The sequence below is a fragment of the Rhineura floridana genome, chromosome 3 (genome assembly GCF_030035675.1).
Source record: "Rhineura floridana isolate rRhiFlo1 chromosome 3, rRhiFlo1.hap2, whole genome shotgun sequence".
NCBI lineage: Eukaryota > Metazoa > Chordata > Lepidosauria > Squamata > Rhineuridae > Rhineura > Rhineura floridana.
The window spans coordinates 65595109-65739287 of NC_084482.1; the positions used below are offsets into that span (position 1 = coordinate 65595109).

The window sequence follows — 144179 nt, forward strand, 5'->3', positions numbered from 1 at the left end:
CGTATTGCATTTTGGATACTCTGTTCATAGGGTTTTCGTGGTAAGAGGTATTCAGAGGTGGTTTACCATTGCCTTCCTCTGAGTTTTTCTAGTGTGTGTGTGTGTTTATGGAATCTTTCCAACATCCCTGTGAGATAGGGCTGCTGATTGGAAACCAAGGCAGCTCACAAGAAGGAATAAATCGCTTTAAAATCCAATAACCATGAAAACAAGTATAAAACAGTTGCAAAATAGCTTAAAGTGGCATGATTCTGAATTTTGGGTTCAATTTTTAGTGAAGTTTCCTATCACTTGAGGTTGCAGTTCTGTGCACACTTCCCTGTTTGAGTAAGGCCCATTGAATACACTGGGACTTGTTTCTGAGTAAACATGCCTAGGATTGCACTATAAATATCTTTACAGGTTGTATAAATAATTGACATTCATGGTTATATAATTTTTTCTTTATGCTATGTCTCAATAAGTATCTGATTTCACACTATTGTAAATTATTATTTCCTCTACATTTTCAGTATGCCCTTCTTTCTTGGGGTGGTCATGGTTCCCCTCTGTTGTTTTCAGCCTGAGGGGCAGATTAGGCTAAGAGATGGTGCATAGCCCATGGTCAGCCAGTAAACGTTGTAGCTTATTTCCATTTTAAAATTTAATTAAAATGATTTATATCCAGACAAAGTTTATGAAGTAACATTTAAACCATATCCAACTCAAATTTAAAGTCCATGACTTCCCCCAAAGAATCCTGGGAAGTGTAGTTTCCCCCTCTCAGTTATAGTTCCCACCACCCTTAACAAACTACAGTTCCCATGATTATGTGGTGGGATTCATGTGCTTCAAATGTGTGTTGAATGTGCTTTAAATGAATGGGGTGGATCTGCCCTAGGCATGATGTGCATTCATTAGAGAATTGAGAAGAACAATTTTAAAATATACTTTTTTAAACGGGAAGGGCTGTAGCTCAGTGGTTTACACACAAAGGTCCAAAATCCAGTCTCTGGAAAAGGCTATTGCCTGGAATCCTGGAGAGCTAATGCTAGTCCACATCATCAGTACTCAGCTGGATGATACCAACTGGCCTAAGTGGCTATAAGGTAGAATCCTTTGTTCCTAAAAGTGGAATGAGACCCAAGGGCCACAGTGACTCCAAAATTAATTTATGTATTTTATTTAGATCTATATACCACTTTATTTTAAAAAAACCTCAAAGCAGTTTACAGAAGGAATTAAAACAATAAAATTATTGGCAAAAACAGTCAGCTATTTAAAACACTCAAAATAATAAAACCAACAATGAGTTAAAAACAGATTAAAAATCTAATAGCTTCCACATGCCTGGGTAGGTTTGCCTAACCAAAAGGTTTTTAGCAGGTGCCAAAATGAATACAATGAAGGTGTCTGTCTAATGTCAATAGGCAGGGAGTTCCAAAACATAGGTGCTGCCACACTAATGGATTGATTTCTTACAAAACAACTACTATGTAGCACCCATAACATGGAAAGCGCACCTTGATGTTGGTCTGGTAGCAAATCAGAAACCAGTACAGATTTCAGAGCAGAAGTATTATGTGCTGATAGGGTCTCACTCATGTCAGCAATCATTCCCCACAGCATTCTGCAATAACCGCAGACTTCAGGTCAGGTTGTGCTGCTTGGGGATTTCTGTGACCTTGGATGGCTGCCTGCCAGGATTTTTTTAGTTTTGGTTAAGAAAACTGACTGGTTGTGGGCTGGTGAGTTTTCTGCCTTACTCGTAGGAATCTTCTTGTGGTTGGTATGGTATTGCATTTAGGAAATAATCACTGTTGTTGTTGTTGTTGTTGTTGTTATTTATTATATTTATATACCCCCCATAAACAAAGCTCTCTGGGTGCTTTACAAAAATTAAAAACATTGAACATTAAAAACAAATATACAATTTTAAAAACCATACAAACTTTAAAACCTTGAAGCACAGATAAACCAGGTAAAAGACCTGGGGTCAGAGCTCAGCACATGCTGTTAGAATGCCTGGGAGAAAAGGAAAGTCTTGATCTGGCGCTGAAAAGATAACAATGTTGGCGCCAGGTGAACATCGGGGAGATCATTCCATAATTTGGGGGCCACCACTGAGAAAGCCCTTTCCCTTGTTGCCATCCTCCGAGCTTCCCTCAGAGTAGGCACCAGGAGGAGGGCCTTTGATGTTGAGTGTAATGTATGGGTGGGTTCATGTTGGGAGAGGCGTTTCATCAGGTATTGTGGTCCCAAGCTGTGTAAGGCTTTATAGGTTAAAACCACCAGCTAGAATTGGGCTCAGAAACATATAGACAGCCAATGCAAGTGGGCCAGAATCGGTTTTATATGCGCGAACCATCTGGTCCCTGTTAACAATCTGGCTGCCACATTTTGCACAAGCTGCAGTTTCCGAACAGTCTTCAAAGGCAGCCCCACGTAGAGCACATTGCAGTAATCTAACTTGGAGGTTACCAGAGCATGGACAACTGAAGACAGGTTATCCTGTCCAGATAGGGGCGCAGCTGGGCCACCAACAGAAGTTGGTAGAAGGCACTCCATGCCACCAAGGCTACCTGAGCCTCAAGTGACAGAGATGGTTCTTGGAGAACCCCCAAGCTGAGAAGTCCTGCTAGGGTCACTTTTTTATTTGAACTCAAATATGAGATATAAAAAGCCGAGAAATTATGTTACAGGAAATGAAAAATCACAAAGCCAAAAAAAAAATGCAAAATTCTAAAAATATAAACCTATTCCTGGTAAGTTTTGTTTAAAAGTATTGCATGTCCCTAACGCCTATTCCGACAGGGTGACTCACACCTCCTTCATCGCACCTTCTACCAAAGTGGTTGTGGAATTGATTAGGAAAAATGCTACAACTTAAAATGGCAAAAAGCCTTTTACTCATTTTCTTGTCCCTGTTAAATTTGGATTGCAGGCTGAAATCTTAGTACATGCTTACCTGGAATTAAGACTTATTGAACTCAGTGGAACTTACTTCTGAACAGACATGCATTGGATTGCTTTGGTGACAAAACACTGAACAGGCTTTACAAAGTTGACCACAGCTGATGGGCAGGATATTGTGGGTGGAGGTGGTCTTCAAATATCCTGGTTTGAAGCCATTTGAGCTTAAAACCATCTTGGTGCTAAGATTAAATTTGAAGCAAAAAAGCCTGATATGAATGTCCACATTTTAATTCAGTGCTCACGTTTTGAACAGCATGGTTTGAGTTCCAAACCTTTGCCACTCAACACATGCTAAATTGCAAACTGCTCTTCAAAATTTCAGTGTTCTGGTAATTTTTGAAAATGAATTGTAAATATTACAGCAATTATGAAATTGAATTTGAATTTTAGCAGATTTCCTCTCTGTTATTCATTATGTACAGAAAACATTGCAGCAGTGAAATTCCTGTGTGCAAGATTGATGGGACAGGCTCTGTTAAAATCTACAGTGAATTTCAGCTGGCGAGAGATCACTTCTATCCCTGACCCTCATACAGATTATTCACAGTGTTGCGCCTCAGGCTGTAAGACATGTCTTCATAGACCATATGATGTGCTTCCTTTCCCTGTCCTTTCTTGCAGTATTTCTTGACCTGTTAAAGGGGGAGAAAACAGACAGTAGTTAAGATGCCAATATCATGATGCTGTTATACAAATCTATGGTGTGGCTGGATTTGGAATACTGTCTACATTCTCCTCACCCAAAAAGGATATTGTAGTTGGTTCAGAAAAGGGCAACCAAGATGATCAAGGGCATGGAGTTACTCCCTTATGAGGAAAGGTTACAGCATTGGGGGCTATTTAGGTTAGAGAAATGGCAAGTAAAAAGTGACATGATAGAAGTGTATAGAATTATGCATGGCATGGAGAAAGCAGATAGAAAAAAGTTTTTTTCCCTCTCCCATAACATTAGAACTCGTGGACATCCATCCAATGAAGCTGAATGTTGGAATATTCAGGACAAACAAAAGAAAATACTTTTTCACACCATGCACAGTTAAACTATGGAATTCGCTCCCACAAGAAGCAGCGATGGCCACCAACTTGGATGGCTTTAAAAGAGGATTGGACAAATTCATGAAGAATAAGGGTGTCAATGGCTACTGGCCATGATGGCAATGCTCTGACTGCATAGTTCCCACCTCTGACTTGATGGTGGTATGCTTCCGAATACCAGTTGCTGGAAACCACAAGAGGGGAGAATGCTTTTGCACTCAGGTCCACCTTGCAGGCATCTGGTTGACCACTGTGAGAACAGGATGCTGGGCTAGATGGGTGACTACCCTGATCCATCAATCTCTTATGTTCTTATGCATTGCTCAGAAGGATCCTTCCTGAAGTACTACTGATTTTATTCTTGCTGAACAGGAAGGGATCATCAACATGTTTCCTCTTGAATGGAACCAATTACTGATAAGGGAAGAATGGGTGGGCATGTGTGGATCTGATGCATGGAATGTTGAAAGAACAGGGTATGGAAAAGAGAGGGCTGGCCTCTTCTATAAACCCAAGCAGTGAGATATACCACTACTACAGCACTTTGGAGAGGCAACCCCCACATCTGTATCCTTCAGGAGAAGCGCTATGAAACTGACAGTTCCAGTTCACCAGGCTTCTCTGGATTCCATGCTGAGGAACAGAGGGAGCAGAGGAGCAGAGGGAGAAGTGTCCTGTTTCATTGCTGGTGGCAGCAGGAGACAAACATGTGCCATTGAGGCTGAATAGGTGGAATTGCACACAGATACTACCATCACTCAGCATTCCCCCGTCCCAGCCAGGTGAAACAATAGCACTAGGCAACTCTCCCTTGAAACTTTTGTGCTGCAATTGCAATGGAAGGTTCAAAAAATAGGACTGCGATAAATCAGCACTCAGGAAAAAGCAAAAGCAAGTAACGGTCTATAGTTCAATGGCAGAACGTCTACTTGACATGTAGGAGGTCCCTGGTTCAGTCCAAAGCATCTCCAGGAAGGACCACTGCCTGATACCCCAGAGAGCTACTGCCAGTCAGTGTAGACAGTATTGAGCTAGATGGACCAGTGGTCTGATTCAATATAAAGCAGCTTCCTATGTAATAAATAACTTTGATAAAAACACAGGAATGCAACAGAATGCAACCTGTATACTCAGGGATACATTGGTGAGTGAATGGTGTCAATACTGGAAGCAACAGCTGTTAATATGGGAGCACTCCTTTTTTAGATAAAACCATCAGCAGTATTATTCAGCTTTAATTATTACAAAGGAAAAGCCATTAGGGTGCTTGCCTATTCTGTTAAATTGGAATAATTCTGGATGCTCAATCTTCAGCATGCTTTGATGTAGCTTTTGACTTTGAATTTTAACTCCAGCATTGAAGTCCTATGAGCCCATTCAGTCCTGAAATTGGTATGGAAAAACTATGATACTGAGATTGGGGGCAGGAGGGGGGAGAGAGAGATTGGGATATTATGTACTTGGGAATATTCCTGAATGAGGTGCAAGCAATTTTTTTTCCAGCAAGGAAACAGATCTGGAAGATTGCAAGACTGGTGGAACTCACCTAACATGAACAAAGGTATGTTAGTCATACTCACATCTATACGAGATAAGATAAGATATCCCAGTCCAGAAGCCAAGAGCAGAGACATGAAGACAATGGCATACAGCATCAAGAGACACGAGGAACTCTTGGTTGGCTTCATATCTGAGGCTGCTTTAGAGATAGAGAGATGCATGTTTTATGTTACTTTACATGCTCGCCTATAGTGGAAGAAGAGCAAATAAGGAACCCGATTGCTATGCTGAGGTGATGAATTTAACTCTTGTCATTTTTAATTCCCCCCCCCAACATGCCCCAGTAAACTACCTGTAAAGTCTAGGATATAAACGTTTAATTGAAGACGCTGAACAATGACCATAGCAACACTGTCTCCCCTTAAGCATGTAACTGCCTAAAGTCAGCTAAAAAGTCATAGCTGGTATGGAATGTCCCAAAATTATATGGTGGAAAGGTCTGGCAGGCACGTTCCCTCCACCCCCATCATGCAACTCCTCATGTCACCCCTGCGAGGTATTTAGATATTTAGGAGGTATTTAGGAGCAGAAAGCCAAGGAAAAAAGTGGAGATGGCTGGACATCTATAGTTGTACATTGAGGGCAGCTGTATCATCATACCCAATTTCTCTGTGTTGCTCATCTACTGAAGGAATGGGGAGACCCTCTTGAAGAGGAATTGCCAAGTTTGCATTCACTTGCTGTCTTGCCATTCCATTTAAGTTTTATGAACATAGGAAGTTGCCATATACTGAATCAGACCGTTGGCCCATCTAGCTCAATGTTGTCGACACTCCAGGGTCTCAGACAGGAGTTTTCACCAGCCGTACTTGTAGAGACCATGGATTGAACCTGGGCCCTTTTGCACATAAGGTATGTCCTCTGTTGCTGAGGTTTGATCCTTTCCTATTTATTCATTATTTATTTATTAAAATGATATCCTGCCCTTCCTCCAAAAAGGAGCCTAAGGTGGCAAAAGGTCACAACAGGTTTTCAAAAGCAATCGGTTACAATCTTCCTCTACTGTGACCTATGTGTTTTCTGAGGTGTTTTTTTTTAAAATGTTAAATAAATCATTTATGTGAACAATTCTGAATTGGCTGGTAAGATGCCTACAATGGTCAAAACATTCACATACTGGATATCAGCATCAATACCGGTTCTGAAGGACTGCTTGAGGGAAATATGGAATGGGATGTATATTAACAAATTATCACATTATTACTCATTTTCTTGAGACACTGATGCTTGCATATTTCTATAAAAAACAGTTGGGAACCTTCTCTTGGGCTGTAAATGCTACTGTAAATGCTTCTGCAAATGCTGGTAAGTAGCATTAAGCAGAGTGGGACTTACTACTACATAAACATGTATAGGATTGCACTGTTAAATAATGCAACTGTATGGCCCTGATTCAGCTATCCACATTCAGAGCTGAGGCTGGGGGACATGCAAAGTCCCAGGCACATCATCATTGAAAACACTCATCAATTTTTCAGAGGAGGAAAGCAGCTCCTGAACAGCTGACTGGTGTGATGTCGATCAGATCAGAGTGACATATGTGTAGACTAGTAGCCCACTGAACTATGTTTAAAAACCATGTAGCTTTACAAGATCACCTCTCCTTGCATTAGGACTTTGTATTTTCAGCAAAGTATCTTCTACGTTACACCTATAATGTGATAAGATATAGATACAGCTATAGGTGGAATATGGGGTGTCTTCAGGCCGCAAGACTGACTTGTATCTATATCTATAGCTTGGGAAAGCAGCCCAATCTATTTCTGTGTCTTTTCAATTCAACTCATTTTCCAGGACCAAATTAGATATGTAAAAAATGAAACTCTGCTCCCCACCCACCCATTCACCCAGCCACTTTTCCTCTTTTTCTCCTTTTCTTTTTCTTTTCACAGAAGTGGATGAAAGTTTCAAGCAAAGAAGCCCCTTTAGAGTGGATTAAGCCTGCCAAATTGTTGGCAAATAAACCCAGGTTTTTTTTGTGCAGGATACTTCTAAATTTTGATTTTTTAAAAAAGTCTCTTTAATTTTCTTCTTCTTCTTTAATTGGGTGCAGTTTGCAGGCATGCTTACTCCTTCTGAGGAGACAATGTCTACCAAATTTCAGAATTATTGTTGCAGTGGTTCTCTGCACATGCAGACGTGTTTTGGGGTATATCCAATAGGAATAATAGGGGGTCAGCATGGTGGTGATGGGAAAAAATAGAATGGACAGACTGAGGTGGAGAAAATGTCACCTCCCAGCAAGAACCCTGTTATCCCAAGGGCCATTGCTGGGGGGCAGGCTTCTATCCCACACCAGGGATTTTAGGGAATGCAGCCTCTTCTCCCTGGGAGACAGAGATCTCTCCACTGACTTGCTTTGGGGAAGGGCCTGTGGTGGAAAAAACAGCACAGAGCCTTGTGAAAAGCAAACACTTTTCGTTTAATGCCCCTCCTCCCATTCACTGTGATTGGAGCACCTTGGGAAAATATTTCACTGTGATTAAAACCTAGAACTGTCATTCAATACAAAATGGAAATGGACTGCCTTCAAGTCAATTCCGACTTATAGCAACCCTATGAATAGGATTTTCATGGTAAGCGGTATTCAGAGGTGGTTTACCATTGCCTTCCTCTGAGGCTGAGAGGCAGTGACTGGCCCAAGGTCACCCAGTGAGCTTCATGGCTGTTTCACTCAAATCCCTGTTTACCTCATAATTTGGGAGGTACACAGACTGAGCTGATGCACACTCCATATAGAAGAGGTGGTATCCAAGTAACTCTTCCATTAGTGCAAAGATTTCTGCTTGTGCCAAGGAACTTCTCCCCCCTCTCCTCCCACCATCCACCCTTAATCTGTTCTGGGGGTTTCCCCAGCCCTCTGGAGCAGATTTGGAGAGGGCACAGGGCATGCACAGGGAAAGGAGAGGGGGAAGTTCCATTGTGCAAGCAAAACATCTTTGCACTGATGGAATGAGTTAGTTGGATATTGCCATACCTACACACACACACACTTTGCTAGATATTTGTTTTCATATTTGTAACCAAAACTATAATAACGGGTAGCTCAGCCATTCCCTTTATCTAGTAATAATGGAAATATTTATTGGTGCCATGCCATTTCCCTTCCCTTTATATTAGAGAGAGAGAGAGAGAGAAAGAGAGAGAGAGAGAGAGAGAGACCTGACCCACCTTTCACTGCCAAGATGATACTGTTGAAATTCATTCTTTTGGGCTCCATGTTTATTTTCACGGTGCCCCCACACACATACACATCACTGTCATTTTTCTTCACCTCTTTCAGCATTATTGTTGCTGTGTTCTTCAGCTCAAAGTACTCCATGCGATTTTCATATTCAGGAGCTATGGTCTTGCTTTTACCATGTTCTACCGCGTATAGCACATTCATGACTTTTGCAAGGGACCGTTTCAAACTCAGCCCCAGAATCTCCGGATGGTTAAACTTGCAGGTAATATTGACAGACTCCCCTTCCTCAGCAGTGATAACTATTAGTTTGTTTTCTGAATGAAAAGAAAGAATTGAAAGATTACATGACAGGCAAAGTGAAGAGACAAAAGCATACTGAAGTGAAATAATGGGACTTATCTATGTGCTTGCCCTGTTGATTTCAACAGGTCTTAAAAGGATGGATTGCATCAAGTTTCAAACACTGAAACCAAGTAGGATCTGAGAGCTCATACAATAATTTCTACTTCTGAGAAATGATGGAAGACTTTTCACTCATGAGTAGAGATGGACGAATCTGTTAGTTTCAGTTTCTCGGCTTTCCATTCTTAAGTTCAATTTGCCACATTTCTACATCATTTGCAATTTTAAAAAGCAAAGTCCTCATCAAAATACATCAAGATTTTAGTGTGCATTTCTCCTAATATACACATTTTTGAATGCTTCTTTCCCTAATATGCATTTTTGTATGTTATGTTCACTAATACATGCATTTTAATACACATTCTCTAATACAGGAGTTTTTGAACACACATTTTGGTTAGAGAACTGCGCAGCACAATTTGGAAGTGGGAATGTCAAAGAATAACTGTGTTTCAGTTCATGCACCATATTGGGAAGTGAAAATTAATACAAATTATATTCATTTGTATTAATTGCGTTCTAATACAAATGCAAACTGAATCAAATTTCTCCCTATCCCCACTCTTGAGATAAAAGGGATACAGATTCCCACACACTGTGCTTCAGCTGCTGAGAATTCAGGACTCACACTGCAGTGAGTTACCGGTCGTGAAAGTGGATTCTTTTCCTTGCTAGGATCAGCATGCTATTGAGTTTTAGGTATAAATGTGGTTGTGTGGCTGTCATGGGCACCTACAGTCACTGCAAGACACGGATACAACAGAGATGTTTAATTTTTGTTCTTTTAAAAATTGCTTGTGATTAAAAAATTATTTTTACAGTATTAATTTTCAAAATAAATATAACCAACAAAATAACATAAAGTAATACACTATGTAGATCATAATCATATTGCTTATAAAGATTACATTTTGATTATCCATAGTAAATTCTTAACACGATTTTCATTCATACATTAATACTGTCCACTTTCTTTTTGTTGAATATCATTCCTATCATTTCATTTGTATGACCATTTAATAATAATACCATATCAACATGTATTGGGAGGGGGATCCTTGTATCTTGTAAATTTATGTAATTAATAAAATCATACCATACTGAAAGGAAATTAGCCCCTTTACTTTGTATTCATCCTCGTTTTAAATTATCCATTAGTTTTTCCAGTACAGTTTTATACCAAGAATCTATATTTGCTCCTTTAAGGTCTTTCCAAAATTGTGCAATAGTAATCCTTGCTGTTACTAACAAAAAACTTTCCAACTTCTTATTTTTAATATGAAGATCTTAATTCAGAAATAAATTCAATATTGCTAATTGTGGTGTCAATGCGATTTTTGTTGTGTTATCTGTTCAATCTCTTTGATCACAGATGCCCAAAATTTGCATTTTTTTATACTCTCACCACATGTGTATATATTCACAAATAGGCAAAACAAACCTTGCAGTTTTAGAACACACCTATAGCCGACAGATATTTCTATCAAACTTAAAATAGCAGGGAAATTGGGCACCTATAGTGAATGCACCAGGGGAGCAGGAGACCTGACCTCCTCTCTGAGATATTGCACTGCCCTACACATTTGTAAAAATGCAAACACAATTTGGGTTGGTCTTTCACAGTCCAACCCACTTCCTGTGTAGCTTGGAAGAATTTGGTAACATGTGCAAAGGAAAAGCACCTTTCCTTTCCAAAAGGAAAACATTGTGAACAGTATCATTGTTTTTCATGGTTTCCCCCACCTTTTTATTCTACAACAGGCAGATGTAGTCTCCCACCCAAATTTAAACTAGAGCTGTCCCTGGCCACATCCACACCAGATCTTTATTTCACTTTAGACAGTCATGGCTTCCCCCAAAGAATCCTGAGAAGTGTAGTTTGTGGTGCTGAGAGCTGCTAGGAGAGGTCCTATTCCCCTCACAGAGGTACAATCCCCAGAAGAGGGGCTGACTGTTAAACCACTCTGGCCACTGGAGCTCTGTCACGGGAAGTCTGCTAACAACTCTCAGCACCCTTCACAAACTACACTTCCCAGGATTCTCTGGGGGAAGCCATGACTGTCTAAAGTGACATAAATGTCCGGCATGAGTGCGGCCACCAATCCAAACAGCTGTGAGTCTGACTTTTAGAACACTGACGGTTCTTACTGAGCATGCCCAACACTATAATAGAGTTCAATATTAAATTTCTTAAATTAATTAAAGATCAGCCATGCATTTTTTTTTAACTTTTAAACTGCAGAATATGAAAGTGAGAGTATGGGGCAAGGTCATTAATAAGATTACAGGTACTCTGTCAACATGGCTGATTTGTTATTGATTTCAACAAATTGTGAGATCATTGACAGAAAAAGGGTTCTGGATTTTTTTCTCTTGTTTTACAATTTGAACTCTAGATTCTCTCTGAGTGTTTTGTGTATTGCCATGAAAACTGAGAGGGTTGTTAAGCAAGTGTTTCTGAGTTCAGGACTATAAATTTTGTAAGGTCTTGTTTTGAAATGAGCTTATGGGAAGCAGCAGAATGGCACGGGGGTATTTTCAATTTAACATTGTGAAATGCGAAAAATTCATGCTGGCTATAGTATATAGCCATTCTTGTGGCTGTATACTCTGCCAGTTCTTTGACACCCCCTCCAGCACATTGAAGATGTTCCTGGATTTGTCAACATTATTTTTCTGGGTGTCAGATACCACTGATATATGATTTTCAGAGACAATTCTCTGTGTTTAGCTACTATTGTTTGGTATGGTGGCTTATTCCATTGTGTAATAATAACAAAAACAATAATAATTTAATTGATTGATTGACTGATTGACTAATGAATTAATTAAATTTATATTCCGCCCTTCCTCCCAGTAGGAGCCCAGGGCAGCAAACAAAAACACTAAAACACTCTAAAACATCATAAAAACAGACATTAAAATATATTAAAACATCTTTAAAAACATATTTTTTAAAAAGCTTTAAAAACATCTTAAAAAGCAATTCCAACACAGACGGAGACTGGAATAAGGTCTCTACTTAAAAGGCTTGTTGAAAGAGGAAGATCTTCAGTAGGCGCTGAAAAGATAACAGAGATGGCACCTGTCCAATATTTAAGTGGAGGGAATTCCAAAGGGTAGGTGCCACTACACTAAAGGTCCGCTTCCTATGTTGTGTGGAATGGACCTCCTGATAAAATGGTATCTGCAGGAGGTCCTCACCTGCAGAGCATCATGATCGACTGGGTACTCAAGGGGTTGGTCGATCTTTCAGGTATCCTTGTCCCAAGTTATATAGGGCTTTGTACACCAAAACCAGAATCTTGAACTTACCCAGTTGCTAATGGGTAGCCAGTGCAATTCTTTCAGCAGCAGGGTGACTTTTTGGCAATACCCTGCCCCAGTGAGCAGTCGCGCTGCTGCAGCTTTCAGACCAAGCTCAACGGCAGCCCCACATAGAGTGCATTACAGTAATCCAACCTGGAGTTTACCAGTGCATGGACAACAGTGGGCAAGCTATTCCAGTCCAGAAACGGCCGCAGCTGTCTCACCAGCCAAACCTGGTAAAAGGCACTCCTAGTCAGTGAGGTCACCTGGGCCTCTAGCAACAAAGATGGATCTATGAGCACCCCCAGACTATAAACCTGTTCTTTCAGAGTGAGTACAACCCCACTCAAAGCAGGCAACTAACCAATTACCTGAACTCTGGAACCACCAACCCATAGCGTCTTCATCTTGCTAGGATTCAGACTCAGTTTATTGGCTCTCATCCAGCCCACCACCGAGTCCAGGTACCGGTTCAAGGTTTGCATGGCCTCTCCCAATTGTTACAGAGAATATAGCTGGGTATCATCAGCATACTGCTGACATCTCTCCCCAAATCTGATGACCATTTCCAAGGGCTTCATATAGATGTTAAACAGCATCAGGGACAAGATGGTACCCTGCTGCACCCCAGAACACAACTGCCAGGGGGGCAAAAGGCAATCACCCAATGCTATTCTCTGAACACCGCCCTAGAGGTAGGATCAGAACCACTGTGAAACAGTGCCTCTGATACCCATCTCACCAAGTTGGCCCAGAAGGATACCATGGTCAATGGTATCAAAAGCCACTGAGAGATCAAGTAAGAATAATAGGGTTGCACTCCCCCTGTCCTTCTCTCAATAAAGGTCATCCATCAGGGCAACCAAGGCCGATTCAGTCCCATAACCAGGCCTGAACCCAGACTGGGATGGGTCAAGATAATCTGTTTCATCCAAGAGTACTACTTGCAGTTGCTGCACCACAACCCTCTCAATCTCCTTCCCTAAAAAGGGGGTATTTGCAACCGGTCGGTAGTTGTCATAAACCAATGGGTCCAGGGTGCGCTTTTTCAGGAGGAGTCAAATCACCACCTCTTTCAGCATGGCTGGAACCATGCCCTCCTGCAACAATGTATTGACCACACCATGGATCCACTTGGTCAAACTCCCTTGGCAAGCTTTAATAAGCCAAGAATTTAGTAAACCATGGTTAAGTGTTATGTGCGAACCAGACCACTATTGCTGCAGTGTTTCCTAAAGGTACTCCACATTTGTTGCAGAAAAACCAAATTTCCCAGCATCTAAACCATAACATCATATTTATAGGAACACAGAAGAGTCCTGAAAACTGTCATCCATTCCTTTGTAGCCTTGAGGTCTGACTGTAGTGTGCTGTACTTGGGTCTGCCTTTGAAGTAACTTCAACTTGTTCAGTAACTTCAACCTGTGCAAAGTTCTGTATCAGTCTTCACCAACCTGGTGCCCACCAGATGTTTTGGGCAGCAATTCCCATCAGGTCCAACCAGTGTGTCCAATGGTCAGAGCTGTTCAGGGTAATGGGAATTGTTGTCCAAATTATCTGGGGAGCACCAGATTGGGCAAGGCTGCTCCAAACAATCTGGGCCCAGTGCACTTCTTCCTTAAAGCATAAGTGCTCATGTAGACTTTGAAGGAATGAATAAAAAACATATGAACCCTACTCCTTCACCCATTAAAGTCTTGGAACAAGATCCTATTCCCGCACTGAGGAACTGCAACATCAGCGTTATTTAGAAACAATCTAAAGAGTTAGTTTAGGGTCTAGACATGTTTTTCTACAGGAGCAAGGTCTGAGCGAGTTATATCAATGAGATTCAATGGGAAACCTATTAACATAATCATCATCCAGTCTCTGCTCCAACTGCAAACACAGAAGAAGAGGACTTGGAGAGATTTTACGCAGAAGTACAGGAAGAAATTGATCACGCACCAAAACAAGATATGATGATAATCATGGGGGACTGGAATGCAAAGGTAGGGAACAGAGAACTAGGAATTGTGGGGAAATGGGGCTTAGGTGACAGAAATGAAGCAGGAGAAAGACTTATTGAATTTTGTGAAGCCAATAATTTGTTTCTTGCTAACACACTTTTTGAGCAACCGAAAAGATGATTGTACATGTGGACATCACCAGATGGTCAATATAGGAATCAAATTGATTATATAATTGGTAGCAGAAGATGGAGAAGTTCCATACTTTCTGCAAAAACAGGAGCAGACTGCAGTACAGATCATGGACTTGTCGTATTGAAAATCAGAGTAAGGCTAAAGATGAAGAACAAAGCAATCATAATGCCAAAATACAAATTAAATAATATCCCAGAAGAATATAAAGATCAAACAAGGAACAGATTTGAGGCTTTAAACTTACTTGACAGAGAACCAGAAGAACTATGGAGTGAAGTCAGAGACATTATCAGGGAAGAATGCAAAAAGACAATACCTCTACTTAAAAAGAGAGAAAGACCTCAATGGATGACTGAAGAAACTCTTAAAATGGTTAAAGAGAGAAGGAAAGCAAAAGCAAAAGGAGATAGAAACACGGTCAGAACCCTAAATGCAACAATACATCGGGTAGGGACAAAGAGAACTATTACAATAGTTATTGTCTAGAAATAGAAGAGGACAACAAAAAGGGAAGAACAAGAGCCCTATTCCAAAAGATTAGAGAAATGAAAGGGAAAGTAGGGATGTTGAATAATCAACAGGAGAACACACTGACTGACAGAGATGAAATAAAAGGAAGATGGAAGCAATGCACTGAAGAACTCTATGAAAGAGATGCCAGGATCACAGATTCATTCATGGAGGAACCGTATGATGAAGAACCAGAAATTTTAGAAAGTGAGGTGAAAGCTACTCTTAAAATACTTGGAAGAAACAAATCACCAGGAACAGAGGGCATACCAATAGAGTTGCTACAAGCTACTGAGACTGAATCTGTCCAAATTTTGACAAAAAATTGTCAACAAATATGGAAAACTAAACAATGGCCCACAGACTGGAAGCATTCAATATATATCCCAATTCCAAAGAAAGGGGATCCCAGGGAATGCAGTAATGATCAAACTATTGCCTTAATATCCCATGCAAGTAAAGTAGTGCTCAAGATTCTACAACAAAGGCTCTTACCATATATGGAGCGGGAAATGCCAGACATCCAACCTGGATTCAGAAAGAGAAGAGGTAGCAGAGATCATATTGCAAACATACGTTGGATAATGGAACGGACCAAGGAATTTCAGAAGAAAATCACCCTGTGCTTTATAGATTACAGCAAAGCCTTTGACTGTGTAGATCATGAAAAACTATGGAATGCTTTAAAAGAAATGGGGGTGCCACAGCATCTGATTGTCCTGATGGGCAACCTATACTCTGCACAAGAGGCTACTGTATGGAGAAACTGATTGATTCCACATTGGAAAGGATGTGAGACAGGGGTGTATTTTATCACCCTATTTATTTAATCTATATGCAGAACACATCATACGGAAAGCAGGATTGGACCAAGATGGAGGTGTGAAAATTGGAAGGAGAAATATCAATAATTTAAGATATGCAGATGATACCATACTTTTAGCAGAAACCAGTCATGATTTGAAATGAATGCTGATGAAAGTTAAAGAGGAAAGCACAAAAGCAGGACTACAGCTGAATGTCAAAAAGATGAAAGCAATGACAACAGAAAATTTATATAACTTTAAAGCTGATAATGAGGACATTGAACTTGTCAACGATTATCAATACCTTGACACAGTCATTAACCAAAATGGAGACAATAGTCAAGAAATCAGAAGAAGGCTAGGACTGGGGAGGGCAGCTATGAGAGAAGTAGAAAAGGTCCTCAAATGCAAAGATGTATCACTGAACACTAAAGATCATTCAGACCATGGTATTTCTGATCTCTATGTATGGATGTGAAAGTTGGACAGTGAAAAATGCGGATAGGAGAAAAACCAATTCATTTCAAATGTGGTGTTGGAGAGCTTTGCGAAAAAGACCAATAATTGGGTGTTAGAACAAATTAAACCAGAACTATTAGAAGCTAAAATGTAGTAGTAGAAACTTTATTGTATATAGCCAAAGGCCTTAACAGTGTATACAAAGTATTGGTTAAAAGGCCCTTCTTGCTCAAAACTCTCATTAAAATAAAACATTCATTAAAAGACTGAACACTCGGTCCTTAGAGTAGGATTTTATAATACCGCAAAATTCTTGATATGGTGGGCCCTCAACTTCTTGGCTGCCAATGCAAACTAGGCTACAGAGTATGTGATAAATAAATATTTATCAGCTAAAAGTTCCACTACCACTTCTTGGGGCGTTCAATCAGAAAACATCCAAATGATATATGTAAAAGAAAAGGTGTCCCCGCACTTTATAGTGCGAGTCATTTCCGACTCTTAGGGTGATGTCTTGCGACATTTACAAGGCAGACCATATATATGGGGTGGGATTGCCAGTTCCATCCCCAGCCTTTCTTTACCCCCCAGCATATGCCGGTTACTCATTTTACCTACCACGGATGGATGGAAGGCTGAGTGGACCTCGACCCCTTTTACCGGAGATTCGACTTCCTCCTTCCTTTGGATTCGAACTCCGGCCGTGAGCAGAGCTTCGACTGCGTTACCGCTGCTTACCACTCTGCGCCACGGAGGATCTAATGATATATGACAGAAGCTAAAATAATGAAATTGAGGTTATCATACTTTCAACACATAATGAGAAGACATGATTCACTAGAAAATAATGCTGGGAAAAACAGAAGGGAGTAGAAAAAGAGGAAAACCAAGTAAGAGATGGATTGATTCCATAAAGGAAGCCACAGACCTGAACTTACAAGATCTGAACAGGGTGGTTCACGACAGATGCTGTTGGAGGTTGCTGATTCATAGGGTTGCCATAAATTGTAGTTGACTTGAAGGCACATAACAACAAGAACATGTTTTTCTAAGATTTTTTGTTTAGACATGTGGATCTGCCTCATGGCATTTTAATTTGACTGTGATATCCTTTACTATACATTTTCATTGGGTAGCCTTTAAGCATATTCTATTAAATTGATTTTATTCATTTATATTATTGCAAGCAGCATTTGACTTCCATACATTTTAGGAATAAATAAAAGATATATTTGAGAACTGTTTCTTAATAACCACGGTGAGATTCCTTTAACTGTATAGTTGAGAAGTTTCAAAGGATTCACCATTTCTGCAGGGAAAATTTAGACACGTTAATCCACGGCACTAAGAGGAGAAACTCTCTAGGTAGATTTATCTTTTGTTTATCAGTCTAGCTTAAATCATCATGCAGACCTACATTCATAGACGCAGGTTTCAAAATGAATAATAAGACTATTATTAACGTTGCCTGTACCACATTTTTCTCCCCTGCAGACAGCAGACAGAGTTTTGGTGACTGCAGTAAACTAAAAATCCCTGTCAAATATCATGTGAATTGGCCCTAGCTCAATGATTTGATCTCAAAAGAGGGCCAAACTGCATGTTGTGATCAACACACTTTTTAAAAGCATCTGTAAATGGGCTACTTTTATTTTGAGAAAAAGCAGCCAGGTGATCCTGATCTGAGATGTGCTCATGATCCAGATCAAGCCCTGGGATTATTTACAGCAAGCACCACCTCTGAGGGCAAATACCAGCTGGAAGAGGCAATTTTTAGCAGGAAACTGTTGAATTAACATGTAATTTCCCTTCAGTGGCATAATATATGCATTGAAATTATTTAAGCCAAAACATACATGTAGATTCTGAATTTGCAGATCCAAGATTCCCAAAAAATTAAATATCTTTAAAATGGGAATTTCAGATTTGATATACATTCTGGGATTTGTGGAACTTGTGAGTTTGGGTGGGGACTGTTATTTTTCAGGAGTTCAAATGTTCAGGAGACTTGTACTTCAGCCTCAAAACGTAGTGCAGCTAATACTGAACAAACACCCTATTTATCTGCTTTTAAAGATTTACAAGAAATGCAGCTTTTGAGATCTTCCTTTTGAGGAATGAATTCCAAAGTTGTTTAAAAGTACCATTGTAGTATCTTAAAGACCATTAGATGAGTAAGCTCCAATCCTATATATACTTACTTAATCACTATTGAATAGAGTGGGACTTCTGGGTAAACATGCAAAGGATTGTGCAGTTACTGAAAAATAAGCTGCTACTATTCCTAAAAAGAAAATAATTTTGGGAAGGCAAATTCTCAGAGTTTGAATCTGCAACTTTATTCAGAGTTTTATGATGAAATGTGACATTACCTTTAGGAATACTCCAGGCTACCTCTCTCAACCAGTCTAGTACATCCCTACAGCGTTGTATCTACTTTTGCTTTTCCAGCCAGCTTCTGCCATTCTCATGCTAAATGTTTCCATTTTACACTCCTTGCAGTTCCCACATGTATGAATTTAGGAGATGATTTATGATAGCTATGCAGCCAAAACAGGTTCCTCTGAAGTGACTTCCACACAAGCTGTTTATTGAGCATTCATCCTTATTTGTTTGCACAAAGTTTGCAAGAAAGTTGTATATACTGAGCATCCATTCCAATTTGTTTGCGGGGAGGTCAGACAACATTATGTCAAGCAAATGTTGTCTCACATGTTCCAGTGCATTTCCCCATCACCAGAGCTTGGAAAAGTTACTTTTTTGAACTACAACTCCCATCAGCCCCAGCCATCATGGCCACTGGATTGGGCTGATGGGAGTTGTAGTTCAAAAAAAGTAACTTTTCCAAGCTCTGCCCATCACATTGCTTAGCATAAAAAGTCTGTTTTTTGGAGGCGGGGGCGGAGAAGTGGGTTTGTTGTGCAAGAGCTCCAAATAAACTTTAATTGCACAACCTGAATTTACTAGTATATAGTTGCATCCCACCCCAAAACAGCAACAGTTTAGAAGCGTCCTGAGAAACAAGAGGGTGGAATCAGTGGAGAACGCCAGTTGCAGAAAATACTAAGGAGGCAAAAAAAAAAAAGCAGCCCCCAAACAGCTCAATGAGTACTGAGCAAACTTAGTGGCCATGGAATGCTAAGTATCTGTTGCATTGGGGGTAGGGTGGAATATTGGAGTGGAGGAAATGGAAGACATAGTCAGCTGGGACACTGAACAAGAGCATACCACCTTGCCCCATTTTGCTTCAAGTCCCACTTGTCTAGATCTGTTGCTAGGTTTGGGTCCTTCACTTTTCACTCCTTGGAGGATTGGACCTATTTCTACAAACCTCATCTTGTAGGAGCTGCACAAAAGAGACATTTAGAAAGAACTGGATGCAGAAGGATCAAAAACTTTTAGTCAAAAAGCACACAAACTATTCTGAACATTCACAACACCCAGCAAATCTTGGCTTGTGTGAGTGTGCTAAACATGTGTCTAAAGGGTCTACAACAAAGTTTATTCCTGCCCAAGAAAGATACCCAGAATGGGCTAGATCTCCTCAGATTACAAATAAGATCAACTTCTACACAAACAGAACGGTGCTCATTGGGAGATTCAGCCACTGAAATGTTAAGTGCATGAATAAATGGACATGTTTGAATCAAAGCACTATGGCAAAGCCATAGATCATTTTCTTACGCTTACCTTCTGAGGTTGGGGTTTCAGGGAAAAGCAGGAAAAGAAGATACATCCAGGTGGGCATTTTGCAGAACCTTCTTTCTCAAACTCTGCAGCAGAACTGGCTCATCACTGCTGTGACAGAAGTGATTCCGAACTCAACAGCAGCTCCGCTGACTGATGTTAACCACATCACAGATCGCATGGGGTAAGTTGGGCTATAAAACACAGTGGTTTCTGACAAGTGTGATGGCTGTGTATTTTTTTTTAAATGGTAACTGAACATTCATAAGGCTCAGAGTTGTATGTGCTTTGTGTGCCTGAGGAGCTGCCAAGTCTCATATATTTCTGAAGGCAAAACAAGGTCAAGGACCATTTGTACCCAACTGTTTAAGTAGCAATGGGTTGCATAAGAGGTCTAGAAGGACAGCTGCAATTTCTGACATTTGTAGAGTGGACGAAGCAGAAGGGTACCCAGCCATACTAGTGTATATATTCAGGTGCTGTAGGACTTAGGATGGCCAGATGCAAAAGAGGACAGGTTTCAGGCATCTTCAATTCTTGTGTAGAAAAGGGAATTTCAGCAGGTATAACTGTCATGAGAAGCTGCATCTGCTGGAATTCCCTCTTCTGTACAACAATTCAAAGTGCATGAGCACTGTCCTCTTTTGCTTCTGCCTGTCCTAATTTGCCGGTGGGAAAGGGAGGCAATGAGTCACAAGTAAAAACCAATTGTTGGGCACATTAAAAAAAAAACACCTAACCTGACACAAATATTTTTGCTTGAAAAACACGTACAGTCCCCTAAAATAGACCAACCCACCTTTTATTGATTTCAGACAGCCTTCCCCAACACGGTGCCCTCCAAATGTTTTGGACTATAGCTCCCATCAGCAGTAGCCAGTACAGGTGTGCCCACTGGGGCTGGAGGGCACCAGGTTGGGGAAGCCTGATTTAGGGAAACCTTTATCAGGCTAATTGACTTATGGTACATCAGAGGTGCAAGCTATCAGTCTGATACAAATGGAATAGTGAAGGAATTGTCATGAACAAGAATAGTGTAAAACACAATTATATTTGGGAAGCACACGTCTGTTCCCTGACCTCAACTAAACCACAGTCTCCAACCCATTGATGTAATAAACCTTAAACAAAACTATGCAGGTAAGAAGCCAGCAGGCGTGTGGGGGCTTTCCAGTGTTTTGCACCGCCTACAGCATGTACGACTATCTGCCTGTTGGACAGAAGTCGTGGGTGTGCTCTCGGTGCAATGAGCTCCTGGCTCTCCGGGAACGAATTCATTTCCTTGAGGCCAAGGTGGCGGACCTGGAAAAGCTGAGAGAAGCAGAGAGGTGTGTGGAGGAGGCCTTCAGGGACGTTATAGCTGTGTCCCACTCCAACGATGATAGCTCTCCTGCTATCATGGAGAACGATCGTCTCGGGGAAGGAGATCATCCAGCTGAGGAAGAGGGAAATGATCCCTTAGAAGGGACCCATTCCTTGGGGGATGAGCAGCTATCCTCTCGTGCCGATGATATATCTCCAGGGGGTGGAGGGATCCTTGTAGTGGGTGATTCGATCATTAGGAACATAGACAGTGGGGTGTGTGATGGGCGTGTAGACCGCAAGGTGTTTTGCCTGCCTGGTGCGAAGGTTGCGGATATCGCCCGTCGTTTAGTTTGGTAGACAGTGCTGGGAAGGAGTCAGTGGTCGTGGTGCACGTTGGCACCAACGACATGGGGAAATGCAGCCGTGAGGTCCTGGAAGCAAAATTTAGGTTGCTAGGTAGGATGCTGAAAGCCAGGACCTCCAAGGTGGCTTTCTCTGAAATGCTACCGGTTCCACGCGCAGCACCAGCCAGACAGGCCCAGCTTCGCAGTCTCAATGCGTGGATGAGACGATGGTGTCGGGTGGAAGGGTTCGGATTTGTTAGGCACTGGGGAACATTTTGGGACAAGCCGGGCCTGTACAAAAGGGACGGGCTCCACTTGAACCAGAATGGAACCAGACTGCTGGCACTTAAAATTAAAAAGGTAGCAGAGCAGCTTTTAAACTGACTGAGGGGGGAAACCCAACAGGAGCTGAGAAAGGTCCGGTTCAGAATAAACCTCCCCCCTGGGATAAAAACCAAAGAAATGATGAAATTTTAAAAGGGGTAGGCCTAGAAGTAGGCATTGTGAGAGCAGGGGCACAGGATATAAATTCAGAAGAGCAAAATTACCACAGGCCTAACCACAAGTGCCAAAGACACTTGAAGAGAGACACTGCTTACAAGTGCCTGTACGCTAATGCTAGGAGCCTCCGAACCAAGATGGGAGAACTGGAGTGCTTGGTCTTAGATAAGAGCATTGATATAGTGAGCATAACCGAGACCTGGTGGAATGGAGAAAACCAGTGGGATACGGTTATCCCTGGATATAAACTATATTGGAAGGACAGGGAAGGACGTATTGGTGGCGGAGTCGCTCTATACGTGAAAGAAGGCATTGAATCCAGCAAGCTTGAAACCCCAAAAGAGGCAGACTCCTCCACAGAATCATTGTGGGTGGTGATACCATGCCTCAGGAGGGACTTAATACTGGGAACGATCTATCACCCCCCTGATCAAAATGCTCAGGGAGACCTTGAGATGAGATATGAAATTGAGGAAGCATCCAAACTAGGAAATGTGGTAGTAATGGGTGACTTCAACTACCCGGACATAGACTGGCCGCATATGTGTTCCAGTCATGACAAAGAAGCAAAGTTTCTAGATATTCTAAATGACTATTCCCTAGACCAGTTGGTCATGGAACCGACCAGAGGGACGGCAAACCTGGACTTAATCCTCAGTGGGGACCGGGACCTGGTGCGAGATGTAAGTGTTGTTGAACCAATTGGGAGCAGTGACCACAGTGCTATTAAATTAAACATACATGTAACTGGCCAATTGCCAAGAAAATCCAACACGGTCACATTTGACTTCAAAAGAGGAAACTTCACAAAAATGAGGGGATTGGTAAAAAGAAAGCTGAAAAACAAAGTCCAGAGGGTCACATCACTTGAAAATGCTTGGAAGTTGTTTAAAAACACTATATTACAAGCTCAACTGGAGTGCATACCGCAGATCAGAAAAGGTACCGCCAGGGCCAAGAAGATGCCAGCATGATTAACGAGCAAAGTCAAGGAAGCTCTTAGAGGCAAAAAGTCTTCCTTCAGAAAATGGAAGTCTTGTCCGAATGAAGCAAAATTAAAAAGAACACAAACTCTGGCAAAAGAAATGCAAGAAGACAATAAAGGATGCTAAAAAAGAATTTGAGGAGCACATTGCTAAGAACATAAAAACCAACAACAAAAAATTCTATAAATACATTCAAAGCAGGAGACCATCTAGGGAGGCGATTGGACCATTGGATGATAAGGGAGTCAAAGGTGTACTAAAGAACGATAAGGAGATTGCAGAGAAGCTAAATGAATTCTTTGCATCTGTCTTCACAGTAGAAGATATAGGGCAGATCCCTGAACCTGAACTAACATTTGCAGGAAGGGATTCTGAGGAACTGAGACAAATAGTGGTAACGAGAGAGGAAGTTCTAAGCTTAATGGACAATATAAAAACTGACAAATCACCAGGCCCAGATGGCATCCACCCGAGAGTTCTCAAAGAACTCAAATGTGAAATTGCTGATCTGCTAACTAAAATATGTAACTTGTCCCTCGGGTCCTCCTCCGTGCCAGAGGACTGGAAAATGGCAAATGTAACGCCAATCTTCAAAAAGGGATCCAGAGGGGATCCCGGAAATTACAGGCCAGTTAGCTTAACTTCTGTCCCTGGAAAACTGGTAGAAAGTATGATTAAAGCTAGATTAACTAAGCACATAGAAGAACAAGCCTTGCTGAAGCAGAGCCAGCATGGCTTCTGCAAGGGAAAGTCCTGTCTCAGTAACCTATTAGAATTCTTTGAGAGTGTCAACAAGCATATAGATAGAGGTGATCCAGTGGACATAGTGTACTTAGACTTTCAAAAAGCGTTTGACAAGGTACCTCACCAAAGACTTCTGAGGAAGCTTAGCAGTCATGGAATAAGAGGAGAGGTCCTCTTGTGGATAAGGGATTGGTTAAGAAGCAGAAAGCAGAGAGTAGGAATAAACGGACAGTTCTCCCAATGGAGGGCTGTAGAAAGTGGAGTCCTTCAAGGATCGGTATTGGGACCTGTACTTTTCAACTTGTTCATTAATGACCTAGAATTAGGAGTGAGCAGTGAAGTGGCCAAGTTTGCTGATGACACTAAATTGTTCAGGGTTGTTAAAACAAAAAGGGATTGTGAAGAGCTCCAAAAAGACCTCTCCAAACTGAGTGAATGGGCGGAAAAATGGCAAATGCAATTCAATATAAACAAGTGTAAAATTATGCATATTGGAGCAAAAAATCTGAATTTCACATATACGCTCATGGGGTCTGAACTGGCGGTGACCGACCAGGAGAGAGACCTCGGGGTTGTAGTGGACAGCACGATTAAAATGTCGACCCAGTGTGCGGCAGCTGTGAAAAAGGGAAATTCCATGCTAGCGATAATTAGGAAAGGTATTGAAAATAAAACAGCCCATATCATAATGCCGTTGTACAAATCTATGGTGCAGCCGCATTTGGAATACTGCGTACAGTTGTGGTCGCCTCATCTCAAAAAGGATATTATAGAGTTGGAAAAGGTTCAGAAGAGGGCAACCAGAATGATCAAGGGGATGGAGCGACTCCCTTACGAGGAAAGGTTGCAGCATTTGGGGCTTTTTAGTTTAGAGAAAAGGCGGGTCAGAAGAGACATGATAGAAGTGTATAAAATTATGCATGGCATTGAGAAAGTGGATAGAGAAAAGTTCTTCTCCCTCTCTCATAATACAAGAAGTCATGGACATTCAAAGAAGCTGAATGTTGGAAGATTCAGGACAGACAAAAGGAAGTACTTCTTTACTCAGCGCATAGTTAAACTATGGAATTTGCTCCCACAAGATGCAGTAATGGCCACCAGCTTGGACGGCTTTAAAAGAAGATTAGACAAATTCATGGAGGACAGGGCTATCAATGGCTACTAGCCGTGATGGCTGTGCTCTGCCACCCTAGTCAGAGGCAGCATGCTTCTGAAAACCAGTTGCCGGAAGCCTCAGGAGGGGAGAGTGTTCTTGCACTCGGGTCCTGCTTGCGGGCTTCCCCCAGGCACCTGGTAGGCCACTGTGAGAACAGGATGCTGGACTAGATGGGCCACTGGCCTGATCCAGCAGGCTCTTCTTATGTTCTTATGCAGCTTTCAGAAGCCCAAACCAATCTGAATCCTGGGTTCAGCTCCACCATCTTCCCCAGTTTCCTGTCTGAGACATTACAAATGCATATTAATTCTTACCTGAAATGCAACAGTTCTCAAGCCTCCTTCAGTTGTAACAGTGTGAGCCAGCATAGCAAAGTTGTGCATGGTTAGATCCTTGTTGCCTGTACAGGTGTTGTTATTTTAAATGACAGGCAAGATATGGGGGATATTTCAGAGAAGAGACTGTTGATGCTTTCTATAATGCAACTGTACATTCTAATCTAGACCAATGTCAAGTCACGTTCTTTACTGCAGGGGTTCCCAAATGGTGGTTTGGCAGCCATCAGTGGTCCACAAGCTTCATTCAGGAGGTCTGCGGATTTGTGGTTGAAGAGAGGAGATGACACATCCATCATATTCATGTTGATTTTTAACTGCTTCTTTTATTTCTTATATTGTATTTTATTGTATTACAATTTAAATTCTATGGAATGTAATGTATGCAAAATAAATGAAGCAACTAAAACCATCCAGCATAGCGCATGACCATTGCTACGACAGGCAGAAAAAATCATAAAGTGGTATGTCAAGACCCTCAGCAATTTTCAAATGGCCTGTGGGGAGAAAAGTTTGGAAATGACTGTATTATTGTTTGCTTTCTCTCTTGCACTTTAAAATATCATTTAAAGGGCCAGACTACATTACTGGTAGTCCAATGACTGGAACAGGGAATGAAAGAGATAAAAGTCACTTTGGCAGGGGCCATTTGGGACTTTCCCCCTATGTTCCCCCCCTCCCCCAGCTATATAGTTTGGCCCTTTAAAATACCTGAGCCTCCCTTATGGGATTTATAAGTGTAAGAGAAAAGGCAGTGGGGGCTGCTCCCCTGGGCAAAAGGGGCACTGCCCCACCAATCTCACTCTGCAGCCAGCCAGCCAGCTCTCCCATCCATCTGCCTTCTTACATGCAACCAGCCCAGGAGGTAGCACTTCCTGTCAGCTTCTTCCTTCTTAGTCTCAGTATTGCCATTGTAGAACTCAGCAAAGAAGAGGATGGGGAAAAACTATAATTACTTGGCTCTGCTTGTCATTGACTCTAGCTCCACCTACTGTTGGCCTCCCAGCCTTCTGCTCCAGCACGCCCACCAGGCACCAGCTACCACTGACTGAAGGCAGGTGGTAATGAACTGGAGACGGTAAGTATGGGAGAAATACCACACTTGGGACTGGAGAAGTGGCAAAGGTTGCTGAATGCCTGGCCCACAATTCATTCTGCTACAAACTACACTTGGAACCTGCTTAGGGAAAAACCACTTTTCTAAACCTATCCCTTTGAATGATGTGTTCAGCTATGAAAATAAAGAACAAGGAGGCATAGGCACTAATTTACACATATAATATGTCCAGGTTCTTTTATATGGTTTGGGTGAATAAGGAGATTTTATTAACGTTGTTCAAAACACAAAGAAACAAGAGAGAGCAAAGAGTGATCCTTACTGGAATGGGCAATACTGGCACAGAAGTACATCTGCTAGTACAGAGGATGTAACACAGACCAACCAAAAGTCAACCCTTATAAGTTATATGTGATAAAAAGGTAAAGGTGTCCCCACACTTGTAGTGCGAGTCGTTTCTGACTCTTAGGGTGACGTCTTGTGATGTTTACTAGGCAGACTGTATATATGGGGTGGGATTGCCAGTTCCTTCTCCGGCCTTTCTTTACCTCCCAGTGTATGCCGGGTACTCATTTTACCGACCACGGATGGATGGAAGGCTGAGTGGACCTCGACCCCTTTTACCGGAGATTTGACTTCCTCCTTCCGTTGGAATCGAACTCCAGCCGTGAGCAGAGCTTTCGGCTGCGTTACTGCCGCTTACCACTCTGCGCCACGGAGGATCTTTATATGTGATAAACTGACTTTAAAAACTACATACAATAAAAAGATGACACTCTGCATGCAAACATTAATAGGTAATCAAAATGGCAAGATTATAGAAACAGTCCATGCATCACTTTGGGATAATAGTTTATTAACAGTATTGACAACATGCTTTTGAAGGCAACAAAAACACTTCAAGAACTGCTACAAGAAAGAAAGCTTAGAAAGTGACCACAATCAATACAAAGCATTTACTTCACCTAATAAAATTAATGTATCTTCATATAAACAGTATAATCACCATCAATATAAAGAACTTCACTGACATTATAAAAATCACATATTACAGAATAAACAATGTGTCATTAAAAATCCTATAGATAAACTGCACATGAAATGGTGCTACAGAAATGGTTCTGGTGGTAACACACACACCCTTGTGCCAGGCAGAGGAGAGTTGGATTAAGCAGATATCCCCCCACCCAACTGTCCCAGCTAAGGTGGTCTCCCGCCAGCCATCGCCAACATGTCACTCCATTGGTGTGACATTCCTTCTTCTGCCCACCAAATCGGTAGGCAGGAGTTCTGTCAGTAGCCAGCAAAAGACCACTGGATCCCAAGCCAGTCTCACTGCCGTTACTCAACAGCATTGGCCCCAATTGCTGTTCCAGCTCCAGGCTGGTGCAGTAATCTTACTCTCTCACCCACCCCCGCATCTTCTGCCATGCACAGCAGGGTTGTGGATGTGCCAGTGGCCCCACTAGTTTGTAAAGCCCCATTGATGGGATGGGGGAAGGTTTGGATTGCAGCCTTGGTCAGGAAAATATGAACAAGGGGCTTCTGTCTGAAACCTTTTTTTATGTAGCATTCATTCACAGATTTATTTCCAAGATCCCAGAGGATGTTGACCCCAATGAGGCACAGCCACATGACTAGCTTCCTAACAGTAGCATTGCTGCCACTTACTGGGAGAAGTGAGGTAGCATTGAAATTGGGGTTGTGTGGGTGAGCTGGTGGAAGTACCAGTATACCCAATACAATCCAGAAGCTTACCTCCACTGCCTCACCCTCTTTCTCCCAGGAACTGGCAGCAGTGCTGCTGCTAGGAGGCTATTGTTGCAGCTCCACCTCACCAAGTGAGCAAATCCTGCTAGCACCAATATTTTTTTTTAAAAAAGCAACAACACTAAAGTATTAATTGCACTCACCAGCATTGGTGCTCTTAAAAAAATTCCTCAGACCAGAAGTACTTAATTCCAAAACGTAGAGAGAGAGCATGAGTTCCTACAAAGCCCAAATAGGGAAAATAAATGAGGCAGGGGAACAACCGCTAACAGGCAACAAATAAGGCAGTCCAGTCTCTGCCATGGTTCTGCAAAGAGTGAACTAGTGGACCATGTGAGCTCCCCCTAGAAACCACCTCAGAGCAGGCAACATGGGCAGTGCCTATTTTGCTCTTGCCACCATAGGGTTCCATCTGTCGCTGAAGCCGTTGCCCTTTTGAACTGTTAATGAGAAGGAGGAGTCAACACCAATTATAATTAATCGAGTGTGGGATGGAGTCTGTGCTTCCCGTGTAATCAGGCTGGTCTTTCAGCGGTGGTCTCCTTGCAGTCTCCCCAAGCAGCACAAAGTGACCCCTTTGTCTATCCCAGCAGATCTGTTTCCTGGGCACCATGCTGCCAACTAGCAATGGAACAACCCCTTTTTTGATAATTTGTGGGGATTAGATCATGTTCAATTGCCACAGAATAGAACTAACATAAGAACATATTTATTATATATTGTATATAGCCAAAGGCCATAACAATTTAATACAAATTCCAAACAAATACAATAAAACAGTAAAAACAATAAGCGGCATCTTAAATATGCTATAAAACCAGATAAAACTTTGCGTCTAAGTCGGCATCGGATTATATTCGATCTATATTACTCTTAGGCGGAGGGTCCGGACTCTTTACTGCTCATAACTGCTAAACATCCTACTCTAATTTTTGCTGCTGCGACGGTGAATTTCGCCACTTGGAGGGTAAGAAACGGATTCACTCCTGCCAAGAGAACACATATTTGCTCCAGAGGAGATCTATCTCTCAACGAGTATAAAATAGCTGCCAAAATTTTGGATCTAAGGAGTTTATAAAGTGTACAATATAATAGATAGTGTGAGAGATCCTCCACTTCTTTGGCTTCACAGATACAGAGTCTTTGAGACACCGGGCATTTTATATATCTCCCCTCAAGGAACGCCGTGGGAATGGTTTGAAACCGTAAGGCTGTAAAGGCCCTTCTTAGGGCAGGAAAAGTCAACCAAAGGAAGTATTGTTCTAGCCCAAAGGATGTTTTAAATAACGGGAACCATAGAGAAAAGGCTGTCTGAGTGGATGCGTAAATATCATTCTTTTTAGCATATAATAAGATCCTTTCCTTATATAAGGACTTCACTTGGGCAGAGACATACGAAGGAAAAATATCCGAGTTAATCCCATATGAATGAATGAATGAATGTTTATTTCGGTCCATGACCAGCAAGGATCCCATAAGAGGATAAGACTAGTTTGGCATTCATGACCCAGGATTTGTGAATGTGCCAATGAAGCTGCTCCAAAAGACACTTTTTAGGAAGGGGGTCATCAGATATTGAGGTTAGTCTTAGCCAATAGCTAGCCACTACCCTATGTACTGCAGCCTCTATTGAAATCAAGCCCGTTTCTAATCTCAAAAGAGGGGCAGGGGTGCTTTTAGGGAGTGCCAAAATGGTTCTTAAAAAGGTATTCTGTATGGTTTCAAAGATAGCCAAATTCGTATGTCCCCAGATCTGCGCTCCATAAAGGAGCTGAGGAATCACTTTACCCCTAAAAGTTTCAACCATCGGTGACACTAAATTTCCTCCCTTAAATCTGAAAAAGCGAAGAAGAGAATAGATTAAAGGTGTGGTTTTCAGTTTCACCGCCTCTAGATGGATTTTCCAGGACTGGTTAGAAGAGAAAGTTAGACTGAGATATTTAACACTACGCCTCTGTTCTATAGAGTGTTCATTCAGTTTCCAGGTGTGCAGTTTTCTTTTTTTTCCAAAGACCACCACATTAGTCTTTTTATAATTAACTATTAAGGATTCTTTAGCACAGAACCCACCCAATGATCTCAACAACCTCCTCATTCCAATTAAGGTAACAGACATCAGGGCCAAATCATCAGCATATAACAAGACTGATACCTTTGTGGCCCCAATGGAAGGTGGGAAGAAATTTAGTCCACTCAGCTCCGAAACAATATCATTAATATAAAAATTAAAAAGAAAAGGAGCCAAAAGGCAATGCTGTCTCACTCCTCTAGTCGTTGGGACTGGATCGGATAATTGACCATTTGCTCCCAATCTGACCCTTAAAGAAGTGTTCGTGTACAAGACACGTATAAGACAAAGGAGTCTTCTATCTATGTTAGTAGTCGAAAGTTTACACCATAAACGATTCCTGTCAATGAGGTCAAATGCCGATTTTAGGTCTACAAATGTGACGAATAACTCTTTTCTTCCCCTTTTCATATATTTATGTATGAGGTGTGATAATACAAAACAGTGATCTAATGCAGATTTCCCTTTTACAAAACCAGCCTGCTCCTCAGCGATGATCGAATTCTCAATTGCCCAAACGTCGAGTTTACCCAGTAAATATTTGGCGTATAGTTTAGCAGTCATGTCCAAGAGGGTGATGGGTCTAAAGTTATGAGGATCGGCCTTTGAACCCCTTTTATGAATTGGGACTACTATACTAACTTCCCACCCACATGGAATTTTGCCTTGTTGATTTATGACGGTAAACAATTTAGCCAATACCGGGGCCCACCAATCGGGATTTGCTGTAAGTAGCTCTGCAGGAAGCCAGTCTTCTCCTGGGGCTTTTTTGGAGGGTAAGGCAGAAATCAGAGTATATATTTCCTGCGGGGTAACCGGGTCCCACTCCAGGCACGTAGCAAGGATCAGGTCTTCAGAGTTGAGATATAAATTTCGCTGAAAGGAGGGGGTAGGGTGATTAAATAGGGAAGCAAAATGGATACCCCATTGAGAAGAGGTAATTTGGTTATTGAGGGGATTAATATCCCCCCTAATCCCCTTTGTCACAAGCGCCCAGAATTTTTCTGAATTCTTTGAATGCGCTGCCAAACCCAGGTCCATCCATTGCTGTTTAACATATCTGTTCTTTTTTCCCCGCAGGCGGTTTTTATATTGTCATCGGGCAAAAATAAAATTATCAAAATTTCCAGGGGAATCCGATTCTCTAATTTTCCTTATAACTCTAAAGAGAGCTCGCTTGGCGGTACAACATTGTTTATCATACCAACCCTGTCTAAAGGTTCTGCAGGGGAAACTCTTAGTTAATATTAGTCGAAGTTCCAATGTTATTAAAGAGTAATATTTTAGTGGATCATTTCCAAACAAAAGATGGTCTCTTAAAATACGTGTGTCTGGCACAGCCAAGTATGCATGTGTAGCCACTTGGATAGCACCACACCACCATATACCTTTACTTCCCTTGGGCACGATGGATTCAGGGGGAATGATAGGGGACGACTTATAGTTAACTGGAAGGGCTAGAGCAGCTCGTAAAGGCATATGATCACTTTCCGGCCTAGCCAGAACATCAAAGGAGTCATAGTGAGCATAACATGTTGCGGAGAGTATCAAGTAATCTATCACACTCTTTCCTTTCGGTCCCATATACGTATAGAGACCGGCTGACTTGGATGAAGATGTTCCATTACAAATAACTAACTGACATTTGAGGGAAAGCTTGAAAAGCGAACAGCCCGCCGAGTTTTTACCTGAATCTGCAGAAACTCTATTTGGAAGGGAAAACATATCATCCGGACTCAAACCCAATTTATCATCCATGGAGAGGTTGGAAGAGCCTATCCTAGCATTCATATCCCCTACCAATATGATTAAAGGGTGTAAATAGGACTGATATAACGAGTCCAGAACATTGTCTAAGTCCAACCACAATGAAGGGCATGTGTGCTTAGATGACACCGGGGGACAATACACATTGATCAAAAAGATCTTACAGCCAGACGACCAACTAATCTGAGATTAAAATATTATTTGACTTAATTAAATCCAATGACTGGATGGTGGGGTTATGGTCCACCTTTATCAAAGTCACTAGGCCGCTACTCGGCCTACCTCCACAATCCGACTTGACTGCCAGTAATGTATAAACTGCATAGCCGGGCAGTGAAGGAAAAGTAGGGGAATTTACCCATGATTCCTGAACGCAAAGCACCTGGAATTGCGTGCAGAAATCATAAAAAGCGCTGTCTATCAACTTACACGTCCAACCTGCAATATTCCAGGAGAGAATGTTAAAACATAACTTCGGTCTACCAGGAGGACGGCGTCAGGTAGACAGAAGTTCATCAGGGGATCCTGCTATTGTATCTATAGAGTTGGTTTCCCTAAGGTGAGTAATGACTTCACAAGTGTTAGCAGGTCTACTTACATTTGAAATATACTGTTTAGGGGAGGATTGTAACTCCACTGGGATACATTTTGAAGGGGATCCCATTTCATGCTGTTCTAAGATTCTAAGATCTGTCCATGAAGGGACTGAATTTGTATTCAGATAAAATTTCTGAGTCAGAATACAGGGAGGACCCGAATTTAGAGCAGGAGTATCACAAATAGGGGATCAAGGAGTGGAAGACTGCTTTTGGTGCCTAGGTGAGGCTTGTATCTGCTTCTGATGTGAAAAGGCTCTCCCTGGCTTCATCTCCCTTTGAGGTTGCATATTTAAAAGGGGGACTGGGTCACCAAATTTACCTACTAGATGGAAAGTTAATCTCTTAAGTCTTAAAATAATGTTTTGCTGTTCCAACTTTGGCAGCTCTAAAAAAGTATTAAGAAGAGTAGCTTCCTCCTCAATAAAAGAATCTAGCTGCGGTTCATTATTACAAAAGGACCAGAGCTTGGAAAAGTTACTTTTTTGAACTACAACTCCCATCAGCCCCAGCCAGCATGGCACTAGCTGGGGCTGATGGGAGTTGTAGTTCAAAAAAGTAACTTTTCCAAGCTCTGAAAAGGACGGAGTTGAATTTGAGGAGAGAATAGTTAAAACGTTTTCTTTCTCAGATGGACCACAAAAAGGGTCTCTAAGGGAAAAGTTGTAACATTTCCGAATTAAGGTTTTTTTTGTTTGTCCAGTCCTACAGCAAATGGGCAATGGATCGGATAAATCCCTAAAAAATCTTTGTACGCCAATCCCATGACAAAATAATAGATGTCTATTTGCGAGGATATGTTTCACTATATTCACATTACCAAAAGTCAACAGAATCTTAGAGTTTACCGGGGCACTATAAAGTATTTTGATTTTAACTATATCAGAGGGCTTCAGCCTCTCTGGCAAAAAGGGTTGGATGACGTTTATAATCTGGGGTTTCCCAAAAGTGTATCTATCACACACACCTAAATCATATAAAAATATTATTGCTATTGTATCCTGAATAAGTTGAAGTTTCCAATGCTTAGCACATTTCCTCGACGCCATCACTGGCGCAGGCACTGAAGACATCTGGGTCTCTCGGCATACAGAATTGTCTAAGTCCGGAGTTTCAAGAGCCGGAGGATCGCTTAAGTATGGTATAGACGAGGCCACAGGCTGTAGAACAGGGTCCGGATGCAACAGCAGTGTCGTCAGGCTTGTACCTTGATTAGAAGTGATGTTATGACGCTTTGACTTATTCTCTGTCAAAGTATCCAATAGCTTAAATAGCCCCGAAAAGTTCATGTTCTTTGTCCTCCTCTGTGCCGATTTTAAATTCTGGATGTTTTTTTACTTTTTCTAATGATGAAGTTGCTTCACTCTAAGATGACGTTTACGTTTCCGTTTCTTAGTATTTTTAACACATCGAGGAGGATTCTGAGGTAACCCCGGGCTGCCCCCCCCAGTTAGAATGTGAACCAGCTTGGTTCCACCCTTTAGTGGGAAAGATTCGGACTGGTGGAGATGGTGGAGGTGCTTATATTCATCCACAAGAGTTGTCAGAAGTTTGTTTGTCTCAGTTAGAAAGTTCTTAATACAAACAAGTTCCATCTCTATTACTGCCAGTCTTGGATACAAAGAACTATATACACTTTGACATGGATCTAAGGTAAGTGGTACATCTCTGCAATCTGCATTCAGAGAACATAGAAGGGGCGATGAGTCTATTGGAGGAGGGTCCCCCTGTGTGTATGCTCCCACTTTAGAGCTAGCCGATGAATTGGATAAAATAGACGGGAGGAACTTCTCCGCCATCTTCAATTCAACTGCAAGATTGGCGGAGGAAGAGGATAAGCAGACCCTTGGTAAGATCCCCTTTGTGTCAAGGGACCAGTCCAAATTGGAGGGATTTGAATCCGAAAGTTGTAAAGCCGCAATTGGACCCTGGGTAATATCAACATCTGTATTATCGGCCCAGGAAGAGTTGAAATTATCCTGTGCATTATCTTTGCCCTTCTGCATTGAGGCAAAAAAATGAGTGATTTGTAGCTGCTTCTGTACTGTTCGTGTTGATTTTAGACCATCTTCTAAGGGAATCCCTTTATCTCTATAAGATGTTCTGGTAAAAACCATGGCAAGCCCCTTTAAGAGTCTCAAGTCCAAGTGAATGGTCAAAATACGACCGCGAGGTATTTTGTGCCTAAGATTAAAAAACAAATGCTGTTAAAGTTGATGGCAACGTCTCCCGGAAGATAAGGAATGAATTTTTAGCTTAATTATTGTTATGGTTCTTTGATATTGTATTTTACTGTGTACTGTACGCCGCCTAGAGTGGCCGTTAATTCGGCCAGATAGGCGACTTATAAATAAATTTTTATTTTATTTATTATAATAGACAGAATTTCCCTTTCAAGAATATCCAGGGAATCCAAGGAATCCTCCGCGGCTCATTAACAGGCAGCTCCCCCTATGTTATTTACATTAGGGAGGAGGTCTTGGCAGGCGATAAAATAGCAACTAATAGAGTAAAAGGAGGCTATTAAAACTTGCCCGTGATTAATAGACAGTAGAACTAAAAGTAATTCAGACCCTAAAACCTGATAGACTAGGAACTGGACAAGAAGATAGATGTAACTTATGGAGCTGGAGGGAAGATAACCCTCCCCCGTCAGCCATTTTCTTGAACTCAGAACTAACATAAGTAGAAGGTTAACAGGAAAGTAGTTTCTTTTTTTTCTTTGGAAGCAATGAGCAAGCTTGCCATCATGATCCTCCAATTCATTTGAAAGTTAACCAAGGTTTTTGAAAATAAACTTCATCAAAACATACACTCATTTTCTCCCAGTCCTCAGATTTGACCACTGCCCATGTCTGACGAGTTGCTGAATGCTGCTCATCTAACATCCTGTTTATTCCTCTCCTACACAAAGTAAAGTAATGCTTTGCTGTATTAGCTTGCACGGGAACTAGAATAAAGATGCTGAGAAGGCTAAATCCAAGGGTGGATTAGATTTAGTGGATAGATGGGATGGGTGGAACTAGAAGGGAGAGGCAGGAGGAGACATAAATTCTTCCACAGCTTGGATTTTAATCTGATCCAGTGAAGAATTTGTGGGGTTATAAAGCTTGTATCTTCTTTTAGTAGTGAGTTTTATGAGCTCCCAAAGTTTGTAACTGAGTCCAAGTTTGGTGAACATTGCCAGTATCCCTGGTTTTAAATCAGAGATAAAACCAGATGAATGAACTACTTTTGCAGCTTGGTCCCGGAATGCATATTAAAATGAAAGCTCCATTCTGTTCAAAGAGGCTTCACTCTTACTAAGTTTGCATAGTATAGCAGATCAAAGCCAACTACATTAGTTCAGGACAGCCCACTTCTCAGCTGCTTTGCCAAGACATTTTTTCCTGGAGCTGGTGAACTAAGTTGGTGCTAGCTCGGTGTGTGTGTTTGTATGTGTTTCCCAATATAGTTCAGTACAATTCCATCTTACTTTTCTGCAGTCCAGATATTTTTATTTGAAGTCCCACCGGTGTCTCTTATTTTAGTTAAGACATGTATATACCACTTAATAATTCACATTCTAAGTTGCATACAAAACAAATCATTTCAGAAAATGCAACAATAACACACAAAAAATCATAAAACCATACACTGCCTTAAAATGCCTGCTGGAACAAGAAAGTCTTAGTCATGCACTTGAAATTCAACAAGGAGGGGGGCTTCCTAATCTCAGTTGGGAGGGAGTTCCACAGGCTTGGGCCCACAACACTGAAAGCATGGCTCCTAGTCATTACGAGCAGTGCAAATGAGCCACAGGGGACCTCCTATGCCAGAAGGGGACATGAATTCAAGAGTAACTGACTTGTCCAAGCTACCCAGAAGATCTATAACAAAGTTTATATTTGAATCCAGATCACCATGTTAGTATGTTGCTGCTACATTAGTATATCCAGTAGGGTAGTGGCAAATTCAGAAATGAAGAATCCCTACATGATAGTCACAGCCATGCCCCCTCCTCCTTTTTTTGCTGCTGAGTTAAGAATGAGATCCTTCTTAATGCCTTCTCCCACAACAACAGACATCCCTAGGAGCCAATAAGCATGAAAAAGGAGAGTGTGAGTTACTTAAAAGAGTCTTCAGTGGTTGACTCAGCTCCTTTCACTCTGATTAGCTCCAATCAAGAAAGCAGAAGATGCCTAAAATATTAAACTGGAGAAAGATGTGAAAATCTAATCTAACTAACAGACTATTTCTTTGCAAGTCCTCCTTGACTAATAACAAAATAAAATGGCTTAGAGGCGTGATGGGCTTGCAGAGCAGAAGATCATACAAACTTATTTGTCTTCACTGTTTCCTGAATTGCAGTGTTGCGCAGTGTCACATGTCTTCTCTAATCCAAGCACTGCATTTGCTGAAATTGAATCAAGAGGAAGCTTTGACTTTGTCACACTGAGGTTTCTGTAGAATTTTTTATCTGGGAAGGGGTGGGGAAAGAAAGAGAAAAATAATAAAAATGGCAGCACAAATGCCATCAAGTGCAACTGGACTAAGAAGTCATCCAATGATCAGAGTAATGTATAATTTTTTTTCCTGTAGCGCACCCATGTTGAAAAGACCAGATCAACATAGAGCTTTCTTCATTAACTGCAGTAGTGACTACCAGACTTGGCAAAACTGATTACCATTTTCAGTAAAAAGTAAAGTTGTGCTTTAAAAAAAGAATAGATTTGTTCAGGACCCTTGACAGAAATATTACGGCCATGGGGAAAGCAATGCACACCAACACTACTCATTGCATGGCTCCCCCCAGAGTCCAGACACCCATGCCATTAGGGCAGTAAAATTACTTTACCTTTCTTTGGACTCTGGATATTATTGAACTAGGAAGGTTTGTGATGTGACATTCAGGTGATATAGATCCCTTGGAGAGGACCACTATCTCTGCCCTCCTACAAGTTCCAAACTTCTACAAAATGGCCAGCAAACTCGACCTTTGTAGAGTAATAATTTTATCACAGCAGTGAAAACTGCTTCAACCCAAACTCTGAAGTAGAACAGCCACCAGCTCAAGCCCAATGAGGATCACTTCCCTTCCCAGGAAAGTGGTTCATCCTGAGGCAGACTTGGGGTGCATGACTGAACTGGTGGTGGCTCCACTGGATTCATGCTAAATGAATGGGACTGTGCCATTCAAATGACACATTAACTACCATCTAAAGTGTTTGTATAGATTTATAATGGGAAAAGCTGCAGTATTACATCCCAAAAATTATGGGGAATAATAATCCTAATACGTAAATATCATGCCTCAAACAGATCTATCCTGTACGACACAAACATGGATTTCAGCTACATTATGAAGTTTTCTTCACATATACCTTCATAGGAGAGTTTTAAATGGTCTCCTGGGAAGGAAAATATGAACCTGCAGCCAATCCTTAATTAGCTATGAAAACACACCTTTCTTTCTTCTGCAGTATAAAATTACAAGGCCAATGGCCACCACAATGACAACTGGAATCAGAATGTGTGGAATCTCTCTTTTGTCTTCTAATTTCATGCGAAGTACATTGTTTTCAAATGACACAAAACGAGAACCTGCACAGAAGGGGAAGAAGAACAAACAATCTTGAGTAAATTTTCTCTTTGGTTCCTATTGACTGTGATAACATGCAAATATACCAGCCTGCGATATAAATCAAGATTGGGACAACTGGTACCTCAAAGAAGCAGAAAGCCACAAATCACCATCAAGCTGCTCCCAGCATCCCCTTCCCTTGGCTGCACCTGCACACTCCTAATTCCTCCATCCCAGGTCTGTCAATGGAAGTCCCTCTTATTAGCTATGTAGTCTCCATGTTCAGAGGCAGTATACCTCTGAACACCAGAGGCAGGTGACAGATAACAGAGAAAGGCTGTTGTCCTGCTTAGAAGCTTCCTGGAGACATGTGGCTGATCACTGCTAGAAACAGAGTGCTGGAAAGACAAGTGACTTGCTGAGGCTGCAAACTCAGGGCGCTTCCAGACTGTTGCTATTTTGGGTAGGATTCAATCACATACTAGGAAATTCAGGTTGCTCAGATAAAGATGATTTGGAGGTCTTGCACAACAACCCCCCAATCGGATATTTTGCAATAAGGAAAGCGATGAGAATGTGCATTGGAAAGTACAGAATAGCAATTGCTTGATGCAACATCATATAATTTCCCCACAAACAATTCAGAATGAATACTCAAAAATAGCTGATGTTATCTAACCTCTCTGCAAAATCTGTTCAAACAAATCAGGATGAATGCATGGATGATCTGAGCTCAAAAATTCAAACCCACCAAATCATTTCCATTTGTCAATTCCACCCCAATATTCCAAACTAGACTCCCCCAAATAAATTCCTCTTCAGTTAATTTACTCCCAAAATTCTTACAACCCTAACCAAAATTATTCAGTTACGCTACAAGTTAAAAGTAGTTTCACTGCCATGACCTCCTGGGCATGTAGGATCTCTGACAGTGATGAGATCTTTTTTTTAACTTACCTTGGAGTGCATCACAACCTATTGTGTTGTTGAGGGTACAACAGTATGTCAGTTCACTATCAGGAAATTCCAGCTGAAGAGTACTGCTGAGAGAGAATAAGCCATCTTCATCCTTCTCAGACACAAATTTTGACTTATGCGTCAAATTGGTTCCATTGCTATCAAACCAATAGAGCTGCCCTTCTGGATACCCTTTAGACACTTGGCATACAATGGTGCCCTTCTGCTCTTTGACTTGAGGTTCAGTATACGGTGCTGAAAATATGTAGACATGTTACTTATTTTATTTATTTAAAATATTTCTAGCCACTTTTCATTACAAAAAAAATCTCAAAATGGATTACAATAATAGTAAGTTAAAACCATAGGGTTGTATCCTATGATATTCCTACTCAGAGGAGACACGTTGAAATTAATGACTTGTTAGTCATAGACTAACAAGTCATTAATTTCAATGTGTCTCCTCTGAGTAGGGCTTAGCTGGATACAGCCCATATACATTAAAATAAAAACAAAACTACAAGCTAACCAAGATAAAACAGTAAAACACTAAAATATCATAATAAACTCAGCAGTCAACATTCACCTACAGGTCTGGGAAAATAAGTAGGTCTTTAACTGGTATTAGAAACTCATAATGGTTGGCATGTCCAGCCTGTCCTGGATGGGAGCAGGTTCATAGCTAGGGGGTTCTCCTAGAACCATCTCTGTCACTTGAGGCTCAGGTAGCCTCGGTGGCACAGAGTGCCTTCTACCAACTTTGGTTGGTGGCCCAGCTACACTCCTATCTGGACAGGGATAACCTGGCTTCAGTTGTCCATGCTCTGGTAACTTCCAAGTTAGATTACTGCAATGCGCTCTATGTGGGGCTGCCTTTGAAGACAGTTTGGAAACTGCAGCTTGTGCAAAATGCAGCGGCCAGATTGGTAACAGGGACCAGATGGTTCGAACATATAAAACCGATTCTGGCCCGCTTGCATTGGCTGCCTGTATGTTTCAGAGCTCAATTCAAAGTGCTGGTTTTAACCTATAAAGCCTTATACAGCTTGGGACCACAATACCTGATGGAATGCCTCTCCCAACAAGAACCCACCTGTACATTATGCTCAACATCAAAGGCCCTCCTGCGGGTGCCTACTCTGAGGGAAGCTGGGAGTCTGGCAACAAGGGAGAGGGCCTTCTCAGTGGTGGCCCCCAAATTATGGAATGACCTCCCTGACGAGGTGCGCCTGGCTCCAACACTTATCTTTTCAGCGCCAGGTTAAGACTTTCCTCTTCCCCCAGGCATTTTAGCATGTGTTTTTAAATTGTTTTTTTAAAATGTGTTTTTAAATTTTTATATTTTTAATGTTTTAATTGTTGTAAACCGCCCAGAGAGCTTCGGCTATGGGGCGGTACACAAATGTAATACATAAATAAAAAAATTGGCACCAGTTTTATCTGGAAGGGGCGAAAATTCCACAGTCCAGTACAACATAAATGGAATAAAAAAGAAATTATTCTTAGACTTTTCTGAATCACATTCATCTAAAGGCCATGATTTCTTCAAAAACAGGACTGGGTTAGTTATATTTGTATCCTTCCTACCTAACTCCTCCAAAGAGTTCAAAGATGTATACACTGAGTTTCCAATCAGATGCCCACTTAGCTACTGGCAAGGTCTAATCCTGCTTAATTACATATGCCATACTTTAGGTACCTTCTGCCCACTGTCTTGGTAACCTTACTATTGTGCTTAAGATGGAATGCTCTGTCATTCCAATATACTTTTACTTTAATGTCACCTTGCTTTTGACACCGGTGTCAACCCATGTACGATCAAACCTAGAGTTCTTGATGTCTGTTGTTCATTAGCTTAAACTTACCATCAACCTTTAAAAGCACAAATTTTTCATCATCACCGTTGCAAGACCAAAGAACAAATTTATAATATCTTTGGTCAGATATTTGTACTTTGCCGACATTCAGGATAACAGATAGATTCATTTTCTCCAGTGAAAATCTTCCATTGTCAGTAGTATACTTTCCCACCACTGTGTTGATGTCACTTTCATTTGAACAATTTGTAAGACTATCACAGAATGTCACTGTTACTTCTTTAATATATTGGTTGTTTGTACATGTAATGTTAATGGGTTTCCCAGGTTCTGCAATAACTTCTACACACTTGAAATCAGCAAACCCTGAAAGTAAACAGAAAAAATAGATGCACTAGCTATTTCAAGCACCAAAATAGGTTATTAAAGACACTATTACTACAGCCAGGTTCAGCTGCATCTATCAGGCCTCATCTGCACGACACATTTAAAGTAGTATTATAACTTTAAACATAGTCATGACTTCCCCCAAAGAATCCTTTGGGGGAAGTCATGACTATGTTTAAAGTTATAAGGGTGCTAAGGGTTATGTGGAGACCTCTGTTCCCCTCACAGAGCTAAAGGTCCAAGAGTGGTTTAATAATCAATTGTTCTGGGAACTCTGGGAATTATAGCTTTGTAAGGGGAACAGGGGGTCTCCTAGCAACTTTCAACAACTATAACAAACTACAGTTCCCAGGATTCTTTGGGGGAAGCTATGACTGTTTAAAGTGGTATGAGACTACTTTAAACATATAGTGCAGATGGGGCCTCAGTGAGGGAAGGATGTACCTCAGTCATAGAGCACATACTATGTATGCAGAAGTCCCACAACATCTGGAGGTCTACACCAGGACTTCAGAGGAGCAAACAAGTTAATAAACAAATCAAAGTCCATGTCCACAGAAGAAAACATCTGCCACAACTCTTCCTTTGAAAAATATATCTTGGACTTAGATTACAGTAATGGCTTTTTTCTGCCCTGTTTAGACCCTGTTCATTATAACTCACAGCTCAAATTCCAGAAAAATGAATCTGGTAGAATTGTGGATTCTGACATTTATCAGTGTTGGTCCAGTAAACAAGTTCTGGAGAGAAATTTGAGAGGGAAGAATTTTCTAAGCATCCCATAAAATGGTGCTCATGGCAAGATAATTGTCACTGTTGCACTTATATCAGGGTTAATGCACCATGGCTGATGTGCCAAGATTTATGTAATCTTGTTGAACTGCAAAAAATGCAACTCTCATTTTTTGAAAAAGAACATGCTTGTAACTCATAATGCCTGAATACACAGCAGCTGAAATTGCTGGCTCACTGAGTCAGGTTAAGCAGGGTTCCATAAGCCATGATCTAGGCATTCTGCACTCAAAATAAACTTGTCCCTCTTTATGGATCCCACCCCCTTTCCTCCTGGCTCAATGAGCAAGTTACCAGCATTCCATGCACTTCAACCTGATCTAGCCATAAAACACTGATAAGCAATTTTTGCAACCCAAATCTAGCACTAAGTTAACACGTATTTTAAGTGTCAGAAGCTTCTCCTATTTCTGTGGAACGAAAGGCAAAATAAGAGAAAAAGAGTCATCCAATGCACCCCACAGCCATCAGTGGAAATAAGAAAATTTACCAGTGCCCAGAACATCACTTGAAGTGGCCACTAGTAGGAAGCACAGAGGTAAGATCTGGAGGGATGCCATCTGGACAATGTTGAAATGTTGCTCCAGGCCACAACCTTTGCTGGAAGAGGCTTTAGAAACCAAATCACACACCTGAGAAAGACATCACGGTTTACCTGTTGAGAAATGAGGACACATAGAAGTTGTTCTGTTTTTATCCAGTTGAAACTGATTTTGAACAAGACCACCCCCAAAAGAATCCTCCACATTTTACCTCCGGAGTGAGTTCTTCCTTAAATTGCTGCAGAATATATTGGAGACCAGTAAAGCCACTTCATAACAGCAGGGATGGGTGAGGATTTCGATTCAGTTCACATTTAAGCAGAATTTATCAAATTTGCACTTTTCAAAACAATATGAGAATTGAAACACAGCCATCCTTCAAAATTTGCATTTATTAGAATTTTGGAATGCAGTTTGCCAACTAAACAATATTTACAAAAATGCATATATTAGGGGAAAGTGTGCATAAATATGAATTTAAAAAAACAGGCAAAAAGGCATAATATATTGAGAAATGGCTTGCAAAAATGTGTGCCTTTGTCAAGACTGCCTACAAAAATGTGTGTATTTGGAGAAATTCGCACTAAAATGGTGGAGAATTTTCATGAGGATTTTTTTTTAAAAAATCACAGATTACTGCAGAAATGTAGAAGACTGAATTTAACGTTAGAACAGTGAGAAACTGAGAAAACCGAAACTGACAGATCTTTCTGTCTCTACCCACCAGTAGAGGATGGCACAGTGGAGTGAAGGCACTTACCTGATCTCCCTGCAGATGAGTCACTGCTGCTTACCACAAGGGGGAAGAGGTGGCGAGGGCGGCATGATACAAACACATCAGCAGAGCCAGTCTGGTGCTCCTGCTAGTGCATTTGCACTGGGCTGCTCTCCCTGCAGTCTCACTCTCCCCCTCCTGGTAAGCAGCAGTGATTCTGGGAGCTCTGCCCCAGAATTTCTGCCCCACCATGCCATCTGCTATTGCTTCATAACAAGAAGGGACTCACAGTAAGCAAGCACGGGTGGGACTGGTTGTGAGTCACAGAAGGAAAATTTGCCTGTTTCTTGTGCAAAGGAAGGAATTCCTAGAAGGATTTAAAGACGGCTCATAAATCTGAAGGATACATATTGGAGATGGAGGCCTTCAAAATCCAGTGGAACACAGAGATTCCTGCCACATCTGCATCATATATTTAAAACAGTATTATATCACATTAAACAGAATCCTGGGGACTGTACTTTCCTAAGGGGAGTTGTTAGGACTACAAGTCACAGAGTTCGCTAGGTAGAGAGAATGATTGTTGAAACACTTTCAGAATCCTAACAAACTACAGAGTACTTTGGGGGGAAACCATTGTAGTTAAAGTTATATAGTATTTTAAATGTATGGCGCAGATGTGGCCTCCATTTACCAACCTCAATGCTAGACTAACAGTCATACAATTTAGGTATTTAATTTATACTCTGCCCTTCCTCCCAGAAGAAGCCCAGGGCGACAAACAAAAATGCTAAAAATACTTTAAAACATTTTGAAACAAAACATCTTTAAAAGCATCTCTTTTTAAAAATAAAAATACTTTAAAAACATTTTAAAAAGCATTTCCAGCACAGATACAGACTGGGATAAGGTCTCAAAAGGCTTGTTGAAAGAGGAAGGTCTTCAGTAGGTGCCGGAAAGTAACAGAAATGGTGCCTGTCTAATATTTAAGGGAAGAGAATGTCAAACTACCAATGTCACAACACTAAAGGTCCACTTCTTATGTTGTGCTGAACGGACCTCCTGAATAGATGGCCTCTGCAGGATAAATGTTGCTCATATCCACCACACAAGGGTTGCCAAGTCAGAAGCATCCTGGGCCCTAGCGATTAAGCATGATACAGTAAGCATCAACCACAGTTGCTTGGAGCATACTATTCAAACAAAGAAACATTCTGATTGGAAATTAAGATAGAAATTTAGCTAAAAGAGGGTGTTACTAGGTCCAATTGAAGTGACAGAATCATTCCTTACCTGCTTAGGGAGCCTGGATAGGGAACATTTAATCTAGCCTACTTTATTCTGGTAAGAAGCGCTTAGTGCCCTCAGGCCAAGCTAGTCACTAGAAAGCCACTGTAGATAGAAGGAAGCCTGGTGCTGTGGAAATGTTAGATGGGAGCACTCAGGAGTAAAGATGGATGCCCCCAAAGGCTGCAATTCTGAACACACTTATTAAGGAACTAAGCCCCACAGAACTCAACAGGACTTATTTCTGAGTAGATATTAGGATTGTGCTTTTGGTAAGGATTGACTAGGGATCCTCTGCAAAAATATTCAAGCAGGGTTAGCAACTCCCTGCCTGGAACGCCCTGCCCCTGCCTTTTAACATGGCTGATCCAAACATCTTTACAGTCTTGATCCTTCACTGTAGAGAGGTTTGAGAAATGAGTAAGGAGATTCTCTACCCTTTTCTGCCTACCCTCTGGGCTGCTATAAACTCACTTTGACAGCCAACCCAATTCCAGCGTGTAATAATTGACAGAGAAAAAACACACATGGTTTGGTCTACCTTCACAGGAAGTAGCTTGGGAACAGCAGCAATTGCAGTCACACTTTCCAGTATGTGATTTTTCTTTTATCACTGTTGTGCAAGAAACAGATCGCCATGCAACCAATAAGGTGCATCATCAGTGAGTATAAGGGGGTTGAGCTGAGCACATGGAACCACTCTTGTTACTTCTATGGATGTAAGGAAGTGAGATCAGAGATAAATGAAATGTTTGTTTTTCTTTTTCTATTCACAAGTTATGATTTCCTAAATGCAATACCATACCAACCACAAGAAGATTCCTATGAGTAAGGCAGAAAACTGAGCATCCCACAACCAATCAGCGTTCTAAACCAAAATTAAAATAATCCTGGCAGCCAGTCAGTGAGAGCACAGAACAAGCAGCCACAAAAGACAGGAAAGACAGGTAGGTGGAGCCAGTGAATGGGCAGCCAGCTTGCAAGCTCCCACCCTGCGATCCATGGCAGCTGCCCTGCTGTGGATCGCGGAAGGGGAGTGCTACTCCTCCCCCTCTCTATTGAGGGAGCCCTCAGGGGCCCCTGTGGCCCTTGGCCAGGGCCTGACCTGGCAGCCCTTTGGTAGCGGCCCTCATAACCACATTTTCTCTTTTGTCAAAAATAGAGTTCTGCTCTAGATCCTAAGAAGTAGTCTTGAGTTATAAAAATTAATGCAGGAATCAAGCAACCATGCAAGACACATATTTGTACATTACTTTCTAATTGATGTCATCTGCAAGAAGACTAGGAAATATGAGGCTGTAATCCAGATCAGCCAAAAACATTAGCTTTGTTTCTCCCTCACAATGAAATCAGGTGATCTACTTCACAGGGTTGTTGAGAAGATAATTTGATTAAAACAAAGACAGTTTGGATGTGTGATCATACTATAAACTTGAATAACAATGCATAAGTTTTGAATCCCAGAACACTAGCTCTGAAGCACCTCAGCTCTCTGTAAAACAGAACAGGTCCATCTGCAATTCCACAGAGAGCCTGCTGTACACGTGACTTGTGAAACTTACCATGTTATTTTGCCTCAAAAAAAAAAAAGTACTGTCCCTATCTTACAGACAATACAAGACAAGGCTATCCTGTTACGTTTCCTTATCATCATCCTAGCTATATGTGCTTATAACTATCAAAATTCATTATGGCTTCTCCTCCTAAAGCTACTTTCCATGATGGGGTATGTTGCCACTGAGGGAATCTATGCATAGCCACAATTAAGCAGAATAAAGATATGGTTAAAAGTCTGATGGCAAAAGCGGACTTCAGAGAGTCAGGATCAGTTCACTTAGCATACTTTGTCCATACCACAAGCAATCTCAAACATCTCTGAGTATGTTTACCAAGGGGGAAAACATAGGTTGCATACAGACCATACATTTAAAGTGACTCCCCCCGAACCCAGAATCCTAGAAACTGTAGTTCACCCTTCACAGAGCTACAATTCCTAGCACCCTTAACAAACTACAGTTCCCAGGAATCTGGGGGCTTTAAATGTATGGTGTGAACTCACTGACAGATCTTGAAGATCCTACACAGATCACAGATACAGAGACAACTGCAATTCCAGTGATTATGCAGATTGGGGGGGGGACACAATACCATCATCACAATATTACTTCCTGGGGATATAATCAGTGATCTGCCAGTTTACACATTATATTTCTTTTAGTGGGTATGTACCCCAGGAAGATCAACCCTGGGCTTGTGAACAAAATGAAAGACAGCATGTGATAAATTGATTTCATTTTAAGAAGAAAAAGTTTCCAGCCTCATGGTTATAAAGCAGAGTTTCAACTTTAAAATATATGAACAATATTATTAAAAGCTTACCAAACAGAAGAGTGCAGCTTTGTGATACTACCAGTCCTCCTGATATCTCCTTGTTCTTTCCATACTGTCTGCTACCCTTTCCTTTAGCAGCCATTTTAGCCCTAATAACCTGCCACTTGCCACATAATGAATCCCAGATGCTGCCCCTAAGCATTCAAAATGTTATCAATTGCCAGTTTTGCAACAGGAATAAATTTGAGAAAATAAGAGTATCAATGCAAAAGATGTAGATTTCCAGTATATTTTTGAGGAACTTCCTCCACACAGCAGCTTGCAATCTCCAATAAAAAGTAACTCCACCTGACCTTGAAATATAAAAATAGAAAGTACAGTGAAACTTAAACCAACAATATATTATGTCCCTCAGGTCCACCTCCATATTTAAGGACTGGAATGTGGCCAATATAACACCAATAATTAAAAAGGGATCTGGGGAAATCCTAGAGCAGGGGAGCACTACTCTCCCACCCTAACGAGGGGCCTGTCAGAGGCCCCTCTGGGCTGCAGGAGCCCTTGGCCATGGGCTGACCTGGCTGCCCTTTGGCACCGCCCTGCATGGGGTTGTACTGGATAGCTTGAAGAAGATATCAACCCAGTGCGCGGCAGCTGTGAAAAAGTCAAATTCCATGCTAGGGATTAGGAAAGAAACTGAAAAGAACAATGTTTGTTCCCTTCACTAATTCCAGAGAACTCATGCCACAGTGCTAAAAGCTCCCAGCCAACATGGCCAATGGTCAAGAATTATTGGACCTGTAGTCCAGCAAAGCACCATGTTCCCCATCCCTGTGTGAATGGCTACAAAAATCTCAAACTCATGAGGAGCCCTATAGACTTTAATGAAAAAATGCAGTTGTATGCATTCTGCTCCAGCAACCTTTGCACTGATTAGAGATAATGTCAGTTACTGTGTACCTTTTGTGAAATCATGTGTTTTGTTTATTGTACTTTTACATATTGCCATATTATTCCACACACCCATGCTCGTATCTGTTATCTTCATCATACTCTCTGTGTGGCAGAGAGGGTGATGAAGAAGGCTCACTTCTTTGCCTCTATTGGATCCTCAAGTAGCTGTCCAGTGGACGGTTGTTGTTGTTTTGTATTGTCTGGGGTCTACTGACATCTACTGCAAGAATAGAGTTGTAGATCCTTTAGAAGCCCATTGTGACTAGTTTGCAAGGAATGTGGAGGGTATAGTTGCTTACCTCTGTAGCAATCTTGATGCCACATCCACATTTACTATAGTTCCCAGTGCAATGCCTGCTGCAACAAGTTTGGGTTGATGTGGCCTCATGACATAGACAAGGTGCTTGCAACGATTCAGCTGGCCATGTGTTGCATCATCCCCTGCCCCTCTTGGCTTATTAAAACTTGCCGAGGGTGTATGACTTGGTGGATCCAAGGTGTTGCCAATGCAGCTTTATAACTGCAGCCATTTTGGAAGGTGCAATGATTCAACCATTCAAGATAAAGCCCACCCTGGACCATTGGCTTGTGACAACTACTGCGCAGTCACAAATACTCCCTTTTGGGGGAAGGTGACCAAGAGGGTTGTGGTGCAACAGTTGCAAGTACTCTTGGATGAAACCAATTATCTTGGTCCATTCCAATCATGGTTAAGGCCTTTATGGAACTGAATCGGATTTGGTTGCCCTGATGGATGACCTTTATCAAGAAAATGACAAGGGGAGTGTGACTGTGCTGTTCTTACTTGATCTCTTAGTGGCTTTTGATACCATTAACCATGGTATCCTTCTGAGCCGACTTGATGAGATAGGCATCGGGGGCATTGTTTTACAGTTACTCTTGTCCTATCTCCAGGGTTGATTTCAGAGAATAGCACTGAGTGATTATTTCTTAGCCTCCTAGTAGTTTTGCTATGGGGTGCTGCAGAGTACCATCCAGTCCCCAATGCTATTTAACAATTACATGAAGCAATTGTGAGTGGTCATTAGGAGATTTGGGGAAAGGTGCCACCAGTAGACTTTTGAAGTCGCATTTCTATTTCTCTATAACATCTGAATAAGGAGAGGCCATGCAAATCCTTGACCAGTACATGGACTCTGTGGTTTGCTGGATGAGGGGCAATAAACAGAGTCTGAATCCTGGCAACATGGAAGTGCTAAGGGTGAATGGTTCCCAATAACTGGTCAATTGTCTGTTTTGGATGAGGTTGTATGCCCCCCCAAATGCACAGGTTTAAGTCTTGGGATGGGCTCCATTTCTGTCACTAGGGGCCCAAGTGACCTAAGTGACTATGGGCTCTCCATACTTAATATCAGTTTACAGGAAAGTTAGATTTTTCCTCAAAAAATAATGTATTGGTACAGAAAAGGGCTATAAAAGCATTCATTAAAATAAAAACATTCAAGTTTTTTGGTGCCTTATTTTGCTTCTTGTGTCATTTTTAATTTTTATTATGACTATGGGCCTCAAAAACTAGAAGTGGGTGCGTGGCCTTCCTGGACCTTCACCACCCTCAAAAGTTTGGGAGGGCCACCTAGGGGAGGGCATTCTCTGTGACAGTCCCCAAGCTGTGGAATTCCCAACCCACAGAGGTGCACCTGGCACCTTCATTGTATAGCTTTTGCCATATGCTATGGATGCTCCTCTTTACCATGGTCTGATGTATATGTATATTCTAACAAACAATAACAATACTTGTCTTTGATATATAATGGATGAACACAGCTGTCTGCATTTTGGGGTTCGCTCTTTTAACCATTCTTCATAGGACTAGGTTTCAGTAGCTCCAGAGAGGAAATGGTGGAAACGGCACTAGATTTTTCTGGGACATATACCAAGGGAAGCAGCTAAAAGAATATGCTAAAAGAGAAGGCAGGAAACTCTCATCCTTGAACTGAGACCACCACAGGGACACAGTGGCCAGAGTAGTGTCCAACAGCTAAAGGGTACAGCTGCTTTTCTTTTAAAGGTGGGGTACAGAGGAATCCCTGCCTTGCATCTGACTTTTTCAAGCAAATAGCCCAAGCTATGCAAGACTAAGCTATACAGGAAACATAGGAAGCTACCTTATATCAAGTGAATTCACTGTTAGCAAAGTCACTTGAATAACACAGAGTCCAGAGAGAAAAGAAACTGATAATATTTTACTGGCTAAACTGAACAAAACCATTGTATAACATGAGAAGAAAGGAACAGAAAGGTTTTGACTTTGTTAGATCAGACCTAGTACATAGCGGGGTCAGACACACAACTACACTTACAGGGGAAAACTCTCTCAAAACTGCACTGCCAATCAGAGCAGGGGTTACCTCAGCAAGGATCATGCCATTCTGATTGGTTGCTAGGCAACACATCTACCACCTCTCTAACTGTCAACAGAATTAACCCTCAGGTTACTTACTAAATTATGTCTGCTGTTGTACTTCCAACAGCCACTGGTCCATCTAGCTCAGTAGACCACTGTTCTTCAACCTCGGGTCCCTATATGTTCTTGGACTACAACTCCCATCATCCTCAGCCAGCTTAGTCACTAGTTAAGGGATCATGGAAATTGTAGTCCAACAACATTTGGGGCCAAAGTTGGAGAACACTGGCTATACTGAGTGGTAGTGGCTCTCCAGGGTTTCAGGCAGGACATGTTGCCAGCCCTACCTGGAAATGGCAGGAATTGAACCTGGGATCTTCTGAATGCAAAGCAGATGCTCTACCACTGAGCTACTGCCTGTCCCATCTAGTTTGGCCCTCTGCCTAGCAGTGGAAGATGATTAATGTTACAGTCATTTTAGAAAAGGTGATAAACTTGAAACAGAAATCTAATTTGGCATGCATAGGCACAAAGGTTAAAACTAAAGTGCTGTTCAGTTAAGCACAAGCTAAACCTCAGCAGAGAGGCATGTTACTTGTTAAGGAAGTTAAGACACAAAGCCATTTCAGACTTGGATTCTTCTAAAAACATGTTAGTTCCGGGAATATAAAACTGAAAGACTAAAGTTACAATTACACGAATCAGGGGAAATTCATGTAAAGAATACCTCAGCAGCTCAGAAGCTACGCCCCTGAAAACCCGAAGGGGGGGGAGGAAATGCCCTATGGGTCCTCTGCAAGGGGTGAGCACTGCCACCCACATGGGTTTTGGGGAACTCAGTCTGTTTCTGTGTCCCTATGCAATGTTATGGAATAATGCAGCTCTGTTAGACTACATAGGGATAGGGATATTCATAGAGGCTGTAGCCTCAAAATACTGGTGCCTGAAAGATGGGAGAGGGGGAAGCCTATGTATGTTGGTCAGGCACTTATTTCCATGGTAGAACAAAGGGAAATGATCCCTTTTCTTCATTATTTTAAAAAGTGATTTGATGACTGCACAACCCCCAAAGCTCTTTTTAAAAAAAGAACAAGAAAACAAGGATATGTACAAGGACACATTCCTAAGCAGATCCTGCAGAAAAGCCACATACAGAATAGCTAAAATGCTGAACTGCAATCTGGCGGGGATGAATTTATTAACATTTAAATTAAACGTTAATACTAAAAGCAGTTATTTTTAACAAAGTATAACAAGTTCATCCCCCCTCAATCACAACCCTCAGTTTTAGCTCTTCTGTATGTGTATTTTCTGCAAGATCAGCACAGGAACATGTCCTTGCACATATCCATCTTGTCCTAAATAAATAATAAGCAAGTCAGCTTTGGGTTTGTTCAGTCATCAAAGTCCATTTGGAAATTAGAATTATAATTCCTTACAATTAAGAAGAGAGGCCCTTCGTTTAGAGCTCAATAGTAAGAAATACACAAGGGCCAAACACACATGGACTCCTTCACTCCAAAAGGAATATTTAGGCAAAGAAAAGTGCAACCAAAATGATCAGGAGGCTGCAGCATCTTCCTTAGGAGGAAAGGGTAATGCACTTGGGGCTTTTTAGTTGAGGGGGTGGGAGATAAATGGGAGGCATGATAAAGGTTTATAGAATTATTTCTATATGTTGTGAAGAAAGCAGAAATATTTTTCTCCCTCTTCCATAATACTAGCACTTGGGGTCAGTCATAAAAACGGAGACTGTGAGCACATTAGTCGTTTCAAAGGCAGCAAGAATGGTTCTTCTGGCTGCATTTTGAAGCTGCTCAGCCCTCAGTTGGACATATCTCCCTTCCCCACTGCTGACTTTCAGGACCACCCACAGCAAAGTGTTGGGCCAATCACTATCTGTGCCTGAACCTACAACAAAGTGTTTCCATTGGCCACACCTGGAGTGGCAACCAGTTGATCTACCAATCTGTTGTGAAATCTGTCTGACACTGAATTATAAGAAAAAAAGCACTCGAGCTGATTCAACCAGGTTCAGGGGTGGAGTTTGACTAGCATCGTGTGCCCCCATTTTCAGAAAACAGGTGGAGATGCACTGGAACTGGCACAACAGTAAGTGTGCCGCTAACCTGACTGTCCGTAGATTCAGGACTAACATTAAAAAGTACTTCTTCCCACAAGGTTTGATTCACTGATGCCATTACAGTGTAAGTGCAAATCCCAGCTGACTCTAGAGCTCAAACACTCTTAGCAGGCTTCTTCTAAGGACTGATCAGCTGTTGGACACTTACAGGATACTCACTGTCCTGCTTCAGGAGATAAGGATGCCAGGACTCAGAGTACATTTATGGGATGGTCCGGACAGGTCACACTCCAAGGTTAAGTTAGGGGAGCGGGATTAAGGTCCAGGCACAGGCCAAAGTCATACACACAGGAAAGTCAGGCCCCCAGCAAGGAAGCAGCTCCTTATAAGTAGCCCACTACTCTCAAGGAGGTCTTGGTGTTCAGACAGGCATTCCAGTGCCTGGCTGCTGCCTAGTCCCACATCTTCATGCACTGGTGCTCTCTTGGGCTTGGAGATGGCTCAGTTTCTGGTTCGGCCTCACTGTTGTCTGTCCTTACCTCTGCCTCCATATGGTTCACTTCCAGGAGTAACAGGAGCTCCTCTGATGAGGACTCATCTAGCGGGGCCATTACATTCATTGGGACTGGCTGCACTACTGAGTTCCTTATTGGGAACCCCATAGCATAGCTAATTGCTGCAGGCTTGCTCGCACTTCCACCTGCCCCACACCTGATGCCACATAGGGCGTCAGGTATAGGGCAGGTGGGCATGGTTTTGGGAAAAGAGCCTTGCCGGCCAAACTGGGACCCGTCACTCATATCAAGCCTACTTAGGCCTGTGGAATTTCCCCCCCTTGGATCTATGGAATCCACGGCCAAGAGACATGATGATGGGTGGGTGGCTTACATGGCTTTCAAAGGGTATTAGACAAATTCATGAAGGATATATCCACTAGGATTAGTGCTGTGCTGAAACTTGTCTTCCAATTTCTCAAAAGTTTTCTTGCCCTGCAAAAGAGGTTTCTGTTTCCCTGCCTCATTGTGCCTTAAAGTTACCTTTGCATTTTGTTGGGTTGGAAGTTTACCTTTGATCGAGAGCTTAGCATATCTTTTCAAGGGGGCTGACAGTGATGTGTTGTTTTTCTTTCTATTAGCTTTCCTCAGACTTAGGGTTGCCAGGTTCATGGCCTGAGACTGATCCTGTATCTTTAGGAAAAGAGAAAGTCAGCCAAGTGCAGGTGTTCTTGCAACACTGTAATGGGAAAAACAACAAGGTGGAATCTTCCCTTCCCCCTGCACAACTTTTAAAGATACAGAAGACCTCCTGGTTGCCAGGCCCAGCCTCTAAGAGGTCTTCTGTATCTTTAAAAGTTGTGCAGGGGGGAGGGAGAATTCCACCTTGTGGTTTTTCTTATTACAGGGTTGCAAGAACACCTGCACTTGGCTGACTTTCTCTTCTCCTAAAGATACAGGATCAGTCTCAGGCCCTGAACCTGGCAACCCTACTCAGACTCCTTACACTTCATGGTTTAAAAAAGCCATGTGGGAGGTGTTAGGCCATCTTCCCATGAAGCATGGGGAAGCCTCAGACTGGTGCACTGGCTGATTTTGTTTTGCAAGTAAACCTTTCCCTTAAAGAAAAAAAAACTCTACATTTGTCTCTTTAAAAGTGAACAGATTTCATTTTTTAAAACAACAACAAACAGCTGAGTATTGTAGACAGCTTCCTTGGTTTCCTGCCCTTACAGAAAGGCTGTAGAATGCGGATCACTAGAAAAATGACTTGTAACATAAAAGAAAGGACACTCAAACACCCTTGAAAGTAAGATAAGTGCAACAAAAATCAACAAAAAAATCCACACTCCACCCATGAGAGTTTCCCCAAAGTATTCTTTCCATTCTCATAATTCTCTTTTCTCATTAACTGAATGGCCAAAAGAAATGTAGAATAAATGTTTGGCATAGTCATGATGGCTCTATGGTACTTTCAGATTCAGAGGTTTCCAGATGTCAGGGATTCATCTTCAGACATCAGTAATGACGTTGCTGGGGGCAGCAGCGGCTGGTGTGAAGGGGCAGAGCCACCCTCCCAGGACCAGAGTTGCTCCAGCTTACCTGGCCGAAGCAGCAATGAGGTCAGAAGCATGTAGAGACCCTGGTAGAGCCAATCTGCTGCTCCTGCCACTGCACCTGCACCTGCACAGCCCCTACCTCACTGCTGCCCCACCTTGCCCCATCTCTGTCCAGGGTGTCAGAAGGCCAGTCTCAAGGCAGCACCACTATGGGCAAGAAGGTAAGAGTGAGGAAGGACCATGGGTTTCGTGTCCTGCTTGTGGGCTTCTCAGAAGGCATCTGGTTGGCCACGCTAGGAAGCAGGACGGTGGAATAGGCAGGCCTTTGGTTTGCTTTAGCAGGGCTATGCTTATGTACTTAACAATCCTAATTATCCATTTAATTATGAATGGATATCAAGGGTGGCTAACCTGTGCCTGCCCCCTCATGTTATTGGACTAGAACTCCCCTCCTCCTTGACCATCAGCCAATCCCCCCCCATTTACATGGTTACTTTTAGCTGCCCCACAAAAATATCTCTCTTGGGGGAGAGGAAAGGGGGTAACTTAGGTCCAAACTAGACCTGACAACCTGAAGATACACTTTTGCAAGCAGCTGTAGTGGGGCCCAAGCGGGGGTGGGGGGTGGGGGGTGGGGGGTCTCCTGCACTGTTTAACCTGGCGAAAATCTACCTCCCAGCAGCTCCATGACATGGACAACGTGCCAGTATATTATTACTACTGAGACAAACAGCGCAGAGCTTGGAAAAGTTACTTTTTTGACCTACAACTTCCATCAGCCCAATCCAGTGGCCATGCTGGCTGGGGCTGATGGGAGTTGTAGTTCAAAAAAGTAACTTTTCCAAGCTCGTTAGGGCAGGATTTTCTGCTGGGGGGGGGAACAGCGGGGGGTGCAGAAGATTAATCTCGTCCCTCCTCCTTCTCCTCTTCCCCCCCATCGAGATCTGCCACCAGTCGGAGCTTTCCATTTTCACCAGAACCACAGCAAGGTAGGGTAAGATTAAACTCCCCCTCCCCGCTGCGATCCTGCTATTTATTCAGCCTAATGTGACCTAGACACGTCATTCCCCCAAAACAAAACTCAACAACCTCCTTATGCAAATTTCCTTCCTCTACACGATTCAGTTTTATTTGCCATTGTGCCCTAAGGAGTAAGTGCCGGAAGACTTTGCAAAAACAAAACAAACCCCTTTGAGCGAAGTTGCGGAACTTCCCGCCGCCAGCTACGATTCTTTATAAGAAATTCCATCAATATTTAGGTTGTAGCTTCCTTCATAGGAAATGAGGGTTCCTTTACATACCACAGAGCCAACTAATCTCTCTCTCTCTCTCTCTTTCACACACACACACACACACACACACACAGAAGACATGCGGACCTGTACAGAACATAAACGCGATCCTGAGCCGAAATCAGTGCGGGCTCCCTGGTATCCACTTGTTCCGTGACTTTCCTCTCCGATGCCTATTGACACAGTCAGTCGTGCCACTGTAACATACAAAGTCTACAGCATCTTAAGGAGAGGCGATTTTGAGTAGGACAACAACACCCAGGGGAAAGGAACACGGCTCTGAAAGGCACACACACACACCTAGCCTGTTCCACAGCTCCCAATCCAGAACCTGCTTTACATCTAAAGAAGAAAGCGGCTGGGTTTTCCTCACATACACTTGCGTGTAGTCGCTTCTCCCCCTCCAAAAAATATTGCACGATCCTTGACATAGCGTACGCTAACTTGCATTTGTCCCCTCTGGCGGCTACATGCAGTTGCAAGCTATAATCTATTTAGCTCCGCCAACACCATTAATAGCAAAAGAGAGCCTTGCAGCTTTTTCACGGCTTAGACCGAAGGAAGAAAAATCAAAAGCCTTACCTGACAGCAGAGGCTCTTGACCGCAAGGGAACTGCATTTTTGCAGTTGCATCCAAAGCAACGAAGTCTGCGCTTCTAAATCCTGTTCCCAAGCATTTAAAACGAAAGAAAAACTTGTGTGCCTAAGCAGCTGAGTTGCTTTCGCTTTTCTTAATATGTTTAATGTATAATGTAGCTTTCTTTATCATCTCTATCCTGGTCATTGACCATAATATTGTTTGGCTTCCCTTATCAGGCAGCGTTGCAGAGAATCTCTGTACTGTAAGTTGTTAGGAGCTCAAGGCAAGACATTTTTAAGTAATAGCTGTGTGTTCACAGTCCTAGCTTTTGGACACCCAGTGGATACAAATGGACACATAAACAAGAACCAAGAACACAAATTCAGATTGGAAGCCATGAAAACACTGACTAGAGGTATGAAATTTTAGTGAAATAAACAGAAACAGTAGAACATTGGGGCACAATGCACAATAATTCTTAGGATTCTTACAAACCACCAGTCTTTCTGGAAAACTTAAAAAAATCTCTCTCCCTGTACACTGTCATGTCATGTTCTTTGTATCTTTGTTTTTTTGTGTGTAAGAATTCTGCTACAGCAGGGGATGGATCAGGATCAGCAGTTCCTATGCCATTCCGTGCAACAAAATGTTTGGTATTATAAAAATACACACACAGAAATAGGAATTAATTTGGTTGGTCCTATTTCTTAGCAGAGTTGTAAAAATACAAGCAGCAGAATGAGAATGTAAACCAGCCCACCTTTCTCTGTATAAATAACAACAGACACAATCCTTTCGGTAAAAGAAAAAGAATGTTTACTTACAACCTTTCATATGTTTAGAAGAACATAGGCTTTAGTTTGGAAGAAAGAAAATATAGGTCTCAGTTCATCTTGGTGTTGGTAATGGATGCTCTCAGAGAGAGAGCATCTTGCCATGCGGCCTATCTCAAAGGTAGGAAGATCAGTAAGTGAATGGAGGATATTCAAAAATCCCCCAGGACAAAGGAGAAGGAAGTCAGGTAACTAAACCCCACCCATTAGGAAGTTACATTATGGTAAACAGGTGCATGGGATATTCCCAAATATCCCATAAAGGGAACATGCAACATTTGTTTACTCTAACACTTCTCCTCAAATTTGCATGCATTAATTTAAGAAGCCCATCTTGACACGAAGTCTCTGGAAACAGTCTCTTGGTAATGGCTTTGTCAAGATGTCAGCTGTCATCTCTGCAGTTGGACAGTAGTTCATCTTGATGAATCCTTTCTCTGTCAACTCACGTACAATATGGTATTTTATAGCTATATGTTTAGTCCATGGAGTGATTATCTCAGTCTGAGAAAGTCTAATACAACTTTGGTTGTCTTCCATCACCTGGATAGGTCTCTGCACTCTTATTCCAAGGTCCTTTAGTAGTCTGTTGAGCCAAATGGCTTCTTGGCAGGCTTCTGCAGCAGCTATATACTCAGATTCTGTGGAAGAAAATGCTATTATGTCTTGCTTGTGACTAGCCCAGGAGATAGGTCCATCTCCATACATAAACAGAAAGCCACTAGTTGACTTGGAGTCTGAACTATCTCCAGCCCAGTCAGCATCAGTGTAACATACAAGCTTTGGATCATTATTAGCTGGCAATCTCAGCTTAAAGTCCATAGTCCCTTTCAAGTATCTAGCCACCCTTTTGACAGCAATCCAGTCCTTTTGTGTGGGTGTGCTAGTTTTCCTACATAGGATCCCTACTGCACTTGCTATGTCAGGTCTGGTGTTTGTAGTCAAGTACAAAAGCTTCCCTATTGCTGTTCTGTACTTGTTATTATTTGGTAAAGGTTCACCTACATCATTGTCTTTAAGAAAGTCTGTTGCCATAGGCGTTGCTACAGGATAGGAATCCTTGAGTTCTAGAGTCTCTAAAAGATCAACAATCTTTTGTTTCTGGTTGAGTAGATAGGAGCCATCTGCTTCCCTTTCAATCTGGATGCCTAGGTAGTATGTTGCAGTGCCTAGTTCTTTGATTTCAACTTCTTTGTTCAAATTATGTACAACTTCTCTGTAGTCTTGATCTCTTTGAGTCACCACGATCAAGTCATCGACATAAATCAGAATATATGTCAAATGTCCATCTTTGCTTCTGGTGTACAGGCATTGGTCTACCTCACCTTGCTTGAAGCCTAGCTCCTTGAGCATTTTATCCAGTTTCTCGTTCCAGGCCCTTGCAGCTTGCTTGAGTCCATACAGGCCCTTTTTAAGTCTGCATACAAGATGTGCTTGCTTCTGGTTCACAAAACCTGAAGGTTGTTGCATGTACAACTCCTCTGTTATTTCTCCATGCAGAAAGGCAGTCTTGACATCGAGGTGTCTGATGTGCATCTGTTTGGAGGCTGCCACACTTAGTAGCATTCTTATTGTGCTGTGTCAGACAACAGGAGCAAAAGTAGCATCGTAGTCCTCTCCATATTTCTGCAGGAAACCTTTGGCAACTAGTCTTGCCTTGTAGCGTTCAACTTCTCCTCCTGCACCTTGCTTCACCTTGAACATCCATCTGCATCCTATGGCTTTCTTGCCTGGTGGAAGTTCTGTCAGGGTCCAAGTCTTATTCTTGTGCAGTGCATCCATCTCCTCCTGAGCGGCTTTTCTCCACTGAGCGCCCTCGGATGCTGGCATCTGCTTGATCTCCTCCCAAGTCGATGGTTCTCTGGGTAGCGCCGACCTTGCAAGGTAGGACAGGCATAGAGGTGGTACACCTTTGTTGGTTCGCAATGAGGATCTGGGAGCTTGTTCTGGGATCTGGTCTGGCTCTGCAGCATCTTCCAGTCCAGTCATCTCATCATTCTCATCTGCATCTGTACCTCTCTCAGCCTCATCATCACTTTCTGCAATCTCTGCCTCTTCCTCTTGTTTAAGGCTTGGATCAGGTTGTGCAGATATCTGTGATGTCACTGGTATTTCGTATGTGGGTACTGGCATATCTATAAGAGATTGGACGTGGTGTCCTTGCTCTTCTGAGAAATCTAGCACAGTCCCTCTTTTGTCAGCTCTGCTTCGTTCATCGAAGTAGACAACGTGTCTTGTGCTGACTTCACCTGTCTTTAGGTTCATAACTCTGTAGCCTTTGCTACCAGGAGCATATCCTATCAAAATAGTCTGTTCTGGTCTAGCATTTAGCTTCTGCCTCGTTTGTTTTGCTATGTAGGCAAAAGCAATGCTTCCAAACACTCTGATATGTGCTAGGTTTGGAATTCTGCCATGCCACAACTGGAATGGTGTGTGTGTGGTGCCCTTGGTTGGCAATCTGTTCTGGATATACGTTGCAGCCATGATCGCGTCACCCCACAGCCTTTTGGGTAGATCAGCGTCAGCAAGCCTGCATTTTGTCATTTCCAGAAGAGATCTAAGTCTCCTTTCAGAAATCCCATTCTGCTCTGGAGTATGACTGACAGTCCTCCTGTGCAAAATGCCTTGTTCCTCTAGGAAACTTTGTGTTTGGTTTGATATAAACTCACCACCGTTGTCAGTCTGTAGAGATTTCGGCTTCCTTTCAAATTTTGTGCTCACCATGGAGATGTATTTCTTCAGCATCTAATGACTCTTGTCCTTCAATAATTCACACAGTACCTTGAAAAATCATCTACAAAAATTAGAACATATCTATTCTGCCCAAGTGAGGGTACATTAAATGGTCCACAGAGGTCACTGTGTATGCGATCTAGCACCTTGGTGCTTCTCTTTTTAGTTCTTGGTGGAAATGAGGGCCTAACACCCTTTTCCTCAATGCAATTTACGCACCTGCTTGCTTTATCATGGTTCTGTTGGTTTACCTTGATACCTGTGGCAAGGTTCTGCTTTTGTAGCTGTAGGATTGCCTTTGGATCGCGATGTCCTAGTCGTCTGTGCCAAAGTTCTAGGCTGGTCTCTTCCTTGTCCACCATGGCTGTGTTTGCTTGTTCAGCTGTAAGACTCAGTTCATAAACACCATCATTTTCATAAGTTAGTGCAAGCAATTCATCATCTTTGGTCACTGTACACTTTCCATCCTGGAAATGTATTGCAAATCCTTTCCTGTCTAAAGCTGAGACGCTCAGCATATTGCAATTTAAGTCTGGGACATATAAAACATGATCTTCCACATTTACTATGGTTTGATCGGATACCTTGCACCTAAGAGCAATGGATCCAGATCCATTAATGTTCATATATTGACCATTGGCAGTCTGGATTCTTCCTTCAGTATCACTGTTTATTTCATCAAATAAATCTTCATTATAACAACTGTGGTTTGCGCATCCACTGTCTAAAATCCAATTGTTTGATTTTTGTTTGTAATTATTAGCCACAAGACTTTTGTGCGTTAAAAGGAAATTTCTTCCTTTGGTTTCTTTGGATTTCTCTCTGCGAGGTCCCTGCTTATTCTCAGCTGAAGCATGCTGCCTTTGTTCTCTTTGTTTAAAATTGGGAGAGCTGCCATTGGCTGTTGAACTTTTGGGTGAGTCACAGTCCCTGGCCAGGTGACCATGCCTCCCACATGAAAAACAGCATTGTGATTGGCTCTTGGGAGGGGCTTTTCCCTTCCCTTTATCCCTGCTAGCCAGGTAATTTGATCCATTATCATTTAAGTCTCTCTGGATTGCGCATTCTTCTCGGAGTTTCGCAAGAGCTTGTTCAAAAAGAATCTCAGGATCATAGTTTAGAAGAGAAATGAAAGGATCAAATCTCTTTCCAAGGGATCCCAAAAGAACACCCAACTTCTGTTGATGGTTAAAATCAAGCCCAGCCAATTTCAATTTGTTAAAAATAAGCAACAAGGAAGTGATATGTTTTTCACAATTTTCCTTTGTGTGCAATTTTAAATTCACTATCTCTTTAATCAACATGGTTTGGCATCTAAAGCTTCGAAATCCAAAAGCTGTTTGAAGTTTGTCTAGCATCTCTTTGGCACTTTTACAGTCATTTAAATAAACAAGCTGTTGATCCTTCAGAGAATCATATATTATAGCTTTTGCAAGAGAATCTTTGTCTTCCCAAACACTTATTTGTTCAGGATCTTCCTCTCCTGGTTTAGGATCTCGAATACAGCAAATGACTTTCTCTGCTGCTAATATAATCATTATTCTACTCTTCCACTGGTAAAAATTAATAGCAGATAGTTCAGACATTCTTCTTGAAAAACCTCTGTTGCTTTGCTGATACATTCTTCCTGGTCTGAGAAGAGCTTTTTTTTGTTATGCTAAACAACTCAAGGAAGTAACAGCAGCAAAAATAGTCTCTTTTAAAGTTGGTGCCTGATACAGAGCAAAGGGGAAAACAAAACACGCAAAAATACTTAAAATAAAACTCGAAAAATCTGGTTTAATTCTCAACTATTTCTGGGCAACATAACCTGTTTGGTATTATAAAAATACACATACAGAAATAGGAATTAATTTGGTTTTTCTCATTTTCTGTATGGATGACAATGTTGGCACTTCAGCCTGTAGCTGTAGATTGTAAGAAATTACAGAAATAATGGTTTTCTTTGAAATGGGTTCTGTAGAAATATGGGGTGGCACTGCAGATGCTGGGTCTGATTTTGACGTAGGTGCTGCAGAGGAGCAGCAGTGTAGGTGAATAAGGATGTTTTCTACGGAATTGTTTGTTGGGCATCTTTCCACAGCTTTTGTTTCCTTCCTTCTTCTTCTTGTCAAAGTCACTCAAATTTTAATGCTTCATATTGTCAGTGTTGTTCTTTAGATGCAGAATGCACTTGTAAGCTTACAGGCTATGGCCACATGGTGGATTCTTGGGAGGAAGAGGATGTTTGTTCCAGCGGAGGAGCCGTAAGAGTCAGAAGAGAAGAGTCAATACAGTACCTCTTTCATCCATAGGGGCAGACTAGAGGCAAAAAAACTAGAGGCAAATGTTTATTTATTTATTTATTATTTGATTTATATCCCACCCTTCCTCCCAGCAGGAGCCCAGGGCAGCAAACAAAAGCACTAAAAACACTTTAAAACATCATAAAACAGACTGTAAAATACATTAAAACAAAACAACTTTAAAAACATTTTTTTAAAAGCTTTGAAGAAATCTTTAAAAAAAGTTTAAAAATATTGTTTTTTTAAAAAAGGTTTAAAAAACAAGGCTTGTTGAAAGAGGAAGGTCTTCAATAGGCACCAAAAAGATAACAGAGATGGCACCTATCTAATATTTAAGGGTAGGGAGTTCCAAAGGGTAGGTGCCGCCACACTAAAGGTCCGTTTCCTATGTTGTGCAGAATGGACCTCCTGAAGATGGTATCTGCAGGAGGCTCTCGCCTGCAGAGTGCAGTGATATAAGTATATATGGGATAAGATGGTCTTTCAGATATCCTGGTCCCAAGCTGTATAGGGCTTTGTACACCAAAACTAGAACCTTGAACTTGGTCAGGTAGCAAATGGGCAGCCAGTGCAATTCTTTCAGCAGCGGGGTGACATGTTGGTGATACCCTGCCCCAGTGAGCAGTCTCGCCACCACATTTTGCACCAGCTGCAGATTCCAGACCAACCTCAAGGGCAGCCCCACATAGAGTGCATTACAGTAATTCAGCCTGGAGGTTACCAGTGCATGGACAACAGTGGTCCTTTAGTCTCTGGGGTGGACCATCTTAATCTGTCCACCACCCCTGCAGGGAAGGATCGGAGCTACAAGTCTAAACTTCACCAGGAAGTGGTCTCACCATGACAATGGGGTGACATCTACCTTTCCCATCTCCAGACCACCCCTTCCTCCATCTAGAGCAAAAACCAAGTTGAGGGTGTGCCCTGCCCTATGCGTCGGGCCAGTGACAGCTTGAGACAACCCCATGGTCATCATGGAGGCCATGAAGTCCCAAGCTGGAACGCTAGAGGCAGCCTCAGCATTGACATTGAAATCACCCTGGACTAGATAGAGCTACTATTGTCATCTTTCAGCCACTAGGGGGCTGCTCAGAGAACAGGAGATATAACTTGCTGGTTGAGCAGCAGCAGATTGGGTATCTAGCTCTCTTATTGCAGTAGTTCTCTTGGCTGGATGTGTCTTTGATAGTCACCCTCCTAAGTTGTATGGTATTGTTTGTTTGATTAATGAGTGATTATCCGATCTGTGAAATATGGGCCAGAAAAAAACTGTTCCATCCCACCTCCTGTGTTGTTGCTTTTTCCTTTTGGGTTAGGGTTACTTTCTATGATATGGGATGGGAAGGAAATTCTATAGATGCTCAGAGGCCAAGCCTTAATTCCTAAGAAAAGTGTTAGGGATCAAAAGTTTAAAGTTGCCTGAAGACCATGCCATCTGCCCTAGAAACCCTGCTGCTTAATTCAACATCAAGCCATCCATTTTCCTCCCCCACCACTTTGCTTAATGTTCATCAAGGAGAAGAAGCGTTCTGAAGACCTCAAAGTTTGCTCCCTATTTTGCTGCATTTGAGTTGATCCTAATAAAGTTATTGCCTGGCCATGGATTTTAGATGGATAATGTCTTCTTATAGGCTGCAAACTCCTGTTGTAAAAAGCAATAACAGTTATATTTACATGTAACAGCAGCATCAAGGAAGACATCCAACAGATAAGACTGCTGTTTAAGAGAAACTGGCATTTCGTCCCAGCCCATTTGCTATAGATAGTAAAAGATACCGGCATGTAATAGGAAAAGCTGCTTTCCCTAGATTTCTCTTTTCGAAAGCATGGGAACCTTCTAGTTACCGGAAACCACTTGTGGATTGAATTAGGACAATAGATTTTTAGTCACACTACATATTTTAATTGGTTTACCTATTCCAGGATCTGTGATCCGCTACACATCTAGTGAACAGCAGCTGTTAATAATGTAATGATCACTACCTGTTCTTCCTACTTTTCATTTCTTCTGACCTCACTGTTTATACACAAATACATGTACACGCACCATGAAACCCTTTGTGTATGTATCTGCCAACTTGGGATACCTGAAAGACCGTGTGCCTCTTTATTGATCTGTAAGATCACTAGAAAAACTGTGCCCCCCCCCAATTTTGTATCATCTGCAAATTTGATAAGCATGCTCTGTACCTCCTCATTCATGTTGTTAATAAAAATGTTGAAGAGCACTGGGCCCTGTGGTACCCCACTTGTTACTTCTGCCCAGTTTGAGAAGGAACCACTGATAAACACTCTTTGAGTATAATTCTGGATCCAGCTGTGGATCCAGCTGATAGTTGTTTCATCAGACCCACATGTAGCTAGCTTGCTAATCAGAATATCCTGGGGCACTTTGTCAAAAGCTTTGCTGAAGTCGAGATATATTATGTCCACAGCATTCCCACAGTCTACAAAGGGAGGTTACCTGATCAAAAATGAGATAAGATTAGTTTGGCAGGATTTGTTCTTCATAAATCCATGTTGGCTCCTAGTAATCACTGATCTACACAGTCAAAGGCTTTGCTGTAATCTATAAAGCACAGGGTGATTTTCTTCTGAAATTCCTTTGTCTGCTCCATTATCCAGTGTATGTTTGCGATATGATCTCTGGTGCCTCTTCTCTTTCTAAAGCTAGCTTGGATGGCTGGCATTTCTCGCTCCATATATGGTAAGAGCCTTTGTTGTAGAATCTTGAGCATTACTTTACTTGCATGGGATATTAAGGCAATATTTTGATAATTACAGCATTCTCTGGGATCCCCTTTCTTTGGAATTGGGATATATATGGAACACTTCCAGTCTGTGGGCCATTGTTCAGTTTTCCATATTTCTTGGCAAATTTTTGTCAAAATTTGGACAGATTCAGTCTCAGTAGCTAGTAGCAACTCTATTGGTATGTGCTCTGTTCCTGGTGATTTGTTTCTTCCAAGTATTTTAAGAGCAGCTTTCACCTCACATTCTGAAATTTCTGGTTCTTCATCATACGGTGAATGAATCTGTCATCCTGGCATGTCTTTTATAGAGTTCTTCAGTGCATTGCTTCCATTGTCTTTTTATTTCATCTTGGTCAGTCAGTGTGTTCCCCTGTTGATTATTCAACATCCCTACTCTTGGTTTAAATTTCCCTTTCATTTCTCTAATCTTTTGGAATAGGGTTCTTGTTCTCTTTTTGTTGTCCTCTTCTATTTCTATATAACAACTATTGTAATAGTTCTCTTTGTCCCCACGTACTAATCGCTGTATTGTTGCATTTAGGGTTCTGACCGTGTTTCTATCTCCTTTTGCTTTCCTTTTCTCTTTAACCATTGTAAGAGTTTCTTCAGTCATCCATTGAGGTCTTTCTCTCTTTTTAATTAGAGGTATTGTCTTTTTGCAGCCTTCCCTGATAATGACTCTGACTTCACTCCATAGTTCTTCTGGTTCTCTGTCAACTAAGTTTAAAGCCTCAAATTTGTTCCTTATTTGATCTTTATATTCTCCTGGGATGTTATTTAAATTGTATATTGGCATCATGATTGCTTTGTTGTTCTTTAGCTTTACTGATTTTCGATGCGACCAGTTCATGATCTGTACTGCAGTCTGCTCCTGGTCTTGTTTTCGCAGAAAGTATGGAGCTTCTCCATCTTCTGCTACCAATTATATAATCAATTTGATTCCTATATTGACCATTTGGTGTTGTCCACTTGTACATTCGTCTTTTCAGTTGCTCAAAAAATGTCCTTGCAAGAAACAAATTATTGGCTTCACAGAATTCAATAAGTCTTTTTCCTGCTTCATTTCTGTCTCCCAAGCCCCATTTCCCCACAATTCCTAGTTCTTCTCTGTTCCCTACTTTTGCATTCCAGTCCCCCATGATTATCAGCACATCTTGTTTTGGTGTGTGATCAGTTTCTTCCTGTACTTCTTCATAAAATTTCTCCAATTCCTCTTCTTCTTTTAATAGGTTTCCCATTTAATCTCACTGATATCACTCGCTCAGACCTTGCATTGTAGGGAGCATAATTCCTAATAATATATATTATGTTATATATTGTAGTTTCATGGTTTTATTTTATTGTATATATTTCTGTACACCACCATGTTATATTGTATGAGCTGGTGGTATATAAATAATTTTATAAATAAAAAATAAAATAAATGTCAGCAAATACAAACTTTTTCTACATCCATTAGAGTGTTCTATTTTTTTACATTGTTTTAATGAATTTCTGGCTGTGAACATGAAATTATAAAATATAATATATGGGTTGACCAAAAGAGTTGAATGGGGTACAAAAAGACCCAGATGCATAATAGCAACTGAAACCTTTATCATGGCAACTTCGGTTGCTTCAAGATAACCTAGTTATCGAGCATTCATCCTTATTTCAACAAGCCTTTTAGTTTGAGACCTCTCCCAGTCTGCATCTGTGTTAGAATTGCTTAATATGTTTTTTAATAATGTTTTAAACCTTTTTTAAAAGTTGTTGTTTTTTAAAATGTTTTTAATGCTATTTTGTTTTAATGTATTTTAAGATTGGTTTTTATGATGTTTTAATGTGTTTTTAGCGCTTTGTTTGCCGCCCTGGGCTCCTGCTGGGAGGAAGGGCAGGATACAAATTAAATAATAAAATAAACAAATAAACAAACAAATAAATAAATTTGTTTCTACAAAGTTTCAAAGGAGTTTAGATGACATCGGCTATTTAATGAGCATAATTTTTTTTTTTGCAGGGATGACACTTTGTCAAGCAAATGTTATCCCACACTTTCCACTGAATTGTCACTGTCCTTACTGCAAAAAGAACTACTGTTTTAAGGTTCATACAGTATTAAGCTGCTGGTTACATAAGTCTATTCTTGGCATTTTCTTCCTCCATGCTCCAGGCAGGTTTCATTTTTTATCAAGCAATGTTTTTATATGTATCAGGACTGTATTTGTGTTCAAAAAAGAGCCATGTGGCTAAAACATTATTATTCATAATTATTCCTTCTTAACTTGGAAATAAAATGTGTTCAGTCCCAACCCTTCCAGAAACACTATGTATGGTTTCCCCTACCCTACGTTAAGCTACTGCCTAAACTAGAACAATTTGGAATGGAAGTCCACTTTAACAAATTTCAAAGCTACAAAATTCTGGTACAAACACTGGAGGGGTGTGTGTGTGTGTACAGGTTCTGAAAACAGGATGTTTTGTTCTCCTGAAGATTTTTCACACAGAATTTGAAACGAAATTTTGGATATTGATATTTCTTTTTAACAGATACTGGCAGGCTAGGGCCTACATCTGGGAAAGCACACTCTAGGGAAGGATTTGCAGAGCTTGGAAGATTACTTTTAAAAAGTAATAAATTACAGTTACAATTACTTGGCCCAAAAAGTAGTAATTACAGTTACAATTACATTTGCTCTGAAAGTAACTGATTACTTTACTTTTTCTCAAAAGTAATCACTACAATTACATTTCAGTTACTTTTTAAAAAAATGCCTACAAGGTGCTAGCCTTGGCTGCTTCACATCTAAGTAGCCTAAAACAATATTAAAACTAAACACACACACACAGGGGGTAGTAGAAGGGTTCGAATCCCCACATAGCCATGAAGCTCACTGGGTGACCTTGGGCCAGTCACTGCCTCTCATGAAAACCCTATTCATAGGGTCACCATAAGTCAGAATCAACTTGAAGGCAGTACATTTATTTTTTATTTTGAAGATGATGATTATGATAATGCAGCATTTCAAATTAATTCTGTATGACAGCATTCCATGCCAAGCTTGGAAAACCAAGGAGGAGGTATAAAATGTAGACAAAAATACTTTTAACAAAATGCCATTTATCCTTTATATCTATATCTATAATTAGCAATACAGCTGAATGATGTATGTAAAGTATTTTTCTCTTTCCCTTTTTTATTAGTATTTTAGTACTACTGCTAAAGTTCTGATGAAAGAATAAAGCATTCATTAGCCAAATTCAAATGATTAGAACACATCACATAAATTCCACTGAAGTTGGAGTTTTTTGCCATAGAAAAGGCAAAAAATACATACCCTATGATAGCCCAATAGACAATCAGAACTAATATAAAACCCTATTGCTTCTCATTTGCAAATGTTGCAAGATCTAAGGTAACTCTAGTTCATGTGAGTTCAGGTGATGCATGTTATGTAAATTTGTATAGATATTAGCAGAGATTGTCAACAGTCTGAGATGTGTGTGTGCCAATGTGTGCGTTTACCTAAGTGGCAGCCTTTTACCCTGCACTGAGATCACTGAGACTTAAGACTTAGTAAAATAAGAAAAGCTATTTTATTTATAGAAATACATAGTAGATAGGAAAGGCATACCTAGTTCTAACTAACTTGGAGGCGCAACACTCAGGTTTGGGAGTTGCCCTCATGGCTCAGGAGGGAGAGAGCAGAGACAAAGGTGTCTCCTCTCTCTTGGATTACTTTATTGCTTAACTGCATTCTGTGTTTGCCTCTGTGATTCTCACTTTTTTTTACCCACTGTTTGAATGTCTTTTGGGAATGCCTACTGATTATTTGTTATCATTTTGGGCTGATTACCTTCAGCTATTATCTCACCAAAGTTGCATACACATGACAGATTTAAAGCACATTTCCACCACCACCCCAAAAAAGAATCCTGGGAACTGTAGTTTGTTATGGGTGCTGGGAAATGTAGCTCTGTGAGAAGTAAACTACAGTCCCCAAGATTCTTGGGGAAAAGCCATGTGCTTACATGTATGGTGTCTACTGGGAGACCCTTACGGATTGATTCTATACCCCCAGAAGTAAATCCTATTTACTGCTATGGGAATTACTTCCAAGTAAGTATGCTTGGAATTGCAGCTTTTAGGTCATGCTTAATAGCCACCTTGTATCAAATTGAACAGTTTCCAATCAGATTTAAATACTAACCACTTAAACTGGTCAGAGTGTCATTCCCTCTATTTCTGAAGCTCAGGCTGGAGTGTTGTTGCTTATGTAGCCATGGTATCACCATCCATACCACACATAATAAGGAGTATTAGTGGGCAAGAGGGAACCCCAAGTGTTGCAGAATACAAAAAAGTGAGAGAAAACAGAAAGGGAATGACTCCCAAAACAGCCCAAATGAGTACTGAGCATGCTCTGTTATGGAATGCTCAGTGAGTGAGTGAGTGAGTGAGTGAGTGAGTGAGTGAGTGAGTGAGTGAGTGAGTGAGTGAGTGAGTGAGTGAGTGAGTGAGTGAGTGAGTGAGTGAGTGAGTGAGTGAGTGAGTGAGTGAGTGAGTGAGTGAGTGAGTGAGTGAGTGAGTGAGTGAGTGAGTGAGTGAGTGAGTGAGTGAGTGAGTGAGTGAGTGAGTGAGTGAGTGAGTGAGTGAGTGAGTGAGTGAGTGAGTGAGTGAGTGAGTGAGTGAGTGAGTGAGTGAGTGAGTGAGTGAGTGAGTGAGTGAGTGAGTGAGTGAGTGAGTGAGTGAGTGAGTGAGTGAGTGAGTGAGTGAGTGAGTGAGTGAGTGAGTGAGTGAGTGAGTGAGTGAGTGAGTGAGTGAGTGAGTGAGTGAGTGAGTGAGTGAGTGAGTGAGTGAGTGAGTGAGTGAGTGAGTGAGTGAGTGAGTGAGTGAGTGAGTGAGTGAGTGAGTGAGTGAGTGAGTGAGTGAGTGAGTGAGTGAGTGAGTGAGTGAGTGAGTGAGTGAGTGAGTGAGTGAGTGAACAGAAAATTATAGAACAGTAGAGTTGGAAGGAACCTTTAAGGTCATCGAGTCCACACCCCTGCTCAATGCAGGAATCCAAGTTAAAGCACACCTGACAGGTGGCTGTCCAGCTGCCTCTTGAATGCTTCCAATGATGGAGAGCCCACCATGTCCCTAGGTAATTGGTTCCATTGTCATACTGCTCCAATGACTGACAGTCCTTTTTTGAGTGTTGAAAGGTGTTTCAAATAAAATTCTAACTTTTATAATAGTCCAGATTTTTTTAATGTCCATATGATTGATGGGCAGGCTGGAAAGAGAAATGACTCACTAAGGCTACATCCACACCAGACATTTATTCCACTTTAAACAGTCATGATCTCAGAATCCTAGGAAGTGTAATTTGTGAAGGGTCCTGAGAGTTGTTAGGAGACCCCAATTCCCCCCACAGAACTCCAGTCACAGAATTGTCTGAGAAGAGGGGCTGACTGTTAAACCACTCTGGACATTGGAGCTCTGTTGGGAGAATAGGAGTCTCCTAATAACACTCAGCACCTGTCACAAACTACACTTGCCAGGATTCTTTGGGGGAAGTCATGACTGTTTAAAGTGGCATAAATGTCTGGTGTGGGTGTGGCCAGAAGGTCATCCAGCGAGTTCATGGCTGTGGTAAGATATGAACTCAGAATGTCCCAGCTGCACCCAGCATGGAACTACACTTTCAGCAGCAAATACCAGAAAACCAATTAAATGTGTGCTGTCAATGTGCAAAGCATTTGCTGGGGTGCATTTGGGTAGGTGAAGCAGGAGATAGATGGAAGGGGCTGTTTTCCATGCCTGCCACTTTACCAGTGCAATGCCCCATATTTTTCCTTATTGACCTCCATCAGCTAGGGGAAAGTGGCCAGGGAAGGGGTTGCAGATAAAAAGTTTCAGCAGCAAATTACCCCCTCTCATCACTTCTCCCTAACAAAATGCCCCCCACATCAGTAGCAGACACCAGCAGGGAAGTTGTTTTTTGAGTTGTAATTCAGCTCTCATTCTGTTAATTCCCAAACTACACCAGTTGTCATTTTGACCTACATGCATAGGGAGAAAGACAGTGTAAAGGGTGTGCACAAGGGGGAGGGGATGACAAAGGATTTAGGACTTAAAGATTTAATATTCCATGAGTAGAAAAAAATACCCTATGCAAATGTCTATATTATTGCAGAAAAGTTCAGTTCTACATATGTTTACCATCTTTTCCTCAAGCACAACTGTTTTTGAGATAACAGTCTTATTCTCTCTTGCTCTTCACCAAAAAGTCATGTTAGTTGTCCAGTATGTGAAATGACTGCAAGCAGGTGCAGCCCAAGACATTTTGCTACTTGAAGCAGAAGAGCAAATGGTTCCCTGCCCCCAAGTCAAGGTCATAGTACCATAGATTGAAAAGTTATGTTGGCATTTGAGGCAGAAAATCTCACAAGTACCTCTTCCTGACAGTAAATATACAACAACCAAAAATTAAAATAGCTAATAATTTGTTGCATGGTGCCCCAAATTAGTTGCTTGGGGTAGTCATCTCTTGCTGCCTAGTGAGAGTCACTCTATGAGAGGCACATACTGAAGCAAAACACACAAACAGAAGTATGAGACTGCACCTACCTCCTAGTCTCTTGCCAGTTCCCAATTTTCACCCTCTCTGGAGGGGTGCAAGGACAAGCGGAGGGGATGCAGAGAGGGTGCAAGGACAAGTGGAGGGAATGCAAAGAGAGTGCAAGGACAAGCGGAGGGAATGCAAAGAGAGTGCAAGGACAAGCAGAGGGAATGCAAAGAGGGTGCAAGGACAAGCGGAGGGGACGCAAAGAGGGTGCAAGGACAAGCGGAGGGGACGCAAAGAGGGTGCAAGGACAAGTGGAGGGGACGCAAAGAGGGTGCAAGGACAAGCGGAGGGGATGCAAAGAGGGTGCAAGGACAAGCGGAGGGGATGCAAAGAGGGTGCAAGGACAAGCAGAGGGGGTGCAAGGACAAGCGGAGGGGGTGCAAGGACAAGCAGAGGAGATGCGAGGACAAGCAGGGGGTGCCAGGAAGAGCAGAGGGGGCGGGCGAGCAGGCTGAGGGAGGCAGGATTAGCGGGGGGGGCTGGAAAGGGTAACACATACACTCACCTCCACAGCTCTTCACTTCCATTCTGCTGCAGAAGCCCAGTTTGAGGCACATATCTTTCCTCCACCATTCCACCAATCACAGCAGCAGAGGATTTCCCCTGCTTTCCCCCCCAGTAACGTCCAAATGTAACGCAAAAAAGTTACATTTGCAGCTCAAAAGTAATGAAATTACCATTCGTTCTGTTACATACAAAATGTAACGAAGTTACCCACTTGTTATGCAAAATAGTAACAAATTACAAGTAACTCGTTATTTCTAACGAGTTACTTCCAAGCTCTGAGGATTTGTCCATATTCTGTTAAAGATAGTGACAGTGGCATCAGGGATGTCTCTGTGTGTGAGAGTGAGAGTATGTCCTCTTCCCAAGATTAAGTATCTGCCACTTGCTTATTAGAATTCAAATATTAAAAAGACCCCCTAAGTTAAATTTCATAAATAGTCTGAAAAATGCAAGATTTTCCCTTAGAAGGTTTGAGAGATAAGGAAACCTTTGTATATCTGTGGAGAGGTTTTGTATGATCACAAATGGATAATGGTATCATCATCAAAGGGAGGCTTATTGTTTTCATTTTCTGAACATAAAATGCTGGCACTAACTTCTGTTTACGTCATGAACAAACAGTAGTTGAACTTTGCCACTCAAGATTGAAGACGTTATCTCTGTTGGCACAAAGCCTCTGGACCTTTGCTCAGTTCCTAAAAATAGTATTCGAGTTACAGGAAACATGCCACATGCCAGGAAACATGACCACATCCCAGATAAAAGACAAGCCTGTCAGGGTTTTGTTACACTATAGATTGCCCCTCAAGAATCAGTGTAAAGACACACAAAGTTGATGTTGTGTTTACTGAGAGACACACAGCAACATGCTTGCTGCTTAGCTGATCCTTGATGTAGCTAGATGTTGAAAGTGCTGTGTCTGGACAAGATGATTACAGGCTGAAATCAATGGCTTGGATGCAGCTAACTATACATAGTCAGTCACTGATTGGAATGTGAAGGAACTGCTAGACTAAGCTGGCCTCGAACTCTCCATAGGATCAGGCTGCACATTTCAGTGTCAAAATAATTGTCAATTGACTGGCAGGTAAGAGGTGTTACTTTTAACTCCAGTGGTTCCCGATGAGCCGGTTGCAGTGGAATCCCCATGCCTCATTCGCGTACATTTAACAGTTAAACAGAAAATCCAAACTACATTGTTTTCACTCCTCCAGTTTTCTTAGTATATTTTCTGGTGCCCCCCTTGCAGAAAATCTGACTTTGCGGGAAAGAGTGGAATAGCAGCACAATCCCTCTGGAGGTTTGGGCAGGAAAATGTTATTGGGGCACATTGGGAGAAGTACTCCCTGGGAAAATTGGACAATGTGTTAGGGATGTCTCTCCTTGCTCTGTTACTTGCCATCCATTTCCAGATGCAGAGCTACTTCAAGTCCTGCAACACCTTTCCCTAGAGATTTTTTGCCTTTGTTAATTCTGGTTAATCCTATGAATGCATTTGGTGTAATCTAAGGGTGCTTCCAGACGTGGTTTATATCACAAATGGGTTGTTCAGGTCCAATTTTTCTATGTGGGCATTTGGCACATTAGCTTCCATAGAGTCCTGTCTTTTCAGTCATGGATATTCCTTGCTATTCTGCCACTTGCCATCTGCACCAGTGGCTGAATGTAAGGGGGGTGGTGGTCCCTGCTCTGAGCATCTCCTCCTCCTCCCTCCACTGCTTCTGTTCTGAGCATTTATGCAGGTATTTCTGTGTCTGTACATGCTCACCTTTTTCTAAGGAAGTTCACAAAAGCAAATGGCACCAGTCTTGAGGCCAATGGAGACTGGTGCCTGCTGACAGGCAAAGGCAACTAATTTTAGTTTGTCCCCTGTGATGAAAAGCTCTGCTCTCCTGCTCTCCTTTGTCCTTTAGCAAAGAAGTCATGTCCTACTCATACCCACAAGTTCATGATTAGGTCCTGTCTAGCAGGGCAATTTACACGAGCAATAGCCATCACCCCCGGCTCCCAAAGGGTCTCAGCCCTCTCTCCCAGCTCCCCAAAGGTGTCAGTCTACCTGACCATGACATGACTTGTGGTTGGCAGGAAAACAGCTAGCTGCCAATCAATTGCCAGCTGGGTTCCCAAAAAACTTTATAGGAGGACTGCTGCAAAATCCTTTGACCCTCACCAACCATCAGAAAACCTGAAATTGACCATCTACCCTGTTTTACTTGTAAGGAAACTAGAAGCCTGTTGTAAATAGTGAAGGTGAGGATAGCTAGGCTTGAATGAAAAGCTCTTTTTATTTATTTTCTTGATGCAATCTTCTGCTTTGTTCCCATTGTCTGAGTCTTCCTTTTTTGTTCTTAATAAACTTCATATCATTTGGCTATTGGAATCTTGGGTTTTTAATGCCAAATTCTAAGTATAATTGTAATCTCACAGGTACCTAGATGCTGGGTGCATACTGGATATGTGAATGAATGGGGTTCAACAGGGAAAATAGTAGAGGCTATGCTGATCTCCTGAGCAGGATAGGCAGCTAGATGCTGACCCTGTTTTTCCACCAAGTTGAGAAAAGGCTCATTTACACGGGATTAAAAATGAAACTTTTGCCATCGCGTTAGATTTGCAAGGTTCACACTTCCTACCTTCCAATCGCTATTTTCCATTCACACTGAAGAGCAAGGATCAATCACGCAGCTTCCTAATGACCACACCCTCTTAAGGTCAAAATACCACGTCCTCTGGTTACCTTGGCAACCAAACATGCTCAATTTCTTCCAGAGCAAGTTTCATAAAAAACAAAAAAACCTTGAAGTGCAATTATTTGTATTTTCACTGCTACAGTCCAGCTGAAATACAAATATTTGTTTGAACAGTGTTATGCTTTTTTGCACAAGTTAGGAGGGAAAGGAAAATAAAGCACCGTTTGCAGCAGGCTTGCAGAAAAAAAAGGAAACTCCACCGATACATACAGGGAGAGAGTCAGCTCAGTCCTTGCTAAAAAGGGCAGCTTCAGTCTTCCTGAAACACAACCACAAGCTCTGTTTCCCTCGGTGAAAGAAAGGTCAAGCTGTTCTAGGTGGGAAAACAACAAACACAAAAGACTTGCCTGGAAGTCACAGCCCCTTGCTGAGATTAAAAGCAGCCAAAAGCTTAAACAGCCCCGCCCCTCACTCAGGAAGGAAGCCTGCCTTCCTGCCTTCAAAGGAAGGAAGCCTGAGATAATACTAAAGAGTTAAGCCCCAGCTGATAGTTGAGCCATCAGCCTCAAGTAACACATCATTGGCTGGCAGCAGTAGCTGGGAGGAACCAGCCACACATATAAAGTCAGAGCACCTAGCGAGGGAGCCTGCTCCACGAGCTAGAGGGAGCCCCAGCTGACGAAGCGTCAAGGCGAGTTAAGCAGCAGAGCGAGTTCGGCAGCAGGGCGAGGAGGCCAGGGCCCCCCACTCTGCCCTTCTGTTCCCTGACCTCAACTAAACCACAGACTCCAACCTATTGAAATAATAAACCTCAAACAAAACTATGCAGGTAAGAACCCAGCAGGCGTGTGGGGGCTTTCCAGTGTTTTGCACAGCCTGCAGCATGTACGACTATCTGCCTGTTGGACAGCAGTCGTGGGTGTGCTCTCGGTGCAATGAGCTCCTGGCTCTCCGGGAACGACTTCATTTCCTTGAGGCCAAGGTGGCAGACCTGGAAAAGCTGAGAGAGGCAGAGAGGTGTGTGGAGGAGGCCTTCAGGGACGTTATAGCTGTGTCCCACTCCAGCGATGATAGCTCTCCTGCTATCATGGAGAACGATGGTCTCGGGGAAGGAGAGCATCCAGCTGAGGAAGAGGGAAACGATCCCTTAGAAGGGACCCATTCCTTGGGGGATGAGCAGCTATCCTCTCGTGCCGATGATATATCTCCAGGGGCTGGAGGGATCCTTGTAGTGGGTGATTCGATCATTAGGAACATAGACAGTGGGGTGTGTGATGGGCGTGTAGACCGCAAGGTGTTTTGCCTGCCTGGTGCGAAAGTTGCGGATATCGCCCGTCGTTTAGATAGTTTGGTAGACAGTGCTGGGGAGGAGTCAGTGGTCGTGGTGCACGTTGGCACCAACGACATGGGGAAATGCAGCCGTGAGGTCCTGGAAGCAAAATTTAGGTTGCTAGGTAGGATGCTGAAAGCCAGGACCTCCAAGGTGGCTTTCTCTGAAATGCTACCGGTTCCACGCGCAGCACCAGCCAGACAGGCCCAGCTTTGCAGTCTCAATGCGTGGATGAGACGATGGTGTCGGGTGGAAGGGTTTAGATTTGTTAGGCACTGGGGAACATTTTGGGACAAGCCGGGCCTGTACAAAAGGGACGGGCTCCACTTGAACCAGAATGGAACCAGACTGCTGGCACTTAAAATTAAAAAGGTAGCAGAGCAGCTTTTAAACTGACTGAGGGGGGAAACCCGACAGGAGCTGAGGAAGGTCCAGTTCGGAATAAACCTCCCCCCTGGGATAAAAACCAAAGAAATGATGAAATTTTAAAAGGGGTAGGCCTAGAAGTAGGCATTGTGAGAGCAGGGGCACAGGATATAAATTCAGAAGAGCAAAATTACCACAGGCCAAACCACAAGTGCCAAAGACACTTGAAGAGAGACACTGCTTACAAGTGCCTGTACGCTAATGCTAGGAGCCTCCGAACCAAGATGGGAGAACTGGAGTGCTTGGTCTTAGAGGAGAGCATTGATATAGTGAGCATAACGGAGACCTGGTGGAATGGAGAAAACCAGTGGGATACGGTTATCCCTGGATATAAACTATATCGGAAGGACAGGGAAGGACGTATTGGTGGCGGAGTCGCTCTATAAGTGAAAGAAGGCATTGAATCCAGCAAACTCGAAACCCCGAAAGAGGCAGACTCCTCCACAGAATCGTTGTGGGTGGTGATACCATGCCCCAGGAGGGACTTAATACTGGGAACGATCTATCGTTTGTATTATATGTATGTTTATTGTAGTGCGTGATTGATTTAGTGTGTGTGTGTCTGTGTGTGAATTTTAGTGTGCATTGGTGTGAATGTGCATTGTGTGGGTGACTGTGATTTGGTGAGTGTGTATTGTGTGTCTTATTGGTTTTAATATGTGCCTGGGAGAGAGTATTATACATCAACTGGGGAGACTTTCGGGGGGCCCAATTAGCGTAGTGATGGGTAATGGGAGGTACGGCGTTGTGAGGAGAACGTGCCAGATAAGGGGAACTCGTCCCAGACAAGTAGTGTCTGTGACCTGTTCCGGTTCTCCTCACATCCCCAGGACTGCTGGTTGTCCTATCAGTCAGCCTTCGGATCTCCATGTGCTGTTGTTAAACGCCAGGTCGGTTCACCATAAGATCTCCCTTGTTCATGATTTAATTGTGGACGAGGCGGCCGACCTGGCGTGCATAACTGAAACCTGGGTGGGCGATCAGGGAGGAGTTGCTCTTTCCCAGCTCTGCCCACCTGGGTATACGGTTCAGCATCATGGTAGAACCGAAGGACGGGGAGGTGGGGTTGCTGTGGTCTATAGGAGTTCTTTCTCACTCACCAAGCACCCTGTCCAGGTGTCGACTGGTTTGGAGTGTCTCCACCTTGTGCTGGGCCAGAGAGACAGACTGGGAATTTTGTTGGTGTACCGCCCACCCTGCTGCCCAACAAATTCCCTAACTGAGCTGACAGAGGTAGTCTCGGAGGTATTGCTGCGGTCCCCTAGACTATTGGTACTGGGGGACTTCAACATCCATGCCGAGACTGCTCTATCTGGGGCGGCTCAGGACTTCATGGCCTCCATGACAACCATGGGGCTGTCTCAGGTTGTTACTGGCCCCACGCATGTGTCGGGACATACTCTTGATTTGATCTTCGCCACTGGACATGGAGATGGTGATCTGGTGGTTGGGGTTTTTTCATCTACCCCATTGTCATGGACAGATCACCGCTTGGTGAAGTTTAGGCTCACAGTGACCCTTTCCCTCTGCAAGGGCGGGGGACCTATTAAATTGGTCCGCCCCCGGAGACTAATGGATCCTGAGGGTTTCCAAAGGGCTCTGGGGGATTTTCCGACTGAGAAGACTGGCGCTCCTGTCGAAGCCCTGGTTGGATTGTGGAATACGGAGATGACCCGGGCGGTTGACACGATCGCTCCCATGCGCCCCCTCCTATGTAGAGCTCATACAGCTCCATGGTATACCGTGGAGCTGAGAGTGATGAAGCAAGAAAGGAGGAGGCTTGAGTGCAGATGGAGGCGAACTCCTGACAAATGCAATTATGCCTTGGTGAGTGCCTCTTCTAAGCGGTATATAGTAGTGGTGAGGGCAGCAAAAAAGAGATATTTTGCTGCCACAATTAAGGCATCTCTCTCCCGCCCGGCGGAGCTCTTTAAAATCGTACGAGGGCTTTTACATTCTGGCCCTCGGGACATCATAGATTCATCTGTAGCCCGCTGTGATGAGTTCGCGAGGCACTTCCAGGATAAGATCGCATGCATTCGCCGGGACTTAGACTCCAATATTATGGCAGTGGGATCTAATGAAGCATCCAGAACACGGTCTTGTCCTTGTTTATTGGATGAGTTTCAGTCTGTACAGCTTGAGGATGTTGACAAGATCCTTGGACTGGTGCGGGCGACCACATCTGTGCTGGACCCTTGCCCCTCTTGGCTGGTGAAAGCTGGCAGGACCGGAAACGCCGGCTGGGCCAAGGAGATAATAAACGCCTCTCTGAGAGAGGGAGTGGTCCCTGACTGCCTAAAAGAGGCGGTTGTGAGACCGCTCCTGAAGAAACCCTCTCTGGACCCAGATAACCTGAACAATTATAGACCTGTGGCGAATGTTCCGTTCTTGGGCAAGGTGCTAGAATGGGTGGTTGCCGGCCAGCTCCAGGGGCTCTTGGATGACACTGATTATCTTGATCCATTTCAATCCGGTTTCAGGCCCGGGTTTGGCACCGAAACAGCCTTGGTCGCCCTGTATGATGACCTTTGTCGGGAGAGGGACAGGGGGAGTGTGACTCTGTTGATTCTCCTTGATCTCTCAGCTGCTTTTGATACCATCGACCATGGTATCCTTCTGGGAAGACTCACGGAGTTGGGAGTTGGGGGTACTGCTTGGCAGTGGCTCCGCTCCTACTTGGTGGGTCGCCACCAGAAGGTAGTGCTTGGGGAACACTGCTCGATGCCCTGGACTCTCCATTGTGGAGTCCCGCAGGGATCGGTACTGTCCCCCATGCTTTTCAACATCTACATGAAGCCACTGGGTGCGGTCATCAGGAGTTTTGGGGTGCATTGCCATTAGTACGCTGATGACACGCAGCTCTATTTCTCCTTTTCATCCTCTTCAGGTGAGGCTGTTAACGTGCTAAACCACTGCCTGGCTGTGATAATGGACTGGATGGGAGCTAACAGACTGAAGCTCAATCCAGACAAGACCGAGACGCTGTTGGTGAGTGCCTTCTCTGCCCAGATGGAGGATGTTCATCCTGTTCTTGATGGGGTTACACTCCCCTTGAAGGAACAGGTGCATAGCTTGGGGGTTCTTTTTGATCCTTCCTTGTCACTTGAGGCCCAGGTGGCCTCGGTGGCACGGAATGCTTTCTACCATCTTTGCCTGGTAGCCCAACTACGTCCCTATCTGCACAGTGACGACCTCGCCTCAGTTGTTCATGCTCTGGTAACTTCTAGACTGGACTACTGCAATGCGCTCTATGTTGGGCTGCCCTTAAAGACTGTTCAGAAACTACAACTAGTCCAGAATGCAGCGGCCAGATTGCTGACGCGGACCAGAAGGTCCGCTCATATAACACCTGTTCTGGTCCGTCTGCACTGGCTTCCTGTTCGTTTCCGGGCTAGATTCAAAGTGCTGGTTTTGACCTATAAAGCCCTACACGGCATGGGACCGCAATACCTGGTGGACCGCCTCTCCCAATATGAACCTACCCGGACACTGCGCTCAACATCTAAGGCCCTCCTCTGAGTGCCATCCCATCGAGAAGCTCGGAGGGTGGTGACTAGAACCAGGGCCTTTTCTGTGGTGGCCCACGAACTGTGGAACAGCCTCCCCAATGAGGTGCGCCTGGCGCCGACGCTACTATCTTTTCGGAGCCAGGTGAAAACCTTTTTATACTCCCAGGCATTTTAAAGTGTGTTTTAATGGTATTTTCATCATTATTTGTATTTTTGGATGTTGTTTGGTTCTTTTATTGTTTGTTTGTTTTGTTTTCTTGATTTATTGTATTTATATATTGCTTGTTTTTTTATCTTTTTGTACACCGCCCAAAGAGCCTTCGGGCTTAGGGCGGTATATAAATTAAATTAAATAAATAAATAAATAAATATCGTCCCCCTGATCAAAATGCTCAGGGAGACCTTGAGATGAGATATGAAATTGAGGAAGCATCCAAACTAGGAAATGTGGTAGTAATGGGTGACTTCAACTACCCGGACATAGACTGGCCGCATATGTGTTCCAGTCATGACAAAGAAGCAAAGTTTCTAGATATTCTAAATGACTACTCTCTAGACCAGTTGGTCATGGAACCGACCAGAGGGACGGCAACCCTGGACTTAATCCTCAGTGGGGACCGGAACCTGGTGTGAGATGTAAGTGTTGTTGAACCGATTGGGAGCAGTGACCATAGTGCTATTAAATTAAACATACATGTAAATGGCCAATTGCCAAGAAAATCCAACACGGTCACATTTGACTTCAAAAGAGGAAACTTCACAAAAATGAGGGGATTGGTAAAAAGAAAGCTGAAAAACAATGTCCAGAGGGTCACATCACTCGAAAATGCTTGGAAGTTGATTAAAAACACTATATTACAAGCTCAACTGGAGTGCATACCGCAGATCAGAAAAGGTACCGCCAGGGCCAAGAAGATGCCAGCATGGTTAACGAGCAAAGTCAAGGAAGCTCTTAGAGGCAAAAAGTCTTCCTTCAGAAAATGGAAGTCTTGTCCGAATGAAGAAAATAAAAAAGAACACAAACTCTGGCAAAAGAAATGCAAGAAGACAATAAGGGATGCTAAAAAAGAATTTGAGGAGCACATTGCTAAGAATATAAAAACCAACAACAAAAAATGCTATAAATACATTCAAAGCAGGAGACCATCTAGGGAGGCGATTGGACCCTTGGATGATAAGGGAGTCAAAGGTGTACTAAAGAACGATAAGGAGATTGCAGAGAAGCTAAATGAATTCTTTGCATCTGTCTTCACAGTGGAAGATATAGCATCCCTGAACCTGAACTAACATTTGCAGGAAGGGATTCTGAGGAACTGAGACAAATAGTGGTAACGAGAGAGGAAGTTCTAGGCTTAATGGACAATATAAAAACTGACAAATCACCGGGCCCGGATGGCATCCACCCGAGAGTTCTCAAAGAACTCAAATGTGAAATTGCTGATCTGCTAACTAAAATATGTAACTTGTCCCTCGGGTCCTCCTCCGTGCCTGAGGACTGGAAAGTGGCAAATGTAACGCCAATCTTCAAAAAGGGATCCAGAGGGGATCCCGGAAATTACAGGCCAGTTAGCTTAACTTCTGTCCCTGGAAAACTGGTAGAAAGTATGATTAAAGCTAGATTAACTAAGCACATAGAAGAACAAGCCTTGCTGAAGCAGAGCCAGCATGGCTTCTGCAAGGGAAAGTCCTGTCTCAGTAACCTATTAGAATTCTTTGAGAGTGTCAACAAGCATATAGATAGAGGTGATCCAGTGGACATAGTGTACTTAGACTTTCAAAAAGCGTTTGACAAGGTACCTCACCAAAGACTTCTGAGGAAGCTTAGCAGTCATGGAATAAGAGGAGAGGTCCTCTTGTGGATAAGGAATTGGTTAAGAAGCAGAAAGCAGAGAGTAGGAATAAACGGACAGTTCTCCCAATGGAGGGCTGTAGAAAGTGGAGTCCCTCAAGGATTGGTATTGGGACCTGTACTTTTCAACTTGTTCATTAATGACCTAGAATTAGGAGTGAGCAGTGAAGTGGCCAAGTTTGCTGATGACACTAAATTGTTCAGGGTTGTTGAAACAAAAAGGGATTGTGAAGAGCTCCAAAAAGATCTCTGCAAACTGAGTGAATGGGTGGAAAAATGGCAAATGCAATTCAATATAAACAAGTGTAAAATTATGCATATTGGAGCAAAAAATCTTAATTTCACATATACGCTCATGGGGTCTGAACTGGCGGTGACTGACCAGGAGAGAGACCTCGGGGTTGTAGTGGACAGCACGATGAAAATGTCGACCCAGTGTGCGGCAGCTGTGAAAAAGGCAAATTCCATGCTAGCGATAATTAGGAAAGGTATTGAAAATAAAACAGCCGATATCATCATGCCGTTGTATAAATCTATGGTGCGGCCGCATTTAGAATACTGTGTACAGTTCTGGTCGCCTCATCTCAAAAAGGATATTATAGAGTTGGAAAAGGTTCAGAAGAGGGCAACCAGAATGATCAAGGGGATGGAGCGACTCCCTTACGAGGAAAGGTTGCAGCATTGGGGGCTTTTTAGTTTAGAGAAAAGGCGGGTCAGAGGAGACATGATAGAAGTGTATAAAATTATGCATGGCATTGAGAAAGTGGATAGAGAAAAGTTCTTCTCCCTCTCTCATAATACTAGAACTCATGGACATTCAAAGAAGCTGAATGTTGGAAGATTCAGGACAGACAAAAGGAAGTACTTCTTTACTCAGCGCATAGTTAAACTATGGAATTTGCTCCCACAAGATGCAGTAATGGCCACCAGCTTGGATGGCTTTAAAAGAAGATTAGACAAATTCATGGAGGACAGGGCTATCAATGGCTACTAGCCGTGATGTCTGTGCTGTGCCACCCTAGTCAGAGGCAGCATGCTTCTGAAAACCAGTTGCCGGAAGCCTCAGGAGGGGAGAGTGTTCTTGCACTCGGGTCCTGCTTGCGGGCTTCCCCCAGGCACCTGGTAGGCCACTGTGAGAACAGGATGCTGGACTAGATGGGCCACTGGCCTGATCCAGCAGGCTCTTCTTATGTTCTTATGTTCTTATGTTCCTGATATAAGGATATGTATATATTTCATGTATTAATTTAAATGGTGACTACTACACTTTTAATGAAAGTTTGGGCCCTTTGGTTTATTCTGCTATGGTCTATGGCCTAATTCAATATTTGGTATTTTATTCAAAATTCCCAGCACACTTAAAAAACTACAGTTCCCAGGATTCTTGGGGGGTAGGATATGCTTTAAATCTGCTTTAAAATAAATGTGTGGCAGCCTAAGCCCTGTAAATTACTTGAGGCTAAACCAGCTTGTTAGCTTGAGCACATTACAATTGCTACAACAGGCAGAAAAGTCATCAAGGGGTCTGCCAAAATCCTCAGCCATTTTCAAGTGGTCCATGTGCAAAAAAAGTTTGGGAACTACTGCAGTAGGATTTCCACCTTGAGAAAAATGGAAACATAATGATAATCTCATGCCTGCAACATCCACTAGATGTCCCTACAGCTATACAAAACTGGAAGCACATTTTACACCGCTGAGTATATGAATTCTTGCACCATGCACACATAACACACCTACACCCATATACTACTAAAGTATTTACATTGAACACCAGTTAGATGCATTTAGTTGGTGCTATCACAAGGAAACTGTGATATCTTGGAGAAAATATGGAAGCCCTTATTAAATAAATGCCCCCCCTTTTTCACCCAGCAAGATTTAAAAAAGGGGCTGGTGGCACCTTTCAGATGTACAGATTTATTGCTGCATATAGTTCATCACAGCCTTCAAAGGGTTTATCACCACAGGATCCCTTTTAGCAACACACAAGAAAAACAAAACTTATACTGAAGCTGCTAGTGATATCATCAAACTTTGTTATTACCTAGTCTGGAAAACAAATTTGTGTAGCTCATAATACTTCAGCAATGTTAACTTCCTCTGCAGTTACACATTGTTTTGTTCTTCTAGAGTTCACAGTGTAAAATGAGATTCTACAGTGTCAGCTTTTGCTAGCAAAACCCCACAACCAGTTACTTTAAATTCTGTAAAGATCTAAGTGTGCTCAGTATGGTAACATAGCATATATACATTCATGTTCCTGGGAAGACCCAGTGTGATGTAGTGGTTAAGGTGTTGGACTATGACCTAGGAGACCAGGGTTTGAATCCCCACACAGCCATGAAGCTCGCTGGGTGACCTTGGGCTAGTCACTGCTTCTCAGCCTCAGAGGAAGGCAATGATAAACCACCTCTGAATACCGCTTACCATGAAAACCCTATTCGTAGGATCGCCATAAGTCAGAATCGACTTGAAGGCAGGCCATTTCCATTTTTCAAGGCCTTATGAAGCTTCAGGCCCAGGAGAGGCCATTTTCAGGTGCAACTAGAAGCTGGATATCAGATGAGCACTTTTTCATGGTAATTCAGAGTAGATTCACTAACAGGCAAAAAACCCTTGCGGTTTAAGAACGTATCTATAGCCCACAGATATTTCTATCAAACTTTAAAAAGCAGGGAAATTGGGCAGCTATAGTGAATGCACCAGGGGAGCAGGAGACCAGACCTCCTCTCTGAGATATTGGTCTGCCCTACAAATTGGTCAAAATGCAAACACCATTTGGGTTGGTCTTTCACAGTCCAATCCACTTGCTGTGTAGCTTGGAAGAATTTGGTAACATGTGCCTCTGATCATATGGTGAGTGGTGGCAACACCCCAGGAGAGAGAACAAAGATAAAGATGTCTCCTCTTTCCCCAGACAGTTGAAGAAGAAGACAAAGGAAGGAGGGGCAAGTCAGCTTCCCTGAGCATATCAGTGTACAACGGAAGGAAGTTAGGTAGAGAACAGCAAAGGTAAAGGTAGGCAAGCCTAGCCAGCTGGAGGACCCTAACTCGATCTTCCATCTGGAATACAAACAAAAGAACCCAAACAGGAGTTGCTCTTGCCCCACTTCCAACACCACTTCTCAACGAGTGTTTGGTTCAGCCCACAAGGTTCATCTTGTCTTCCAGCTTGCAATATCTGACTTTGCCCAACACCTTCATCAGAGTGTCTGCAATCATGTCTTCGGTTGGACAATACTCCATCTTGAGTAGTCCTCTGCAGTAAGTATCTCTAATGAAATGGTGCTTCACATTATTATTATTATTATTATTATTATTATTATTATTATTATTATTATTATTATTATTATTATTATTATTATTTTATTACAGTTTTAAACCGCCCTATAGCAACAGGCTCTCAGGGCGGTGTACAATATGATAAAACCACATTTAAAACCAGCGAATGTGGATAAAACATGTAAATATAAAAACACATTAAAACAGATTAAGACAAAAATAGAACATACAACTAATTAACGATAACATTAAAATTAAACACAAAACTAAAACTAAAACGCCTGGGCAAAGAGGTAGGTCTTTACCTGGTGCCGAAAAGATATCAAAGAAGGCGCCAGGCGTATCTTGTCAGGGAGGGCATTCCATAATTCGGGGGCCACCACCGAGAAGGCCCTAGATCTCATTGTTGCTCTCCGGGCCTCCTTGTGAGTTGAAACCCGGAGAAGGGCCTTCGACGTCGAGCGCAGCGAACGGGTAGGTTCGTAGTGGGAGAGGTGCTCCATCAGGTATTGCGGTCCGGTGCCGTTAAGGGCTTTATAGGTAAGAACCAACACTTTGAATCTGGCCCGGAAACGTATTGGTAGCCAGTGCAGTGTGGCCAGGACAGGTGTAATATGATCAGATCTTTTAGTCCGAGTGAGGACTCTGGCCGCAGCATTCTGCACCAGCTGAAGTTTCCGAACCGTCTTCAAAGGTAACCCTACGTAGAGTGCATTACAGTAATCCAGTCTAGAGGTTACCAGAGCATGGATAACTGAGGCAAGGTTCTCCCTGTCCAGATAGGGTCGTAGTTGGGCTACCAGCCGAAGCTGGTAGAATGCATTCCGTGCTACCGAGGCTACCTGAGCCTCCAGAGACAGGAGCGGATCTAATAAGATCCCCAAACTACGGACCTGCTCCTTTAGGGGGAGTGTAACCCCATCTAGAGTAGGTCGAACATCAACCATCTGGTCAGGGGACCCCCCCACCAGCAGCATCTCAGTCTTGTCAGGATTGAGTCTCAGTTTATTAGCTCTCATCCAGACCATTATCGCGACCAGGCAGCGGTCTAGTACATCTATGTGCTTGGTTTGCGAACTCACACCTTCTGGCTCCATGAGTCTGATGCATCCTTGGTTGTCTTCATGCATCACAACAGGCCCAGGTATAGAGATGCCTAAATCTTTCAACAGTTCAAGTAGCCATGTCAACTGTCCACTAGCTTCAGAAGCTGACACATAGTCTGCTTCTGTGGAAGAGAGTGCTACAGTCTCGTTTCTTACTTGCCCAGCTGATCACTGAATCTCCATAGTAGATGTTTCTACTGGTGGATTTTCAATCTGTAGTAGGGTTGCCAGGTTCAATCCCTGAGACTGATCCTGTATCTTTAGGAGAAGAGAAAGTCAGCCAAGTGCAGGTGTTCTTGCAATCCTGTAATGAGAAAAACCACAAGGTGGAATTCTCCCTTCCCCCTGCACAACTTTTAAAGATACAAAAGACCTCTTGGAGGCTGGGCCTGGCAACCAAAAGGTCTTCTGTATCTTTAAAAGTTGTGCAGAGGGAAGGAAAAATTCCACCTTGTGGTTTTTTCCAGTTACAGTGTTGCAAGAACACCTGCACTTGGCTGACTTTCTCTTCTCCTAAAGATAGAGGATCAGTCTGAGGATATGAACCTGGCAACCCTAATCTGTAGTGTCTTCAGCTCAATCAGCATCTGCATATCCCACTAGTTTGGAATCTTGGGTAGCCGCTAACTTCAATTTCATGGTTGCAGTGCCCTTCAGATATCTCACCACTCTCTTGATTGCTTCCCAGTCCTTCTTGGTTGACAAGTTGGTTTTCTGCACACATATCCCACTCCCAACACCACATCTGACCTAGTAACAGTGCAGATATACAGAAGTTTCCTAATGGCTTCTCTGTAGCTCTCATGGTCTTCCCACGGTTGTGGTCTGATTTCAAGTATTCTACTTCCATTGGAGTAGGTGCTGGATGTGCATCCTTCAGTCCTAGACTCTCAGAAGGTCTTGGATCTTTTGTCTTTGACTCAGCAAGAAGGATCCATCATCTTCTGTTTCAATTTGTATTCTGAGGTAGTGAGTGACATCACCTAGGCACTTCACTTCAACCTTCTTGTTGAGATGATTCACAAGTTGTTGCTTGTCCAGTGGGTCTTGATAAGCCAACAGTAGATCATCAACATAAATCAGTAAGTAAGTCTATCTGTTGTTCCTGAATCTGCTGTACAGGCATGGCTCTGCTCCACCTTGTATAAAGCCTTCTTTCAACAGCATTTTGCTCAGTTTCTCATTCCAGGCTCTGGCAACCTGTTTAAGTCCATAGATGGATTTTTGAAGGTTACATACTAGGGTTTCTTTTCCTGGAACTTCAAACCCTGGTTGTTATTGCATGTAGATTTCCTCTTCTGTTTCTCCATGCAAGAATCCTGTTTTTATATCCATGTGCTCTACCTGCATTTTCTTGTTAGCAGCAACACTCAGGAGAGTTCTGATGGTTGTGTGCTTGACCACAGGAGCAAATGTTTGATAGTAGTCTTGTCCATACTTTTGAGAGTATCCTTTGGCTGCTAGTCTTGCCTTGTGTCTCTTAACGTTTCCTTCAGCATCTGGCTTTTTCTTGAATACCCACTTGCAGCCTACAGTTTTTCTTCCTTGAGGAAGCTTGGTCAGTGTCCAAGTGTTATTCTTGTGTAGAGCTCCCAGCTATTCCTTGGCTCTCTGCCTCCACCGCTCAGCTTCAGCTTTGGGTAAGGTTTCAATTTCTTTCCATGTCTCTGGCTCTGGAAGTTCATCTCTCACAAGGTAAGCAAGTCTTTCTGGTGGTACACCTTTGTTGGTGCGTTCAGAGCATCAGGGTGCTGGCGCTTTGGCTGCCCCTTCTGGCTCTGATGCCTCTTCTGGCTCAGACTCCTCGCCTTCCTCTGCTGGTGTATTACTGTGATCTCTTCAGTTGTAGAAAAATAGCTCAGTTTCTTCTTCCATTTCACTCTCATCTGTTTGGTGTGGCATCCCTTCTGGTTGGTGTGCACACTTTCCTTCATCAAAGTGGACAGCTCTGTATACTCCAACTTCACCAGTTTGGGATCTATGATTCGGTATCCCTTCTGCATTGAAGAAATCCAATGAATATTCCTTCCTTGGCAGTGTTGTCAAATTTTGACCTCTTTTGTTTCGGGATGTGTACAAAGGCCTTGCAGCAGAATACACGAAGGTGAGACATGCTTGGTGTCTGATCATGCCATAGCTCAAAAGGTGTTTGTTGCAGCTGCCGGATGTCGGTTCTGGAGATAGGTGGCAGTAACTGCTGCTTCCCCCTAGCACTTCTGTGGTAACTGTATCTTCCAACAAGGAACAAATCATCTCTCCAAGAGTCCGGTTCATGCGTTCCACAACCCCATTTGTTCTGGAGTATAAACCACAGAAGGCTGGTGGTCTGTGCCTTCCTGATGTAGAAAGTATTGCATAGCCATACTTCTCCTCCATTGTCAGATCTTATAATCTGTGGCTTTCTGCCAAATCTGTTGGGACATAATTCTGATACAGTCCTTCAATTTTTGAAGTACTTGCGTTTTCTCTCTCAGTGGGTACATTGTAGTATACCTCAAGTAATCTTCTATGAAAGTAAGCATGTATAAATTTCTACCCTGTGATGGCGTTCTCATGGGTCCACAATGTCTGTGTGAATTAATTTTAGAGGTGTTGTAATTTTCCTTTCACTTTTCTTAGGAAATTTTGGTTTCACACTTTATGTCTTTATACAACATTCATTTTTCTGTGAATTTACATTGTCCAATTTTAATGCCTCTAACCAATTTTTCCTTTTCTGGAGCATTGATTCTGGTTAAGTTAGCATGTCCCATTCTTTGATGCTAAACATGTAAACATAAAGAATCACAGGTTTCTTTGGCTGTATTTGCATGCATAGTTTCAAAATATTCCAAATGCAAAAGTCCATTTTTCAATTTTGCAGTACAGCATATTTCTCCTTCATCTAAAACTTGGCAAATTTTGTCACTTAGATAAAGTTGACCTCCAAGCTCCATTCTTTAATGGCACTTATTAAATTATCTTTAAATGCTGGAACAAATAGGCAGTTTTTCAGTTCAAGCTCTCGGGTGCCCACTGGCATTTTGCAAAGTAGCTCCACCGAGCCTATTTCTTGAGAACAGACAACATCTCCTGATGCAGTAATTACATCCTGTGTATGGGAGCTAAAAATTTGTAATTTAATAAATGTGCAGTAGAACCAGTGTTGATTAAAAATCTGGTTTTATAATCATCATTCTTTCCATCAGATACATGGTTAACGCATATTTCACTTTAGTTTGGCTATGTGTTTTTCTTTCAGCTTACTTTTGTTTAAATCAGCTCTTTTTTCTCTTTGAAATGAGTAGGAGATTTACATTTAATGCAATTCTTCCTTTGTTGGTTTGTACCCAGCTTCAGGGCATGACTCATCTCTCTATCCTGCCTTTGGTTGCTGTTTCTGCCCACAGTAAAATTTGCCTTTTCAGACAGAGCTTGTTCCTGTCTCTTTTTATAGTCCTGATCTTTCAAATATGACATAATCAGATCCATATTCTGATCTGTCTTTTCTAGTATACAAGCAGTCACTCGATGATGTTAATTTAGAGAGGCTAGCAAAATAACCTTTTGCAAATCTTTGTCCACTGATCTCCCACAACTTTCTAATTAGAGCAGACATGTAAATCTCTCTAGATGTTGATTCAGATCACTAGACTGTTTCAGCGTGTACAGCAACTTACAGAGAAACATCACATGATTTTTAGTTTTTCTGTTATACACATTTTCAAGCTTCTCCCAAATTTCTTTAGCATTCCTACAGCCCATGCAAACATTTAGTGCCTCATCTGATAAAGCAGAAATAAGAAGAGACTTTACTTTCGCATGCTTATGCTTCCATGAGGCAGTGGCTGCTTCATTCGCTGCTGAGGGTTCGGGATGAGTCAGGACTCCATGCAAATTCTCCCCTTCCAAAAGTGCCGTCATTCAAAGACTCCAAATCGCATAATTGTCCTTCTCCAGCTTTGGGATGCTTGTCTTAAGTGTCGATTTTTCAGCCATGTTTCCTATCTTTTGTTCTGCTTTTCTGTCTCTAACTTAAAGTCTCCCTTTTGAACTCTTTTTAAATCACACACAGCCTTTTTAGCTTTCAGGTACAACTTGCAGTTCAATTTAGCTTACTCGGCCGGCATAACCCTTTGTTATGCAAATATGCAGAGATACTCAGCGTCTGAGCTGCATGTATACCACTGTGTGTATTTACCTAAGTAGCAGGCTTTTACCCTGCATTTAGATCACTGAGACTTAAGACTTGGAAAAATAAGTAGAGGTACTTTATTTACAGAAATACATAGCAGATAGAAAAGGTATACCTAGTTCTAACTAACTAAGTTGGAGGCACAATGCCCAGACTTGGGTATTGCCCTCATGGCACAGGAGAGAGAACAAAGACAAAGATGTATCCACTCTCCTCAGACAGTCAAAGAAGAAGACAAAGGAAGGAGGGGCAAGTCACCTTCCCTGAGCTTATCAGTTTACAACGGAAGGAAGTTAGGTAGAGAATATCACAGGTAAAGGTAGGCAAGCCTAGCCAGCTAGAGGACCCTAACTCTATCTTCCTTCTGGAATAAAAACAAAAGAACCCAAACAGGAGTTGCTCTTGCTCCACCTCCAACAGTTGCTGCATACACCTTCAATAAAACAACAGTCTAGATCAGCGATTCCCAACGTGGGTGGTAGTACCCCCCTGGGGGGTGTTACAGCCTTTCAGGGGGGTGTTGGCGTGACTACAAACTTTAGGGGGGCGTTTGGGTTCATTAGGGGGGCTTTGACATTTGGTGGTCTGATGCGACAGTTGAAGCATTTAAGTTTAGTTTTATTTAATACACAAATCATTAATTTTTAAACTGTTTTGTTCCCAGTTAGAATGTATTTAATACTCTCAATTCATGGAAATAACACTAAAAATAGTGTGTGCTCTTTAGTAAAGAAATTCTGAATAGCTCCCAGTGTCATATCAAGGAATGGGGATATTAGCCATGCCCCGGCACTAGGTAATGTTCCGATGCTGTCTTGAGGGATGTTGGAACCAATCACGAGAGAGTGCTTGATAAGCTGGGTGTATTGGTGGAGGGCGCATTCTTCCAATGGATGAGTGCCGTGTGCAAACAGGTGATGCAGACAGTCAGTTATTTCTTCAGGAATGGGACACACTCGCTACCCGTTGTTTCTGTGATGTTTAAATGAACTTGTTTAATGAAACTGCCGGTAAACTGAATGAGTTTGTTAAGTAACAGTGTATTCTATTGGTTCATACTGTGTGGACTTAATTAGTTTTCGCTTATGTTTTTAGGATTTGTGAAATAAGAAACAACTCCTATATCTGCAATTTGTTTCTTGCGTGTAACTATGTATGTATATTAATAAATCATACTAACAATTCAATGTGTAATCTAAGTGCAATAAAAAGGCATGATAAAAATGATCAGTAATAATAATTGAAAATACCTTTTATGCATTACTCATATTTTAAGGGAAGAATAGGAAGCATTGGCATATACTTACTCTGAGGGGGGCGTTGGGCACAAAAAGATTTTGCAAAGGGGCGCTGGGTCGAAAAAGGTTGGGTAACACTGGTCTAGATGGACTCTAAGTCCAGAGCCACCTAGTGACTAAACTATATAATCTATATATCCACAAAATGATATGACAGGATATCCACTATTATTTTCCCATCCTCAAAAGCAATATATATTTCACTAGATATGCTTTTATTTTATTTCTCTGAAACGGAAATGGACTGCCTTCAAATCGATCCCGACTTATGGCGACCCTATGAATAGGGATTTCATGGTAAGCGGAATTCAGAGGGGGGTTACCATTGCCTCCCCCTGAGGCTAGTCCTCCCCAGCTGGCTAGGTCCTGCTCAGCTTGCCACAGCTGCACAAGCCAGCCCCTTCCTTGTCTGCAACTGCCAGCTGGGGGGCAACTGGGCTCCTTGGAACTATGCAGCTTGCCCACGGCTGCACAGGTGGCAGGGCACGTAACCCAAGCCACTCACTGTGGGGGTGATCTTTAGCTGGCCCTTGACACCCAGGAGACACAAGTGGGGATTTGAACTCAAGCCTCTAGCCAGGCTCTCTAGTAGCAGCTTAATGCAAGACTAAAATCTCATTATTTTGAAAGCTTCTTCTTGGATCTTTTTGATCTCTGTGATACCTTACCTATATGTCTCTGAATCAGTAGGCCATTATAGCATTCCCGTGCCAACTTTCTTGCATTTTCTCTTATTTACAATCTGCTTTCAGCATTAAAGCCAAATAAAATTGTTGCAGATCTCCTGGAATTGCAACTGGTTAAATCAGTAGATGTCCCTTAATCCATCAAAGTGGAGCTAATTAAAACCACTGGAGGATTTAGAGTGAAGTGTAAGGACTGCTTATCAGAATCAATTAATGATTAGTAGAAAACTAAGCACATGTGCAGAATATAAAGATAGGAGCATATTATTTAATCATACTTGGCCTTACAAGAGCTTATCAGTGACAGCATAGCTTCCTTGACAGAAATTCTAAATAGCATGTAACATTTTAGGATGTGGAAAGTTAAAGAATGATGTTCCTTGGGGTTATTATGCTCTTATAAAGCTCTGGTGACCATCTAACCTCCAAATGCTATCTAACTAAAACCAGGAACAAATAAACAAAATCAATGATCTTTACATAAACAGCTCCAAAATGCCAAGGATTGAACATGAGACCATCTGCATGCAAAGTATATGTTCTACCATTAAGGTATAGACCCTTTCTTTGCCAGGCAGGAAATCAGGACAGCAGCAATTTTGTCATGTGTCAATACAACGTAGGTCAGGGTGGGGAACCTCTAGCCTCCTGGCCTAATCCATATCAATATTTTTATTGACAGTCCTTTTAATTTATTGATATTTCCTTTCAAAATACTGATATCAATAGCAATATTTTTGCAAGGGGAAAAACAGATTGGTAAAAGCAGTAGCTAGCAGACAAAGTACGAACTCAAATCAATATGAGCCTATAAGGTTGATGGAATGCTTTCAAACTGGCACTGGCCAATAGATCTGATCCCTAGTCAGGAACTATCTGTAAGAATGTTCTACAGTTTGCATTCTCTTTGGGACAGGCTGCTTGAAGATCCTAATGGCAAAAACAGCATTAAAAAGAAGACTTTCCAAAAATAATCACAGTTTCCTTGATGGTTTAAGATTACAGGGCTACTCAGAGCAAATACCTACCATGGTCAGTTCTATGCGAGTCACCTGACCAGTCCAGACTATGAGAAATTCCATCAAGGTTCCCTACCCTTTATTTCTATTCTATGACAAGCTAAGCAGCTTTCACAAAGATTATATGTATTGCTGTTCTACTGGCTCACATATCAATTGACCCAGGACACTTGGATTCGCATCCTTTTAAATCCCCGTAAATCAATGGGGTTATGCTATCCTTAATCAAAATCCTCCAACTTGAGGAGGAGCCATGGCTCAGTGACAGAGCATGATTTCCCATTTACAAAACCATAGATTTAATAGATATCTCCACCAATTAGAAAGATTTTCAGTACCAAGGCAGGAAAAGACTGGAGGCTTGGAGAGCCACTGCTAAGAATAGACAATGCCAGACAGGACCAGACCAGCCATTAGGCAAAGTGAGGTGGCCATCTCAAGTGGTGGATGCTGAGAAGGTGGGAAGCAGTGGCAAGGTGCTGGAGGGAAGAACTGTGTGTTCCACTATAGTCTGCCCTACACCCCCTAAGCTAGCCTGCAGTCCTCAACTGCAGTAAAGAATCCCATTGCCAGTGTTGAAGTAAGTTTCAATTGCTAGTCTGACCAGCTTTTGTAGTGCAGTAGGGGCCCACTCATACAGCGGGTTACGTTCTGGACCCCCGCCGAAAAGTGAAAACCGCTGAAAAGTGGAACTCATTGAATAGAATGGTGCACGACGTGTGAAAACAGCCGTAAAAGTGGAACAAGCATCGTATGAGTGGGGCTTTAGTCTAATTGCGTCTAATTGAGACTGCCGCATTAGCGAAGCGCCGTAAAGCGGGACCCTACTGTCCGTGGAAGGGGGGGAGGTGCCAATTTGTCCTTTGACTCAGGTAGCAAAAAGTCTTGGGTCATCTCCGATACTGGGCTAGATGAACTCATGGTATGATTCACTATAAAATTAGGTTCAGGTGCTCAGCCTGACCAGTTCTGGAGGACAGACAAGGATCAAGTTACTGAAAAATTTAGCATTTCAAAAAAACTTTTTCAAAATGTTTACAATCCCATCTGATACTGAAATAGAGTCAGATAACCAAACGGTCACAGTGCTGATGTGGATTGTTCTACGGTAGAAGGGATTTAGCACATCAAAACCACTAAGTCATCCAGAAATAGATTCAAGGAGAAACAAGATAATAAAGCACAACTCAGTGTTCTATGTGCTGAAAAAGGTAAGAGCTCAAAACCTTTTAACAGATTATGGAAACAGTTAATCAGGACACCAGTGAAGACCTCTCCACCATCCCCTTTAACAGCAAATGCAGCTGGCTGAGCTCCGACAGACTGGAGCCAAAAGGGGGCCACTGTAAAACAAGAGGGAGGTATCAGTATGCTTGGGGAAACCTGATGGTTTGCAGAAGTACAAAATATTTAAGAAAAAACCCCAAAATGGAGTACTCCCCCCAAAAATCCCAATTAAGACTGAGCATATGCAGTGACCTCCAGAAGTAATGTTGAGTGTCAGTTGGGGGAAAAACATACACCAGGAAACTGGAGAGAGCAGAGTGAAATGGTCTATTTGAGCTCCTAACAGTTTATAGTTTCATGAAGGGCAGTATGGATTATGAGATTCTCTAGATCATATGTATGTGGAATTCTCCACATGTAGATCTTGTTCAGTACATGAGGAAAATAGTCTGGTTTATAACTGGTTTAATTGCAAGCAATGGTCAATGCTTGCATCTGCTAAGTGTTATAATTTTTTGAGTCGATAAAGCATTCTCATAATGAAGTGCTGTAGAAGTTCAGATTCTTATTACTCTCTTGCTATTAGCTTTAATGCTTTACCATTCAATTGTTAATATTATAAGTCATTTTATTCCTGTTGAGAATCCATACAATGTCCTTCCTTTGTTGAACATTTTCCACCATTTCTATTTTGGAATCTAAATTAGCAGATTCAAAATTCTGATCATTTGTTCTTTTGCAAGGAACTGTTCAAACTTTCAAGTACCTCCTTGTGTTTAGCAATCAGCTAATGTCTGTTCATTTCTAAAAATTATTGTCAAGGATCATCATTAACACCACACTTCTTGAAAGCCAGAGTTCCCTAGTGCTACTGGAAAAACTAAAATGAAAGGGCATTTTCATTGACATGAACAATAAGCCCTGGAGTTTTATTGTACACTGTTATTAATATAATTTTAGCTTTTTGCCTAAAGTTCTTTCCAAATTTGTATCTGGCCATTGATACAAAAGAAATGGGCTCCAAGTGCAGCCCATGAAGCCAGGAAGTTTCCACTCTGCCCTTTTCTGCCCTGTTATCAGCTGATAGTAAACTAATCCTCAGAACACTGGCAGAAACAGCATGAATTTTGGCTACAACAGACATTGTTAAAGAAAGCCAATGGAGGTGACAGTAGGTGACAAAATGTTTAACTGAATTTTAAGACTGGAAAATAGCACAACAGTGAATTAATATGACCCTGGAGGGAAAACAAATTATTGATATTAAGTAAAATCCTCTGGAAAAAAAATCTATAATCCACAGAGGAGTTAAGCTGAAGGTAAGAGTAGGAATGTCACAGAATTCCATCAAAATGGGGAATGGTACCAGAAATTGTGTGAGTTCATTGTCTGTCTGTGAACAGGAATGGAAATCAGGCAGGTGAATGCAATTGGTACTCACCCCACCCCCAATCTGGAATTCACTGTTTTATTTTTCTTCAGTACATTACTGATTATACACACACCACATTGAAATGAATGATGTGGAATCACATAGCAATAATGTAATTAATTATGTTATTACATTTGGCCACAGTGAAGAGCAATCCAAATAACATTTTTGCAGAACCCAAACTGCAGCAGAATGCCAATGGTGCTGCGTGTACCCAGTACATGGAGGAATGGAAAATAATGCCTTTTTACATTGCTAGTTCAGAATCATTCTAGTCTGTGGGTGTTTATTAGAATGAGAAAAGATTTGGTCTTTACAGCTCCGTGAAGGCTATATTTGCTGTCCCACACAGTTTACATAGGAGTATGCACCACTGAACACAGTGTGACTTACTTCTGAGTAAACATGCTTAGGTTTCGGGGCACATTATTTTATTGTAAAAGCCTGAACTTTCATAGGCTACGTCAGATACTGAAATGTACTGAACAACAAGCATGTAAGAGCAGTTGTTTGGATCTTACAAGTAAGTTTCCTGGTGGACTTTTAATTTAAAATGATATACCTTTGTACTACTATGTTTTATAATAAGAAATGTTGGTCTGACCTCATATTCCATCCATCCACCCTAATTGTCATTAACATCCTTGATAGAATAGCCAGGAAAATTAAAGGGCTCACTCCCATGAATAGTATTCCCGTCATTTTATGTCTGGGGGCTTTCAGGTTTGCCAGTGGGTAAGTTTTGTGGAGAATGCTTGCAAAAACATATTTTTTTTCTTTTTTTGTCAATTAACATAATAACTCTTTGTTATCCAGGACACATATCCCTGGTTATATGTTTTGCCCGAGCATTAACTAATGCTAGAGGTCTGGGGCCATGACTTGTAATGAAAAATAGCTTTTATAAGTCTTAAATGCAGCCATGATTCAAAACTAGCTCCTGAATCATTGGCTCTTCATTAATTTGGCAGCAACAAAGTGGTACTGATGCCGTCTCATCAGAAACCTTTAACAAAAAATAATGCAGTGAAGTCCTTCAGAGCAGAATGTCAGCTCACTGCATCTTTATGCAGTATTGAGAAGAAAGGGAGTCTGTCCAAGTGGATGCATATGGGAACAACCTGGTGCTGTGATGGAAAGCAAAATCTCATCCAATTGCAAGAAAACCTATTTTGGCTTTGATCATTTCTAGAATGTGGGAAAGCTATTATTGGCTTCCTCTTTTTTAGAAAAACAAAAATGCAGACCGCACATTATTTTAATAGAACAGCCAGTGTCAGTTGTTCAGTCTTGGATCTTTTTCAGATCTGAATGTTGAATGATTGGCATAGCCATTGTTAACATTCTTCAAGAAAGTGCAATCATGAATTTGAGCCTTTTCCAAGCTTTAGAAATCATGGTATATAAAGTCCATAATCCTGCTAAAACCATGTACCTTAACAATGCAATTCTATGCATGCATGTCTACTTAGAAATAAATCCCATTCAGTTTATTTATATTTTATATAGCAAAATTTATATATCATTTGTAAAAAAAACCTCTGAGTGGTTTATAATAAACATAAAAAAACAAAGTTAAATGGAATACTCCAAAGTAAGCGCAATTAGAATGGGCCTTAAGGCTCAGTGGGGCTTACTTAAATGTCAGACACGTGCCATCTCTCTTGTCTTTTCTGCACCTACTGAAGACCTTCCGCTTTTAACAAGCCTTCTAAGTACATACCTTTATCCTTGTTTCTATATGTACTGGAATTGTTTTTAATGTATCTTTAAGATGTTTTGTTTTTAAGATGTTCTTGTTTATTTAGAAGATTTTCCAGCTGTTTTATTGTTTTATCACTTGTGTGCTGCCCTGGACTCCTTTTGAGAGGAAGGGTGGACTATAATAATAATAATAATAATAATAATAATAATAATAATGAAGAAGAAGAAGAGACTGTACAGGATTATGCTGCTTGTCCCATTGATCTCATTGGCAGAGATTTAAGCGTATGCTCCACTCATAATGAAAAAGTCCTTTATTTTGGCTGAATTGCGTTGCAGGTTTCTTGGGGAAGCCTTTCCCTACATTAATTTTCTATGGAAGAAAAACCTGATAAATATGAATGCTGGGCACAGAGAAGGAAATTCAAAGGGAAGGAATTAAAGGACAACAGTGTACTCCTGTTCCCAAGTAATCTAGCTGGATAGTAATATGACGGCAACCCAAGCCCTTCACAGTAGCAAAACACACAAAACTAGCATAGCAAAGTTATGCCAGTATAGCTAGGGATGCTGTTGCACTGGAGCAACTCCAGGCTGGAGGATGCCTTACATCAGTGGGACAATGCCGTCTCCAGCCCCAAAAGTATATGACTCATCCCAACCCCAAAAGTATATGACTGAGAAGTTTCAGGGGGGCTTACCCAGATTTCATTTATTTGGAAAGAGGCCACTGAGGTTTATGGTAGATTATAATATTTTAAGTAATTAATCATAAATATGCTGGCTGGGAGTTACCATTCAAAACATCTGGAGGGCACCAGGTTGGCAAAGGTACTACAGTGCTGTGATAGAAGACCAAGTGATAATAAGACTGATCGTTCTGTTCTATGGATATTAATTGTCCAGACAACCATGTCTGGCAAAACTCTTACACATCTGTAGCCTGATCTAGTGTGTTGAAAGGTCAGTCAGAGTACTCTGGCATGGAGGGATAGGCAAAACAATATCGCTGGGACAATTAAACCATTCTGCTCATGGGTCATATCATAGCACAGTTAATAATCCCTCCACTCTGTTTGCAACCAGTGAAGTTCATTTTCATCTTTTTTTCCAGTGTGGTTTCTGTCCCATATTTTATCTATTAAAATACATGTCACAGATTCAAGGAGGCTGCCATGTGAAAACATGAATTTTCTTTCCTCTTCTGAATTCCCACTGAGAAGCAAGGTGCTCTTCAACCAAGAGGCTAGCCTTAGGATTGTAGGACCAAAAGCATCCACTTCTAAGCTTCCCAGTGAAAGGTCATGGGGGCAACATTTCTCTCTGCTAATTATTTTTATTGACTGAAAGCACACTCTTGGTCAATTAATCTTGAACATTGATTGACCACACACTCCTGGTCAATTAGTCTTGGACAAAGGTTTGCATAAACATTCCCATACATACATACAAAAACTCTCAATGCAAGTAAAGCAGAAGCCCCTGTCATGAACCTGTACCTGTTCATGAGTTATTAAAAATCTCATAAGTAATACCTTGGCTCAAGCAAGGGACTCTGGGAGATTTTACAGTTAGAAAAGCCTAGTCTCTGCCAATTTACAATCCTGAGTTCACTTCCAGCTGAAGACGGTTAGAAGAAGCCTCAACAAGCTGCACCTGGTTATCTCTGCTGATTAGCAAGTGCTTGGCACTCAAGGTCATCCCTGGCCTGTGCAGTTTGAAACACAGTTGGGAGGGGGGCCTGCAAGGCGCGAAAAAGTGAGAAACACCTAGAAGAAGGTTACATCAGCCAACTCCTGATTGGTCAATTAATCTTGGACCGTTAGGATTCTTTTCCTTAAGTATAGGGCTGGAAACCCTTAGCCTTTGTTCTTTGCTGACTGGGTACCAGAGTTCCAAACCCTTCTGCCTTTTGTGGTTCCATGGGGGTTGCCTATGGGAGGTAACCTATGCCGGTTCCACTGCTTTATGTTTAACATCCATCTCTCTTAGGAGAGATGCCACTGCAACCAACTACCTCATGTGTAAGTAGTTAGGTAAGCTAGTTTGTTATTTTCTTGTTGTGTGTATGAATTCTCTTGTAAGTACCTAAACCCCTGTTTGGGTGTATGGTCTTAAAGGATTACTTGCTGCTATATATTTTATGTGCACTTATATATTTGAATAAAGCTACTTCTATTTAACCTGGTGTGTTCATTGAGAGAGAGGGTGGTTCTGGATTCAGTACCTTGACCATTCTCAGTCACTAACTACCAAAGAGGGTTAAGAAGTTAAAAGCTTGAATTTGAGGTGCTAAACCAGAGGTGCCAGGCAAGGAGTGTAACTGTGACTCTTGCCCCATAGGACCTTGGTTTTACCTATCTTCTGGGCTCAGAGATCCTCTGGCTCTGAGTGGACCAGTAAACAGGGGTGGTGGCAGCCTACCTTCTACCTTGCAAGGTAGTTGTGAGCGTACACAGCCTTGGCAAGGGTGAAGTAATAGTCTTTTCGGTTCCAGTCTCATTTCCCTAAGGGTGAGGGTCTGAGTCTGACGCATGATCCCTGTGCCTTGACGGAACGGATTCATGACAGCCCCCTCTCCCCCCATTTAATAGTCCTTTTCATACTCACACTGTAGCTGCCATCAGAAGTGAACCATAGAAAATGGTTCCTGTGTTGCTGTAAGTACCTGTAAAGGGGATATCAGACAATAAGAGTGGCTCAAACCCAGAGAGGGTGTGTGGCACATCTAAGGAAATAAATCTCCTTTGAAAAGACTGGATTTCTTACAATATTTATTCATTATGCTTCTGTATGACATTCTAGCACAGGGTTAGCCACCCAGATGCCCTGCAGATGTGGATTATAACTCCCACCAGCTGCAGCAGCCAGCATAGTCAATGATCTGGGATGATGGGAGTTGTAGTCCATAGCATCTGGAGGGCACCACATTGGCTACGCATGTCCTAGCACCACAATTTCAAAATCATAGCCATTTAAAGATACATAAAACAAAATACAACTCAATAAATAAACCTATTACAGAAATCTGCACATTTTCCTATATAAGAATCTGAAACACAGGAAGTTGCCTTATATTGAGTCATTGATCTGTCTAGTTCAGTACTGTGGGTAGAAACACACTTACTGTTCTGCTGGTTCTACTGCGTCTCTAACTCTCTCTTCTGAAAGCCGCGGCACACAACTCTACTCAACCCTGCCCATTTTTCCTGTAAAACCTGGTGGGGGGCGCTTGAGTGCTTTTTTAAAAAAATTGCTTCTAAGAGATTTCACAACTGATCAGCAGATAAACACATTCCCTTTCTGGGTGTGGCTAATGGAAACTAGGAATGGAGGAGAATATCTGCTAAATCAGACTTAGTACCAGATTTTGACTGAATCCAACAGTCCGCTGTCTTTTTGGATGGCACTGATTTCTTGCAGCTGGCCACGGCTGTAATCAGCATGACTTTAACCCCCCCCCAATTTTACATAATTATCTTCACAATTACAATCACTATTATCCATTAACTTCCATGGATTTACATAAGCATTTTTTAAAAAATTACGTACTTTTTTTTTGCCGCCAAAGCAACAACAACAGCGGATTGAATCAGCAAGAGCAAAAGCAAGCGGGAACAAAACAAAAGTGGATTGGGATTGAATGATGGACTGTCAGAACACAAGTGGATCAGAACTAGGCAGCGAACCCCATCCCTAATGGAAACACTTTGATCTGGCGACTAGTGTGTTTACAGCCTTAGTCTATGGTCTGGGTAGCTACCCTCCAGGATTTCATGCAGCAATCTTTCTTAGTCCTACCTGGACATGCTGAGCATTGAACCTGGGACCTGTTACATAAAAAGCAAAGGCTCCATGGCTGAGCTACAGCCCTTCCCCCAAGCTATGGCCTTCCCCCAATATGCATTATATGCTTTTGATATGATAATATATTTTCCATTTCTTTGCCACTACATGTCTGATGTATACATCAAATCAGTGCTTCTCTGATGTAACTATTTGTACTCATATGGTTCATTAAACCATTTTCTCTCTCTGAGTCTCTGAAGCTGCATTGCAGTTACTCTCTCCACAGGTCTCCCCTTTTCTTCCACAAGCAACTGGGTTTGCAGTGCATAAAATGTCACATACTAAAACAGAGAAAGGGACAATGCTCTGTGAAGAGACAAGCTCCAGAGCTTACTGAGTACACGAAGAGCGCTTTCAGCTTGAACCACAGGCTGATAATCATGACTGCTTCTCATGCGGTGAAGTACCTAAGAGTTGGTGTTAGTACAAGTCAATCTGACTCTTGAGATTGTGCAGCAAGACACCACACCATTTGGGCTTGGAAGCACTTTTGCAGCAGAAGTGGCCTAGTGACAGCCAGGCTGGAAGTGGTGCAGTGCCACAGTGCTGAAAATCTGACACACCAATGCTTTTGCATAGGGAATCCCATTCCTCTAGATAGTAGCAAAAGAAAGAATCAGAGGTGAAGAGGCTGCCAGGCATCATAGAATCATAGAATAGTAGAGTTGGAAAGGGCCTATAAGGCCATCAAGTCCAACCCCCTGCGCAATGCAGGAATCCAAATCAATGCATCCTGACAGATGGCTGTCCAGCTGCCTCTTGAATGCCTCCAGTGTTGGAGAGCCCACTACCTCTCTAGATAATTGATTCCATTGTCGTATGGCTCTAACAGTTAGGAAGTTTTTCCTGATGTTCAGTCGAAATCTGGCTTCCTGCAACTTGAGCCCATTATTCCGTGTCCTGCACTCTGGGACGAGCAAGAAGAGATCCCGGCCCTCCTCTATATGACAACCTTTCATGTATTTGAAGAGTGCTATCCTATCTCCCCTCAGTCTTCTCTTCTCCAGGCTAAACATGCCCAGTTCTTTCAGTCTCTTCTCATAGAGCTTTGTTTCCAGTCCCCTGATCATCCTTGTTGCCCTCCTCTGAACCTGTTCCAGTTTGTCTGCATCCTTCTTGAAGTGCGGAGACCAGAACTGGACGCAGTATTCAAGATGAGGCCTAACCAGTGCTGAATAGAGGGGAACTAATACTTCACATGATTTGGAAACTATACTTCTGTTAATGCAACCTAATATAGCATTTGCCTTTTTTGCAGCCACATCGCACTGTTGGCTCATATGCAGCTTGTGATCAACGACAATTCCAAGATCCTTCTCACATGTTGTACTGCTGAGCCAAGTATCCCCCATCTTATAACTGTGCATTTGGTTTCTTTTTCCTAACTGTAGAACTTCGCATTTATCCCTGTTGAATTTCATTCTGTTGTTTTCAGCCCAATGCTCCAGCCTATCAAGGTCCCTTTGAGTTTTGTTTCTGTCTTCCATGGTATTAGCTATGCCCTCCAGTTTTGTATCATCTGCAAATTTGATAAGCATGCTCTGTACCTCCTCATCCAAGTCGTTAATAAAAATGTTGTAGAGCACGGGGCCCAGGACCAAGCCCTGTGGTACCCCACTTATTACTTTTGCCCAGTCTGAGAAGGAACCATTGATAAGCACTCTTTGAGTACAATTCTGGAGCCAACTGTGGATCCACCTGATAGTTGTTCCATCAGACCCACATTTAGCTAGCTTACTAATCAGAATATCCTGGGGCACTTTGTCAAAAGCTTTGCTGAAGTCGAGGTATATTATGTCCACAGCATCCCCACAGTCTATAAGGGAGGTTACCCGGTCAAAAAATGAGATAAGATTGGTTTGGCAGGATTTGTTCTTCATAAATCCATGTTGGCTCCTAGTAATCACTGCATTGTTTGCAAGGTGCTTACAAATTGACTGCTTTATAATCTGCTCCAGAGTTTTTCCAGGGATTGATGTTAGGCTGACTGGTCTGTAGTTTCCCGGTTCTTCCTTTTTGCCTTTTTTGAAGATAGGGACAACATTAGCTCTCCTCCAGTCATCCGGCTCATCCGGCACTTCACCAGTCCTCCATGATTTTGCAAAGATAATAGACAGCGGTTCTGAGAGTTCTTCAGCCAGTTCCTTCAATACTCTAGGATGCAGTTTATCGGGTCCTGCCAATTTGAACTCATTCAAAGTGATTAGGTATTCCTTGACCATTTGTCTATCAATCTCAAGCTCCAATCCTGCCCCTTCTACTTCATGTTTCCCGGGAGGGTCACAGATCCTTTTTTGGGAGAAGATTGAGCCAAAGTAGGAATTGAGGACTTCTGCCTTTTCTTTGTCATCTGTTATAATTTTGCCATCCTCATTGAGTAGCTGTGCCACCATTTCTTTTCTCTGTCTTTTACTATGGACATACCTGAAGAAAGCTTTTTTGTTTCTTTTAGCATCCCTCACTAACCTCAGCTCATTCTCAGCTTTAGCCTTCCTGATACCATCCCTGCAATTCCGTGATACCTGCCTGTACTCTTCCTTTGTGGCATGGCCGTCTTTCCACTTCCTGTATGTGTCCTTTTTTGTTTTCAGGTCATCTCTAAAGCTTTTTGTGAAGCCACACTGGCTTCTTCTGTTTTTCCCCCCTTTTTACCTTGTTGGAATTGCTTGCCATTGAGCTTTTAGAATTTCCGCTTTTAGAATTTCCTTTTTTAGAAACTCCCACACATCTTGGACTCCTTTTCTCATTAGGGTGGCTTTCCATGCAACCGTACTTACAATTGTTCTGAGTTTATTAAAATCAGCCTTCCTGAAGTCCAGGGTGTGCGTATGGCTACTCTCAGCTTTTGTTTCTGTTCAATCAAGAATTCAAGTATGGTGTGGTCACTTTCCCCCAGAATTCTCGTAACTGCAACTTCATCCACCAAATCATCTCTATTGGTTAGAATCAAGTCCAGGATAGCTGATCCTCTGGTTGCTTCCTCCACTTTCTGTAGGAGAAAGTTATCTCCAACACAAGTCAGAAATTTCTTGGAGGGGCCGTGTTTGGCAGAATTTGTCTCCCAACAGATATCGGGATAATTGAAATCCCCCATTACTACTACATCGTGCCTCCTTGAAACATTGGCAATTTGCTTTTCAAAATTTACATTCTCATCTTCTCCTTAATTGGGTGGTCGGTAATAGACTCCAAGCACCACATTCCTTTTATTACTTGCCCTATTAATTTTAATCCAGATACTCTGGGAGGAGGAACAGCTGGGCACACTGGCCCAGAACATTGCAAGCTTTATTCAACATGCCCTTTAGAAAAGGTCAACACCACATTAAAAATGGCCATGTACAAAACATGCAGAATGATCTATGAGCAAATGGAGTGCTCAAGTTGTCAAAGCATCTTGGCCCCAGGAGCAAAGCATCAAGGTAACAAACAAGTTAAGTGGCTATGCAAGGAGAGGGTATGTATACCACCTTTTTATTTATTTAACCATCAGCTAAAAGTGTTAAAGGACACAGCAAAGGCATTATGTGCCAGGAGCAAAGTCCCAGTGGGGTAAATCCTGTACAAGCTTAACAGCACAGAAAGTCAATTATCAAGGGGGTAAACAACAGAAGCTTAACTTTCAGCTCCCCTAGTAGAGCAGATGTGAGGAGTGGTGGGAAACCATAACCAGCAACCTAGATTAAATCCCATTTTTGGAAAGGGGGCTAAAAACCCCCAAACAGTTCCACACAGTACAGATATAGCTAGTGCAAAAGTCAGCTTCAAATAAAAAATGAAGGCTTAGTTTTCAGCTCAAGCTTGGTGTAGGCATCAGTTTTAGGTTTTAAAGGGCATCATATAAACTCAGCATAGGCCTCAGTCCAAGCTAAATGTTTCAGCTTTCAGTTCAATTAAAAACCAGTTCAAAAGTAGTTCATTATTTTTTTTTAAAAAAGCACAACGTAGAATGACAGCTTTCAGTTCAGTTTCAAAAGCAAGTTAATTTTTCAAAACTAGAGTATAAGTTACAGCTCAAAACTTGAGGGAAACCTACACTTTATAAAAAAGCTCACTGTAGCATATAAATTCAAGTGTAAGTAACCAGAGGCCTCATACTAAATTAAAATCTCAGCTTTTGATTCAGTTTCAAGATCAGTTAGAAACTAGTTCAGTTTTAAACTTTCCACAGGGAGTTGTTCCTTTGCATTTGAAGAGGGGCTGCCCACAGTCTTACTTTAATTCCTAGTTAATCACCACTAGGGATGGGATCCATTGGCTGGTGCCAGTCTGAATGCATTCCATCGACCTAACAGGCTGATATCGATTCGAGTTCTTTCTTTGTCCACAATCTGCTGCTTTTACCAATCTTTTTTTTTCTCTCTGAAAAAATATTGATATTAATATTGATATTTTGAAAGGAAATGTCAATACATTAAAAGAAATATAAATATACTGAAGGAAATATTAATATTAATATCATTATTGATCTGTTACTGAAAATAGCCACAGAAAATCACTACATAAAAATGCAATCCACAATGATAGTGAATAAGCAAATTCTTTGAAAATTCTGTACCAAATTCAAATTGCGCAGAATTCTAGCACATCCGTAATCACCATTCATTGTCCACTTTTCCCTGACAACGTCCCCATTCCCGGGGGACTAAAGTGACATAAATACCCTTTTGAAATGTTTACTTACTGGAATTGAGTGCAGCCCGATAGCTGAGCCAACAACATTTGGGACTTTTTTGTTTGTAAAAAAGGGAAAGTAAGGGAGGAATGGTCTTGTCACCATCATGTAGTAATGGATAGCTTGATTAAGATGCAGACTCAGTATGCGGCAGCTGTGGAAAAAGCAAATTCCATGTTAGGAATCATTAGAAAAGGTATTGGAAATAAAACTGCTAATATCATAATGTCATTATACCAATCTATGATGAGGCCACACTTGGAATACTGTGTACAATTCTGGTCATCTTGCCTCAGAAAGGATACTGTAGAGCTAGAAAAGGTTCAGAAAAGGACAACCAAAACGTTCAAAGGGATGGAATTCTCCTATGAGGAAAGGTTACAACATGTGTGTGTGGGTTACTTTTTTTAAGAGGTGAAAAGGGGGGACATGGTGGAGGTGTATAAAATTATGCATGGTGTGGAGAAAGTGAGTGGGGAGTTTTTCCTTCTCTTTCAGTACTAGAACCTGGGGTCATCCAATAAAGTTGAATGATGGAAGATTCAGGACAGACAAGAGTGTTTCTTCATACAACAAATAACTACTACATATTGTAGTAGTGGTCACCAACTTGAATGGCTTTAAAAGAGGGTAAGAAATTCATGGAAGATAAGGCTACTAGCCATGATGACTGTCTTACCTCCGGTACTGGAGACAATTATTATGCTACTGAATACCAGTTGCTGGGAATTACAAGTGGAGAGAGTGCTATTGAACTCAGGCCTCCCATAGGCATCTGGTTGGCCACTGTGAAAACAGGATGTTGGACTAGATGTACCTTTGGCTTGATCCAGGAGAACTCTTATATACTTAGACTATGTCTGAAAAACATACACTTTTCTGGTCCAAGCATTGATTTATGACAGATGTGTGTAAAAGAGAGAGCACCATTTTAAGTGATTCTCAAATGGTGACGGTGACACACTGGTGTGCTGCAAGAGGTGGCTAGGTGTGCCACGAATATTATGAAAGTATATTTTAAAAATGAGAAGAAACCCATTTGTATAGAGATATATTACATCCATGATCAATTAATAGCTAGGCGAGGCCCCTAGGGTAACAGTTATTATTGTACACAGCTAGCAAGCAACATGACCGAGGAGCGTTTGAAACGCATTCAAAACACGCATGCATGCGTGGTTGCTTAGGATGCAGGCTGGTGACTCACTTATATTAGTCTGAGCCAGACAGCAGAATAGGCTTCATATTCTCTCCAAATGTGTTACTGTTGAGCCTCAGCTCTCTCAAGGGGGCCAGGGAGGGGGAAGACATGAGTTTCAGGTTTCTCAGCTGTCAGAAGACGCAGAGGATCCAGGAGTTGTTGAGTCGCTGCAAGACCTTGGGAGGGAGAGTGAGGTTGAGATCGGGCCAATTCCCACGGACAGCGCTGTCTCTGCAGGGGAGAGCGCGCCGCCCCCAGACATGCCAGAAGGGCAGCTGGACGATGTGTTGGAGCGCGCTTTGACTCTCCCTCTACCAAGCAGCTCTTGGGATACTTCAAACACTTCCCTGCCCCCTGACCTTGAGCCCATTGCTATGGAGCCGGTTCTCTCTGATGAGGCGGGGAATCACGCCCCCCTTCACCTCGCTTTCAACGCCGTGATAAATGGACAGGACGGAGGACGGACTTACGAAGGAGTCAGAGATTACAATCCAAAACTTTCCCTACTTAAGACTGCAGCCCTCAGGTTTGAGCTGCTGAGTCAACTTTCTTCATATGTTGCAGAGCATGTCTAGAGTGCAGTTAGGGAATGCTAGTGAGATAGCTTAGGGGTTTCTATGAAGCGCACTGCTTTTGATGTATCCATTACTTTAATAAAACAAGATTTAATTGCACCAGCATCTCAGTCTCGTAGGACCCACTCTGAACAGGACAGTTACGGAATAGGCTACATGTGCTCTGTGACTGTGTTAGATGTGCAATTCAATATATGTTGTATGTGAGTGTTGTATGTATATGCAATTCAGCTTTTCTATTACTATTTTTATGACATATAGCACCCCATAAAAATGGATAAATTTGTTAAGAGGAAACAGCACTGACGACTATGAATCTGAAAGTGAGATTACTTCAAAAGCAACAAATGTCAATAAAGTTAAAACACGACCTAATCGCCAGTATTGCAGCAGTTATTTAAAGTTTGGCTTTTCTTGGACCGGAAACGAAGATAAGCCTTTCCCACTGTGTGTTGTGTGTGGCGAAAAAATGTCGAACGAAGTCATGGTTCCTAGCAAGTTAAAAAGACATTTTACAACTAAACACTCACATCTTCAAGGAAAAGATTCAAGTTATTTGAAAAGATTGTCAGAGCAGCAATTAACACAAGCAAACATTTTTTTAAAAAGATTAACAGTTTCTGAAAAGGCTCATATCACTTCTTATGAGATATCTGAAATGGTTGCACAAAAAATGAAGTCACATACTCTGCCTGAGTCAATTATTTTGCCGGCATGTAGAAAGATTGTTAAAACAATGTTGAGAAATGAAGCAGAACAAGAAATAAGCAAAATTCCCCTCTCAAATGATGCAATTCATAGATGAATTACAGAACTGTCAGCTGACATAGAAGAAAATGTATGGAATAAACTTCAGAATTCAGATTTTGCTTTGCAAATTGACGAATCTACTGACATCAATAACAAAGCACAGCTACTTGCATTTATTCATTTTATTGATGGAGACCAAATAGTAAATCAATGTTTTTGTTGCAAAGAAATGCCAGGTACTACAAGAGGTCAAGATATCTTTAATACTTTAACCACCTACCTTGAAAAATGGAAATGTTCATGGAAGTCATGCGTTGGCATTTGTACGGATGGAGCTCCATCTATGGTAGGCTCTACAAAAGGGTTTACAACACTCGTAAAACAGCAAAATCCCAATGTTATTACAACTCATTGCTTTCTACATAGGGAGGTCCTCGTTTCAAAAACATTAAGAATTACAAAAAGTTTTAAACCAAGTTGTTGAAATGGTTAATTTCATTAAAAGCAGACCATTAAAGACTCGTTTATTTAAGCAAATTTGTACTGATATGAATTCACAGTACAGAAGCTTAATTTTACACATAGAAGTGAGATGGCTGTCAAGGGGGAAGGTGCTATGTCGTGTACATGAACTCTGAAAAGAGATGCTTGCATTTTTTGAGGAAGAGAAACACGAATGCTTTTGTGAATATCTTTGTTGTGAATTTTGGATTTCCAGGCTGGAATATTTAACAGAGATATTTATGCACCTTAATAACCTCAATACAAGTATGCAAGGTAAAAATGAAAATATTCTAACTTTGACAGATAAGCTGGTTGCATTTCAGAAAAGAATAGCAATTTGGAAAAATAGAGCTAGAGATAGTAATTTTGAAATGTTTCCTTTGCTACGTAAAACCCATATAAAAGAAATGACTCCTATCATGGCTGAGCATTTGACAACTCTGGAAGAGAAATTAAACTTTTATTTTCCATCGTTAAACGTAGAAGACTATGATTGGGTTCGAACAGAGCTTGGAAAAGTTACTTTTTTGAACTACAACTCCCATCAGCCCCAGCCAGCACGGCCACTGGATTGGGCTGATGGGAGTTGTAGTTCAAAAAAATACCTTTTCCAAGCTCTGGGTCTGAAACCTGTTCATAAAAATTCCATCTGATGTTGGTTTGAAATTATCTGATGAAGAAGAACTGGCTTCTATATCCAGCAATCACAGACTAAAAATCAAACATGAAGAGTTGTCTATCGAAAAATTTTGGATTTCAATTAGAGAAGAATATCCTTCAGTAGCTAAAAAAGCTTTGTCCATTTTGATGCAGTTTTCTACATCATACCTGTGTGAATTAGGATTTTCTTCACTAACTAACATTAAATGCAAAAAAAGAGAAAGACTCCAATGCATTGAAGATGAAATGAGGGTATGTTTATCTCATATACGTCCTGACATTGAAAAGGTCACCAAAAAACATCAAGCTCATGTCTCACATGACCATGCTTAATTTATTAAAATAAGGTAAGTAATAGTTTTCTATAGTTTGTTATTTTTATTCATAGTTTAAAATATATTAATATATTTTTAATTTTGTACACGAAGCGCGCCAGAAATTTTTTATATGTTTTACCAAAAAAGTTTGAGAACCACTTTAGACCAACCTTGTGTGGTAGGTTTGCCTGAGAGACTGTGACCTGCCAAAGCCACTGAGTTTCATGGATGAGTGGGGATTTGAAGAGGGTTTTCCCACAGACAAATCCAGCCTTCTAGTAACTATGCAACACTGGCTATTATGATCAATTGTGCTTTCCTGATTTGAGGGTGGAACTCCTTGCCTGGACTCACCGAAGGGAGTTAGGAGGCTCAGTTCATTCCAGAAATAGTATCCATCTGCCTCAATACTGAAAATTTGGAGGTCTGGACCTTTATTTGGGTGTGTATCTTCTCTCGTTATAATGATCTAGTAAACAGAATTGAATCAAAAGGAGGTGTCCAAAGAACATGTCCACCAGCAATTTACGTTACTGAAATTCCTTCTGGAACAACGTACTAACTCCCACATTTGTATTTGTCCCATGCTGTCTCATTTTCCACTGATACTTTAGCCTTCTTATGCCACACTCCTATGCGTGTCAGCTCAGGAGTAGGTGCCACTGAGTTCAGTTGAACAAATGTTGTATGGGACTGCAATCTTAGTGTTGTAGAAGCAGGACAACAATATGATGTGGAAGATTTCCTCATAAGAAATTTATTATTAAAATCTCACCTCTCCCATCTCCTTTATACTGTCTCAACAGTTATAACATGGTCATCAGTCAAATCTAAAAACCTTTTCCCAGTGGAGAATATTACTGGCATAGCTAGCTGTATCAAGAGTGACTAGACTTTAGTAGGAAGATCCTGCCTGTTCCTTTATATTTCCTGAGCCAGTGGGAGAGGAAAGTAGCACTGCACTCCCTGTCCCATAGCTTCACTGATTTCTTATCCCATGATTGTCTCCTATGTGCTGTGTGTAATCCTGGTTAGGATGGCAGGCGGGGATAGAAGGTAAATAAAGGAAATGGTGGAACAATAAATAGAAGGAGGCCCACTGAGTGTAACCTCTCCCACTAACCTTGAACTCTTAAGGGTATGAACAGAACATCCAGGTTGTAATCTGGCAATCCTAAACATCATTTTAGGTTGTTGCTATTCTTTTTTTATTTTTTGATGTCTTTGAAAATACAAAATTTCCTTTGGAAATATAATTCTTTAAAAACAAAATGTTTCTACAGCAGCATTAACACAACAGAACTAAAAGTAGAAGTAGAAAGGTCCATTTAGCATACCATTCTGAGCGAGCCCAGTTTACATAGATCAACCCTATTAACTTACTATATATGTAGCCTCAAGATTTCCTCCTTGCTTAAATGAGGCTCACTCAAATAATGATAGAGACATGTAATTAACATACATACTGCTATCAAGAGATTTACATAATTGAGTAGTTATGCCAGGCAGCTGGCATGATAAATTCATAACTGCAGAACACCTTCATCAATACAAACTGTTTGTGATTTATCTCTGCAATATTGAATATCCTTATTTAAGGTAACACAATGTCTGTGATTATCTAGGGACTATGGCGGAGCCTCCAATATCTGAAAAATTGAGAAATCACATGAAAGTGACTAAAACTCAGGGCCATCCAATGGAAGTGAATGTTGGAAGATTCAGGACAGACAAAAGGGAGTACTTCTACACAGAAGACATAGTGAAACTTTAGAATTCACTCCCACAAGATGTAGGAATGACGGCTGCCAACCTGAATGGCTTTAAAATGGGATTAGACAAATTAATGGAGGATAAGGCTATCAATGGCTACTAGCCATGATGGCTATGTTCTATCTTCAATTTTGGAGGCAATATGCATCTCTGAATACCAGCTGCTGGGAATCACAAGCCAGGAGCGTGCTGTTACACTGAAGTCCTGCTTGTGGACTTTCCAGAGGCATTTGCTTGGCCACTGTGAAAATAGGATGCTGAACTAGATGGACTTTTCTTGGAATCCAAGAGAGCTCTTCTTATGTTCTTAAGTAAAGTAACTCTTCTTAACTACAATTCTTTTTTGACACTGTGAAACCATCTCTTCTGTCACTTTAAAAAATGCATTTTATTAACTGTTTTAAGGCACAGAACAAAAGCAAATGCTTCTTGTTTCCTGTTACATTCTGCTGAGGCATTAATCAGGGAGGGAATCAGGGAGAGGGTGAGACATTGCAGCACCCTGAAGAATTGCCCCCTGTCTCAGTTGGGAGGAGGCAGGGAAGGAGGCACAAGGCAACATGCTTCTGATCACCAGTTGCTGGAGCATAACTGTGTGTGGGGCTATTCTGCTCACATCCTGCTTGTGGGCTTTCCAGAGGCATCTGATTGGCCACTGTGAGAACAGGATGTTGAAGGAGATAAGCCTTTGGTCAGAGCTCTTGTTATGTTCTTATGACAAGTCACACCTGCTGAGCTTTCCTGTTCTGCACTAGGGGTGGGCAGAAGGTAGACTGGGATCTGTCAGATCTTTAAGTGATTTGCAGAAGATCAATGAGGATCCTGACTTCTAATTGTTTAACAATAGCAATAGCAAAAAGCCGTCGCCCCCCCCACTTGAAATCTGTCCATCCCACTTCTACACAACTGTTAAAGTACAGGAGTCCAGTCTTGGTTTCTACCTGACCTCCCTACTGGCCTTCATAGTTCAACTGATATTCTCAGTGCAGAAACGAGAGCTACATCTAGGGTTGCCGGCAGATCAGAAGCAAACTGGCTGAGCCTACTCTATAGCACTTACTCCCAGGTAAGTTTGCATAGGATTGCAGCATAAGATATTGGGAGGGGGAGGGATCTAGACATGAGAACACAGGATCATCAAATGACATTATTCAGGTTAGATTCAATTTAAGACTGACAAAGGAATTCTTCACCCAGCACATAACTAATTGATGGAATTTGCTGTCAAAAGGTGTTGTGATAGCCACAGGATTAGATTAATTTACTTAATTTTATTCTTATTAAAAAATTTCTAGCCACACTTCATCACTGCTGATCCCAGGGTGGGTTACAGTATCATAAATACCACAACGTAAACCCATCATGTTCAGCAAAACCAGTAATATTGCAATGATGAATACTTTTGAAAGAAGCAAGCAGGCTGCCTGAGGACAGAGCTGTGTGGTAGCAGCAGCCCTGCCATGCTATTGTTATCTCCTCTGCTCCCAGATCTGATTGGGGAAGGGAGGCATTTTTCTAAGGAAGGGTTGCTCTCCCACACAGTCAAACTCTACAAACTGTGTTACTGTGTTATAACAACGATATTTTAAAGACCTGAGTATCAGAGCTTGCTTGTTCCCTCCTTTCCCCCCCTTTTTTTTCTTTTGTAAGGTGCCCTGGGAGGTTTTTTTTGCTAAAACACAGGATAACAATGCTTTAAATAAATAAATACAGCTAATAGGAGCAGCTAAAATATCATTAAAACCTCGCATCATAAATAATATCTGAAATTAGCACATCCCTACGTAGCTTTAAAAGGGCATGAGACAAATTCATGGGGGATAGATGGCTAACAGTCATGATGCAGAGTTTCTGAAATACCACCTGCTGGGAGGCAACAACAGGAAAGCTCTGTTGCTCTGAGCTTCTGATTGGCATCTGGTTGACTACTCTGGGAGACAGGCCGCTAGGCTACATGGTTAGCTCATTTCATCTAGCAGGTTTCTTCTCACGTTCTTAGGATAATATTTATGTGCCATATGATCAATGGTAATGGCATTTTTAAATCTCCCCTCCAACAACCCTGTGAGGTAGTAGGTTGGGCTGAAACAGAGAGAGACCTAAGGTTACCCAATGGGCTTTGTGGCTGAATGGGGATTCCCCAGTCCTAATCCAATACTCTAATTCAGAGGTCCTGGACCTTTGGGGGTCCAGTTGTGTAGTACTACTCCAAATGATAACTGGGTAAACTGCCTCTGTGCACCTCCTCAAAAACACAGGCAAATCTGGTGCCCTTTAGTTGTTGCTGTACTCCATCTCCCAAAAATCCCCAGCCATTGCCCCTCCTGGCTGGGCTGACAGAATTTGGAGCCTAACAACACCTGGACCCCCTCCCCTCCAGAATGCTAGTACCCCAAACAGTTTGCTTGGCTTGCCTCTGTGGCTGAGACAGGCCTGAACTGGGGGAAATGAACTACTGCTGAAGTATACCCATAGTCTGTTGTGAGGCCTGAGGAGGCTGTGGTGATGCCTCCCCAGCTGTTGCTGACTGCCTGTGATGTCACAAAAGGAATGGCAGTTGAGTGCATATTCAAGGGGGACAAGGGATATTCATATTCATATTCATATTGAGTGCATATTCAAGGGGGACAACAGAACACAGTGGGCAACGGCTGACCATCCCACTCTCTCTGTGTCTCTGTCTTCCTGGTATTTCTGCAGGTGGCAAGTTTTTGCCAAGACCATCTGTGTAAACAGGGCTTAAAGAAAGTGAGGGCAGAGATATGCTGATAGGTTCTAATCTGGCTGTGACTGACTAGGAACAAAACCTTTGAGTTGTAGTGGATAGTTCTATGGAGATATTGTACAGCTGGGAAAGGTACAGAAAAGGTAACCAAAATAATCAAGAAGTTGGAGCAAAAAATGATCAAGAAATTGAGCTCTTGGACTCAGGTCCTGCTTGTGGGCTTCCCAATAGGCATCTGGCAGGCCACTGTGAGAATAGGATGCTGGACTAGATGGGCCACTGGCCTGATCCAGCAGGCTCTTCTTATGTTCTTATGTTAACTCCCCTATGAAAACAGGTTACAATATTTAGGGTTTTTTAGTTTAGAAAAAAAGATGAGTAAGTTGGAGGGGAGATATGATAGAGCTGTGTAAGATTGTGCATGGTGTGGAGAAAGTAGATAGGGAGATGTTGTTCTCCCTCTCTCATGATACTAGAATGCAGAGCCATCCAGTGAAACAAAGTATTGTTATTTATTAATTTATATACCACTTTATACCCCGCTTTAACATACGCAATGGGACCAGAGTGTGTATGTAAAGTGAAAATGTACTTAAAGTGAAGCAATTATCTATGCATGTACTGCACTGCAATCACCACTAGATGGCAGCAGCGTCATGCCATTAAGTGTCTGTAATTGCCAATTTCTTCAGACGTCGTAGAGCATGTGTAGAGTGTAGCTAGGGATTCTAGTGAGCCAGTATAGGTGTTTCTTATGAAGCGCAATGCCTTGGATGTATCCATTACTTTAATAAAACGAGATTTAATTGCACCTGTGTCTCAGTCTCTTGGTTCCGGCTCTGGACAGGACATGGCTGCACTTCTGCTCCATTTACCAGCCTCCCCCAGACCTCTCAATTCACCAGCCTTGGAGCTGGCTAGTCACAGCTCGCGGTTACTGCCTCACACCATTTTGTGGTTCCTGACATATTTTGCCCTGTCTTCTTCCTCATAGGCACTATAGAGCTGTCATTTAGTGTTGATATTTTTCCCGCTCTTTCCCTCCGCCCGCCATTTTAGCTGTCATTTTCCCACCTTTTTTCTTCTTCTCAGTTACCAGTGTCTCTGGCCTCCTCCTGTTTACTTAGACAAAGTAAGGAATTCAAAGGACAAGCATGAAAACAGAGGGAGAAAAGTAATAAAGGAAGAAGTAATAAAGACATATATTACAAAAATATAATAAAATAAGAGAAGGAAGAAGAAAAAGGAAGGAGTTGACTGCTTTGAGGTCAAACCGCTCCCCTCTACCGTGGGCATGTTCTACTGGCATCCCTCAATCCACCACACTCCTCTACCTGTGCATGGGTTGATTGCCTTTCTACCACAGTCAGAGATCTGATTGGTCTTCTTCATTGGATTTTTTATATCTTGCCTGTTTACCATGGCTGAGCATCCTTCCGCACTCCCTTTGCAGTCACCAACAACTCGGGCTGTGCCTACCGCTAAGTCATCTAGGCACAGGCCTTCCAAGCACACTCCCTCCAAGTGTACCAAGAAGTCACTTCTTTCTACTAAACAGTCTGCTAACAGACGAGCTCAATATATCACTCTTCTGTCTTCACGTGCCACTTTTGCTGACAGCTAACAGAACGGAGGCCGCTTTCCATTCACCTGCTGAGTCTTCAGAGGAAGAATTTGAGGGCTTCCCTGAACAGCCCCCAGTGGTGCCCCTTTGCCAACTTCCGAACCCGCACCTGAGCAACCCGGACCATCTGCAGCTCCATCACAGCCTCAGTTGCCCTTGGATCCTCTGCCATATGCAAGGTCTGCTTTTGAATCAGACATTTCTCTCCCAATTCAGAGATTCTTTGCTTGGTTCCATCTCCTCTGAGATTCAAAGACCTACACATCGGGCACAACCCTCACTCTCTTCTGAGGTTTGTCTGGAACAACAATGGGCCTTGTCTCCTAACCCCTTTGACTTCTCCAGAGGCAGGACCTGGCATGCCCTTGATGCTGAGGCTGATCCACTTGATCCCTTCATCACCCCAGAAGGGGAGGAAGCGGAGTGGAGCGGGGAGTCGGATGGAGCGGAAGAGAATTTGCATTGTCTATTTGACCCTTCAGACTATCTTGCCTTATTCCGCAAATCCTTAAGGACTCTGGGACTTTGAGGGGCCAGTACCTGAATCCTCATTGGCTCCAGTCAAGAGTGCAAAAGTACTGAAAGCTCCCAAGTTTTCAGTTCTTTTCTTCCCAGTGCCTGACTTTTTCAACAAAATGGCGAAGAATGGGGTTGTCCCCTTCAGGCATATCATGTGACAGCAGTCGCTAACAAATTTTATTCACTAGACCCTGACTCAATGAATTTTTTGAAAGTCCCTTCAGTGGATGGGCCTATCTCCACTCTTGTTTCCAGATCTCTTCTTCCCAAGGAAGGTGATTCACAATCCAAAGCTCCATCTGACTAGAGACTGGACTTCGCGCTTCGACGGACCCACAAAGCTTCGGCATATGCAATTAGAGCTTTCTGCATGGCCTCCCTTATCACCAGAGCCTCTGTGATATGGCTTGATGAGTTACTTGACAACCCACAGCCTGACCAGGCTAGATTGCACAGGATTCTGGTCAAACTACACAAGGCTGCAGCATTTGTGGCAGATGCCTTGACGCAACCCAATTTGCCGCTAGGGCTATGTCCACAAGAGTGGTAGGTCGCCGCACCCTCTGGCTGCGCCACTCGAATGCTGACAACATCTCTCATATCAACCTTGCTATGGCTCCCTATTCTGGTTCCTTCTTGGGGATGAGGCCCTCAAGGCAATGCTTGTTGACCCAAAGGATAAGAGGAAGCCTGTGTTAGCCACTACTAAATGAGACAGTCGCAGAGCCACCCACAGATCGTCGTCTTACCCATACGAGCAGTCCTTTCGGTCTTCATGCCCTGCAGGTAGGGGCTACAACTTTCGGTCCTCAAGAGGCTACTGGAACAGACAGCAATTCTTTGGTCACAACCAGAATCAGTTCTCTGCATGCCAGAGGCGTACTCCACCCGCTGTCCATGGAGGGGGTCAGCAGTACCGATACTGATGCCATCCCAATAGGTGACAGACTTCTACATTTTGCCAGAACCTGGAGACACGTAATGGATGCATGGGTGCAAGTTACTGTGAATCAAGGTTACTCGATAGAGCTCTGGGAGTTTCCTTCTCAAAGGTTCCTATTGTCCTCCCTGTCTGCCTCTCCCAAGAGGTGGGCAATGATGACAGAGGCCATAAGCCACTTGCTGTTTATAGGCATAATACAGCCAGTGGATCCCACCGAAATTTACTCAGGTGTCTATTTCATTCTCTTCACAGTGCCCCCCAAAAATCTTTCATGGAGGGTAATCCTGGATCTCAAATTTCTCAACACCTTTGTCAGTCATCGACACTTCAAGATGGAGTCCCTGGTGTTGATTGTGAAGGCACTTCAGGAGGGGGACTTTTTGGCTTCTATTGATCTGAAGGAAGCCTACCTACATGTTCCCATGCTGCCCAACCATAGAAAATTCCTGAGGTACACCTATGACCAGGCTCACTTCCAGTATCAGGCCGTTCCATTTGGTCTCTCATCAGAGGCAAGGGAGCTCATGAAGCTCATGGTTGCTCTGGTGGTGTACCTTTGGCTCCAGGGGATCCACATCTATCCCTACCTGGACAACCTCCTGGTGAGGGTACACTTCAGGTCTCAGGCATCCACCCACATACATCTCACCCTCAACGCCTTGAGGGAACACAGCTTCCTTGTGAACTTGGAGAAAAGCCACCTGATTCTGACACAGTGTCTTCAGCATCTGGGCGCCACATCTTGTGCGATGGTGTTCCTTTCCCCAGAGAGAATAGCTGCCACCATTTGCACCGCCCACCATCTGAGAACCAGAAGGATGGAGGATGTGATGATTCTAGCCAAGGCCCTGGGACTCTTTATCTATTGGTCTCAATATGTAAGTCCAAATGGTCACCATGATTTCTTCCAGTATATCATACAGAGTGATTAGGAGCATCTTCAGGAGATGTTGTGTGAGGACACACTAGCCTTGTGACTGCACTGCAATGGATCAGTAGACAGGACACTCATCGACAAAATGTATGCATTGTCCAAAGTGGTGTCCAGATCTAGAGAAGAGCAATACTTCTTGGGAATATGAATGCTGACAATCCTCAGGGCACAGGGCCTCATGTCTGCAACTGAAGAGGTTTACAAGGGTATGATTGGAGACACTGCAAACCAGCACATTTTCAAAAATGCCTCATCATTTAGTTTACAGTGGGGAGAAAGCAGGATTGTGGCACCTGTTTGAGGAATATATGTGGGACACTGACAAAAGCATCCCACTTGTCAAGACCTAATGCACTGTCCCCAAGTCCAACCTGGCATGGAAAAATGTGTGCAACACCAGCACTGAGGTGAGCCATGTTTTTCAGAAGCTGAATTCAATCTGTATCTTCTCCACGCATGTGCACACACAAGAACTGAAAGAGGTCACTGAAGCAAACAAACTTTGCTTTTGGTTACTCCCAACCATCTTTCAGGTATGATGGAGAGAGTTATCCTCCCTTATTTGCTTCTGGCACACACTTATGTACTTTGATGGCAGCGAGGGCTTCTTGTCACAGACAAAACGTGTGGCTTTTCTGGCAGATGTCCTATGTGTACTCAGCAGGTCCCAGAAACAGCTTCAAGCTGATGCTACCACCATCCTGGACATGCTGAGAATGACAGCGGTGGTCAGGTCTAAAAATCAGTGCTCTAACAAAGAAAGCTTTGCTTAGTGGATGGGTGGAGACATGACATGAGAGCATTAAAATAGGTAATAATGAGACTAAGCAACTGAGAGACTCTAATTACAAACAGACCATGGAGGCATAACAAACACCGTAAGTTTATGATTGATACCTGAGATGTGGAGGTTATTTGTGTTGAAGTGTGTGAGTTGCTCAGTAATTCCTGAAAGAAAAGCTCAGGATCAATAGGACAGCCACCTTATCAATGTCACCAAACCATTCTCTGCCCTTTCCTGAGATGCAGATCTCAAGAAGGTATTCAACACATTGGGCAACAACTTGAATCTCACAGAGCTGAATATGAAAAGATATTGGGCACTGAGTGTGCTCCTGAGTAAGATCACACGCCAGCTGTTTTGTATTGGCTACAGAAAAAGGAATGTAGGATGCGACACAGGCCTAAGACACAAAACCAGGCGTACTTTACAGGTATTTACAAGGATGCAACAAAGTATTGCCTGCCTGACGATGAAGGTAAAGAAGAAGAGGTTCCAGCCAAAAAAGAAGATGTTTTAATATGGTTTGGGGCAGGTTTTTTTTAAGTATGAAAACCAAGCACATTGTACCCTTATATAATTTGTGTACATGCTGACCCTGATATTGCCTGTCATTTAAGTGCTTAATAAACACACATGCCTAATCCCCCCACAATTTTTCAAACTGCACATTATCAGATAGCTTTCCAGCTGCACAATTATTTCCAGCTCCACAGTTTGTGTCCAATGGCACACTAAAAAAAACCCTTCCATTACACTTAAAACCACACAATGCTACTGGAGGGCATTGCTTACACACATCCCTGAAAGAACATGGTATATGTGGGAAAATGTTATATTTATTTAAATATAAGTTGGAAAATCTGCAAAATAAGCCAATCATATTAGTGCTGGCAAGTTGAACCAGATGAGGTATGCATTCCTCCACATCCTGGGCTTGTAAACAACCACGTTGTTGACTCCCAGCCAAGGGGTGGGAGAATTGGTTAAGTGCACCCTGGGTATCTGTGCCTGGCATGCACACCTGAGCCCCCCTGTCCAATGAAATGAAACCTTACTTTCCCTTACCTGCCTGAACTGGATGCCAATCAGATCAAATGCACCAAATCAAAAGAAGAATGTTCCACAGTGTGAAGCAGGCAAAAAAGAGAAAGTCCCAATTGCCAATCAGGAGCTCCCTAAAAAATTCCTAGCCCAGAAATGGCGACCAGTCAAGCCCACACTGTAGAGGGAGGGAGGGTGGGAAATGTGGCTGGTGGGTGATGGAGCCATAAATACCTGGCTGGCTCCCCCCTTCCTACTGGGTACTCCATGCCCTCATGGTTTCCTAAATGCTCACCTGGCAGAGACAGAGGGGTGCAGCAAATCTTTCCCCTCTCAAGGCATGAATGACATTCTGCAATAGAGCTTAGAAGAGATACTGCAAACAATTTAAAACTGATGAATGCTGACACATAATACAATCCATAGGATTACAGCTCCCAAATTGGGCATACTTGCATGTATATCAAATATAGGTCCCTTTTGTGTATGCTTTCAGCAGTGTAGGAGCCATCTCCATGTAGTGTAATTTCAAACAGGGCAACACATGTGGATAATATTATAGCCACATTATTCACCATGTGGAGAGGGGGCGATTGCATGGGTCTATTTATCTTCCTGACATAGGTAATCTCCTTTTAGTCTTCCTACAATAATGATCAAATGAGTTTTGTTTGTTTGAGGAGATCTATGGAATTTTAAACTTCTTATTGCACTGTGGTTTTCCTGTGGGTGAATTATGAATCTCAAACTCCTTGTGCAGCTACACCTCTGACTAAACTAAGACTGAAGGGCAATTATATGTGGTGGGATACCTCAATTATTAAGCAAACATAAACATAAATTCTCCCTTGTACAAATATTTAAAGATTAATTATGGTTTGGAGAACTATTTGTTGTTCTCTATTTTTGTTCACTTAAGATGGGCTTTTTGAGTCTTTAGATTACAATCAATGTGGACAAAGTATTAGAAAGGCAGGTATCAAAAGAGGAGCTTGGAGCAATTTTCTCAGTTTGTAAATCTGATCCAGTGGAGAATTTACTTCATTCCCCTTTGGACTGTCCTTTGTATGCAGAGCAAATGGTTTTCTCCCGTATTACAACAACTTCAGTCCATGTGAGTGAAACTGTGCTTTGTTATCTAATAAAACATCTTGTGTTACCGTGTGAATTTTATACCACACCTCTAAAATTATAGTATATGTAGGGAATATACTAATATATATAGTATATGCAGGAAATATGTCTAAATTATAGTATATTCAGGAAAGGAATATCTAGTGACAGACATACCTTTTTATTTTTATTTTCTTATATGAGATTGCTGTGTTCCGTGTTGTCTCGTTGCTTTGTATCGGTTTATGCAATGGCCTTTGGACAAAATAAACAGATACATTTGATTCATGGTATCATACACATTTTCAAAACATGTTTTGCTTTTGCAGTTTACATTTTTAGATGTCCAGTTAAAATATTTTACAGGGACATCTAAAAATGTAATGGGTGAAGGAGCAAATGTAACTGTGCAGAGTCGCAGCCTTGACCTGTTTCATAAACATCAGACTATTTGTTTCTCCTGACAAATTATCTTGAAATTATTCATCTTTCCCTCTGTTGTTCCTCATTTTTTCCATGTCCTTATCCCTATCTACTCATTCATTTAGAGGAGGTTGTTCAGAGTTGCATCCACCGGCCTTAAACTGCCAACCTTCACATGTTCAAGTGTATCACTTGCATGGAGCACCTCTACATTTATACCCCAATATGCACAGGATCCTGTAGATATGATCAGGAAGCATCCATTTTCCAAGGTACTTGATCATACATACAGGAGTCTGCCCTTTGGGATATGTGCGTGTAGAGCCTATGCAAATAACACACTTAAAAGCATGACCGTTGGAAGCAGGGACAATAAGTACAACACTACTCGGGCATCTCTATAAATTCATATGTACCCAAACGACTGAGGTAATAGGGCTCTTATTGAAATAATATTCTTAATTGCAGTATTTCTGATGGATCTGTTGACTGATTCTAGAAAGCATTCCAGAATGCCCTGAGAATTACAAGCTAGTCTGTCCCAACTCTTGTGCTGGATTTGGGAAGGGGGGAATTAGGGAGTGTTTGGCTCTGTAGAGTCTACAGAACATGTTCCTGAAGTGGCAAAAGAGAATGTGTGAGTGACTGAGATGGTTTTTCTCTCCATGCTTCCAGGTCATGTCTGAAAAGGAGAGATGTATATATTCCATGCAAGATGAGTATTGTGCCCTCACATTTGGAGTTTGTACATATTCCACCTTTGTGACCCTGAAGCATAGGGAGAAAAAGAGTCAGGCACTTAAGTTTCCTCTCTTGCTATTTCTGGAAGGCGTCCAAAGTGGCCGTCTGATTGGGACATATTGGGACCTGATTTAGAAGGCTTTACCCCTGTTCCTGATGTGTCGTGTGTGCAATACAAACTTGTACAGTTTGCTATAACAATCTCACTTCAAGAGATGGTCTGCAACCATCGGCTTAAAACAGGGTTAGGCAACCTGTGGCTCTTCAGAAGTTGCTAGACTCCAACTCCAATCAGCATGGCAAATCATCAGAGATGATGGGAGTTGTAATCCAGCAACATCTGGAGGGCCAGTTGTTGGTTTAAACTTTCATAGAACCCAGTTAAATTGCAAGGGTTCTTCTAAGCATTGCTGTTAAAAAGTCAACAGCCCAAACAATCCCCTGCTTGTTTTGACTACTGCAGTGATCTTTGGGACAATAGGGCAGGCTGTTCATTTACATTCACTGTCATAAAAGATAAGAATGAATAAATCACATTTTTTGAGGACTGGAATTGCTTCTGACATTTCAGCTAAGCCATGGTGTGCTCTTTCGCTGCTGTCGGTCAGGCATATATCTGTAACCTTCTTATCCATGTTATCTAGTGAAACAAACAACAACAAACTGTTGATGTCATTTGGGGGAAAGAAAAAGGTTTGCTTATGGCAGTATTTACCTGGGATAGGCAGCACAAATGAGCAGATAATCATGAAAGCTGATCAAGAGCTGCTGGAGCTTGAACTGGGAGATATTGGGTTTATGTGCAGCTACCCTGTGTGGGTGGTTAATGGTTAGTGAGTCACTCAAATGCATGTTGCAACCTCTGCATAAGTAGTTCAGTATCCTCAGACTATGAGCTGTCCAGGTTGGCTATTGGATCCTTCTGGAAAGAAGGGACTTTCAGAGGGCTTCCTGTTCCAGTTACGTCTTGTCTGAACAACAGTGTCTTCCCAAGCTCTGTGTTCCTGTATCCGTTGGTTAGCCTTCAATCCTGGTTTAATCCTTCCTCCTGGTTTGCTCTTAATCTTAATTTCCAGCTTGTGTCACCCACAGCATCTGGTTCTAGGTTCCCGGTTCATCTCAGAGTGCTGCACCTGCCCTTTGCTGACAAAAGATCAGCAGCCCACTGTTTTCCTAAAATAAATATAACTTCATCTTTGGGTCCAGTTCCATGAAAATACACTGTGCATGTGTTTTATTAGGATCCCACCCTGTTTTATTTTATGCTACTTGATTACCAGCTACTCAACATTTAATGCATGGCTTATAAAATTTTCATTCAGCAAGGGTGAAGGATAACCAATTAAAATATTGTTGAAAGCAGTCATTTATGATGTCAATCTGATAAGAGCAAAGCAATATTATACGGACTGATGGAGCAGCTCTCACACCTCACAGTACTCCACAAGCAGGTACAAAGTAGGACAGCTACAAAGATGCAGCAGCCCCAGTGATGTCCCCAGTCATGCCATACCAAATTGGAGGCTTGAAGGGAGAGGCTTTCCTGCTGCAGAGAATTATTGGATGATTATCTCCCATGATGTTCTGTTGCTCTGAAGCATTAAATCTCTTTCTATGCAATAGGTCTCTACACCAATTACAGATATGAAAGAAAAAGGGAGTGCTTTTTTGGTGTGAGGCTTGAGATTCAGCTGTTTTAACTCAACCAACAGATCTCTCAAAAGATGAAAGTTCTCATGTTTGTAGAATCAGCCATAATGAGATTGACCTCTATGAGGCAGAATAAAAGTCAACATGAAGGATAAGGCTTCAATGGTTACTAGCCATAATGACAATGTTGTACCTCCAGTATAAGAGGCAATATGCCTCTGAATATCAGTTGTTGGGAATCACAAGTGGGAGGGTGCTATTGCACTTGGGTTCTGCTTGTGAGCTTCCCATAGGCATCTGGTAAAAACGGGATGCTGGACTAGATGGGTCTTTGCTGGTATCCAGCAGGATATGTTTTTGGTTCTTTGGATCCTTAACTGACTTCAGGTGAGGAATCTTATCTGAATCATCCCAGCCACCAACTAGCCAAGCTTGTCTGTCTCTTGGCTCAAAGCCAGGCAAACCCATGAAATTTCTTGTAACTTTGCCTAAAAAGTGAAGCTCTGGCAACCAGCAGGCCCTGCCTGGATTTTTAAGGGCCCAGTTGAACTTTGGATTTCATTGGATCAGCTCCTATAGTCCCTGCAAGCTCTCCCAGCTTCCGTGTTACCTCATACAGACCACCAGCGGCATGAACCTGGCTCCCTGATATTCTAGGCCTGCTGTCAACTCTTTGCTTAACTAGTACCCTACTGCTGGTCACCCCCTGCTCCATGTTAGTTCCCCCAGACCTTGTCCAGTACCTCAAAGGCTGCCTGGCCCGGAAGGCAACAGAATGGGTTAGGACTAGGGTTGCCAGATCTCCGGTTTTCAGCCGGAGTCTTTGGCAAAAGGGGGCCGTCTCTGGTCTCTGGCCATATTCTCCTTAAACACGTGGCTCTCCAGTTTTCCAGCACCCCCCGCAGCCATGCATGCGTGATTCATGCACGCCCTTTCCCAGTCAGCCATCCTCTGCTTGCTGCTCGCTGCCTCCCCTCCCTCCTTCCTTCCTGCCCAGGCGGCGCCAAGGAGCAGCACCACCACCGGTTGCTGCCACTGTCGACTCAGGAATCAATTTGGGAATCAGGATTGGGACCAGAGCCACGGCACCCTCGCGGCCCTAGTCGGCATGATTCTGCAGCCGCAGCCCTGAGCAGGAAAAGGAGGTACTCCTGCACCTTGAGGGCCGGCCCCGGGGAGTCTTTGATCCACATGGCCATCTTCGCAGCACCTGGCCAGCCCAACAGTGCCCTCGAGCTCCAGCGCGTCACCGGCAGTGTCTCAGCCCACCAGTCGGGTGAGTGAGAGTGGCTGCAGGAACAGAGCCTGATTAATTTGTTGCACTCAATGTACAGGGTTATATCCAATGCTAGTCCTGTCCTACTCAGAGTAGATATATTGGAATTAATAGATCTAAGTTAGCCATGTCTATTAATTTCAATGGGTCTACTCTGAGTAGCACTAGCATTGAAAAACCATTTTATCTCATATCAGGTAGAATTATGGAGAATGCATTAATCAGGTCTTGCTGTGTTTTATTATGCTATATACAGTGTGTTTATTTTACTTTATTTAAACTTGTTAACCAGCTTGAGAACTTTTGATCAAAAAACTGATGTATAAAAATTGAAATAATACAGCAATAATTTAGGAAGTTTGGGGAGTGATCCTTTGGTGCACTTAAGACCTGCAAGCTACAAAGCTTGTCCTGAAGGCTGGTTGTTCATAGGGAAGACCTGGACAATCCCAAATTCTGCACAAAAGTGCTACCATCAGAAAGGTAAATGCCACACTTCCCTAAGAGGTTTGCCTGTCTCCCATGTTGCCAGTGTCTCGTTGCCACCAGAAGACTTTCTTTTCCAGTAATCTTTATCATCCTGACTTTTTTCATATTCTTTTATTTTGTTATTTCAACATTACATCCTGACTCTTTTTTAATGTTTCCATTTTAATGTGCAACTGCTGCCTTTTTGTAATTTACTGTTTTTTAAAGTTGTTATTATTGATTTTACATGTTTCTTTGTGAGCTGCTTTGGGCCCCTTCATTTGTGAGTATGGGTGTGGGGGGAATGTGATATAAATTTCTATGTAAATGCACACGGGTGTCAGAAACCTTGAGCTCTATATCTTTCCTTTCCCTGGTACAGCCAGTGTGAACTGGAAACACAATAAATGCTCTGTGGGGATGTGTAAAATATAAGCAGAATGGGCTCAGATGCTGTGCATGCCCAGAGTCAATTCTTCTTGCTTAACACATCCTGTGTGACTCACCACCTCCCCACCCCATCCCACCCTGAGTCCAGCGTCAGAGGCTGGCTGCCATAGGGAGCGGCCCCACCACTGGTGCCTGGCCTGGGGCCCTTGTAAAAAAAACAAATATTCTGATTGCTAATAAAACCAACATTCAAACCATTCAAAATAATAAAACCAACAATCAGTTAAAAACAGATTAAAAATTCAATAGCTTCTACATGCCTGGATAGGCTTGCCTAAACAAAAATGATCTTAGCAGGTGCTGAACAGAGGCGTTTGCCTAATGTCGATAGGCAAGGAGTTCCAAAGCGTAGGTGCTGCCACTTTACAGGACTGATTTCTCACAAGAGCAGAACAAGTACTATGTGGCACCCATAACATGGAAAGCACACTTTGAACTTGGCCTGGTAGCAAATCAGCAACCAATGCAGATTTCAATGCAATACCATACCAACCACAACAAGATTCCTATGAGTAAGGCAGACAACTCAGCATCCCACAACTAGTCAGGATTCATAACCAAAAACCAAAACTAAAAAAATCCTGGCAACCTGTCAGTTAATGCAGAATGCTGCAGCATGATTTCTGACATGAGTGAGATCCTATCAGCACATGATACCTCTGCTCTGAAATCTTGTTGTGGTTGGTATGGTATTGCATTCAGGAGAGCATCACTGTCTTTTGTTTTTCGTTTTCTATTTGCATTTCATGTACCTTTAACCTCACTCCCTTACAGCTATAGAAGCAACAGCAGTGGTTCCATGCGCTCAGCTCAACCCCCTAAAACCCATTGATGATGCACCTTGTTGGTTGCATGGCAGTTTGTTTCTTGCCCAATAGTGGTAAAAGAGAATTCACATATTTGGAAGTGTGGCTGCAGTTGTGGTTCCCAAGCTGCTGCCTGTGAAGATAGACCAAACCATGGGTGTTTTCTCTCTGTCAATTATTACTCACTAGATTTGGGCTGACTTTCAAAGTGAGTTTATAGCTGCCCACAACAGGGTAGCCAAGAAATTGTAGAGAATCTTCTTAACCATTACTCATTCCTGTCTCTGCAGTGAAGGATAGTCTGTGAAGAAGTTTGGAGGATCATTTGACTGACTTTGAAGTACAGTCAAGAGCACTGTGATGAGTTTTTAAAATTATTATTACTATGATGATGGAACTCTCACCAGGTAGCCTGATCCTATGCATGCTGGCTTCAGCATATTCTTACTACATTTAGTAACACAACCTAAAAACCACATAGCATCCAATTAATCCAACTACCCAGCTTCAATCCTAAACACATTTACTATGTTACATTAAATGCAATGAGATTTGCAAAGTAATCAAAAGTAACTGTGTAATCCCCTATATGTCTGGTGGTCAGAAGTAAGTCTCATTGACTTGAACAGGGCTTTTTGGCAAGTAAGTGAGAGGGCAGCCTAAGGATGCAAGCCTAACTCCACTTGTTTAGGGGTAAGCCCCATTGAATTCAGCAGGACTTACTTCTGAGTTTAGGATTGTGCTGCCAGTCTGCTATCTCCGTCCTGGGCTCCTACTGGGAGAAAGGGCTGGATATAAACCTAATAAATAAAATAAATAAATAAAATAAAATCTCCTCTTCCTACACTCCGTCCAGACTGCGACCAGATGTAGACACTGTGGCAACAACAGCAAGCCAGCTTTGCCATACAGCTTGGTAAAGCATTCTGGAGAACTTGGAAGTTTGCTTCCTATTTTGTGACATTTTGGTTGGTCTTAACAAAAGTATTGCTTGGCTGTGGATTTAGGCATTTTTCTTATGAACCCTCTCTTCTTCCTGTACAGGTGCTGTTGTGCTGCACATCTGTTGTATCTGCAACTCTGCTATTGGTTTCAATGCAGCCAGAAGGAGAGAAGCAGCAGAAGAAATATGCAGCATCATTTCAGACTGAATGGTTGCAGAATGATAATTTCAAAGACTGGATCGTAAAAGTAGATGACTCTCTTGCCAGATGTAAGTACTGCAATTCCACTTTCACCGTGAAATATGATGGTGTCAAGGCCATTCGGAGACACAAGCAAAATGGTGCACACATTAGAGCCTCAAGAACGGTGAAGCAGAGTGCTGCCATGACATCCTTCTTTGCAAAGAAAAGTGCACCAGAATTGCTCCGTGTTGCTGCTATAGAGGTTAGCAGCATGTATCATGCAATTATGCACCAGCACAGTTACATGAGCATGGATTGTGGAACAAAACTGATTTCTACAATGATCGAGGACTCTGCTCTTGTTAAAAAACTGCATTGTGGAAGAACCAAGGCAGAGTGCATTGTTGAAAACGTGCTTGGACCAAAATCAATAGAAAATGTGCGGGCACTGGGTGGACGTTCCACTAAAAAAGTTCCTTTTTCAGTTGCCACGGATGCCTCTAACAAAGGCAACCGTAAAATGTTTCCTGTGGCTGTGCGTTACTTTGATGCTGACCTTGGAGTCCAAGAGAAACTGCTGGACTTCTGTGAGTTACCATCAGAGACTGCTGTTGCCATCAGCAATAGCCTTCTGAAGACTGTGACTGATCTGGGATTATCTGCTGAAAATATAGTGGTTTACACAGCAGACAATGCTGCTGTCAATTACGGTGTAAGGAACTCTGTATTCCAGATCCTAAAGGAACAGAAAAGTTCCATTGTGAAGGCAAACTGTTTTTGCCATGTTCTACACAATGCTGCCAGGCATGGCTGGTTTAACAAAAAGTACGATGTTGAGTATCTGGTTCATAAGGTATACACAGAGTTCTCCACCCTTAAAAATGAGAAACTCAGAGAATACCGTTCACGCTAAGGCAGGGGCGTGTTTGCCACCACCCTGCATTGCTAGAAGGCTCGGGAACATTCCCGAAGGGTTCAAAAATTATATCACATGGGGACCCTTGGGCCAATCCGAGGAAGGCAGGAGCAGGGTATATAAGACTGCTCCTCCCTTAATTCTTGCCTCTCTTTTGCCTTGCGGCAGCAGCATCATGTTCTCTTCCGTCGGCAACTGAGTGACTTCCCATTGGTTGTTTGCTACGAGGGACGGCTTACCTGGTTTCTTTCATTGTCTTTCATTAAGAGTTCCTTTTACTTTTAAGTTTTGAGTGTGTGCGTGTCTCCGCGACCGTACCCGCAGCGGTCCATGCCTAGCCGGCAGCCACTGGCTCTGCCTGCCCCGGCCCACGTGGCCTAGGGCAGCGGGCGGCGTGGAGTCGCGCTAGCCTTCCCAGGCCCCTGCCAGGACTGCAATTAATCCATCTGCACCGCCCGTTTAAGATCCATTGGGTGGATTAGTGAGTGTGTGTGGGTGCCTCCTGCTTGATTTTCTGGGCTGCCCTTTCATTCCTCTGGGCAGCTTAGAGTGTGTGTGTGTGTGTGTGTGCCTCTGGTTAATTTACATCCCGTCACACACATACCTCCCGTTTCGTTGTATAGCTGGTTTTGTTTTGTTTTTGGTTCTCTCAGTCCTTGAATATTATTGCCTGTTTTAATTGTGTTTTTAGTGATATTCCTGCCTCTTGTGTATTTTAACCCCGACTTTTCCATTTATTTACTGAGTTTGTTTCTAATCCCCCTCCCCACTCTTTAATTTATTCATTCTTTTAGTATTGTTTATTTGAATTAAGGGTTGCCTTTTGAGGTGGTGGGGGGTTCAAAGGGGTAATTATTTGTTTATATTAATTATCATCATCCTTTATTATGATCACAGGATCAGCCAAATTAATTATCATATTTTATAACTATTAATAAATAAGTTAATAGTAAGGAAATTTATATTGTTTAATTGTGATTATCATATATATAAATAAATTAATATATAAATTGATAGTTCATTGATATTTGTTCAGTGGTAGTCTATTGTTATATGTAGGTTAATTATAAGTGACTTTGGAATAATAGTTTAATTAATTGAATAATCATTACCATTGATAGTGGATCCTTTTAATAGTTGAGGAAATAAGAATCAGGTGTTATAATATTGGTAATTGAATTGTTATATTGTTATTATTAATAATATATTTGGTGTTATCAATCGCTGTCTTGAATTTGTTGTTTCTGGTTTGGTTTTCCTGTACTTTGGGCATTCACACATTCTTCTGCTGCAATTCCACATTCAGTTTTGTTTTACTTCATTGAAGATGCCACCCAAGAAAGTAAAGCAGAAGCATGGGGTTTCCGTTCTGAGGAAGCCGGCGAAGCGTGCTACTCCCCAGCAGCTGTCCTCTGATGAAGAAGAGGATATGGGAGTCATCAGAGCTTTGGTTGCAAGAGTCGAGGTTTTGGAAAGGGAGCATTATGCTCCAAGGGATCCGGAAGCTGGTCCCAGTGCAGCTCCTAGTGGTAAGAAATCTGCGCGTTTAGCTTCCAAGGTTACTAAAGCTAATGTTCTTTCTGACTTAGTGGCAAGGATAGCTGTCTTGGAGAAGGCCTCTACCAATGCAGACCCTGCCTTGCCCACTGAAGGCACGGCTGCGTCTTCAGCATCTACGCCATTAGCATCTCCTCCTGGGTCATCTTCGCAGATGGCAGCCGGTTATTCAGCACCACCGCACTCATCTGCCGTGCCTCACGGAACCCCTAATACTGTGGTTGCCCCTGATGTCCCTACAGTTGCTGTGCCTGCTGCAGTGGCGCTTCCACAAACTATGGCTGGTGAGTTTATTGCAGCTCAGTCCACACTCTCTCCTCAGGAGCAGTCACAAGTGGGAAATCAGCAGCAGATGGGTTATATGGGTGGAGTCCTCGTTCCTTCACAGCCACAGATTCCTTGGCCAGCAGCAGCTGTCATTCCTTGGCAGGCTAATGCTACTTCTGTAGGTCAGCCATCTCCCGCATTGCCCTTGCCTCAAGGAGTTTATCCTCAGGATGATACTTCCTTGCCTTTGGGTGATCACCTTTTAATAGCAACAAAGGAAAAGATATGGAGAGGTGAGTACATTGATATATTCGCTCTCCTCTTTCAGGAGTCAGAGGTACAAAACAAGGAGATTCAGGAGTTTAAGGATAAGGAAGCAGCAAAAAAGAAAAAAGTGGATCACATTTGGCCTAATTGGCTCAATGCTTATACTGTGTATATGGGTGTGATGACTCAGGCCTATCCTTCTTGTGCCTTGTCCATGATTAAATATCAGGACATCATCCATCGGACATTTAGAGAATTCTTTGGTACTGCTTGGTTGCAGTATGACGAGAATTTTAGGCAACGGGCGGCTCCAGATCCGACGCTTTGCTGGGATGTTGAGCATCCGGGTCTTTGGTTGCGTTCCATGACCCCAGCACGACCGATGTTAGGAGATAGGGCTGATAGCGGACATTTATTGGTGCGCGCTCATTATCAGGCTTCCGGTTCCGGCCAGGGGCCGCAGTGGGTTCAATCCCACCAAGTCTGTTGGAGCTTCAATAGCACAGGACGTTGTATCAGTCGCCCATGTTGGTTCCAACACGCTTGTGGGTCCTGTGGGGGGTATCACCCCACGTTTTCCTGTGCAAGGGCTCGACAGCCAAAACATGGGATTAGGGATCAGGGACAACACAAATGCGGTTCAGGAGGAGGGGGTGGCCCACCACAAGGCCAGTAGCCCTATTAGAGCCCCTTGCCAGGTGGTTGCAGCTTTACCCTAATAAAGGGGCAGCTGTGTATTTGCTGAATGGTTTCTCTGAGGGATTTCGTATCCCTTATGTTGGTCCTAGAGTTTCCACACGTGCTTCTAATCAGGCTTCTGTTAGAGCTATGGCACCTGTGGTATTGGCAAAATTGCGTAAAGAAATAGATGCGGATAGGATTTCTGGACCATTCCTTGTCCCTCCTTTTCCTAATCTGAGGGTCTCCCCCTTGGGTATTGTCCCAAAGAAGCAACCAGGTGAATTTCGCCTAATCCACAATCTATCTTTTCCAAAGGGGGTATCAGTTAATGATGGTATACCATCTGATATGGCATCTGTTAAGTATACTTCATTTGATGAGGCTGTCAGAGTAGTGCGCATGGCTGGTAAGGGCGCTTTGATGGCAAAGTGCGACATAAAGTCTGCCTTTCGCTTACTCCCAGTCCACCCGGCTGATGTGGATTTGTTAGGTTTTAAGTTTCAGGGTCAGTATTATGTAGATAGGGCTATGCCAATGGGTTGCTCTATTTCTTGTGCAGCCTTTGAGACATTTAGTTCCTTCCTTGAATGGGCTTTGAGGGAAAGGACTCGCTCCCGCTTCACGGCTCATTATTTAGATGACTTTCTATTTGTTGGCCTGCTGGTAGCCCACATTGTGCGCGTTTGGTTGCAGCCTTTATGACTCTGTCAGATGAATTGGGCGTCCCTCTGGCTCCAGAAAAATCTGAAGGTCCCTCTTCCTGTCTTACCTTTCTGGGTATCCAGCTTGATACTATCAAGCAGTGTTCTCGTCTGCCAGCTGACAAATTATCAGCCCTTAAGGCTCGTCTTAGTGAGGCATTGGGGCATAAAAAAGTGACCTTGTTACAACTACAGGAGCTCTTGGGCCACCTAGTTTTTGCATCCAAGGTTATCTCTCCGGGTAGAGCATTCCTCAGGCACCTTTGTGAGGTGATGAAGGGAGTGCGTTTTCCATTTTATATGCATATCATCCGGTATGAGGGAGGATTTAGGCATGTGGCTCACCTTTCTGGAAGGCTTCAATGGATGCTCATTCTGGAGGGATGAATTGCTTATCGAAGCGGAATTGCAGGTCCATTCAGATGCTGCAGGTGGTTCAGGTTTGGGGGTTATATTCCGGTCCCAGTGGTGTGCAGAGAGTTGGCCTGATTCTTGGAGGGCGAATGGCATTACCTCTGACTTAACTTTCTTGGAATTTTTTCCTATAGTAGTGGCTGTGCATATCTGGACCGGTGACTTCCAAAGTCGCACTGTCCGATTTTGGTGTGACCATCAGGCCAAGGTCTGCGTAGTTAATTCTCAGACCTCTAAGTCACCCAGGGTCATGCGCCTTGTGCGTGTTTTTGTTCTACAGTGTTTACTTTTTAATATCTTATTTGTTGCTCGTCATGTCCCTGGCTTGCAGAACAATGTGGCTGATGCCCTTTCACGATTACAGATGGAGCAATTTCGGGAGCTGGCCCCAGGAGCTGCATTCGACCCAGTCCCAATGCAGCCTTTCTTGTGGAACCTTGGGAGTTGACCGTTGCGGCGGCCATAGCTTCTGCGCTGGCACCTAGTACACAGAAAGCATATCAGTGTGCCTTCGATAAGTTGCAAGGGTTCCGTGCTTCACGCACCTTGCCTCCTGAATGGCCCATTCCAGTGGCACATTTATTGCAATTCATCATTTTTCTTAAAGGGCAGGGTGTTTCAGGTACCCTGTCAGCCCTTGCCTTTATTTCTAAGGCCAAGGGCATTCCTGAATATACATCTGATTTTAGAGTACGCAAGGTCTTAGAGGGCTGGATGCGCTCTGCCCCTAGACCTCCCGATCACAGGAGGCCTATTACACCAGATATACTTACGCAAATTTTGCCTTCATTTGGCACCTTGTGCTTTTCTCCCTACGAGACTCATCTGTTTGGTGCGGTGGCCTTATTGGCTTTTTATGGGGCCTTTCGCCCTGGTGAAGTTTTGGCATCATCCAACAAAGATATATCTTATAGGGCTTTATGCCTTGGGAATTGTGTCCTGAGTGACAATTCCCTAATCCTTTCTTTGCGTGTCTCCAAGACTGATCAGAAAGGTCACGGTAGAGTGGTGACTTTGCATAGTTGTGCAGTTCCTGTATTATGCCCAGTTTCTGCTATGAAGGCTTTCCTTTCCATAAGGCCAGCGGGCCAGCGTTATTTGTTCGTACATTTCGACTGGTCTGCCCTTACGCAGTTTCAGTTTTGGGCTGTTGTTCAGCGGGCCTTGTTGGCCAGTGGGCGAGATCCAGGAGAGTAAGGAATGTATTCCTTCAGAACTAGTGTAGCTACAACTGTAGCCCTTGCAGGCATATGTTAACAACATCCAGGAGGTTTGTGGTCTGTGTTCTGGTGTGTTTACATTTTATATTAGGCCATGAGGCTTTGCTCACCTGTTTTTTCATTCTTTTCAGGTGTTAGGAACCTTCCCGTTCTGGCAAGGATCGTCATGTGTGGCCACTCCATCTTATTCTGGGCCCATAAGAGAGCTGCTCCTTCATCGCATGGGACCCTGTTGCAGCTATCTGTTCGTGCCACAGTTTCTTGGAAGACCAGGCATGGCATGATGTGGGGGGAGTTGGTGCCCACACTTGTTAGGGTTATGTCTTCTCAGCAGCAGCCTCATGTTTTAGTTCTGCACTTAGGTGAAAATGACATGGTGCAGCGCCTGGGGTTGGATTTACTTTGCAAGGTCACTCATGACCTCATATCAATTAAGTGTCATTATCCTGACTTAATCTTAGTATGGTCGGATATGCTTGAGCGTAGAGTCTGGAGGGGGGCGATACAGCCCAACAGAATTTATAGGTCAAGGCGGATGGTTAATAGGAAGGTAAGGAGCCTGGTTTTGTCATTGGGTGGTGCGTTCATCCCACATGATAGAATCAGGTTTTATTATCCCATCCTTTATCGTGACGATGGGGTCCATCTCTCTGAGCATGGATGTGATATTTTTCTGGAAGATCTTAGACTTGGTTTGAGGGCATCTTTGGGGTGAGTGGATTAAGCTTTAGCTAATCCACTCTTGTGGCATGGAATTCGGGCACGTGAGGAAGGTGGGGTACAAAATAGGTGACTGAGGCATTGTATTAAAGGGCACTCACTAGGGAACTGCCAGTCAGGCGTGGCTGGTGGGGAACTTGGGGGTGTCCTTGTGGGACCAACTTGCGCATCAGGGTGAACACCTGTACGGGGGCCCCGGGGTGCGGAGGTTGGAAACACGTGATCGACTCTATTGGCAAGGAGGGATAATTTACCCACATTCTTTGCTTAGGGAGTCATAGTCGGTAGAGACTGACATGCCCAGTGAATTGGAGGGATAAATCCCTCTCAGTCAGGTATCCTCACCTGCCCGAAGTAGCTTTAATTTGGTAACTGGCAGAAATTGGATTTAAATATAATGGTTATATTTTAATAAATATAACATTAATCCATAAGTGTGTCACAAGTCTTCTTTGGTGTGGTGGCAATGCTTTGATGAGCTAGGCATGCAGTACCATGCACTAATTAGACATGGAAACACACGGTGGCTCTCTCTTTCCCCAGCCGTTGAGCGGCTACTCCAATTGTGGCCTGCTATAAAATCCCATTTCCTGGAGCTTGGGGAAGAGCAGACCAGTGAGATGATATGGAACTTTATTGGAGACCAGGCAGATGAGGCAACTAGTGACATAACTGAAAAGATTTCTGTCCCAGAATGTTGCCTCTACTTTGTGCATCACTACATGCAACTGTTTCATGAGACTATTAGTGTTTTGGAAAGAAAGCACTCAGAAAGTCCACACCTCCACACCTTCATGAGCAGCTTGAAGGAGAAGCTGGTAAATCGTGCGGACAACAGATTTTTTGGAGCAAAGGTGATTTTGGGAACTTCACAATTAAAAGACTTCATAGCCTTTGATCTGGACAGAGAGTCAGAGGAGCTAACAGTGGACCATGTTAGTAAAGTGGCTTCAAATCTGGGCATTGAAGTCAATGTTGATGGACTTTTTGATGAACTTTGCCTGGTTAAAAAGTTTGTGTCTGAGGTCAGAACATCTGATCTTCCTCTGGATGAGAAATGGGTGTAGCTGCTAAAGAGCATCAGATCAAGAATTCTGGTGAAGGTTGTCAGTGCAGTGTTTGCCATCCCAGTAAGCAATGCTTTTGTGGAGAGAGTGTTTTCACTCATGGGCAACGTATGGACTGACAACAGGAACCGTATGTTACCTTCCCTTGTCAAAGCAGAGCTTTGTGTCAAATTAAACTTTGGCATGAACTGTGCTGATTTTTTCAAATATGTGAAGGAAGAGCAAAGGGTGCTTAAAGTTTGTATTTCAAATGAGAAGTACAAATTCTAAACAGCCTTTTTTGTTCTTTAAAACCAGTTACTACAGTGAAAGCACCTTGTTCATTATTTCTGTTTTTCTTTTATAAAGAGCAGCGGTGTCACTACTGGGAGTGTGGGGGTGTGTGCGGACCTCTGGCGTGCACCCTCCCAGGGGCATGGACAGGGGTGGCTGGTCATGCGCGCATGCGCACCGCACTCCACACTAACAGTGGAAGGCCCGTCCAGGCTTCACCGCCAGTGAGCAGGCGCCTGCTTTCGACTCGCACCGGACCGGGTGCTGGGGGGCCCAGCAGCGTGAGGAGGAGAAGCACAACTCAGTGGCAATAAGAGAGGAGCCGCCACCGTCTCCAAAGCCACAAGTCCCCACCCTCTCCCTCCCTCCCCCCCACCGCTCCACCACTCTCAGCCCCTTCCCCAAAGGAAGGATCAACAAACAAACAGAACAAGCCGGAGAGCCCTGAAATTCACCCGGGGGAGGTGGGTGAAAAGCGGAGAAGGGGGTGGAGTGGTTGGTGAGGAGAGGGGAGGGACGCAGACCAACGGGCTGACAGTCGGGGGGAGGGTAGAAGCACACCGGGTGAGGAGAGGAGCCGCCTCTCCTTCTCCGTGCTCTGCAGAAGGGGTAGGCAACGGCATCACTAGCTGGGGGGCGGCTCTGGGTGTCACCCCCCTCATGGTGTCACCCGGGTGCGATCCACACACCCCACACCCCGGTACTGACGCCCCTGATAAAGAATAATACTGTTTATAATGTTTGTAATGTTTGAGAACATCCCTTGGATGTCATCCACTTCTCTTTTGTAAGAGAGATAAATGCCTAAATCCAGCTGCTAGTCCCAACTAGAGTAGACCCATTGAATCGATGGGAACTTGGTTAATTGACACCGTGTAAATTCATTGCTTCAGTGGGTCTCTACTCTAGTTGGGACTAGCAATTGGATTATGATTAGCAGTTTGATTGGTGATGTAACCTGCCTTTGTTCTCTAAAAGACAGTGTTTGTTAATACAAAAAATTGTTTGTAACCTGGTGCTACTGGTTTTTTCTCTCTCTCACGTTTTTACCTTTACCTTAGTACTAGAGGTAATTGTATAATTGTGATTGTTTGATTTCTTTGAATAGAGACGGATACAGCAGTAGCCAGCCAACACATAAAGTTGCAGTGGCCTATGGATAACTTTGTGGACGATACCCAGTCAAGTCAACAGCACAATGCTAACAGGCAGTTGCCAACTGCTTGCCTAGAATGCCCTCCCTTGTCCTTAACATGACTGCAACCATATCTACTCAGAAGTAAGTCCTATTGAGTTCTATGGGGCTTAGTTCCTTAATAAGCATGTTTATGTTTAGAATTGCTGCCTTCAGGGGCATTCATCTGTGCTCCCATCTAACATCTCTGCAACACTAAGCTCCTTTCTTCCAATAATGGCCTGGCCTGAGGGCACATAAACCCTTCTTGCCAGAACCAAATAAGCTAGATTAAATGTTCCCTAAAGGTGTTGAACTGTGACCTAGCAGACCATGGTTTGAATCCTCACACAGCCATGAAACTCACTGGGTGACCTTGGGCCTCTCAGACTCAGAGGAAGGCAATAGTAAACCACCTCTGAATACCGCTTACCATGAAAACTTGATCAACTTGAAGGCAGTCCATTTCCATTTTGCATCCATGCTCCCTAAGCTTGTGAGAAGGAATGACCTTGTCACTTCAGATGGACCTGGGAACACCCTATTTTAGGTAAGATTTCTATTTTAATTTTAATTTCCAATCAGAGAATTTTTTTTTTGAATGGTATGCTCCAAGCAACTGTGGTTGATACTTAATGTATCATGCTTAATGACATAATTAGGGCCCGCCCTGTGACATCACTAGGGCACACCCCATGACATCACATGGGCATGCCCCCATTTTCTCCAGTTTTTGGATGGTTCTGACCTGGCAACCCTAGTTAGGACAATAGCTTTTGCCCACAATAAATATCTTGTAGATTATTCACTAGGATCACAAAATTGTAGCCTTCTTTAAAACTTAGAGAAGATGACCCATCAGTCTTGTTGGCTGTTGAGCTAGAAGCCACAGGCCTGGATATAAATGAGGGCCTTCCCTCCCCCATAGTACTCTTCTTATGGTCTCTTTCATGTATAGTAAGGCAGAAATTCTTTCAATTGTTTGGCCTCTCCCAATTTTTGCTGATTTATAGTCCTTTGTTTTCAACTTGCAGCTATGTCAGTTTTGACTGGATAGCAATTGTTTTCATGGTCTGAAAGTCACCTATTTGTACAAGGCCAGCCTAAGACATTTTGTGGTCTGAAGCAGAGCAACAAATGGTGCTGCTGACCCCTGTCCCCAGTTAAGATGAACAGTAACCTAAGGCCAGATAACTTACTTGGGCAACTGGAGGAGAAAATACCACAAGCTCCTTTCCCACTCCCTGGCAGTAAAAATACTACAGTAATAAATAACTAACACATTTGTTGTCCTTTCATGATACATTAAATCACCTGCCCAAGGTGGCTGCTTCATTCTGACTAATGGTGAGGCCAGTCCTAGTTTTGTACCAACATTGTATGGAATGTTTAAAAAAGTGATGGCTTTTCAACAAAAGAGGGATAATCTAAACACAGATTTTTTTTTCAACTCAATGCTAAGCGCCAAATTAAATAGTAGTTTTCTCTGATTTTTTTTAAACCAAAAACTGCTTGAAGCTAAGCCCTTTCCCCTCTAGTTTTTTTTCTTTCTTTCCCCAGTTAAAAGCTCCTTAGCTCCTTTCCGTCAGGAGGAAAAGATATGGATATCTAAAGTGTGCTTCCAAAGTGTGCTGTCTGTTGGTTGCCCATCAGGATTGCTGGGAATAGATTTTGAAAATAAAGTAACTACAGATAACTCTGATAGTTGTACTTCAACTGTTGGGAGAGGTATGTTGCAGTTCTAACCTCAGAAGTCTTCTTTTTAAAAAAATATAGTTTATATTAGAATAGATTGTTCTCATTTTGTGTTTCATACATTTAAAACTTTTATTTGCCCTCTCCTACTCCATAAAAAGGGCACTACCACAGAACCAAATTCTAAAAGCTAACGTTTGGGCAAAATGGGGGTTCTCATTTCCTACTCCCAGTTCAGCCTATAATAACTTTTTAATAGATATGAGTGGATTCCACCATTTCTGGTTTTCTGCAATGCTATGTGCCTTGGCTGCCACTCCAGTGTCTTCTAGCACAAAAAGAAGAATTTTGGAATGCTGCACATGTCCACACAGTCTCTCTCTGTCGCACTGACACAAAAGCTCTGCATCCCTATAAAGAAATATTAATTCTGTTTTCATGTTATTTTGCCTTTCTTCAAAGTGCACCAATGCATGACTCCATCCATCATGGTAAAAGTAAAAAAACTTTTAAAAATCAATCCATTCTAGGGATTGGTATTAACTATTTCAGAGATATTGTTGTCCTGTCTAAACCCGCTGAAATTACATGCAGAAGGGGAGGTGTGCTTTTCTTTAATAGGTTAAATGAAAAACTTCTGTTCAGAGCACTTCATGAATCAGCTTACAGGTTACACAGGATTCAGCATCTCTACAGTGCATAACCAGGCATGACCACACAGAGCTAAGATGCTGTTGCAGCAATTAAGACACACATCCTTACAACCCTTAGGTAAGTGTGGGTGGGCTCCTTCTACTTGTATGAGAAAGGTGTCATGACTGGGAGAAGGCATGCACGCAAGCAGTCTTCCTCAATGGGAATGTGGGAAGCCTTTGAGCCTGCCAGCGCAGTAGCCTATGTGTCCAAGGCAAGGGCAGCAGAGGCAAGATCCTCCTCAGGAGGAGTAGTGCACGGTGCCGATGGTGGGGTGAGCAAGGAAGTGGTGTGAAGGTAAGGCGGAGAGGCAGCCTCCTGGATCATGCAGCGCCTCATCCGTTGTAACTGGAGACACAAGGGTGGAGTTGTCACTGTTAGCGGCACTGAAGCCTTCAGTCTCAACCCCCTCTGCATGCCAGTCACTGGAGCCCTCCCCCAAGGCCAATTCTGTCTCCTCCTTTGTCCTCATCGCTCCAAGACCATACCACATGACTCATGACAGCAGTGTTATTATTGGGAAAACATTTTAAACTTTTAAAAAACATTTTCTCCATGCTGAAGAAATCATCATTATCATCATCAGTTTATTTATATACTGTTTTTGACCAAGACCCCCAAAGTGGTCAACAGATTAATACAAAAGAAAATACAATAAAACTATAGTAAATATAAATACAATAGTACAGTATAGGATTGCCAGGTCAGAAGCATTCCAAACCCTGAGATTTCAGGGGCGGGCCCTAGTGTTGTCATAGGGGTGGGCCCTAGTGATGTCATTAAGCATGATACATTGAGCATCAATCAGAGTTGCTTGGAGCATACCACTCACAAAAAAATTCTCTGATTGGAAATTAAGATAGAAATCTTAGCTAAATGAGGGTGTTTCTAGGTCCAGCTGAAGTGACAGGATCTTTTCTTCTCACCTGCTTAGAAAGCCTGGGTAAGGAACATTTACTCTAACTCTAACATACTTGCTTCTGGCAAGAAGCGTTTAAGTGCCCTCACACCAGGCCAGTCACCATAAGGTCATTGTAGGAAGAAAGTCTAGTGTTGTGGAGATGTTAGATGGGAGCACTCAGGAGTAAAGACAGATGCCCCTGGAGGCTGCAATTCTAAACACACTAAGGGACTAACTCCATAGAACTCAACAGGACTTACTTCTGAGTAGATACTGTTAGGATTGTGCTTTTGGTAAGGCTTGACTAGGGATCCTCTGCAACAATATCCATATCAAAGCAGGGTTGGCAACTCCCTGCCTGGAATGCCCTGCCTGCCTTTTAACATGGCTGCTCAGAACTTCTTTACAGACTTGATCCTTGACCGCAGAGAGAGGTCTGAGAAATGAATAGGAGGTAAGAAGATTCTCTACTCTTTCCTGCCTACTCTGTGGGCTACTATAAATTCACTTTGACACCCAACCCAATTCCAGTGAGTAATAACTGACAGAGAGAAAACACACATGGTTTGGACTGGGAACAACAGTAACTGAAGCTACACTTCCTAGTATGTGAATTCTCTTTTACCACTATTGGGCAAACCATCATGCAAATAACAAGATAAATCATCAGTGGGTTGAAGGGGGTTGAGCTGACCACATGCAACCACTGTTGTTGCTTCTATGGATGTAAGGGAGTAAGGTCAAAGGTAAATAAAATGTAAACAGAAAAAGAAAAACAAAAGACAGCGATGATTTTGTAAATGCAATACTATACCAACCACAAGACTCAGCATCCCACAACCAGTCAGGGTTCCTAACCAAAACTAAAAAAATCCTGGCAGCCAGTCAGCCAAGGTCACAGAAACACCATGCAGCACAACCTGGCCCGGGGGCTGCAGTTAGTGCAGAATGCTGTGGCACAATTGCTGGTATGAGTGAGACCCTATCAGCACATAATACCTCTGCTCTGAAATCTGCACTGGTTGCCAATTTGCTACCTGGCCAAAGTTCAAGGTGTGCTTTCCATGTTACGAATTCCGCATAGTATATGTTCTTGTAAGAAATCAATTCTTAAGTGTGGCAGTATCTACACTTTAGAACTCCCTGCCTATTTATATTAGGCAGGAGCTTCATTGTACTCATTTTGGCACCTGCTAAAAACATTTTTGCTTAAGTAAACCTACCCTGGCATGTAGAAGCGATCTTTTTTGATCTGTTTTTAACTCACAGTTGGTTTTATTATTTTGAATGTTTTTAAATACCTGTCTTTAATTGTTTTTGCCAACAATAAACTGCTTTGAGGTTTTTTACAATAAAGTGATATATAAATGTTGTAAATAAAATACATAAATAAATTTTGGAGTCACTGTGGCCCTTGGGTCTCTTTCATCTTTTAGGCACAAAGGAATCTGCCTTATACTGACTCAGGCCATTTGATACCACCTAATTCAGTACTGATGACATAGACTAGCATTGGGTCTCCAGGATTTCAGGCTATAGTCTCTTCCAGAGATTGAATTTTGGACCTTTGCATGCAAAGCGTGTGCCCTACCACTGAGCTACAGTCCTGTTGAAAGAAGTATCTTTTAAAATTGTTCCTTTCAATTTGCTAATGAATGCACAGCATACTAGGGCAGATCCACACCATTCATTAAAAGCACAAGCACATGCAACATACATTTGATGCACATGAATCCCACCACATAATCATGGGAACTGTAGTGTGTTAAGGGTGGTGGGAACTATAACTGTGAGGGAAAACTAAACTTCCCAGGATTCTTTGGGGGAAATCATGTGCTTTAAATGCAAGTTGGACGTATTTAAATGTATTATGTGGATCTGCATTACTTTGCCTGCATATAAATCATTTTAATTAAATTTTAAAATGGAAATCAGCTACAAAGTTTACTGGGTAACCATGGGCTACTCACCATCTCAGCCTAATCTGCCCCTCAGGATGAAAACAACAGAGGGGGACCATGACCACCCCAAGGAAGATGGGCACATTTAAAATGTAGAGGAAATAATAATGTGTAAATAATAAATTATAATTTACAACCATAGTGTGAAATCAGACACATATCAAAACATAGCATGAAGAAATATTTACATAAGCATGAATGTCAAAGATGTTTATTAATTTCACAACCTGTAAAGATATTTATAGTGCAATCCTATGCATGTTTACTCAGAAGCAAGTCCCAATGTATTCAGTGGGGTTACTTAGACAGGGAAGCATGCACTTGTTCCCTGCTCGTTAGCCCTGTGAATTGGTTGCAATTTGCAGGCAAATTAAAAATCTGTTAGCAGGCAAATGTGCGAAAAGTATGTGATCACTAGTATTGTTTTCTTTACCAGCTAGTTAAACTAGGGAACTATGTGTAACAATTCACATCCCATTTTAATCTCATTAAAATATGAAATGTTATTTTGAAAAATGGTTCAGGGTTGTGGTTTTTTGATGGATTAGGACTATCCTCTGTGATGCTTTCATAAATCATATCTGGCATTTGTTTTTATGCATACAATCTCTATATGATTTTAGCCTAAGGCAAAAGTAAATTATTACTTTTATCAGTAATCAGAGCTATAGTACTGTTAGCATGTAATAGCTTTTTGCCAAATTCAGCTCTTGAATCTCACAGCAACATTGTGAGGTATATCATTATTTTCCCCTCACTGGATTGTCACCTTGTAGTAGTGAGTGGGCTTGCGTGTTCCAATGAACCCCATGAGCAATGCCGTCGGGAGTCATGTACTCCCAGGAGGGTCACCCATGGCGGTAAGGTCAAGGGAAGAGGAACCAGACAAAGAACGATTCAAGAA

At 42.4% G+C, this 144179-nt stretch overlaps 2 protein-coding genes across 15 annotated transcripts; both read right to left on the reverse strand.

The window, feature by feature from the left end:
* Nucleotides 1-1245: 1245 nt before the first annotated feature.
* Nucleotides 1246-20181, reverse strand: LOC133382161 (uncharacterized). 2 transcript variants are annotated; one of them, XM_061621830.1, is made up of 4 exons: nucleotides 20058-20181; nucleotides 8722-9051; nucleotides 5571-5686; nucleotides 1246-3587 (listed from the first exon to the last, which is right to left on the reverse strand). In XM_061621830.1, exons 1-4 carry the CDS (start codon nucleotides 20113-20115, stop codon nucleotides 3471-3473), a joined length of 621 nt encoding a protein of 206 aa, XP_061477814.1. In that variant the 5' UTR covers nucleotides 20116-20181; the 3' UTR covers nucleotides 1246-3470. The 2 variants fall into 2 exon arrangements, with proteins under 2 accessions (XP_061477814.1, XP_061477813.1); XM_061621829.1 differs by having other exon boundaries at nucleotides 5571-5689.
* A 13027-nt stretch (nucleotides 20182-33208) lies between these two features.
* Nucleotides 33209-72554, reverse strand: LOC133379996 (uncharacterized). 13 transcript variants are annotated; one of them, XM_061616364.1, is made up of 8 exons: nucleotides 72101-72554; nucleotides 45285-45454; nucleotides 44468-44597; nucleotides 42690-42854; nucleotides 41069-41386; nucleotides 39204-39458; nucleotides 38129-38266; nucleotides 36155-37142 (listed from the first exon to the last, which is right to left on the reverse strand). In XM_061616364.1, the coding sequence occupies exons 4-8, from the start codon at nucleotides 42757-42759 to the stop codon at nucleotides 37003-37005; spliced, it is 921 nt and encodes a 306-aa protein (XP_061472348.1). In that variant the 5' UTR covers nucleotides 42760-42854; nucleotides 44468-44597; nucleotides 45285-45454; nucleotides 72101-72554; the 3' UTR covers nucleotides 36155-37002. The 13 variants fall into 13 exon arrangements, with proteins under 13 accessions (XP_061472356.1, XP_061472348.1, XP_061472349.1 ...); XM_061616365.1 differs by lacking the exon at nucleotides 72101-72554 and adding an exon at nucleotides 57226-57348; XM_061616362.1 differs by lacking the exon at nucleotides 72101-72554 and adding an exon at nucleotides 56404-56686.
* Between the last annotated feature and the right edge of the window lie 71625 nt (nucleotides 72555-144179).

Bases quoted from the DNA above. Each gene is read 5' to 3' on its own strand.
- LOC133379996 (XM_061616372.1), bottom strand. From the start codon at position 42,759: ATGGCATCCCTCCAGATCTTACCTCTGTGCTTCCTACTAGTGGCCACT. The intron at 39,459-41,068 runs GTAAGTTTAAGC...ACATATTTTCAG, and splicing joins TGTGCTTTTAAAGGTTGATG to CACCGTATACTGAACCTCAA. The intron at 38,267-39,203 runs GTAAGTTAAAAA...CCTTCTGTGCAG, and splicing joins AGGTTGTGATGCACTCCAAG to GTTCTCGTTTTGTGTCATTT.
- LOC133382161 (XM_061621829.1), bottom strand. From the start codon at position 20,115: ATGCCCACCTGGATGTATCTTCTTTTCCTGCTTTTCCCTGAAACCCCA. The intron at 9,052-20,057 runs GTAAGCGTAAGA...CTTTTCATTCAG, and splicing joins TGAAACCCCAACCTCAGAAG to AAAACAAACTAATAGTTATC. The intron at 3,588-5,570 runs GTGAGTATGACT...CCCCTTTAACAG, and splicing joins TTATCTTATCTCGTATAGAT to GTCAAGAAATACTGCAAGAA.